General features: G+C 46.4%; 6 protein-coding genes across 14 annotated transcripts in view; 5 read left to right on the forward strand and 1 right to left on the reverse strand.

Moving 5' to 3' along the window:
• The window catches only part of LOC146338111 (fatty acid-binding protein, liver), a 6,629-nt gene extending 89 nt beyond the window's left edge, over positions 1–6,540 (forward strand). Inside the window, exons 1-4 of the mRNA XM_084815914.1 lie at positions 1–35; positions 2,652–2,824; positions 4,111–4,200; positions 6,335–6,540. The exon at positions 1–35 is cut by the window's left edge and continues 89 nt beyond it. Coding sequence (XP_084672040.1) covers positions 1–35; positions 2,652–2,824; positions 4,111–4,200; positions 6,335–6,385 — 349 coding nt within the window. The 3' untranslated portion in view covers positions 6,386–6,540. The remainder of the gene's footprint in view (positions 36–2,651; positions 2,825–4,110; positions 4,201–6,334) is intronic.
• A 12,766-nt stretch (positions 6,541–19,306) lies between these two features.
• Positions 19,307–26,688, forward strand: LOC146338112 (interferon alpha-inducible protein 27-like protein 2A). Of its 2 annotated transcripts, none has more exons than XM_084815926.1 (5): positions 19,307–19,406; positions 21,462–21,510; positions 22,825–22,851; positions 25,578–25,739; positions 26,396–26,688. In XM_084815926.1, exons 2-5 carry the CDS (start codon positions 21,465–21,467, stop codon positions 26,470–26,472), a joined length of 312 nt encoding a protein of 103 aa, XP_084672052.1. In that variant the 5' UTR covers positions 19,307–19,406; positions 21,462–21,464; the 3' UTR covers positions 26,473–26,688. The 2 variants fall into 2 exon arrangements, with proteins under 2 accessions (XP_084672052.1, XP_084672051.1); XM_084815925.1 differs by having other exon boundaries at positions 19,307–19,385.
• A 99-nt stretch (positions 26,689–26,787) lies between these two features.
• On the forward strand, positions 26,788–65,651 carry SRSF10 (serine and arginine rich splicing factor 10). 5 transcript variants are annotated; one of them, XM_084815915.1, is made up of 7 exons: positions 26,788–26,919; positions 44,380–44,497; positions 53,148–53,252; positions 54,813–54,916; positions 57,271–57,433; positions 57,696–57,749; positions 57,884–65,651. In XM_084815915.1, exons 1-7 carry the CDS (start codon positions 26,838–26,840, stop codon positions 58,179–58,181), a joined length of 924 nt encoding a protein of 307 aa, XP_084672041.1. In that variant the 5' UTR covers positions 26,788–26,837; the 3' UTR covers positions 58,182–65,651. The 5 variants fall into 5 exon arrangements, with proteins under 5 accessions (XP_084672041.1, XP_084672046.1, XP_084672042.1 ...); XM_084815920.1 differs by having other exon boundaries at positions 57,696–57,977; XM_084815916.1 differs by lacking the exons at positions 26,788–26,919; positions 44,380–44,497 and adding an exon at positions 49,584–49,804.
• PNRC2 (proline rich nuclear receptor coactivator 2) lies at positions 63,794–69,328 on the reverse strand. 4 transcript variants are annotated; one of them, XM_084815921.1, is made up of 3 exons: positions 69,210–69,328; positions 66,580–66,788; positions 63,794–65,315 (listed from the first exon to the last, which is right to left on the reverse strand). In XM_084815921.1, exon 3 carries the CDS (start codon positions 65,295–65,297, stop codon positions 64,881–64,883), a length of 417 nt encoding a protein of 138 aa, XP_084672047.1. In that variant the 5' UTR covers positions 65,298–65,315; positions 66,580–66,788; positions 69,210–69,328; the 3' UTR covers positions 63,794–64,880. The 4 variants fall into 4 exon arrangements, with proteins under 4 accessions (XP_084672047.1, XP_084672049.1, XP_084672048.1 ...); XM_084815923.1 differs by having other exon boundaries at positions 69,165–69,328; XM_084815922.1 differs by having other exon boundaries at positions 68,915–69,328.
• Positions 69,329–95,999: 26,671 nt separating this feature from the next.
• On the forward strand, positions 96,000–110,875 carry CNR2 (cannabinoid receptor 2). The gene is made up of 3 exons (XM_084816356.1): positions 96,000–96,258; positions 104,158–104,242; positions 109,707–110,875. Exon 3 carries the CDS (start codon positions 109,778–109,780, stop codon positions 110,873–110,875), a length of 1,098 nt encoding a protein of 365 aa, XP_084672482.1. The 5' UTR covers positions 96,000–96,258; positions 104,158–104,242; positions 109,707–109,777.
• Positions 110,876–121,380: 10,505 nt separating this feature from the next.
• The window catches only part of FUCA1 (alpha-L-fucosidase 1), a 23,133-nt gene continuing 1,962 nt past the window's right edge, over positions 121,381–142,551 (forward strand). The window contains exons 1-7 of the mRNA XM_084815933.1: positions 121,381–121,783; positions 132,690–132,824; positions 132,947–133,084; positions 135,261–135,366; positions 136,313–136,513; positions 138,390–138,580; positions 140,105–140,204. Of these exons, the coding sequence (XP_084672059.1) occupies positions 121,407–121,783; positions 132,690–132,824; positions 132,947–133,084; positions 135,261–135,366; positions 136,313–136,513; positions 138,390–138,580; positions 140,105–140,204 (1,248 nt within the window). The 5' untranslated portion in view covers positions 121,381–121,406. The remainder of the gene's footprint in view (positions 121,784–132,689; positions 132,825–132,946; positions 133,085–135,260; positions 135,367–136,312; positions 136,514–138,389; positions 138,581–140,104; positions 140,205–142,551) is intronic.

The following is a 142,551-nucleotide window of genomic DNA, read 5'->3' on the forward strand; positions in this document are numbered from 1 at the left end:
CCAAGAGAAGTATGAAGAATTCCTGAAAGCTATTGGTAAGCAGCTTGTTGCTTTTGCCAAAATGAATGAAATCTAGGGATGGGGAAGAAATTCATTCAGTTCTCACTTGAATGTGAACTTACCAAATTTCACAGTTTCAAACCAATATGCAAAATTCAACTCAGTTATTCTTTGAAATCTGTACATCTCTTAATTTTACAATGGAATTCTTCAATCAAAAAATGCGTACAAAAATGCATATATTAGGTGAAAATGCAGACAAAAGTGTGTATATTGGTGACAATAATGCTAAAAATGAATTATATTAGGAGAGTTGCTTGCAAAAAATGTGTACATGAGGCACAATTGTGTAGAAAAACATGTGCATTAGGAGAAATGTGTACAACATAGTGTACAAAGGTTCATGCCAACTTAGGAAAAAGAAATATCTTGGGGTGTATGCTGCATGGATGATTGATGAATGGAACACAAGATTGGAAAAAAGAGAAATGGAGAGACACCAAATTTGGCAGAATAAATCCATCTAGAAATGGGGTCTCCAACATGGCACCCATGGGCACCCATGTGCCGGAGGACCCCTGTCTCGGCACCTGCAGCTCCTGGCCTCTCCTGTTTTTTAATTTTATTTCTTAAGATTTATTTGGAATTACTTCTCTTTTTTAAAAAGTGCAACATTGGCATGCAGCAAAGTGAGGAGCTGTTTTCCAGTACCCTCTTTATTTGGGTTCAAAAGACAGGGTTTGTGTCTTGGAGCTCAGCCCCCACTTCTTGTACTTTGATTCTTGGCTAAGTTGCTTTTCTTTTAATCTCACCATCTGGGAGATGAGTGTTTTGTGACTGACCACACCCACCGTGGCAGCCACTTTATGAATGGGCAAGCCCCACCCCCATGGCAACCATTTTGTGAGAGCAGCCGTGACACACTCTCCAAATTCCAAGTTTGCCCACTGACCCAGAAAGGCTGAGGTCTCCTGCTCTAGAAGCAACTTTGCCCAACCTAGTGCCCGGCAGGCGTGTGGGACTGCAACACCCATAATTCCCAGCCAGCCTGCTGGAAATGGCTACTGCCTTAGATGGATTTGAAATGGGATTAGGCAAAAGATGGCTATCTGGAAACTCTGAATGTGGGTTGCTGTGGGAGCAGGGGAAAGCACCCTGCTTGGGAACTTCCAGGAAGCTTCTGTCCGGTGATGATGGGGAAGCAGGATGCTGAGGCTAGGGGTGTTCAAGTTCTTTCAGCCCAAGGGTCAAATTCCATTTCAAAGATGCTCTCAGGGGCCACATTCCAGTGGTGGGCGGGGGGGGGGGGCAAAAGGAGCCAGGCAAAATGGCCCAAACACCAGCATATTTTAGCTGAAAGCTCTACTGCCAGTAGCTTTTGCCCTGCTATCGAGATGGCTCACTCGCGGAAGTTTGCAGGCCCTTTAGATGATGCCGGGATCCTCCAGGGTGTCTCCTGCACTAAACGGCCATTATTCTGTTGTTTAAGAGATCAGAGATAATGAGGTCTCACACTACCCCACTTGTGTCCCGCTTGAGTTTCCTCCATGAAAAAGGAAAAGTCGCAAGAAAAGGAGCCCGATCAATTAAACATATGGCAGATGGAGAGAAGGGGGAGAAGGCAGGGGAAAGGGGAGGGGCGAAAGGGGGCGTGTGTAAAGGGAGTCTGTTGTGATCCTGCATTTAAAACAGAAGCAGAAAGCCTCGTTTTAAATGTGGGATTTTAGGCTGGTGTAGAGCTGCTCTAACTAACTAACTAATGGAGGGCGCAATCCTATCCAATGCAGGGCAGGAGCAGCACGGAGGGGATTGTCCCCTCTGCACTTCAAATCCAGCTGATTTTGGCTGTCTAGCTGCAGGAAGGCGGAGTGGGGGGACGGATGCTGGATGACATATAGGAAGTGTTGGAACGGCACTTCTGCCCGCCCCGCCCCCAGAAACGCCCCGTTTTCACTGCTCCACGCTCCTCCTATGAGTGCAGAGCGCGAAGCTAATCCGTGCTGCCTACAAGGCAGCATGGGAGGGGGTGGAAGTCAGTTCTCAGGGAACTGACCTATCCTATGGCCGTCTAGCCGCTGACTAGTGGCTATAGGATTGTGCCCTCATTTATTTACTACATTTCTATACCTCCCAATAGCCAAGTTCCCTGGGCAGTTCTCAACAATGAAAACCACAAAATACATCATAAAATACAATATAAAATGCAAAAAGCTTAAACCTACGGTATAAAAGTACAAACCAAAATAAAGCCTAGCAGCAATGCAGAGTTTTAAAATACAAAGATGGATTTAAAACAACAGAGCTAAAAGACTAAAACTAAACCTTAAGAGAGCTGTTTTCAACCTTTCAGAATGGGGGGAAAACTCTGCAAAAGCTGGAAAACCACTCAATGATTGGCAGTTGAGGGAAAGGGGGTGGGACCAAGGGAAGGGGGCCTGGCCATGTGGGGAACCCCAAAGGGCCAGATCGGGACCCCAGGTGGTCTGGATTTACTCGCAGGCCTGAGGTTTGACACCCTTGGACTAGGTGGTCCCCGAGTCTGGTCCAGCTGGGCTCGTCTTATGTTCTGCGTTTGCGCCCACACATTCTTACCCTGGTGGCCTGGCCTCACATGACTCCTCCCTCTCTCCTCCCCACTGCCCCCATTTCAGCCCTTCCAGACGATATCATCAAAGCCGCGAAAGACATCAAGCCCACGACTGAAATCCACCAGACTGGGAACACCTTTGTCATCACATCCAAAACCCCCAACAAATCCGTCACCAATTCCTTCACGCTGGGGAAGGAAGCTGACATGGCCACCATGGATGGCAAGAAAGTCAAGGTAACACATCAACGGCAGCGGCAGCGGGCTCTTGGTTTGACAGCTTCGAGCTCTTGGTTAATGGTTTAGGACGGCCCTCCGCAACCTGGTGCGCTCCAGATGTGTCGAACGGCAACTCCCATAATTCCCAGCCCCGTTTGACACATCCGGAGCGCACCAGGTTGGGGAAGGGTGGTTTGGACTCCTCAGTATTACAGCCTGGTGTGTGTCCTGTCCAAGCTTCCATGCAAGCACCCCTGGAAACGGGAACTTTGCCCAGAATTGGCTGGTGGAAGAATCCCCCGATGCCTCTTCTTCGGTGGAAAGCAGAATGACACGCCTTCCGAGCCAGTTCGTGTTTGCGGTGCCGGCAGAGCCTCAGAGCAGGGCCAGGCCCAGACGTCTGGCTGTGCGATGTAGACAGCCCCCACCCCCACCCCCACCCAGGGCTTGGAGCCGCCCTCTGCCTTCCACGAGGGAAAGGGCTCCACTCACAGAGGATTCCTCCACTGGAGTTCTGGGAATCCCCTTCCCATGCACAACGCACCCACAGCTTGCCCCATCCAGCAGGGTCTCCTGACCCTCTGCGTTGCATTTTGGGGGCCTAGGGGGGCTGCCGTGGGAAGGAGGGGGCGGGGAAGTCCGCTTCTGCCAGCACAGCTGATCCAGCTTAAATCTGGATTCAACCCCATGAATTTTACACGGCCAGCAACCGGCCGCTGCGCTTTTGTGCAGCTCCTGCTCGTTTTGCTGGGCCTTGAGCGGGAGAACATCCCCGAGGTTGGTTCTCCTCAGGTCAGATCCGCCTGCCGGCCTCCAACTCCACCACCCTGACGGCACACCAGTAGCTGTTGCCTCGGGCAGCCCCCTCTCCGTCCTTCACGGCAGGACTGTCCCTGCCTCTGAATTCTCTGCAGAGTTGCTGGGCCAGGCCCGGAGAGAGAGCAGGCTCACAGGCATTGGGGAAGGGGGGCATATGCTGCTGCACAGAGGCCTGGAAGCGAGGTGCAGAGGCTCCGGGCCTGGAGCTGGCAAAGCGAGATTCTGGTGCCGTACCTGTGGGATTGCGGTCCGCATCCCACTGCCTCCTATGGAGACGCTTCCAGCGGTTTTCAGGGGCCAGGATGGCTTGCCTCTGCTGTGTTTCTTCTCTTTCAAATGCTGGGCACTGATAGCAGAGATCGCGCTCCATCGTTCTGGTGGGTCCCTGGTTTCTGCTGGCCACAGCAGCCCATTGGCCTTTGGTGGCCTACGCAGCACCCGCTGCCCAGCCCTTGCTCAATACCGTGTGTTGGTTTTGCTTCCAGTGCACAGTGACCCTGGTGGATGGCAAGCTCGTAGCCAAAGCAGACAAATTTGTCCACACGCAGGAAATCGTCGGCAATGAAATGGTCGAGGTGAGTGCGAGATATTCGAGGGAACGGGGGCAGAACCTCTGCCAACCCAAGGGCCGAATTCCGTCTTGGAGAAGCTCCCAGGGGCCGCATGGTCGTGGTGGATGGGGCCAAAGGGGCGGGGCCAAAATGCTAGCCGATTGCAGCTGAAAGCTCACCCTACCAGTAACTCAGCCTTCAGAGGGACATTTCAACCTTTTAGAATGAGGAAACAACGGCACAAGATCTGGGACACCGCCAGTCAGAGTTTGGGGAACCAGGAGTGGAACCAGAGGAAGGGGGCAGCCTTCTGGGGAACTCCGGAGGCCCAGATTGGCAACTCTGAAGGGGCAGATTTGGCCCCCAGGCCCGAGTTTCCAACCCCTGTTTTAGGGCAAAGCAGAGAATTGTGGAACGGTTACTTTCTCAGAGGCACAGGGCCTCTCCCCCATCTGAATGCCAGCCTTCCCCAACCTGGCTCCCTCCAGCTGGGCTGGACTACAAACCACAACATGATGGAGCTTGTAGTCCAGCCCAGCTGGCTGGGGATGATGGGGCTTGGTGGTGGGTATGATGAGGCTTGTAGTCCCGCCCAACTGGAGGAAGGATGCTGTATATCTCTACTCTGGAAGATGCCATTCTCCCATTCCACGAGATGTGGTGAGAAGTAGTTAAGAATGCTTCTTGTTTTAGAGTGTCCCCCCTTTTCAAAATAATTGTGACATTTATGTCCTGTCATGTGGTTCCACAAAACCCTTAGCATGGCTTGTAAAGGACAGACACTCTGCCCATGCTCAGAGATTCATTTCTCTTGGTCCACTTACATGTTTGGGCTGGGTCCTCCTGGCTTGGTAAAAAAACAGATGCCAGGGCTTAACCCTTGGTGAATGCAGCTTAAACGGGAAGCCTGGAAGGGGGAGCTGGGGAGGAAACGCACTGTGATCTGCAACCCTTTCTAATCCTGGTGTTTAAAAGGCTGCTATTCCTTGCACACTTACTTAGACGTAAGGCCCACTGCAATCAGGGGGAATGACTTCTGGTTAAACACGAAGATGAAGCTTCTTTAGACTGAGTCAGACCATTGGCTTATTTGAAGCCGGGGTGGGCAATACATTTCACACACACACACCCCTTTTTTTGTGGCCCCCGCTGCTGCCCCGCTGCCAAATTCACCACTGATATTTGGCGGGGCAGCACCAGCAGCAGCAAACTCCCCCAACCCAGGAATTTTGCTTGAAAACAAGACATGAGGGGAGCGCACTCCTTGGTCTCAAGCAAAATCAGAGCAGGCCTTCTTTGAAAGCAGGGGGGGCAGGGGTTGCTGCCGCCCCACCACAAACTTCTGTGGCAAATTTGGGAGTGTGGCAGCAGGGGCAGGGGCAGGGATGAAGCCCCCGGTAGTGTTCGGGGGGGAGAGGAGAGAATGCACCTCCCTGATCCCATCTGGAAGCTGTCAACCAGCTGCCCATGGGAAACCCACAAGCAGGATATAAGTGCAACAGCACCCTCCTGCCCATGTTCCCCAGCAACTGCAGTACATAGGCAGGCTGCTTCCGATGCTGGAGGTAGCATATGGCCGTCAGGACTGGTAGCCATTGATAGCCTTTTCCTGCAGGCCTCTGAAGGGCACAGCGTGAATATTGCCATATTATCGCCATACCAGCTCCATGAGGAGGGTGGGTTAGACACACAGAGAGAGTGATTTGCCCAGCCAGTGAGTTTCATGGCAGAGAGAGGCTTGTCATGTAGGCCACCCTGATCTATTGGCAACCCTCTATCCACAACACGGCACGCAGCCTCAGCAAGCAAATGCCTCACTGCTGTTCCTTGCCCATGTTGCACAAAAGGGAGAACTCTGAACAGAAAAGTTTCCTTGCTGTAGTTTCGTGGTTAAATTTCATATATCGATTACTTTGCCATGGCACCTTCTTGGAAACCTGCCTCCCCCCCCCCCGGGTGCCCTCCAGATGTGTTGGATTGCGAAGCCCATCATTCCCAGCCAATGCAGCCCCCAATGGCTTCAGACAACCCCAGTCCTTCACTGCTCTTGTGCTTTGCATCGCTTTGTGTTTGGCGCCGGGTGCTGTGTTTTTTTGCCATGCTTAGAGAAGTGTTACGCCTGCTAGTTACACGGCAACTCCAACTTCTCTGTCCACAGACCATAACATCTGGCTCGGCTACGTTCACCAGAAGAAGCAAGAAAGTTTAGAAACACAGAAAGTGTAAAAGAAAAGAAAGTTTATAGTAGATGTTTTTATACTGGGGAAATAAAGTGTGCTGTGTCCATCGCTAGTCTTCTTCCATTGTATTTGCCTTGCTGCAGTGCTAAAGAAATGTAAAAACCTATTGCTGTGTTGGACCTGGAAATGTATTTATTTATTTATCACAGTGATATCCCCCCTTTTTCCTCTGGCAAGGAACCCAAGGCGGCTTACATGATCCTTCTCCTCTCCATTTTGTCCTCACAGCAACCCTGTGAGGTAGGTTAGGCAGAGAGTGACTGGCCCAAAGTTGCCCAGTGAGCTTTAGGGCCATGTGGGGACTAGAACCTGGATCTCCTGAGTCCCGGCCCAACACTCAAACCACTACGCCACACTGGCCCTCAGTTGAGAGAGGGCTCTGGGAATTGTAGTTCTGTGAAGGTGCTAAGGAAACCCATGCAAGCTAATATCCCTAGGCCACCCTTTCCCAGCCTGGGGGGCGCCAGTTGGGGCAGGCTGCCTCACCTTCATCACCACGGAACACCAGTTTCCAGGGTGCCTCATTTGGGGTGCACGACAATGACACAAAGGTGAAAGCAGCAGAGGCTGGTGGCTCCGATGTCAGTGGGGCGATGAATCCGCTCCAAGTTTCAGTCAAAACCAGTCAGAACTCTAAAGAAGCAAAGGACCTTGGAGAGCTCCTTTAGAGTTCTGTTCTGACTGAAACCTGGAGTGGATTCACTGCTCCACTGACATTGGAGCGAGCAGCCTCCACTGGGTTAAAGTGCTTTAAATGTGTAGTGTAGAAATTGCCCAGAGACAAGAGACGTGGCCTGTTTTATTGAACCAGGTTGTACCAGCATGTAGAAGAGTGTGTATGTTCCCTTGAATCATAGCAACATCTTACCAGCAAGGGACTGGATGAGAGCTGCATTTACAAATGCTCACAACAGTCCTGCAAGGCAGAGCACTGTTATTTACCCTGTTTTGGTTTGCCAAAGGCCACTCTGCGACCTCAGTGCTAGGCTGCAGGTTTTTTGGTCTGTGAAACACACCACAAACTCGGAAATGTATGGATGTCAACCACAGATTGGTTTTTGATCCGTGTTTGGGTCAGGAGGTACGAATTGGGTAAATTCTGGTTAAAAAAAACACTGAAACTAATTTCTCATAACACCCCAGCACCTAAGAACAGCCCATGTGGAACCACCGTTTTAATTATGCCTCTAACCATTGCAGAAGAGCATTGCCTCAGCAGCGCTAAAGGACCCACATGCAAATAGGACCCTTGCGTGATGCGAAGGAGTATTTTCTTCTGCCCGTCCTGAATCTAGCACCAGTCAGACTTATTGGGGGACACTGAGTTGTACTTTTAAGAGAGAGGGAGAAGATGCTCCATCCCCAGAGAGGCGACAACTTCTGTCGGAGAAGGGAACACTCACACGACATACCACAGAAAAGGGGGTGCAGAGTAGGAGGTGACAATGTGTCGATGGAAGTCACCCAGAAGACAGGAGAGGGCTTTGGAAGACACCTCTCCTTGGGTGTGGATGAGGCCCAGCGGAGGCTGGTGGCTCCGATGTTGGTGGGGTGATGACTCCGCTCGGGGTTTCAGTCAGGACTCTAAAGGAGCTCTCCAAGGTTGCACCTTGGAGAGCTCCTTGAGGGTGCTCACTGAAACCCAGAGTGGATGCACTGCCCCACGTGCATCGGAGCCACCAGCCTCCACTGATAAGCCCATTCCTGAGGTTGAAGACTGATGGGTGCTGAAACTCCTGAGGTCTCAGCAAGGGAGAACATGTCCATTTCAGAGGGGGCTGCCACCGGTTTCTGCCTTAGCAAAGCGAGGGCCTGGGTGGTCAGACTACGGGAAGCCTGGGCACGAATGTCCTGGCGCGGGCTGGCAGAACAACTGCATTCTGTGGCTTTTACTGATTTGCAGCTGGGTGAGCAAGGGCCAGCAGATGCAACTGGGACTAACTGGGCTTATCTGCAACCGATGGGAGGAGATACCAGGTCCTGGGTGGCCTCAGAAGTCCAATGTTTGCCACGCTAGCTCCTGGGAGCAAGTGTGGAGTCCTGCCTGGAGCAGACAGGCCAGGAAGCCAAGCGATTTCAGTGGAGCTGGGCCGGCGTGTGGGGACTGGAACCAACATAACGCAGCCAAAAACGAGGCTGATTGGAGAAACAGAACATGGAGGGCTTGGAGCCCTGGGTTTTTATCGGGTAAAAACAAAGGCTGCAAAGGGACCATAGGTGTGAAACTTGACAAACCATGAAGGAAGGAAGGTAGGTAGGAAGACTGCAGAGTCAATAGCAGTTTCGGCTTGTCACAAAAGGTGCGGAGGACTCATTGCAAGAGCCATCCTGGATGCGGAAAGGGTGTAATCAAGGTGATGTCTGCACCCAAAGGTTATTCAGAGTGGATAACTCTCCAAAGATTGGGAAACTCCTGGTTTGCAACCACACCTGTCCTTTGATCATACCTGAGGAGATCACTCCAGGACTGAACTGTGCTGGCATATCTGCTCATCCAATTATCATCCCCTCCACCTGGGGCTCTGGACTGCATGCAGTTCTGATCTGAAATCTAGCCTTGCCCATGTGACTTTTAGAAAGGCTGTGACACCCCACGAAAGTTGCCAAATACCTCAGGAGCTGGAAGTACCTGCTCTACTACCAAGCAGCTTAGCAACTTCTTTTTCAGAAATGCATTTCCTCTTTGGGGTTGATGCATAAGTGTCGACCCTGTTCAGAGGGCCTTTCCAGCTAACCCCCACCCCCAGCAACCCTACGCATGTCTACTCAGGAGTAAGTCACATTGCGTTCCAGGTAGGACTATATTGAATTGCAGCTTTAGGGCTTTTCCACAGGGAGTTTTATCCTGCTATTGAGATTTTGTATATACATAAATTCACACATCCAACAGAATCATCCCTACTAGGCTGTTTGGGCTTTGGCACATATTTTCCTTGCTGCCAAGGCAAATTTTGCTACCTGGGCAGTGGTGAAAGCATCAGTGCCAGAAAGAAGGACACATATCTGTTCCAAAGGCATTCTATCTGAGAGGTACTGGAAAGTGATGGCAGGAAATGTATGCCTGGGATGGCCATAGAGAGGACATCTTAGTAAGTAATGAGAGACATCCTCAACCTCCCCAGACCCACAGATACAGAGTCTCTGATGGACTCGGGTATTGTCAAATCTTCCCTCCAGGAAGGCAGAGGGCATGCATTGTAGACCCAATGCTGTAAATGATTTCCATAAGTGGGGCACAGTCAGAGTTGTAAAGTAACTCTCCATACCAAATGACGTCTTATATAATGGCGGGTACCAGCAAGAATAGGGCATTTGTGAGATTGTAACTAAATCTATCCACTTTTAATAAAGATAATTTTTGTCTTTAAGCCTCTGCTTTACTCTATCAGAAGCAAAAGAAGGAAAGGACTAAGTATCAATTCCATAAGCTTGCAATATAGGTCTGGTCAGGTTTACCTAAGACTTTTGGGATGGGGTCTGAAGTTGCTCTTGAAAGCATTTTTTTGGAAGGCAGGAGTCAGTCATATGGGTCAGCTTGAGCCAATACACAGCGAGAACAGCATGAATAGAGGTTTTAACTGAAATCAATCCCACTTCTACCCTTAGAAGTGCCCCAGGTGTACACCAGGGGACAGTTAAGAGAGATCTCATAAAAGAGTTCTGAACCACATCAAAAATAGAGGCATTTGTGTATCCCCATACCTCTGCCCCATACGTCAGTTGTGAAACTACCTTCTTCTGAAATATCTCAACTGCAGGGGCAACCAAGCTTCCCCCTTGTGATCGAGAGAACTGAAGGAGAGATTGAGTAGTCTGGAATGATTTCAGCTTAATTACATCTAGGTGTTGTCTCCACGAAAGTTGGGCGCTGTAGTTAAGGCCCAAATATCTAAAGTTGTTCATTTGTTCAATGGATTCATTGTCCAACTTCCACATATGTGTTTTCCTTTTCTTCCCAAATACTACAATTTTAGTCTTAGCATAGTTAATAGAAAAATGCTCTCTTGTGCAAAACGTACTCAACTTTCTCAAGAGCCTTCGCATACCAATTAATGTAGTGGAGATCATTGCAATGTCATCCACATATAGGAGGACTGAGAGTTTAACATCCTGAATAGAAGCTGGGAAGCATTCCACATCACTCAGTTCTTGTACAATTTAATATAAAAGTTAAAAAGAAAAGGGGCCAATAGACATCCCTGAAGCACCCCTTTATCAGTTGGGATGCTTTCTGATAACAATCCATTCGCCCCAAGCCTAACTCTAAGAGTAGTGTTGGAGTGGAGTATTTGGATTAAAAGAAACAGCCTTCGATCAGTGTTTGTGGCAGATAGCTTTTGCCACAAATGATCTCTGTCTACAAGGTCAAAGGCTGATCCACAAAAGTATCAAATAACTCTTTTCTATCATGCTGAGAGTATTTCTGTATTAGGTGATGGAGAACAAAACACTGGGCTACTGTAGATTTCCCCTTTGCAAACCCGGCCTATTCTTCAGCTAAAATCAAGTTTTCACCTGTCCATGACTCTAATTTGCATAAAAGATATTTAGTATATAATTTTGAAACAACATTAAGCAGAGTGATTGGTCTAAAATTATTTGGGTCTGCTTTAGAGCCCCTCTTGTGAATAGGAAGAACAATGCTCACTTCCCAGCCCTGGGGGATTTTTCCATGCTGGTTTATATAAGTAAACATTTTAGCAAGAATTGGGCACCACCAAGTAGAATTAGATTTAAACAATTCTCCAGGAAGCATATCCTCTCCAGGGGCCTTTTTAGGAGGCAGGGAGGCACTCAAATCATGCACTTCATCCCAGGTTATTGGTTCCCAATCAGGGCAGGAAGAGAAAGACAAGGAATCCCTGCCATGAAGGGGACCAGATGAGGTCCCAACAAAAGATTGTCTAAACAAGGCTGAAAAGTGAGCTTGCCACTGTGAGGAAGCAATTTGATTATCTAGCACCATGATGTCTCCTTGTCCCTTTTGTCACTAACATCCAGAATCTGGTTGAATCTCTTCTAGAATTGCCAGCCCTAGCTCCATCCAGGATTGTCATACATGCTCATTCTTTTTCTGGCACAGGAGATTTTTATACTCTTTGCGCAGGCTGATGTAGACGGTAACCTATTGAGATTGCTCATTCATGGAAGTTTGCAGGCCCTTTAGATGACGTCATCAACCTCTAGGGCGTCTCCTTCACTAAGTGACCTTTATTCCATTTTTTTAAAGATCGGAGATAATGAACGATCAAATTACAGCATTTTTGAGTTCTGCTTGAGTTCCCCCCTGATCAAGGAAAACTAGCAATCAGAGGAGCTAGACCACTGCGCCATCTAGCGGCTGTAAAATGAAATATATGGAAGACTCTGATAAAGGGGGAAAGGATGGGGGAAAGAGGGGGGATAGGAAATGCATGTAAAGGGAGTCCGTTGTGATCCTGCATTTAACATGGAAGCAGAAAGCCCCACTTTAAATACAGGATTTTAGGTGGGTGTAAAAATGCTCTTAGACATCTTTGGCAATTAAAGTGATGCAGCAGCTTAACATGCTTCAGAGTGTCAACTGGGGGCGGGAGGGGAAACAAAAGTCAGCCCCCAGCTGATCACTCAGGACGGAAGGCAGGAAGGAACGCTGAGCCCTGGGGGTGGGGGGAACAAAAGGTCAAACTTACCAATTTAAGACATTTTCTATCACTTAACCCCTCACTTCCCAACTCTCCACAGCCAGAAAAACCTTCTTGCTGCTGCCTCCCTATAAGATTGTTTCCATAGCTCTGATTTAGTCAACACCGTGGACACGTTTTTGAGCCTTTTGTATACAATCAAGAGACCCTGGGCAGAATCACATGGCTGTTTGTCTTGACCTGTTTTCCCGTCTTTGCCTTCCTGGGTTCCTTAAGGTGACATCCAAGAATGTTGCCAAATACCTCAGGATCTAGAAGTGCCTGCTCTACTACCAAGCAGCTTACCAACAAATGATATTAGGTCAGGGGTCTTCAACTGGTTGGCTTTCAAGCTATTTTCTCCCTCTGCAAGTGAAAGGAGTGATTCCTTCATTCACTTGCATGGGGAGTCCTCTTTACCAAAAATGACAGGAGGGGAGCAACAGAGTCCTTGGTGGTGGGGGGTTGGCAGGAGGGCTTTTCTGTCACTTTTAAAGCCAATGGAGATGAAGGTACTTTTCCAAAATGCCTTATGTGCCCACAGGGCCCAAAAATGTTGGAGACCTCTGCATTGGATAAATAACAATATTTCTCGAAGCCCCATCCTATGCATTTCTACTCAGAAAGATGTTCAACTGAGTCCTATGGGACTTCTCTCATGTAAGTGTGCATAGGATTGCACCCTTAGGTGCCTAAACAAGCAAGGCATTCTACAATATAAAATATAGGGGGGAAAGACTAAGGTCTCTGCCCAAGGACTGTAATCTATTTGTGGGTCTGGGGAGGTCAAAGATGTTTCCCACTACTTACTAAGATGTTCCCTCGATGACCACCCTAGGCATACATTTCTTGCTACTGTTCTCCACTCCCTGTCAAATAGACCCCTTTTAGATGAGACATGTGCTTTTCTTTAGGTACTGATGTTTTTACTACTGTCCAGGTAGCAAAATTTGTCTGGGCAGCAAGGAAAATATGCGCCAATTCTTGAAAGATTTAGGAGGGATGTTTCTGTTGGATGTGTGTGTGTAGGTACGTATGAATAGGTGGCTGTACTGTTTTCTTCTGTATACTGTGGCGGCCTATGGCTCCAAGCAATAAAGTTACTACTAATACTAAAATAATAAACAGACACAGAAAGGGAAGTCAAGACAATGGAAGAAGGACACAGTGAGTTATCTCTGTAAACATCCATATTTTCTGGACTGAAAGAAGATAGCACAGGCTTGCACAAAACGCATGTTGATACATCATTCAGTGCAACTCAATGGATATCTGGGGTGGGTGGGGGTGTTGCAACTGACAAGAGCTGGGAAGCATCCAGCTGGGAATAAATCACCCCTAGTCAATGACGGTGAAAATGTTCCTGATAACCTAAATGGGGACAGGGTGGGACAGGGCAGAACTAGGCAATGAGCATACAGTAGGGCAGGGGTGGGCAAGAAGGTAGATCTGGATCTACTGGTAGCTCTCTGGATAGTTTGCAGTAGTTTGGGAGTAAGAAATCCTTGCCAATGGTTAAATTGCAGCAAGTGTGCACATTTCTATATGAGACTTTTATCCCACTCCTGCTTAGCTCCTTTATATGTGCTTTTCCCCCAAGCGGTTTCTTTCTCAGCCTTTCTATATGTTTCATTATACAACCACTAGGTGGCTCTGTGGTATAGAAGAATTGCACAATTACACCAGACTCTCATTCCGCCATTTTGAAATAATACCAGGCTTTCCTTATTAGGGAGGGGGAAAAAAGCGATAATAGTTGCAAAGCATGGGAGAGACCCTGGAGAATGACAGTGTTGTGTAAAGGACCTGCCAACTACCGTGAGTGAGCAATCATGAGCGCACAATAAAAGCCTCATGTAGAAAGGCTCAAATGACTCCCCTTCCCAGCTAAATTATACTGCTGAGATTAAGAAAGCTTGGGGTAACCAAAAGTGGATTTTTGTGGAGCAACCAATGAGCTCCATTCAATTCAGTTCTGGTAGTCAAAACAAATTCCAGGGTTCAGAATCATATAATTCAAAGTGTGGGTCTTTCACACCAAGCAAAATAGTGGATCTCAGTGTTATGTTTGTTACTAAATCCCCTATGATTTTTCAGGTGATCAGACTGCAAAAATCACAGAACCTGGCAGGGAGGAGTTGAGATACGCACACAAAACATTTGAAAGGGAGTTTAAGGATTTATTGAAAGACTCTAAGGGCACAATCCTATGGCTGTTAGACAGTGTCTAGGATTTCTGGGAACCTGACCTCCTGCCACCTCACAGGCAGCGCAGTTCTTCCCTGGCTCCGTGCTCATAAGAGCAGTGTGGGGCAGGCAAAAAGGGGGCATTCCTGGGGGCGGGGAGCGGAGGAGACTGCGGAAGCATTGTTATGTTTCCTCTGTGTCATCCAGCCTCCCCACCCCACACTCCAAAGTCCCCACTTAGACAGCCAAGATCGGCCATCTAGTTGCAAATGCATATCTTCTCCATGCTCTGTCCACTCTGCGTTGGATAGTTGGCCGCCTCTGAGTTCAGAGGCAGCCAACTGTACCCATAAGATTGTGCCCTAAGTGGAACCCACATTTCCAAATACAGTGAACACCTTGTTGGCATATACAGCCCCAAATTCCCAAAGTATGTGGTATGGCAATACGGAGATAGATCCCTGATATCTAAGCACACTGGACAGCAAATATTTCTCCCTCATATTTGCCCAGAAGACCCCCTACTCTCACACATGAGCTATTATACAGGCCAGGTACTAATAGCTCTGGGATGCCTGGACCAAGGAAGTTGACAGGGGCCACTTTGTCAGGTACAAATGTTCACAAAAGCTCCCCCCTCCGTTATGTTCCAGGGGTCTTTTATACCTTTCTTCAGATATAGGAGGGAATGACATGAATGGACTTTGATGCTATACTTAATGCTGCCAGTGTTGGCCATCTCTGGTATCAGCAGCTGTTGTTGCAAAGGACCTTGCCTCCTAGTGATGCCATGGTCTGTCCAAATGGGCACAAATTGGCTTCCTTGGTTATTGTAACTTCTCACTTCATGTCGGCATCCCTCCCATATCTGGCTCATTTCCATTGTGCTTGGATATCCATAGCCTTCCTGCATATGCATCACCACTAACATTCCTGGACGTTTAGGGCTCTCTCGACTGGAGAGTAACCAACCACTCACCATTCACCATTCACCCCTCCCCACATTCCCTCATTTGAAACATCAAGAAACGACAACAAACAATGCTGTTCAGGACGACTGTCTCAAATGCAGGCTCAGCAGATGAGTTATACAATTTAGTTACAAATTGTATTGACACATATAGGCATACAAACAGATTCTGGGTTTACTGGGTGTTCACTGGACAACTTTCAATAGTTTAAGGCTGGGGTGGGTGGGTGGATCCTCACCACAGTGGAATGAGAAGTGTGTTGGAGTATTATGAGGGAACTGAAGGAACTGCACTGGCTGCCTATCTGCTACGAGGCCAGGTTTAAGGTTTTTGTACTAGTGTACAGCCCTAAACAACTTGGGACCAGGATGCCTCAGAGAGCACCTTCTCCCTTACCAACCTGCCTGGTCACTGAGGTCATCAGAGGACATGTTCCTGGTGGTTCCACATGGACCTATGGCCTGGTTGGAGTCCACCTGGAGAAGAGCCTTCAGCGTGGCGGCCCCCTTTCGTTGGAATTCCCTGCCCTGGAGGTCAGGCAGGCACCAACACTGCATTGTTTCCGGTGCCTCCTGAAAACAGCGCTGTTCTAGGAGGCATTCCTTAACTGACCAGTTACAGTTTTTGTTGGCATTGTGTTTTTGTTGTTGTTGCAAGTGTAATTTTAATGTGGTATTTTAATCTTTTTATGCTCTTACTGTTTTATCCCTTGTATTCATCACTCTGTTCTAGATATCGAGTGGTATATAAACATTGTAAATAAACAAACAAATAAATAAATAACCTGGATTTTCATGCCATCCCGATCTGAGTATGCCCCTATCACTTTCCTTTCTGGATCTCCTAGGATGGTTTCCCAAGTAGGCAGAGACATGTTTGATACACATGTCAATTGATACACACAGAGATTTTATTATTGTATTTTGATACATTTTTGATACACCTTCTGGGAAGGAGAATGTGATTTCAATTCGTTAGCACAAGCCCACTTGTTTTGTCTGGGGGCTGGAATAGACTACTACCGGGGCGCTTTTATCTGTACAAGGAAGACATCAATCATTGTTAACAAGTGCTTTATGAGTTCTTTCTCTTCTGTTTCGCCCAAGTCCCCATTCAGTGTATAAAAGAACAAAAACATTTCACACACACCGTTCATGTGCCTTTTCGTGTACGAAGTCGGACACAAAAGCAGGCAGAAAGACTATCATCGTGCTCTCCCGTTTTTTTGTGAACGCAAGCTTTTAACTCTTGAGAAATCATTCTATTATACTAAGGTAGCATCTAGCAGACATCTCATTGTTTACATAATGTAGAAATGCACTTTTCTTTCAGTGCACCCTCAGGCAGAGTCTCCTTTCTCAAAAACAAAGTAGATCGTGGAAGCATGAAATCTATCCACCCTTGCAGTAGGGCATGATAACAAAAGAGGCCAAAGGGCGGTAGGGAAAAATGCACATGCCAGGGACATTTGGAGAGGGACACAGTGCAAAGGTGTTTCCATGCTAATGCACCTTGGAGAGCTCCTTTAGAGTTCTGACTGGTTCTGACTGAAACCCTGAGCAGTTCCACCACCCCACTGACATCGGCGCCACGAGCCTCCACTGTTTAAATGACTTGATAGCTGTAGTGGGCATAACAGAAAGTTGGTAGTCATTAGATGCAAATTTTATAAGATGGAGATCTAAATAGCGTGATGTATGTGCACCCCACTTCTGAGTGGTGAGACTTTGGGGGGGGGTTTCCAGTGCTCACTCAGGATAACTCACTTCCCAACTCTCCATGGCAAGAAGAACCTTCTCTCCGCTGCCTCCCTAGAAGATAGTTTCCATAGCCCTGATTTCTTTTTTTTCTTTGCTTGAAAATACTTTTTATTTTATTTTTATCTTTATAAATGAAATAAACAGTACCAACAACCTAATCGGTAACTACAGTTTCCCAACAATACAATATTCTTAGGAGGACACAGCAATAACGAAAAGGAGAAGGGGAAAAAAATTATAAAAGGATTAAATTTAAACTCCAGTACACACGGACTTCAGATCCCATTCTACTTAAAAATTATACCTATAACATTGGCAATATTACAATTCAATACAGCATAAATAATCAACCTTACATTTCAATATCATATCATCAGTCTTATAGCAAGGAAGCAGGCCTACAATCCATTTCCAGTAACCATATATTGCCCTTCAGTTAGCATATAATAGTAAGGCTTAACAATTTAACCAGCCAAAAATCTTACTAACCAGTCTCATAGCTCTGATTTCTGATCCTTTAGTCAACACTGTGGACACCTTTTTGAGTCTCTTGAATACAATCAAGAGGCCTAGCAACTCATTTCCTCTGTAAATTAAAGCAAAGGCTCTCATGGTTATGAGGGAGGGAATTGAATATTAGCTAGTATACATGATTTCATAAGTAACGAAGGTTGGAAAGACTGAAGGCAAAAGGAGAAGGGGACGGCAGAGGAAGAGATGGCTAGACAGCATCACCGATGCAATGAATATGAACTTGAGCACGCTCCGGGAGAGAGCGCAGGACAGGAAGGCCTGGCGTGCTATGGTCCATGGGGTCACGAAGAGTCGGACACGACTGAATAACAACAACAACAACTGACCTTTGCAACAGCAGCCTGATCTATAGATTTTGGGTTGGATCCAAAATTAGTCATACTTAGCGTAGACCCATTTGGCCTGGAATCACCTTCTGACTAGACTTGCCTGTTAAAAGGACATTGCCTGATTATGTTGGACATCTCTGTCCATTATAGTAAAAATATATATTTTAGCTGACGTTTCTGTTCTGGCCGAAGTTTGTGTTGTGAAGAAACAATCCAAAAAGCTTTATTAATTAATAGCATTGTAATCCCACTCTTTCACCAAAAAGGTTCCCAAGGTGGCTTACAAAGATAAGGAATAAGACAGTCCCTGCCTGTAGGTTTACAATCTAAATGACACAACACAAAAGAAAAGGGGACTGGGGAGGAGGAGGAAAAAAGCAAATTCAGGCACTGGATTCTACAAAATTCAGCAGGCCATGGACACAGTGGAAGGGCTGCTGCTTCCCCTCCCTCTGACACCCTCAGAAGTGACAGGTGGTAGCGGGAGGGAGGGGCCCCGTCGGCTGGCGCTGTATCCAGGCCCGAAGGAGGCCTGCTTTCCCCCACCTGGGGCTCTCCAGATGCGTTGGACTGTGACTCCCATCATCTCCAGCCAGGCTGGGAAAGGCTGCTTTAGGTTATGCACTCATCAAGCATGTGGTCAGGACACAGATGAGTCGCTCACAAAGGGAGATGCAAAAGGCAGATGTGAAACCCCGTATCTTTCCAAACTGTCCATTCACACAGCCAAAGGGAAAATAAAGAGTGCCTTGAAAGCCAGCAGTTAGGGAATGGAGTGGGATCGCCTGGAGTCCGCCAGCTCTTCCCAAAGACCATGACTGGCCATCGAGATTCATATCTGGACCTTCTCTTCTGAACGCTTGTAAGCAGACACTTGATGAACCGCCTCAAGAAACCTGGAGTCATGCTCATCTGTCTGAACACATTTTTTCTTCATGACCAACTGTGCTTTGCAGAGCTCAAGTTCCAAACAACAGATCTGAAGCATGCTCGGATGAGACACTTTGTAAAGAAAACAAGGGCTGCCAGCTAACACATTTGAAATCCTTACTGGAGGACCTTCAAATTCTTAGGGGGTTTGGTTCAAAAGGTATCATACCTGGTACGGAGGCCTTTTCTACACTAGCACGAGTACAAGAATTCTTGTATGTCTGGCAGTGCCAAAAGGCAGCTGTCTTGATACAAACATATTCATGTATTTATTTCAAAAAGGAAACAAGAACAACAATCAAGCATTTTAAACAACAGCAATCTGGCATAATATTAAGCAGCATCCCCAAAACACCCAACTGAGGTTGGCTTTGATCCTCAGGCAAGTTCTTAAATAAACAAGCGAGGAAGAGAGATTCGTTTTCGTTTCTTTCCTTTCCTTGGTAAAAGCTGGGAAACGGAAACCTAAACTGAATCAGATGGGTGGGCCCTGAGCAACACTTAAGAGCCAGGGCCAGAGCAACTGGGCCACCTCTCCCACTGCAGGGAATCCAGAGTCAAGAGGCCTTCCGTCTGGGAAGCTGCAGAAAACGAAGTAAGTCCAGGGAACAGGGATGTAAGTAGCAGCTTCGGGCAGAGTTTATTTTATTTTATTTTATTATTAAATTTATTAATCGCCCATCTGGCTGGTCACCCAGCCACTCTGGGCGATGTTCAACATACCATAAAACAATTTAAAACAATAAAATTCTACCATAAAAAAAATTTTTTTAAATACCCTAACCCACCCCAAATGCCTGCCTGAACAACCACGTTTTTAATGCACGATGGAAGCTCATTAAAGAGGGGGCATGATGGAGTTCCCTAGGGAGGGAGTTCCACAGAGTGGGGGCCACCACAGAAATGGCCCTCTCCCTCGTCCCCACCAGTCTAGCTGTCCTGGCTGATGGGACAGAGAGAAGGACATCCGAGGCTGATCTTGTTAAGCGGACTGTCTGGTGTTGCTGGAGGCGCTCCTTAAGATAGGCTGGGCCGGAACCATATAGGGTTTTAAAGGTCAAAACCAACACCTTGAATTTGGCCCGGAAAACAACTGGTAACCAGTGCAACTCCTTCAGCACTGGAGTGATGTGATCTCGCCGGTGGCTGCCTTTAATCAGGCGAGCCGCCGCGTTCTGTACCAGCTGCAGCTTCCGAACCGTCTTCAAGGGTAACCCCACGTAGAGCGCATTACAGTAGTCTAAACGAGAGGAGACCAGAGCATGTACTACCGATGGGAGCAGATGGTCGGGAAGGATGGTCGAGTTACCTTCGAGAGAAAGAAATCAAGAGAAGTTGGATGGATGGTGCTGCAGCCATTTCCCCAGCTTCCCGTTCAACGTATTTCTGGGCCTGTGGGCACATTTTGCATATTAACGGTGTTCCCTGGGCACCACCAGAAGCAGCTGCTGTTGGGGGTCAACACAAACATATTGGGAGAGGTGACCTCTGTGTGGATGCACGTTCTTTCCCTTTGGTTGGTTCTCTCTCTCTCTCTCTCTCTCTCTGGGTGTTTCCAGATGAGGCTTTCATTGTGCCCACCATCCTTCCTCAGTCAGATAATTGTATGAGGGGGTGCGGGTCCAGATCCAGACCTCTTCCTCTTCCCCTCATAGCTCTTCACGCCAGTTTCTTCATCTTTTTTTCTTACCACAGTAAGAACAGAAAGATGGAATAGGTGCACAGTGTTTTCTGAGTGTTTGCACTATGGCCCCTCTGCCTGGAAGCAACCTCGCTCACTCGCTCTGGCTGCTGTCTCTCAGTTTACAAATTGGTAGGAATAACAATCATAACTGTAATTATGAAAAATCACGGTAGTGTTGAAAATGGAGAAGCAAAACAATGAAACTGTTCCTTACCTTCGAAGCTTTAAAGACGCCTTCCCCACCCCAGCGCCTTCCAGAGGCATTGTATTCCCATTTCCACCAGCCCCAGCTAATGGGGACACTGATTGGGGGTGATGGGACTTGTAGTCCAACACATCTGGAGGCCACCTGGTTGGGGGAGGCTGCTTGAAGACACTGGGAGTGTGAAAGTTTTATGCCAGTGGCTTTCCAATGGAATTGCAGGGCGTCTTCTACAGGCACTGGCAATTTTGCTGAGTGCCTGTTGGTCAAGCCTGCTGGGCTTCAAGGAAGTGGAGGCCGGTGGCTCCGATGCCAGTGGGGCAGTGAATCTGCTCCAGGTTGCAGTCAGAGCTCTAGCAGAGCTTCACAGCTGGGATGGCTCCTTTAGAGTTCTGGCTGAAACCCAGAGCAGATTCACCGCCCCACTGACACCGGAGCCACCAGCCTCCACTGCTTCAAGGTTAACCTGCATGGACTGAAAGTGCCCCGCCCTGAGAACACGCTCAGCACTCCCACAGCTGCACCTTGCAGGGGCCGTCCAGCAGCGCTGGGCAACTTGCCTTTCAGGGAAGCCTGGCGTCCGTCGTGCATCTTGTAACTGCAGAGCCCCTGTCCAGCTTCTGAGGAACCTCCGTGTTCCCCGAAACATGGGTTAAAAACGCTGTTTTGTGGAAATCGCCAAAGCAGGGCAGAGTAATGGTTGAGTGACTTCTGGATGCGGTGGGTGGCTGGCTGTCAGTTGTAGGCCGCACTGCCCTAACGGAGTTTCTGGTATATATCTGCAGGATATGCCTTCCATCCGTTCTAGGACATCAGACAACATGAGTGCTGCCGGTAAGAGCTTGTTTACCTTCTTGAGGATTGGCGGTAGTTGTTGTAATTTTCTAGCCCAGAGCAATTTTCCTGAACTTGCGTTATCCTATTGTGACCCCCTCCCCAATTGCCCACCCCACTACATTAAAACTGGGAGGCACATTTCATGGCAAGTGCCCGCCTTGTGATTTGCAGATAGCGCGGTGAATGTTTCCTCCTGGATAAGTCCCACGCGTCTCTCCTTTGCTCGGGGAGAGGTTCTGCTTTCTGGGCGGTGGTGAGGCGCTGCATCAGGGCGGCCTGGGGCATTCCTTGACATCACGGTTGTACCTCATGTGAAGTATTTACTACTTTATATGCACCGAGGTCTCTAATGTCTTATTTATAGTTAGATATTATTATTATTAATACTATTAGCAATATTTATATAAATTGTTGTTGTTCAGTCGTTCAGTCGTGTCCAACTCTTCGTGACCCCATGGACCATAGCACGCCAGGCCTTCCTGTCCTCCGCTCTCTCCCGGAGCGTGCTCAAGTTCATATTCATTGCATCGGTGATGCTATCTAGCCATCTCATCCTCTGCCGTCCCCTTCTCTTTTTGCTTTCAGTCTTTCCCAGCATCGGGGTCTTTTCCAGGGAGTTTTCTCTTCACATTAGGTGGCCAAAATATTTGAGCTTCAGCTTCAGTATCTGTCCTTCCAATGAGCACTCAGGGCTGATTTCCTTTAGGATGGCCTGATTTGACCTCCTTGCAGTCCAGGGGACTCGTAAGAGTCTTCTCCAGCACCACAGTTCGAAAGCATCGATTCTTCGGCGCTCAGCCTTCCTTAGAGTACAGCTCTCACAGCCATACGTCACTCCTGGGAAAACCATAGCTTTGATTATACGAACCTTTGTCGGCAAGGTGATGTCTCTGCTTTGCCACAACAAGGCAGTAATCCGTGAAGGGGAATATTTATATACTGCTTCTCATTGAACAGAGCCTCGTGTGGCGCAGAGTGGTGGGCGGCAGTATTGCAACCGAAACTCTCCCCACGACCTGAGTTCGATCCCAGCAGAAGCTGGGTCCCAGGTTGCCGGCTCAGGTCGACTCAGCCTTCCATCCTTCCGAGGTCGGTAAAATGAGTACCCAGCTTGCTGGGGGGAAAGGTAGTCACGACTGGGGAAGGCACAGGCAAACCACCCCGCTACAGCCTGCCATGAAAACGCCAGCGCAAGCGGCGTCCCTCTAGGGGTCAGTAATAGCCCGGTGCTTGCACAGGAGGAACCTTTCCTTTCTCATTGAACAAGTGCCTCTTATCTAATACAAGTGCCTCTTTTCTTCGCCTCTACAGTTGTCTTGGGGGCAGTAGCTGGTGCCGGTAAGTTCACTATTTTGAACCTCTAAATGGTCTATTTGTATCTTCTTTAGTAATACAGTTGGCAACTGGACGGGTTTGGGTTACTAAGAGCAGTACTCGGCATGGGGCAGACCTGTTGCTCTAGGAAAAAAGGGGTAGCGTACCTCCTCTGTCCTTTCCTAGCACTGCTGGAGCCTTAGATGGCCCTTCCTTTGACTCCATCCTTGCTTTGAATCAGCTGCAGATCTGGTTAATACGAAACATCTGCGTAGCACCTTCAAGTATTCAAGGTGCTTGATGTGCATCATTCTATTTATTTTTATTTATTCCCTTTCTATAGCCGAAGCTCTCTGGGTGGTTCACAACAATTAGAACCATAAAATACAGCACGATAAAACATAATATGAAACTCTAACAGTTTAAAACTACAGTATCAAATCAAAACAAAACCCAGCAGCAATGTAAAGATTTAAAACACAGCTAACAGATTTTTAAAACGAGAGAAATTGAAAGACTAAAATGCCCGGGAAAAGAAGGTCTTCACCTGGTGCTGACAAGACTACATCATAGGTGCCTGGCGAGGCTCTCGGGGGGGTGGGGGCACGCCACAACCGGGGTGCCGCGATGGAAAAGGCCCTCTCTTTAGAAGCCACCTGCCTCACTTCATTTGGCGGGGCGCCTGGAGAAAGGCCTCTGAAGACAATCTCGGGGTCTGGGCAAATACATATGGGAGGAGACGATCCTTCGTTTAGGGCTCTGAATGTTAATACCAGCACTTTGAATCAGGCGTGGAAATGGGCAGGCAGCCAGCGCAGATGGGAAAGCATTGGCATAATATGACCACGATGGCCACTTGGCCAGTCCCCGCTAACAGTCTCGCTGCCCAGTTTTGGACCAGATGAAGTTTCTGGATGGTTTTCAAAGGCAGCCCCACGTATGATGCACGGCAGTAATCCAATGAGAGGCTATTAGAGCATGGGTCACTGTAGCTAGGCTCTCTCTGTCCGGGTAAGGATGTAGTTGTATATTAGCCTAAGCTGATAAAAGGGGCTTATCTATTTGTAATCCTTACAACAACCCTGTAAGGGAAGCCAGTATTGTTTTCCTCATATTGCAGACGAACGCTGAGGCTGGGAATGTGTTCATAGCAGAGGCAAGAGACATACCTATGGGCCTCCCAATTCATGGCTCAGTCCCTTAGGGCACAATCCTATGGGGAGAGTCGGCCGCCTCTGAACTTGGAGTCGGGCCGACTGTCCAATGTGGGCTGGGGTGGAGCATGGAGGGGGCCATTTGTGGCTAGGTGGCCGATTTCAGCTGTCTAACCGGGGCAGGGTGTCTGGGAGGGAGGCCGGACAGCGCATAGGAAGTGTTGTAACGGTACTGCCACGATCCCCACCCCACCCCCAGGAACACCCCCTTTTCACTCTTACAAGCACGGAGCTGGGGACAAACCACGCCACCTACGAGGCAGTGAGGGAGGGAGCGGGGAGCTCTGGGAACTGAGCTGGGCTCCCAGAAACTGAAAAATCCTCCGGCTGTTTAGACGCTGTCTAGCAGCCACAGGATCACGCCTTTAGCGGCTGCATCAAGCCTGAAAGGGCTTCGGAAGAAGCATGAGGTATCGCTCAGCAACACTTCACACAAAAAAACTCCTGTTATTTATTTATATAAAATATTACAGGATTATTTAAAATATTTCAGGACTGCCCTTTAACCTAATGGATTTCAGGGCAGTGTGCAATAGCAAAAGTAAAATATAATAAAAACAGCATGTCATCATCCTTCATATGACATAAAACGGAGAGGCAACAAAATCATGGAACTGCCGATAGAACCCAATATACCATTTAGGCTCAGCCCGTGAGTAAAATGTGTTTCCTGCTGCGCAAGGAGCTTGGCGGCACAGCCCCTGCTTTGCATGCAGAAGGTCACGGGTTCGATCCCCAACATCTCCAGGTAGGGCTGGGAAAACTCCTGCCTGAAACCTTGGAGAGCCCCTGCTGGCAGCAGGGATGTCGCAAGCATCTGTTTGGGGGCTCGAGCTTGGTGGGTTCCCACCCGTTTGGTCCCCCAGATGCTAGTCCGCCCCCCCCCACGACCCACTGCTCTTGCTGAATCGGGCAAGCGTGGCAGCCCCCGCTCCTTGCCCTAGTGTTGCTCTCGGCAGTAGCAGCATGGGAGCTGAGATCCCCCTCGGTCCCCATCCCCCGCCTCTGCCGCCGCCATGCAACTGCACCCCTCTCTGCTGTTGCTCGGCAGAGTTGCTCTCAGTGGCGATGGCAGGATGGGAAGTGAGAGGGAAGCGCCATGCACATCTCTGTCGGTGCCCATCCTGCTGCCGCTGCTGCTGCTGACGAGAGAAGCTGCGCCCCTCCCTGCCGGCGCTCTGCAGAGAGGGATGCAGTTGCTCTTAGTGACGGCGGCGGGAGTGCTCGCCAGGCTTCTGAGAACCACCGACCGGCTTGCGATCCAGCAGGGGCGGGCAGTGGGCGGGGAACCAGCCAGCGGGTCGCAGGGTGGACTTGGGTGAGTTTGCAAATCCCTAGCTGCAAGTCAGTGTCGACAGTACTGGGCTAGACAGACCAATGGTCTGGCGCAATATAAGGCAGCTTCATAAGGTAGTGGTTCTTTTCTTGTAGGCCACCAACTAGGCAAGTTAGGGCATTATTAATGTGGACTAGTAGCTTTGGATTTAAAATTGCTGTGAAGTGGCATGTGGCCAACACAGTGTTCTTGTAATGCAGGAGTGGCCACAGTTGCTATCCCTGCCGTGGTGGAAGCCCTCGGTTACACTGGGACTGGAATTGTGTCTGGCTCTTTGGCTGCAAAGATGATGTCAGGGGCCGCCATTGCCAGTGGTGGAGGAGTGGCCGCTGGAAGCACTGTTGCTGTGCTTCAGTCGATCGGTAAGTCTGCCCCCTCTCTCGGAGTGTCAGGGCTGTAGCTGAGCCCATAGAGTCCCAAAGCAGCTCTGATTCTGAGGAGGACAGACAACTTGTGGGGGAGGAACTCTCTCAGACTTCAGAGGTGCAGCTGGAGGGGGAGCCCCCCCTTCTCACATCCCTGAGAGCAACAGTGAACCAGGCGTGGAAAGGGAGGGACAACCCGAGCTTTTAGATGCGAGGCGCAGACGCAGGCACAAGCGAAAGATCGCAGGGGCTGAGCTTCGGCACTCAGTCCGATTGGCTCAACGTCAACAGCTGCACCCAGAAGCACCATGGGAGGGGGAGATCTTCCCCTCCCACCCCTTAAGTTCAGAGAGTTGCCGCATTTTCCCCAGAGATCAACTGACGTCCTAACCCTTAGAAACCCCTAGATGGCTGTTCCTTTGTAGTTCCTCTGAGTCTCAAGCAATTAGCATCTGTATGCCTCATTAGGATAAATGGAATTAAAGCCTTGGAAAGCAGCCTTTTTGTCTGAGGGTTGATTCTGGCTATTGGAGAAGTCAGTGGGCAACAGGGGCATCCTGACATGGAGTGTGGTCCAGGCCTGGCAGGGCCAGCCTCTGCACCTGAGGATTTTTGTCTGGATAACTGTGTTCCCTGGTCTTCTTTCATCCCAGGTGCTGTTGGATTGTCCGCAGCTACCAAAACTGCGATGTCCGCTGGAGGGGCACTGCTGTCTCTCATCCTTCTTTAAGGACAAGACACAGAGGCCAGTCACCGTGGCCACAGGAAGAACAGCAACGCTTCACAAGGAAGAACTATTTTTCCCCATGAGTCCAGAGAACCCCACATTAACCCATATTTAGTTTCCCTTCATACTAATCCAAATGCATTTTACCAAAGTCTCTTCTACGCACTGGCTTAAATGTGCAAAAATAAATAAAGCTTCTAGCATTTAGAAAGACAAAAACAGTACTGACTTCTAATGAGAAAGCAGATTGGTGGCATCGTGCACTGCGCAGGGATAAGGCCTCCTACTTCAGGGGTGGGGAGGCATCAGGATTGTGGGATTGACTGTGTTTTTTTTTACTAGAACCCAGATTCACCAGTGGGAGCCAGATGCAAAATAGCGGCTCAGTTGGGCAGACATTAGGGCTGTGCACCACTTCGGTCCGAATACCAAATTCCGAAGCAAATCGAGGTGATTTAGACTGCTTCGGTTAGGGATGTACAAATCCCCTACCTCGCCATCAGCGGGGGGTCCGCTGGGGGGGTGATCTGTTCCTCCCCGCCAGAATCTGCACCTGCCGGCTCCGCTCCGCGGCGATTCTGTGGTGCTGCCGGCCGGCTCCTAAGCCCCAGTGATACGGCCGCCACTGTCGTATTGCTGGCTGGACTGACTAACTGCGGGCGCAGATGGCGTCCAGCATAGCCAAATACGCCATTTGCATCCCTGTTCCTTCGTGTGATAGGCTACGTAAATCTTTACAAAGCCTATCATGTCAAAGAGCAGGGACGCAAATGGAGTATTTGGCTACGCTGGACGCCATTTGCGCCCACAGTTAGTCAGTCCAGCCAGCGATATGGCAATGGCGGCCATATCGCTGGGGCTTTGGAGCTGGCGGCAGGCAGGATCCACTAGCGAGGACTTCGCGCCAGAGGAGGAGGTAGGAGATCTGATCCTCCATGGACTTCGGGGGGCAGGATTTAATAGAATCTGGCCTCATTGGGGTCCATGGAGGATTTCTCCAACATTCCTAGCTTCGGTCCAAATCCAAAGTTGTCTGAAGTAGGTTGGAGAGTGCAAAACAATTCTGAAGCCCAGAGAGCCGGTCTGAGCAAATATAACAACTTGCTAGAGAAGGGGCCAAAATGATCAGGGGGTTAGAACAACTCCTCTATAAAATGCTTTAATGTTTGGGCTATTTAATTTAGAAGAAAGCCCAATAAGGGGGGAAGGTTTATAAAATTATATGGAGTAGAGAAAGTGCAGCAGAGCAATTAATAAATAAGCCCCACAGAATTCAGTCAGTGTGACTTTTCCAGGTAACGTGTATTGCAATTTGCAGCCAAAGAGATGTTTAACCTTCCTTTCTTCCATTAATGAGAGCCTCAGGTCAGCGACAGATTCAAGACGGACACAAGGAAAGTACTTTTGTGCTTCAAAACCCCCCTACACCAGCAGTTAGGGATAGTGACCCCTAATGGTCACATTAAACACCTTCTGATTAGGATCTCTAATCCCATGTGTGGCTAACAGTTTTTTACCTTTTTAGTTTCTGAGAAAAGGAAATTTTATGCATGGCTAGCACAAAACCTTCTGGGCCAAACTGCCTGAAATTTGGCCGGTTCAGTCACCTTCATAAGGGCTGTCAGGTACCTAACTTTCATGCACTTCTGTGGAAAGCACTAAAGAATTACAGCACTTTGAGAGATTTTCTTGAAAAAAGCACATTTTACCTGTGCCAAGCACAAAACCTTCTGGGCCAAACTGTCTGAAATTTGGCAGGTTCAGTTACCTCCATTGGTGCTGCCAGGTCTCCAATTTTCATGTATTTGTCATAAAAACTGAAAATGTTAGGGTCATTTCTATTTTCCAATGCAGGTCAATGGGAAAATGTAAAATCTGAATAATTTGGATATCCAAAACTCTATTTGGATCCAAAGCCAAAGCCAATCAGATCCGGTCTGAATTGTTCTGAAGCAAATCAGGGCCGATTCAGAAGATCTGAATTGGCCTCTGAAGTGAATGGGGGTGGTGGTCAGACATATGCTAAAAAATAAAGGACCAGGGTTCCTCTGAACACATACTCAGCCCAGGAATTTGTGATCAGGACCAGAACCAAGCTTACCAGTCCTTTCACACAAAAATCCACTCTTGGTTTTCCATCAAGCATTCTTTTACAGCAACCGAGTTTGGCCAAGGAGGGGGAGCAGAGCTTTTTGATGGTTATCATTGATAGACAGTTGGGAATCGGAAACCCCTGCCCATCTATTACAAATCACCCAGAGATCTAACGAGTCTTGATCTATCTTCTGCACACCCCTGGCCTAAGCAACAGGGAAAAGCTCAGTTTGTTTTTTAGCGAGCTTTTCACTTCAAGTTTAGAAAAAGAGATGCTTGTATGTGGGACTGTCTCTTCTTCTGAATCAGCCATTTTGGGTCAGATTTGGGGGAATTCTGTCCCCACCCTTTCCCTAGTAATAGGATTTGTCACTAGAGAAGCCCATTCTGATGCACTCTGGGGCCTAGGGGGAGAGCGCAACGCGCCATCTCTCAAGGCAAAGGCAGCCTCGGCGGTATCCAACTGGGGCTTTGTGTTAGAGGAGGGGTGGACAACATGCGTCCCCCCCATCATCTTTTTAAAAATTACAATTAAAACCAAAATGGCATCCAGAGCAGCCCTTCCAAAGCCTTTTTTACCCTTTTAGTGCTCCGTAGCTCCTGTGGACTACCCAGAGGGTCTAAATTAGTTTGAAAACAACTTCATTTTGATGCTTTTGGCGCTCTGCAGCCACTCTGGACAATTGTTTCTTTTCTTTTCAGTGGGACAGCCAATTTTGGTGGATTTCCCCTCCCCCATCTACTGCTTCCCTCCATACAAATACCCCATATTGTTCTGGAGGGTCCCCTGACCTGCAGGAGAAGCTTTTTGGGGCCACAGGATTGCATTGGTGCCCCAACCAACATGAGCAGAAATGCTTTCTGCTTGTGCAGCTCCATATACTAAAGCCTCCTTGGGGACAGAAAGGTGTTTTTTTTTCTCTCTTTCAGAATAGTAGAATTTAGGGCCAATTAATGGAAATGTATTGGCAGCAGATTCAGAACAAGCAAAGGAAAATGCCTTCAGACAAGTGTCAGCAACTTGTGGAACTCACTACCGCAAGATAGTGATAGTCAGTACCTTTTATGCCTTTTTTTCTCCTTAAAAAAAGTGTTAGACCTGTTCATGGATGAGAGGTCTTATCAATGGCTTTTACCCAGGATGTGTGCTTGGAAGTTCCGTGGGCAGAGTGGGAAACAAGCGGGGGAGAACCCTATCTGTAAGCTTCACAGAACTTAAGCCTGGAGCCTTCAATGTGGTGCTCGTGGGCACCAATATGCCCATAAATACCTCCCTTTGTGCCCTCCAGGCTCCCTGCCCTTGATTTTTATCTGGTTTCTTTCATGCTTTTTAAATTAATTATTTTTAATGGGGAGGCTGGCATGCTGCACCATCTTTATTTGGGTTCAAAAGAGTGGTTTAGTGTTTCTAGACTTTTCTACATGAGGCACTTATTGTGTGCTCATCATTCCCTACTCATGGTTGTTTACAGATTCTTTAGACAATGTCATGACTCTCTAGTTTCACTTGTGTGTCTAACAAGCACTTTCAGCGAGTTTTTTTAGAGCAGAGAAAATGCAGTATTTACTTGTGAAAGCAAAAGAAACTGCTTTTTTCACTTGTGTATTTGAGCTATTCCGCTGCATCACAGTGCCACCTAGAGGCTATGCAATGAACATGCTGTTCATATAGTGCTTGGATCTCAAAGCTACAACAAAACCAAAAGTAGATACAGCAGATAAACATCCTTGTGCAGAAAACTCTTAGAGCTAAGACCCACATCTGCCTTGTCTTAGAGAAAATTACTTGAGAAAATTACTGTTCTTTTAGACTCACCAGTTTGTTTCTGGGAAATGACTATTTTGTGAATGGCCATGTCCACTAGGACAGCCATTTTATGGACAAGCCCCACCCCATGGCAGCCATTTTGTGGGTGCATCCACAATACCCTCCAAACGTTTCCACCTCCAGGGGCAGTTCTCTGCATAAGTTCTTGGAACCCTGACTTCCCCAACCTGATGCCCTCCGGATGTGATGGTTTGCAAGGCCCGTCACTCCCAACTAATACAGCCCCCACTGGCTTGAGACATCACCCCAGTCCTTGACTGCTCTTGTAATTTGCATCGTTTTGTGTTTGGTGCCGGGTACTGTATTTTGCCATTTATTTATTTCTGTACCGCCCAACAGCCGAAGCTCTCTGGGCGGTTCACAAAAATTAAAACCAAACAGCACACAATAAAACAATTTAAAATATATAGAACATTAAAACCACAATATAACAATACAACCACAATAAAACCTAGCAGCAGTGCAGGAGTTTCAAATACAGATTTAAAACAGCAAAGCTAAAAGTTTAGAAAACTAAAATGCTAAAATGTCTGGGAAAATAAAAAGGTCTTCACCTGGCACCAAAAGGAATACAATGTAGGTGCCAGGCGAACCTCACTAGGGAGCTCATTCCAGAGCCGGGGTACCACAGCAGAAAAAGCCCTCCTCCTAGTAGCCACCCGCCTCACTTCCTTTGGCAGGGGCTCACGGAGAAGGGCCGCTGACGATGATCTTAAGGTCCGGGCAGGCACATATGGGAGGAGACAATCCTTCAGGTAACCTGGCCCCAAGCCATTAAGGGCTTTAAATGTTAATACCAGCACTTTGAATCGGGCCCGGAAATGGACTGGCAGCCAGTGCAGCTGGAAAAGTACTGGCGTAATATGAGCTCACAGGCCAGTCCCTGTTAACAATCTTGCTGCCCTATTTTGGACCAGCTGAAGTTTCCAGACCATTTTCAAAGGCAGCCCCATGTATAACGCATTGCAGTAATCCAGACGAGAACTTATCAGAGCATGGATAACTGTAGCTAGGCTATCTCTGTCCAGATAAGGCGTAGTTGGTATACCAGCCTAAGCTGATAAAAAGTGCTCCATGCCACTGAGTTCACCTGTGCCTCAAGTGACAGTTCTGGATCCAAGAGCACCCCCAAACTACGAACCTGATCCTTTAGGGGGAGTGCAATGCCCTCCAGAACAAGTTGAATATCACCTAGCCGGGCAGACGAACCACCCACTAACAGTACCTCCGTCTTGTCTGGATTGAGTTTCAGTTTATTGGCCTTCATCCAGTCCATTACCGTGCCCAGGAACTGATTCAGAACAGCCACTGCCTCACCTGGTTTTGATGAGAAAGAGAGGTAGAGCTGGGTGTCATCCGCATATTGATGGCACCTCAGCCCACACCTCCGGATAACCTCCCCCAGCGGTTTCATGTAGATGTTAAACAACATAGGGGATAAAATAGAGCCCTGTGGAACCCCATGGCACAATTGCCTTGGCACAGAGCAATAATCCCCCAGCACCACCTTCTGGAATTGGTCATCCAAGTAGGAGCAGAACTACTGCAGTGCAGCACCTCCAACTCCCAACCCAGACAACCTATCCAGAAGGATACCATGGTCGATGGTATCGAAAGCCGCTGAGAGATCCAGGAGAATCAACAGGGTCTCACTCCCCCTGTCCCTCTCCCGGCAGAGGTCATCCCACAAGGCGACCAAGGCAGTTTCCGTTCCAAAACCAGGCCTGAAGCCCGATTGAAATGGATCCAGATAATCCGTTTCATTCAACAGTGCCTGGAGCTGTCCTACAACCACCCGCTCAAGCACCTTGCCCAGGAAGGGGATGTTGGCCACTGGCCTATAATTGTTAACATCCTCTGGGTCCAGGTTAGGCTTTTTCAGGAGTGGTCTGCTTACCGCCTCTTTTAAAGCGGCAGGCACCACCACCTCTCTCAAGGAGGAATTTACAACCTCCTGGACCCAGCCGGACATCCCCTCCTTGTTTGATTTAATAAGCCATGAAGGGCAAGGGTCAAGCACACAAGTGGTCAATCGGACTTGGCCAAGCACCTTGTCTGTATCCTCAGGCCTCAGTAACTGAAACTCATCCAATAAAACTGGACCAGACGGTGCTCTGAACGCCTCTACCAATGGAACTGCATTAATCATGGTGTCCAGTTCATGATGAATCTGAGTGACTTTATCTTCAAAGTGTCTTGCAAACTTATCACAGCGTGCCACCGAGGGTTCCACTGCCTCTCTCCCTGGCCCAGAATATAACAGGCTGCGAACCACTCAGAAAATTTCCGCTGGGCGACACTGAGAAGATGCAATGCTGGTGGAAAAGAACTATCTCTTTGCCACCCTCACCGCCACAGAGTAGACTTGATAGTGGGCTCTTACCTGTGTTCGGTCAGACTCAGCACGAGTTTTCCTCCACCTGCGTTCTAGCCGTCTCCCCTCTTGCTTCATTGCCCTCAGCTCAGGTGTATACCAAGGAGCTGGCCGGGCTCTGCTCAGAGGCAGAGGGCGCTTGGGCACAATTGTGTCAACTGCCCGAGTCATCTCTGCATTCCACAGAGCGACCTGGGCTTCGACAGGAGCACCAGCCATGCCAGCAGGAAAATCCCCCAGAGCCCTCTGGAATCCATCGGAATCCATTAGCCTCCGGGGGCGGACCATTTTAATAGGTCCCCCACCCTTGCAGAGGGGGAAGGCTGCCAGGAGTCTAAACCTCAGCAGGAAGTGATCTGACCATGACAAAGGGACAGATGTTAATTCCTCCACTTTCAGATCACCATCCTCCTGCCCAGTCAAGAAAACCAGATCAAGCGTGTGTCCTTTTATATGCGCTGGGCTGATGACATGTTGGGACAGCCCCATGGTTGTCATGGCGGCCATGAAGTCCTGAGCCGCCTCGGATACAGTGGCCTCAGCATGGAAATTAAGATCCCCCAGGACCATCATCCTAGGGGTCCTCAACACCAAGTCCGAGACCACCTCCGTCAGCTCAGGCAGGGAGTCTGATGGGCAGCAGGGTGGGCAGTACACCAACAGAATCCCTAATCTGTCCCAGGTACCCAACACAAGGTACAAACACTCAAGATCTGCACTCGAATGGGCAGGAAGCCTGGAGAGGGAGATTGAATTCCTATAGACCACGGCAACCCCCCCTCCCCAACCCTCAAGTCGGCGTTGGTGCTGCACCGAGTGCCCAGGAGGGCACAGCTGGGAGAGAGTGACCCCTCCCAGTTCCCCCACCCAGGTCTCAGTAATACATGCCAGGTCAGCCCCCTCATCCACAATCAAATCATGGATGAGGGAGATTTTATTTTGGGCCAACCTGGCATTCAGCAGCAGCAGCACCAGGCCCGAGGGCAGACTGGTAAGGCTGCCAGGAAACATCAGGTTGGGGGAAGAACCAGAAGAGGGGACAGCTGTAAGGTGTCTAGCCCCTCTTCTCCTCAGCTGGCCTGTTAATCCCCCAACACCATACCTCCCCCTGCCCATGACCACAGTTATAGTGGCACCTCCCCGACCCCCTGAGTTGCTCAATAGTCCTCCCAGGCACATATTAAAATGTTAGGATATAAAATATACAACAGTGTAAAAGAATATAAAAGATAAAAAGAACAGCAGCTAAGAAGGAGCAGATAAAATCCACGTTTGCCCCTTTCTCCCTGGTCTTTAAAGCTGCTGCCCTCTGCTGCTGGTATTTGCTGCTGGTATCTGTGGCTGCTGGTGTCTCTGGAGAGGCAGGTGGGTGGGTCTTCAGGTGCTGTTCCATGCGACTCCAAGTGTGACTCCAAGTGTGACACTTAGCGTTGCACTTGGCGCGACGCCGAGCCGCAGCTTCTGGCAGCCCCGCCTTAAGTACCTGTTTGGCGGGGGCAGAAACAGGCTCAGGATCCACCGGGTACAGCTGGCTGGTCCTCCTTCCCACAGGCTCTTTCCCATGCTTAGAGAAGTGTTACGCCTGCTAGTTACACAGCAGCTTCCAACTCCTCTGTCCACAGACCATAACATCTGGCTCGGCTACGTTCACCAGAAGAAGCCAGACAGTTTAGAAATGCAGAAGACGGCCCTGTTTCGTAGTAGATGTTCTTATATTTGGGAAATAAAGTGTGCTGGGTCCATTGCTGATCTTCCATTGTATTTACCTTGCTGCAGTGCTAAAGAAATGTAAAGACTTGTTCTCTCTCTCTCTCTCTCTCTCTCAGTGATATCCCTCCTCCCTTTTTCCTCTGGCAAGGAACCCAAGGTGGCTTACATGATCTTCCTCCTCTCCATTTTGTCCTCACAACAACCTTGTGAGGTAGGTTAGGCAGAGAGTGACTGGCCCAAAGTCACCCAGTGAGCTTTAGGGCCAAGTGGGGACAAGAACCTGGATCTCCCGAGTCCCAGTCCAACACTCAAACCGCTATGCCACACTGGCCCTCAGTTGAGAGAGGACTCTGGGAATTGTAGTTCTGTGAAAGTGCTAAGGAAACCCGTGCTAACTAATATCCCCTGGCTACCCTTTCCCAGCCTGGGGGGTGCCAGTTGGGGCAGGCTGCCTTACCTCTCTAGGGAGCTCATTCCACAGCCGGGGGGCCACAGCAGAAAGGGCCCTCCTCCTGGTAGTCACCCTCCTCACTTCTTTTGGCAGGGGCTCATGGAGAAGAACCCCTGAAGAGGACCTTAGGGTCCAGGGCAGGAACATATGGGAGGAGGCGATCTTTCAGATAACCTGAAAAAAGGCAATTCTTCCGACAACCTTTTTAAAAAAAAACCCCACACATTTAGGTGGAAACGGGATGGAATAAGCTTGACCTCAAAAATCTGACAAACTTGCTGAGAAGAGGACTGACAGATTTGCATGCCCTAAGGAGATAAAAAAGGAAAGCTGGAAAGAAAGAAACCTCTGTTTTCACCTCAGTTATCCATGCTAATCCATTTTCAAGCTTTGTTGTTTCTTTCCCTTCTGCATACAGGTGGGAAGAAACTAACATGTTGGGGGTTTTTTAAGTGGAAGCTGGGGTTTGTAAATGCAGCTCTCGCGCAGACCTTTGCTGGTAAGACGTTGCTATCATTAAAGGGGGCATTCATACTCTTCTACATGCTGTTACAACCTGGTTCAATAAAAGATATCATGTGTTTGTCTCTGGGCAATTTCTACACTACGCATTTAAACCACTTTCACCTTTGTTTCATTGTCGTGCATCCCAAATGAGGCACCCTGGAAACTGGTGTTCCGTGGTTATGAACGTAAGGCAGCCTGCCCCAACTGGTGCCCCCCAGGCTGGGAAAGGGTGGCCTAGGGATATTAGCTAGCACAGGTTTCCTTAGCACCTTCACAGAACTACAATTTCCAGAGTCCTCTCTCAACTGAGGGCCAGTGTGGCGTAGTGGTTTGAGTGTTGGGCCAGGACTCGGGAGATCCAGGTTCTAGTCCCCACTTGGCCCTGAAGCTCACTGGGTGACTTTGAGCCAGTCACTCTCTGCCTAACCTACCTCACAGGGTTGTTGTGAGGACAAAATGGAGAGAAGGAGGATCATGTGGGCTGATTCTTGGGTTCCTTGCCAGAGGAAAAAAGGTGGGATATCGATGTGATAAATAAATAAATTTCTGGGCCCAACACAGCAATAAGGTCTTTACATTTCTTTAGCACTGCAGCAAGCCAAATACAATGGAAAAAGACCAGCGATGGACACAGCACACTTTATTTCCCAAATATAAGAACATCTACTCCAAAAAGGGCCATCTTCTGCATTTCTAAACTGTCTTGCTCCTTCTGGTGAACATAGCTGAGCCAGATGTTATGGTCTGTGGACAGAGAAGTTGGAAGCTGCCGTGTAACTAGCAGGCGTAGCACTTCTCTAAGCATGGCAAAACACAGCACCCAGCGCCAAACACAAAGTGATGCAAAGCACAGGAGCAGTTAAGGACTGGGATGCTGTCTGAAGAAGCAACTCAGCGGGCGCAGTCCAGGAGGCTGAGCGGGGTGGGGGGGTCTGTTGGACTCCACCAGCCGCCTCGAGCGCCTGCAACATCCCTACTTGAGAACACTGAGTTGTAGTTCAAAACATCTGAAGGGCACCAGGTTGTGGAAGGCAGATCCATGGGGTGTCTCGTTTATCGAAGTTGCTTGCACAGGAAATGGGGAGCTTTGTATTTCTGCTCTGACTTTTTCAGGCTGTGCATGGAAATATGTAATATTTTATTAAATATTTGTGAGAAATATTTGTGAAGGCAAAGCAGGGAGAGGAAAGATTGATGATGGAGTGTATGAAGCCTTTGGAAGTTACTCAAAAGGCCTGCTAGAGCAAGCCCAAGTTCCTAATATAGTTCACCTTCTTGCAAGTAATGTGCCTCAAGTAATGTGCCTCTGGGGGAGCGAGCAAGGGTGGCGACTTGGTGAGCGCTCAGAGAGCCTGGACAGAGGTGCGTCCGTCCATCCCTATTCCCAACCATTGACAATGCTGGCTACAGGTGAAGGCAGTTGAATCACTTCCTCTATTTTCATAACTGCAGTTTTAATGTAACCTATGATCAAACGAAATCTATGCACTGGGCTTCTCATAGTATTATTGAGGTACATTCTCCAATTGTCTCACTTTTCTGCTACCTATCCCTGCTAAATCACTATTCCCCATCTTGTCTCTAGTTTCCTTTTTAGGGAGCTTTTGAGGATGCCTTTTAAAACATTTTCAGATGGACTAGCTTCCCTTCCATCTGTCCACTGCTGCCTATCTAAATAGCAAATGTTGCCGAATGCATTCCAGCTGCAGTTATTCTGTAATAAGCACGATCAGATCCACTTTGAGATTAAACATGCTGCTATTTTGGGTTGTTGTTTTTCACACTGCAAACGTAAAGCATGTTTACTCCAAAGTAAGTCCCACTGAGCTCAGTGGGGCTTCTAAGCAAGTGTGCTTGGGATTACACTGCAGAAAAATTAAAACCTTCGAGGGCCAGAAGTGTGGCATAAATGTAAAACTAATCAGGAAATTGTTGTGCTCAGTTGAATCACACACATAGGGCATCTCTACCCGAGGCTTTTATCAAGCACTCATGACTGGACACTTATGCTAGAAGTACAATAATGACTGCACGTACTTCCACAATTCTGCTGTACCACAGCGCCATCTAGTGGCTGTATAATGAAACATGTAGAACTTGCAGAGAAAGGAAATCCCTGAAAAACACAGTGTAATCCCGCTGTTAATCCTGCAAAGAATCCAGAAGCAGAAGCCCCAGTAAAGGTGCGGGATAAAATCCTGGTGTAGAGAAGCCCATAGCCTGCTTCTGAAATAAGTCAGTGCAGGACAGGCTGCTTCAGAGTAAATGAACATATTCGGCAGGAAAATAAGAACCTTCCAGCAATGTGCAGTTAGGGTGAGGGCAGCGAAGTTTAAGATAACGTTGAAATTACATCTTGGAAAGGACTCTGAAAATTTCAAGGCTCTCCACAGCCAATCGATAGGTGATACGCAGCACAGTCATATGCACGTCTACTCAGAAGTAAGCCCCATTGGATTCAATGGGGCTTATTCCCAAATAAGTGTGTATACCTAGGATTGCAGCTATGATGTTGCTTTGATTAGATTTTGATTAGATTAGGAACTGGAAGAAAATGAGCACGAACAATTTCAGGAAGTCCCATACTAACGAATAAAGCAGCCTTCCCCAACCTGGCTGGGAATGATGGAAGTTGTAGTCCAGCGGATCTGGAGGGCACCATGTTGGGGAAGGTTGCTCTAGATATTTGGCCCCTGAGTTTTCATAGAAGTCCGGAGGAAGATATATTGATAGAAGCTTTCACAGCAGAATGGTCTACCTCTACTTTTGACTTAGAGGGACTGTCATGAGCCACCTGGACTGAGGGTGCTCATAAGAGTCCATTTCTTCTTCGTGGTCTCTGTGTATCACAGCTATGGACTCTGCGCCTGTGCGGAGTCTCAGTTCTGGAAGCTTCTATAGCTGAGGAGTTTTGGCGGGAACACTTCCCCCACCATCCCAGTGCGCGTGTCCCTACCGGGTCTCCACCTATTCCCTCCATTCTCTTTCGAAGGCCTTTGCATCCGCCTTGTAGGGAGCTTCTCTCATCATTCGTTGTTTCTAAAAATGTCTTCTAAAAAAAAAAAAGAAAGACCCCCCCACCGAGGATTTGTTCTTTCTTTGTCTCTCTAACTATCAAGTCTTTCTGTCTCCTTATACATTTTGATTTCTTGTAATTTCTCGCGACTTTTGCGATCAGCCTCATGGGCGTGCGGCCCTCAGGGCCCCTTTTCACCAGGGCACCCGCTGCGGGGCAGAACCGTCGCCCTCAGATGGGCACTCTCTCTGCCTGCTCTGCCTTGGTGAAGGGCACGTTGTTGAGGCTTGCCCTCATTGTAAAGCTTTCTCAAAGCAAGCGAGAAAGAACAGGTCAGATTGGCTGAAAGCCACACGTTGGAAACGGGCGCTGGAATCAGTCAAGGAGCCAAAAGATACAGCAAGCCTGCCAGTCTCGCCCTCACACAGCCTGCCTGCTGCGCAGGAGACTGCTCCAGTGTTGGGATCAAATTCCCCTCAGTGGCGTACGCTGCGAAGTACACAAGATCCCCCCCACTCCAGGCCGATCTCCAGCCCCGTTCGTACTGCCTGTTCAGCGGCCACCACCAGCTCAACAGCAGGAGAATCAGCCAAGTTCACCGCCTGTCCAGCAACCACAGGCGATTCAACAACAGACTGTTGTGCCATTGTTGCTGCAGCCACAAACTGTGTAATTGCAGGCTGTTTTGCCAGCTACCCAGCCTCCATCCACACTCTCATTTGGTGTGCAGCTCGGTGCCGAGGGCATGCAGTCGCTCCCTGGTGAACCACGGGAGAAGTGCTTGCTGTGTCCAGTCCCTTCGGGAGAGTCTCCCATGTTCACAGTTGAAGGTTACCAGTCGGACACAACGTCCCGATCGTCTTGTCCTCTTTCCATCCCATTGCCAGACACAATAGTTGGCTCCAATGAGGCCATATTTCCGTCGGAGGATCTAGGGTGATTCTCCAACAAAATTTTAAGAATTGCACAGCCTTTGGGCCTGCAGTGCACGACCCTGTCTTCAACGCAGTAAATGCAGAGTCTGGCTACCAGTTGCACTGGTTACCAGTTGTTTTCTGGGCCAAATTCAAGGTGTTGGTTTTGACCTTTAAAACCCTATATGGTTCCGGCCCACAAGGAGCGCCTCCAGCAACACCAGACAGGCCACTCAACAAGATCAGCCTCGGATGGCCTTCTCTCTGTCCCATCAGCCAGGACAGCTAGGCTGGTGAGGACGAGGGAGAGGGCCATTTCTGTGGTGGCCCCCACTCTGTGGAACTCCCTCCCTAAGGAACTTCGCCATGCCTCCCCTTTAATGAGCTTCCGCCATGCATTAAAAACGTGGTTGTTCAGGCAGGCATTTGGGGTGGGTTAGGGTATTTTTAGAAATATCATGTTTTAATGTGGAATTTTATTGTTTTAAACTGTTGTATTATTGTACGTCGCCCAGAATGACCAGGTGACCAGCCAGATGGGCGATTAAGAAATTTCATAAATAAATAAAGAGTAGTTCAGACCAATAGCTATTCCTCTATTACCTGCACAAGAGGAAACTATTAAACAGTCTTGGAAAGCCCCCTCCACTGTGCCGTCAACATCGAAGTGCTTGGAGGATATGTATCTACTGCAAGAGGCTAATAATGACTACCTTTTAAAATACCCTGCCCCAAATTCGATGGTGGACAAAGCTGTGCAGGGCAAGGCCTGCAGGGCACACCCTCTCCAAAGGACATGGAGGGCAAACACCTTGGTTTGCTTGGAAGGAGATTGTATTTCTCTGCAGCGATGGGCCTGAAAATCTCTAACTACGAGGCAGTGATGTCAGGGTACAAGCTCCTGCTATGGGACAAAGTTGGTCATCTTTCTGAGCATCTCCCGGATGACAAATGGAACTCAGTCACCTCTTCCAATCGGAGGCTCTAAAGGTGTTCAGGTAGCAAAGAAATACATGGTGCCACCAAGTCGATTGAGACTTGAAGGAGCTAGTTGGATCCTTAGCCTTATGTTGTCACACCTGGTTGAGGTCATCTAGTCTCTCACAGGAAACCAGGAACCGCACTGAGGACTTGACCTTCAATGGGCAGGACTTATTTAATACTAAGACTGACGATGCACTTGATTCAATACAGAAGGCTCGTACCACTGCATTGTATGGGATTTATGTCCCAACAGCTTCCAAGACATCAATGCTGGTTCCGGTCATCAGCCACTTGGTACCAACATAATCAGCCACCGCTACATCAGCATCAACAATGGTTTCAGGCAGGACAGGCAAGGAAATAATTCCCAACCTCAAAATTCTGCAGTTATCATAGGAAACCCAACAGCAGAAGTAAGCGATGCCTTTGACTCATTTCCTGCCATCCTTCCTTGCCTAGCGGCTCAAACACCCATCTTTGGGACACACCTGTCTGCTTACCATCCAGCTTGGTGCAACATCATATTGGATTCATGGGCCCTTGCCATAGTCCATAGGGGCTACCTGATCAAATTCAATACCCTCCCTCCATTCGGTACGATGTTGGTGACCGCTCCATCCACGGTCCTTCATACCAAAGTTGAGACCCTCCTTGAGAAGGGGGCAATCGAACCTATTCCACAGACTCAACTTCGTGATGGTTTTTACTCAAGGTACTTCACGGTACCAAAGAAGGATGGAGGACTTTGGCCAATCATGGACTTTCGGCAGCTGAATCGGTTCGTATTGCCCAAAAAGTTCCACATGTCTATCCTACCTCTCCTCTCTTAAGGAAATTGGTTCACCTCTATCAACCTCAAGGATGCCTACTTCCATATCACCATAGTCCGATCGCACCAGCACTACCTCCGCTTTGTGATTGGTACTGATGCCTACCAGTTCTGGGTGCTACCCTTCAGTCTCTCCACTGCTCCAAGGGTATTCACCAAGTGCATGGCAGTTGTCTATTCCCATCTGTGACTACAAGGTGTAGAGGTCTATCTGTACATAGATGATTGGCTGTTGGTGGCATCAACAGAAATTCAACTTCTTCGTTCAATAGAAGTGACCTGCAATCTCCTTCAGGAGCTTCGACTCTACAAAAATGTAGAGAAATCCCACCTGGTACCAATGCAGCAGATCCAATTAATCAAGGCATTGCTGGACTCCCACCTGGGCCGCGCTTCCCTACCTGACACCAGGGTAAAGATGCTAACTGTTCTGGCATCAGAGCTGTGAACGAGCAGATCTTCCACGGTTCTCAAAGTCCAACGTCTTCTGGGCTTCATGGCCGCAATGACGGCTGTAATTTGCTACACTCGACTGCATATAAGACTGCTCTAAAACTGGCTCATACGCAACTTCCATACTGAGCAGGACACCCAGCGTACCAGGCTCTGCCTACCTCTGGACACCAGAGACTCACTATGATGGTGGTTGGTACCCAGTGTCAGGGTGGAAACTGAGCCCAGAGAGCCCCAGAGCAGTTCTGATTCTGAGGAGGAACAGCCATCCATGGGAGTGGAGCCAGCTCATCCCTCACAGGCTCAGCACCTGGCAGAGATTTCTCCTGCCAGCATTCCAGAGATAGATAGTGACCCGGGTAGTGAGGGAGTGCGGGAGGGGGACTTCTTAGATGCTTGACGCAGACGCAAAGAGTGACGAGCGATGGAGGGCGCGGAAAGGAGGCGTAGCGCCCGTTTGGCGCGCAAGCAACGGCTGCCTTCCATGGACCCAAAGGAAAGAGGTAGGATCTCTCCCTAGCCCATAAGTTCTGGGTCTTCAAGTGACTCTCTTTCAAACGGGGATCAACTGCCCGCCTGAAGCGTAGTCCACGCTGCTGTTTCTTTGCTTTAGCCGTAGTGATTAGCATCTGAAAGAGTCATTAAGCTGTAATGGGATTAAAGCTTTGAAAAGAATTCCCTTTCATCTGTGTCTTGAGTTGGCTATTGGATTCTACTGAGAGAGGCCACCAAGGCGTTCCTGACACCGAGTAACTTAACCTGGGGCATGCCGTTCCTTCAGCCTTCTCTATCCAGGGTGGTGACTACAGATGTGTTGCTCTTGGGATGAGGAGCTCACTGTCAGAACTTCATGGTTCATGGCCAATGGGCACCCACCGAATCAACCTCCTAGAGTTGAGGGCACTGAACAAAGCACTTTGGGTGTTCAAGCAGGACCTGGTGGGCAGACTGGTCCAGGTCACCTCAGACAACACAACTGTCATCGCGTATTTGAACAAGCAGGGAGGTACCAAATCCTTCCCGTTGCTCACCCTTATGCTTCAGTTCTTTGACTGGTGTGTACCCTGTTGAATCAGACTTCTGACGATACATGTGGCTGGTGTTGACAAAGTACTGGCTGACCAGCTCAGCCGGACCATGCTGATTTCCCACAAGTGGGAGTTGGACAGAATGGTTCTGGAGAGCCTCTTACAGCTTTGGGGGATGCCAGAAATCGACCTCTTTGACACATGGGAGAATGCAGTTTGCACAATATTCTGCAGCAGAGCGGGCCAAAGCCCAGGATCGATAGGTGATGCCTTTGTGTTTCAGTAGACAGGGGCAATGTTTTTCCTGTTTCCCCATTTCCACTGATGTCCAGGGTCCTGGCAATGGATGGCACCGAGTGGTTTGCCCCACGGCTCAAAATGGCAAAGGGTCGCTATTGACGGCTTCCATCCCATCCATCTCTCTTCATGAGGGAGAAGGGCAGAATCTGACATCCAAACCTAACAACTCTCCGCAAGACAGCATGGAAGATCGGGTGATGGACGTTACTTCGGCTCCAGTTGCGATCCAAAGGATCCTCAGTACTGCCCGCAAACCATCGACGCAGTGTTCCTGTTCAAGGAAATGGACTGCTTTTCTTGCCTTTGCTCAGAACCAAAGGTTTCACCCATGTGGGTGATCTTTGCACCACATTCTCCAGTTTCTCCTATCCCTTTCTGAGAAAGGACTCAAACTGTCACCTCTCAGAGTTTACCTCCCCACTGTTTCTGCGCTTCACCCTCCTGTTGAGGGATTTTCCGTGTTCTCGCATCCAACATCAAAGAGATTCCTGAAGGGGATCAGGAACCTCGCACCACCTCTCCGCTCTACGGTACTGAGCTGGAGCCTTTTTGTCATGCTTAAGGTACTTTCATCTAAGCCTTTTGAGCTGCTGGCAACTATTTACTTACGCCTCCTCTAGTGGAAAGTGGCATTTCTGGTGGCCATTGCATCTGCACTCTGTGTGCTCAGAGTAGACCAGCTTTATCTCTCCTTCCTTTCACTGAAATGAAGTGGTGCTCAGACCTGACCCTGCCTTTCTACCTAAAATTGTGTTGGATTTACATTTAAATCAGGACATTGTTTTGCCTGCTTTCTTCGCCTCTCTGTCTACACTTCTTGAGTCGACCTTGCATACACTTGATGTTCGTCATGCCCTGGCCTTTTATAAGTCGAGGACTGAATAGTTTCGATTATCACCCCACCTCTTTGTCTGCTATGGTGGCAAATGCAAAGGCAAGCCATTGTATGAGTTGGCTGTGCTCGAACTGTCTGCCCCAGTCCAGGGTCATTCTACTCGTGCGGTAGCAACGTCAGTCATATTCGGCAGAGGGGTTGCAATCCTTGAACTGTGCCAACCTGCAACCTGGTCGACCTTTATTAGAGACTGGATGTCAGGGCTAGAGCTGCTGACTGTGCTTTCGTTTGTGCCATCCTCGGCTATAGAAGTTTCCCGAATTGAGGCTCCACGCAGGCACAGAGCCCATATGTGTGAATGCATAGGTAAAAAAAAAAGTGTAAAGGTGTCCCCAACCAGTCGTGTCCAACTCTAGGGTGCGGTGCTCATTCCCGTTTCTAAGCCGAAGAGCCAGCGCTGTCCGAAGACGCTTCCGTGGTCATGTGGCTGGCATGACTCAACACCGAGGTGGACGGAATGCTGTTACCTTCCCCGCCGAAGCAGTGCCTATTTATCTACTTGCAATTTCTTGCTTTCGAACTGCTAGGTTGGCAGAAGCTGGGACTGAAGACGGGAGCTCACTCTGTCACGCAGCACTCGGGTCTCGAACTGCTGTCCTGCCGACCTTCCAGTCTGCAGTTCCACTCAAAGAACTACAGTTACAGGTAGCAACCTGTCTTTTTGCACTCCACAGGACAGGTAAGATCCTCCTTGGAAAAACATTGATGGTGACGAGACCTGAAACCAAAAACAACTGCCTTGCAGGAAGCAGGAATGTCATATAAGTGGGAACCCCTACCATAGCTAGAATACCTGCAAATGCTAAATCTCGTGAAGGAAAACAAGTTATTACCAGTGGAGGCTGGTAGCTCTGATGTCAGTAGGGTAGTGAATCCCCTCCAGGTTTCAGTCAGAATCAGTCAGAACTCTAAAGGAGCTATCCAAGGTGCGAAGCAGAGTTCTGAACCAGAGTTTTCTTTGCTTCCAACTGAAACCTGGAATGGATTCACCGCCCCACTGACATAAGAGCCACCAGCCTCCACTGCTTATTGCAGTTACAAGTTACTAGATCACTAACCTCATTTGTTTCAAGAGGCTAACAGAGCAATCCTGTGCAGCAACAAAACATCTGGTGGAACACTCCGCTGGTATAAGCTGTTCTGCTGAAGATAGATCAGCAGAGCACCCAAATGGCTTGGAGTGCTGGCGACACAGGGAGGTGCAGATTTGCAAATTAGGGTAGCCGTGTGTCCTCTTTTACGGAGGACAGTTCTCTATATGGAAGGCCATCTTCTGTTTGAAATCGTTCTCTATTTGAAGACTGTCTGGTCTAATTCCAGTTTATTAAAGATAAAGCACCACAAAAACTGTGGCCTATCCACAGTCAACACTTGGAGAGCAGAATGAATAGGCAGGCACACCGGTCACTGGGTCACAGTCATATCAATTAGCACATGCACATTTTATGCAAATTTCTGTCCTCTTTTTTGGCAATTCGTAATCTGCTCTCATAACTGCAGAAGTTTACACTAACCTCAGACTTGGTGCAGGACATTCTGATTGATTCTGGCTCAGCTTATAAGTGGTATAGTAGCATACTCTTATTTGTGACTGAAGCTGGTGTTTTACACCGAAACATTTCACATTTTAAAATCTGTTTATATATGAAAGACAGAAAGACTAACAACATAGTATTCAAATATATTTTATTTATTTATTTATTATTTATTTATTTCATTTCTATACCGCCCAATAGCCGAAGCTCTCTGGGCGGTTCACAAAAACTAAAACCAAACAACACACAATAAAACAATTTAAAATATATAGAACATTAAAACCACAATATAACAATACAACCACAATAAAACCTAGCAGCAGTACAGGAGTTTAAAATACAGATTTAAAACAGCAAAGATAAAAATTTAGAAAGCTAAAATGCCTGGGAAAATAAAAAGGTCTTCACCTGGCGCCGAAAGGAGTACAATGTAGGCGCCAGGCGAACCTCACTAGGGAGCTCATTCCAGAGCCCATTCCAGAGCCCTCATCAGTAGAAGCCAAAACGTTTAGCTTAAAATATATTTTAATACCTGTTGATAATCTTCCTGTCTTTCTTATACATTTTACCTGACTGCTTAATTGGATCCAGACCCCCCCTTGTTGCTTTGCTGCTGTGCTGCTTTACACCAACCTCTCTCTCTCTCTCTCTCTCTCATATATAAACATACATACATACACTGTATATTAGAAATTTTGTAATCTATGAATCTATAAACTGGATGCGCTCCTGGTGGTCATACATTTTGTTTTGGAATAGGGGGTTAATAACTGTGGAATGTAATGGCATTTGCACTGGCAGGGAAATGTTTTAAATTAAAAAATGTTTCATATAGAATAAGACCCAAATTTGAAAGTGCCTGTCTTAGTTTTTATTTTTCTTGATGGTGGGGGCAAAGAGGTTATGACATGCTGCTGCTAAATTATAGCTATGATACAGTCCTGGATTTCTTTTTTGGTATTGTGTCCAGTTCTAGGCACCACACTTTAAGAAGGATGCAGACAAGCTGGAGAGGGTTCAGAGGAGGGCAACAGCACCACACTTTAAGAAGGATGCAGACAAGCTGGAGAGGGTTCAGAGGAGGGCAACAAAGATGATCAGGGGACTGGAAACAAAGCCCCATGAGGAGAGACTGAAAGAACTGGGCATGTTTAGCCTTGAGAAGAGAAGACTGAGGGGAGATAGGATGGCGCTCTTCAAGTACTTGAAAGGTTGTCACAGACAGGAAGGCCAGGATCTCTTCTCGATCATCCCAGAGTGCAGGACACCGAAGAATGGGCTCAAGTGACAGGAAGCCAGATTCCGGCTGAACATCAGGGAAAACGTCCTGACTGTTAGAGCAATACGACAATGGAACCAGTTACCTAGGGAGGTAGTGGGCTCTCCCACACTGGAGGCAAGCAAGATGAGGCTGGACAGCCATCTGTCAGGGATGCTCTGACTTGGATTCCTGCATTGAGCAGGGGGTTGGACTCGATGGCCTTGTAGGTCTCTTCCAACCCTACTATTCTATGATTCTATCCTACTAGGAAGCATCATCCAGGAAGTCCCTTACTTTTTTGCCTATGCTGCAGAAAAGGCATTCTGTAGTTGTTCAGAGACATCATTATTGGTGCTTCTATGTCCTCAGACACTGAATACAAGTTCTAGAGCTGAGTCTTGGCACAAATGAAGGGCTGGTTCACAGGAAACATCACTAGAGAGCAAATATTGCAGAGGTGAAGCACGAACTGCTCAAACTCCCATCCCCTGGTACATTAACTAATGGTTGCTTTGGCCTCCTCTCTGAGAATTGGCACTGGAGCAAATTAAGAAGTGTTGATCTGTAAGACTACTACTGCTGAAATTCAAATGTCTCACTACTCAGATAGACTGCCCCTTTCTCAAAAGCAGTTGTGCTAAAAACAAAAAAATCTAACTGCATACTTTTATTTTCTCCCTCCCCTGACACCCACACACACACACACACAACTTGCAGTAGTCTGCGGCTGACTGTGCATTACAATTAATTGGCAGGCACGGCGGCCAAGGAGAAATTGCAAATTGCATTCTGACTGGCCTGCTGTCCTTACTAAGCCTCTGAACAAGGTAGTATCTGGCTATTCAACATCATCTGATAAATGATAGCAGTTTCTGTATTAGCTTTTATGTTTATACCAGTTGCCATGCTTTGGAAAACTACACTGATGGTGGAAGCCTCTAAAGGCTTATATAAAGGTAAACTAAATTTTGATTACATGAAAAATGGGTAACTGATGATTGTTTGAAGCTGTTTAAATTAACATTCATGGAGATAATCTGATGTAAGCTGTTGGACATTTTGTGAATACCTCAGTAAAAAACAAGGGCCCAGCTACACAAAACACAAGCATCCCCCAGGCCAGAGTAAGGTACCAGAGTAGGGAGCTGCTCCATTCATTCCCAAGGTGCCCCTGCTCATGATTTGCTTCCTCACTCTGAGAACTGGCAGTATCTTTCAGGGAAGCTTGTCCACCATTACCACTTCTCATTAAGGAACCCTTGATAAGCTTTTCAGAAATGACAAGGTTTCCCTAAAAATAATCTGAAAACCACTGTGTTCAAACACAATCACAGCAAAATCAGGAAGTTAAAGGGATTTGAAAAACAAGTCAAGAGCATTATGGCTGGCACCTTCCCATTTCAGAAGCATAAGGGCCTGTGGGGATTTGCACTGACTCCATCTGGTTGAGAGGTTTATCGTAAACTGCCACTTCCGTACACAAGCCAAACCTCGGCTGTTTCCCTTCAAGAGTGCTTTCTTAAATCATGGCTGCTTATGTTTCTATATGCCTTTAAAGAATAACAAAACGACCTTTGGCGCAATACCTTTGTAGGAGTTAATAAGGACACTTATGTATTCCCAACAACGAGCTTATAACAACAAATAATTGCATGGCTGTCTCCACAGGCAACTCTGTGAAACCAATGAATGCAGCTTCTTTAGATATTATTGTATTAATCATCCCTCAGGCTGAAAGTTTTACTAGATTAATGTGCATTACTGGTTACTCTGGCAACAATTACAAGCTGGTGTACTTAAAGTCAGGGCTGAAGAGCACCGATAGTTGAGAAACACCTCTGAGTATACATGGTGTCTTCCTCCTGAAGTGTCTCTGAGGCTGAACAGAATTCCTTCCCTTTTTGAAGGTGACAAACTTCTAATTTTTGAAAAGTGGACCAATAGGCGGTGTCTCTGAGCATATGCAGAGTAATTTCCCTCAAAAAGGAACAAAGTTATTTTATATCAAAGTAATGTCAGCGAAGAGAAAACTCTCTGGAAAAGACCCTGATGCTGGGAAAGACTGAAGGCAAAAGGAGAAGGGGACGGCAGAAGATGAGATGGCTAGATAGCATCACCGATGCAATGAATATGGACTTGAGCACGCTCCGGGAAAGAGCGCAGGACAGGAAGGCCTGGCGTGCTATGGTCCATGGGGTCACGAAGAGTCGGACACGACTGAACGACTGAACAACAACAACAAATGTCAGCACAGCCACAGAGGGCTTATGAGCATGTGCAAAGTGCCCCTCTAGCAGGCATTTTAGCGTGCAGTCCTATGGATGTGGCGACGGCCGACAGGAAGCTCTGGTGTGGGCTGGTCCATGAAGTCACGAAGAGTCAGAAGCGACTGAACGAATAAACAACTTATGCATGTTTAGACAGAAAAAAAGGTCCTACAATTCCCAGCATTCCCCACCAGCTGGCTGGGGAATGCTGGGAATTGTAGGGCTTTTTTCTGTCTAAACATGCGTAGGACCGCGCTCTTAATAAGGTAGAAAAGTAACAAACTAAAATTCTGAACACACGCATTTTTAATACGGTTTTACATCTTCCAGTTCTAACAAGCGCCCAGAAGAACGACATCCCGGCCCGTTGCTAAGGGCCGCTAAGGGCAGGGAAGAAACGGGCGCGCTCTCGCCCGCAGATCGGCGGCCGCCAGAGGCGCATGCGCGCCCCGCCGCGACCGCTTCAAGAGAAGAGGGGCGCCGTACGATCGAACAAGAGGGAGCGTGACACCCTGTGACGCGTGCGCACGAAGCGTGCCGAAGCCCGACAGCCGCGCCAGCCAAACCGGCGGCGGAAGAGCCCTTTGGGCGCACGCGCATTGGCCTCTCCCCGCCCTTCTATTGTGAGCGGGCGAGGTCTCGCCGCCCGCCGTTCGAGCGCGCGGGCCGAGTTCTCGCGAGAGGTTGCCACAAGGCGGTTGCGCTGAGGCGCTCTCTGCGTGTCTTTCCTCCCGAGGGTCGCTTCGCCGATTGCGCCCCTCACCCGCGTCCTTCGCGCCGAGCCAGCCAGCGGCCGCCTGCCTCCATCCTCGAGCGCCATGTCTCGCTACCTGCGGCCTCCCAACACCTCGCTCTTCGTACGGAACGTGGCCGACGACACCAGGTGTGTGTAAGTGAGGAGGGGGGGAGGGGTACGGTGGGCTTGATGGCGCGGGCGCGCGCGGCGGGAACGCGGGCGCGCGCGACCCCCTCTCTCTTCGCTCTCGGCCCCGGCCCGCCGCAGGCGTTGGCGGCGCGCTAGGCCCAACTCACGCCGCGGAGCGCGTGCGCGGCGTAGGCCTTCCGGATCGCCTTCCCGCCTCTTGGCTTCCCCCTTTTGTGGGCAGAATCCAACATGAGCCCTACCTAGAGTAGGCCCGTTCAAATGCATAGGATCTAAGGTGATCGTAACTGATTTAAGCCCCATGCCTTTGAATGGGTCTACTCTACGTAGGCCTTAGGTTGGATTCCCCCCCGTCTCTCCCGTTCTTGCCTCACAGGTACCGCTGTTCACACGTAACTTACAGCCCGAACCTGCCCACGTTGTTTCCTCAGGAATAATCCCCGTGGAGCTTAACCGCAGGGAAGCCAGGCGTTCTCGGGCTGTAATCCTATAGGAGTGCGCCGCTTCCGCCGGAGTCAGCTCCGTTTTCTTGGCTTCCGAGTAAAGGCGGGAGAGCGCTGGCTGTAGCTCGTGCGAGTTTTGCGCCTGTGTTTTCAAATTTCTCCTTGTGGCGCCAAAGCTGACTAACAAAGGATAACAATAAAATTCAAGAAAACCCTGTTAGTTCATATGATGGATAAAACCAGCCCAACAGGTCCTTTAAAAGATCACGGCCAGGGGTACAAGAGCTTTTATTTTCAAAGCTTTATTCCGTCATAATTTTTCTTCCCCCTCCACATTCCTGCCAGTTTCTCTTTTTTGTCTCTTACTTCCCTCTGCACACCCTCATCCCTGCCAGAGGTGTCTGCCTTCCTTTCTTTTCCTGACCTCACCACCCTCTAGATTCTGTCTTGAATTTATCTTAACGTAGACGTTAAGATTTCCCCTTCCTACCTTTTTAATTACTTCTCCCCCCCCCCCAGAACTGATATCTACAGTTTTCTTTTCCAGCTTGCTTAATTGCGTGGTTCTTTTCTGTTTTGCTAGGCCCGTCATACCAATTTCTCCTCCCCGCAGCCCCCTGGCTTAACTGTGAGGCTCAAAGACTTTAGAAAGAACGTGAAATCTAAAGTAGTCTTATTACTTTCCCCAGTCTTTTTTAAAATTTATTTTACCTTAGCTGTTAGAAACACACCTTTGTTGGCACAGTGCGTACTCAGTTTTTCCAAGCAGTTGGTCTTCTAGAGGACTATTTAATTTGCTAGTTGGAAATGAATCCCAATGTAGGAAAATGTATCTATTATGCTTGAAGTAGCGACTTCCACTGTTCTCATTATGGGAGAATATGCTACACCGCACCACAGACAGTGATACCCACAGAATCATTATCAGTGTTGAATCTAGGCCTAAGATAATAATGGAGAAAACAGTTACAGTGTAAATTTGGGAGTTCATTGAAATAAACAGTAAAGTAGCATGTGTCTAAATTTGTAGGATAATTCAACTAATGCTTCCTTCAATATTTTCCCATGACAAACCTACTTCTTTCCCCATTTAGCGCAGTGATCACTGTTTGGTGATTCTTTGATTCTACTAAGTAAATGGGGAAATCCCCCCCCCCCCCCGCAGTAAATATTTTAAGGCTGTTCAGAGCCAATCACAGCTTGTAGGAACCTTTCTCCTTAAGCTCTTCTTGATATTTCTTAAATAATATTTTAAGGTGAAGTCTGCACCAAAGCAGAAAACACTGAGTCACCTTCCTTTGAGTTGCAGATTAAAACAATTATGTCAAAGGAATTATGTGTAAAGGCAATGTGGTGATGAAGAGGGGTTGAAGTCCATGAATTCAGTTGCTTCTTTTCTAAAGGTTTGTTTCCAAGAGATGGGAATGGAAAGCCATATTGTGAAGGGGGAAATGAAGGGGACGTTAACATTACTGTCGCATATAAATAGCATCAATGAAGTGTTTTTTAAAATTTAAATGCCACATACACTGTCTCGGTAATCCTTCCCGGTAAAGTATTCCACCCAAAGTTGGAAAATGGCCCAAAGTTCCACTCACCATGATGAGTGCAAGAAACCCAGTCTTCCTCCCAAACTTGGAACTGCGAAGTAGGCAGCATATCAACTCTATAGTCACACAGCGTGTCCAGGTTAGGGATAGACAACCTGGTGCCTTCCCATAATCACTAGCCATTGGATAGGCTGGCACGAACTTATGAAAGTTGTAGTCCAAAACACCTAGAGCATGCCAGGTTGCTTACCCGTGTACATCTGAGCCCTTTGAAAACCTCAGAAGTGCAGTGTGGCTGCAAGAATTATTCCCCAATACCTCTCTAGTTCCAAGCCTAGAGCTAGGGAAGGCAGTAGGGAATTGTTACTGACTTTCTGCTGAGTTTTGGAGACATGATACAAGGTCAGGGGCATGGTCCTGGCAACCCCACATCTTGGATTGGCTACTGAAGAAAGCCAGAATTTGTGAGCTCCTGAAAACACCTTGATTGTACATGAGTGGGCTTTCTGATTTGTACCTCGGATTGCCCAGTTTGCATGACTTACTGGGGTATAGTGTTTCTTTGCTTATGTCCTTGTACTTCTTGTAAGTGGAATGGTGGCATGTTTTTCTGTAATAAACCTTACACTCTTGAGGGAGACTTGAGCATAATTTACAAAAAACATAATGAAAAACGTGCATTCCAATTTTTAAAACATCTGTATCCAAATCATTTATATTTACATCCTGTCCTTCCTCACAAGGAATCCTGGGTGGCTAATAACTCATATAAAAATGATACAACACAGGAACGCTGTTAAAATCATAACTCTAAAATTACAAATACACATTAAAATATGCTAAAACCATCACCACAGCACCAGATAAAACACATACCTATACTCCAAATGCTTGTACAAATAAATGTTTTTAACTGGCACCTGAATGACTATGGTGTGGATGACAGATGACCGTCTACTGGAAGGAAATTCCAAAGTCAGGGTGCCACTGCCAAGAAGGCTCTGCAACATGTGGTAGCCCCACAGGCCACATTCCTCTAGGGCACCACAAGCAAAGGCTCCTCAGCTGGTCTTAAATTCCAGGTTGATCAGTATTAGGGAAGGCATTAGTGCTATTCATTCGTCTTCAGTATACTATATTTGGGGTTGGATTGTTATCACAAGTGCTAAGAAAAAGACGTTGCAGCTCAATCCTATTCATCTGTGCTCTGAAGGCAGCATAGTATTGTAGCCTAACTTTCAAATAGTGGCTTGACATTATTGGGTTACTGTGTTTTCATGTAGACTTGTTTCTTAAATTCAACTCACTTTTATTATAATTAGTGAAGACATTCAAATGTTAAGTGTTCTATTTCAGGTCTGAAGACTTGCGTCGTGAATTCGGTCGTTATGGTCCAATAGTTGATGTGTATGTACCCCTGGATTTCTACACTCGCCGTCCAAGAGGATTTGCTTATGTTCAATATCCTTTCTTCAGATGGCTGATTAGTGAGGGGTGTTGGAGTTTGAAATTCACGTTTGTGTTTGAGGTAACAAACCTAAATGAAAAAGCTGTTTTCTTCTGTGTTGTATGTAATGTCATACTGTGGTGTGTTCCATTTCCCCACAAATTAATATTTTAATGAATTTCCACATCTTGAAATTTAAACCATATCTAATAAAGTCTGCTTTGTTGTTGCAAGCTTCATTTTCAGACTTGTGCTTTTAATACTGAAATGGCATTTGTTGCTGCCTCCAAATTGTCTCTTTGCAGTTAAATATAACTGGCATTTATGATAAACTTGTTCTTGTGCTTAGCAAAATGTGGCTGATATTTTATTGTTTTAACTTCATAGAAACTGGATTAATTTGATCAAAAGTAGTTTTGTATAAAATGAGGTGAAAAGTCTTGCTCTGATTATTGTCCCCTAATTTACTGTCCTCTGTTGTTGCTGTACAGTAATGGCGACCCCAAAGAGAAAGCATGAAAGAACCTTTTAGAGTAGAGTTCAAGAATTAAGGCAAGTAGACAAGCCAAAGACCTCTTAAGGATCAGGCTTGAAGAGAAGGGAAAGTTTGGGAAAAGAAAAGATAAAGAAAAGCTGGAAGAAGGACAAGCCATAATGGGAGACAAAGCTTCGCTTTATCTGCAAATGGGGGAAAAAGGTTGTTTTTCAAAGTATAAAGATAAAGCCATCTGTCATTTTTGACCAAGCATCTCATGACAAGTCCTTCTGACAAGCACTTAAAGAGTTAAAGGTCAAGATGAAGTTGACTGGTGGCCAAGATAAAAGGAGCCATACCTGATGTATCCTACAGAATAAGAGTTGTCCTCTTGCTTCTTGTGTAAGTGGTTAACCAATCCTTTTTTTATGGCTTAGTCTAGCTATGGGCCCTGTAATAATTTGCTTCATATTAGTGGTACCTTTGAAATTGTGGTTCCCAGTGAAATGCAGTCACTCCTGATTTGAGATGAGTTTACCTGTAATAGGATGACATTTGGCTTCTCCTTAGGAGTTGATACATGGGCATCTAGGGACAATTAATCTGTTTAGGTCATTTAGAGATACACAGAATATGAGTTAGTACACAATATGACATCTGATTCAAGCTTAATTTTCCAACATATGCCTTTGTCATAAAATTGGGAGCATTTTATACTGGCTTAACTTTTAAACCAATAGTGGAAAAATGTAGGAAACATTAACAAGTGTAGTTTCATCAACAAAATGAAACATTCTTAATTCTTAAGGGTAACAAAGCAAATGTTTAGGGAGAGAAACAATTTTTGAAACATATATATATATATGAGAAATCTGGCATTCATTAAGAATAAATTTTTTTTCACTGAAACTTGCCTCTTGTCTCAAAGTATAAAATAGACATTGTTAATGTCAGCTAATTTTTGTTATGCCATAGAACATGCCAAAAATCAGGACAAGTTGCTAAACAAAGGTGTGTGATGACATTAAGGGAAAGCCAAAGCTTGCTAACTATGTAGCTGTAAATACCTCAAATTCCCAAGTACCTTAACATCTAGTACATTTGAAGATGTCCGTGATGCTGAAGATGCCCTTCATAATTTGGACCGGAAGTGGATTTGTGGCCGCCAAATAGAAATCCAGTTTGCTCAAGGAGATCGGAAAAGTACGTACACTCTCTTTGTGTAATTGAATCCTTTATTAGGAAATCAGGACTTGAAATGTAATACTTGGGGCCATGTATATGTAGTGAGAGTCTGTCATACAGCCACAAAATCTAGTATGAATTTATTGAGAGATTATTATTTTTATTCTAAAGTTTCTAACCTGTGTGGTAGGTCAGGAAGAAACATAGTGTTTTAAAACATAGTGTCTATAGACTCAGAAATCAGGGGGCAGAAGTAGATTTTCTTCCCCCTGTACAATTTGCTGGAACTTTCAATGACTGCTATTGACTGCTGCCATTTGAACCTAAGCTATCAAATACATTTTTATTCAAGTCTTAACCCCTTATCTACATTCTAGTCTTGTCTGGATCTAACTAGAAACCTGCATGTAGAAGAAACAAAATTAAAATTTGTAATTCTCTGTGAATGAAGTTACATGTGGAAGATGCTTACGTATTTCAGCTAGAAAACTTCTCCATATGCTCTTCCATACATCTTTCATTTTGTATAGGTATTGTAAAGAATATCATATCTAGGTGTGTTGACAAGAATTTATGGTACCACTAGAATATTGTGCTTGGATGAAATATTCTATTGAAATACTGCTTACAAATGTAAAGTTAGGTGGGTTCCCTACCAGGGATTTATATACCTGTCTGGAAATAAATCAGTGTAAAACCTACCAATTAAATAGCTGAAATGAGTAAAAAGTCTTGCTGGTCAGTAGTAAGAGTGTCCTTTTCCCAGAACTACTTGGCTGATGAAGTTAAAAATATTTCATATCCAGTAACTTCGGTTGTACATGTAGCTTAGTCATTGGGTAGTCCACTAAACTATCTTGGGTTGAATTCTGAAATGTCAGTACATGATCATAAAACCAATCTTAAATGGATCAGTTTTACTTAATGAATGATTATCCATTACTGGTGGGCAGCTATTTCTGGGTTCTGTTACTGCATGTGCTCATTCACACATGCACACTTGTATATGTATATACATATGTTCAAACCTGGAATATAGGGATTTTTTTTTACTGAAATGTGGCATGTACACAACATATCATGCACTGTACTTCAACAAAATGATGAAGTTAACTCTGCCAAAGATTGCAAACAACTCCACTTTATTTTACCATGAATGTTTACAGAAAATAAGTTTTGATTAGTATGCCAACCTCCTGGCATTAGACCGGCAGGCTATTCCTAATAGTAATAGAAATAAAGGGTTGTATCCAATGTTAATCCTATGTAGAGTAGACCCATTGAAATGAATTCATTTCAGTGGGTCTACTCTAGATAGGACTAACATAGGTTACTGCCTTAAGAGAAAGGTGGGGAATGAGAGTTTCACTAAACAATAAGAGGGAGAGCACTACAGAGTAGTGAGGCAGGGCTTAGGAGGCTATACATTACAAGAGTCTCTTTGGGTTTTGATGGCACAGAGGGGCCACGCAAGGGGCAAGTTAAGAGCAGTTTCAGGATAAAAAATAGACTGGATATATTTACCTTTTTTCAGAGTAAAGGGGAATACAAAGGACCTCAAAGGGGCAACCAAAATTATCATGGGGCTGGAGTAACTCTATAAAAAAAGGGGTTACGATGTTTTAGGCTCTGTAACTTAGAAAAAAGGCAAGTAAGAGAAATTATGGAGGTGTGTAAAATTATGCATGGTTTGGAGAAAATGGATAGGGAGTTTTTTCTCTTTCATAAGAGCAGAACCCAGGGTCATTCAAGGAACCTGAATGGTTGGATATTAGAATAGACAAAAGCAAGTACTTCGAAAGAGTACAGGCAAATATTTGTGGGAGGGTGCTGTTGTCCAGCTTTGGGCTTACTATAGGAACCTGGTTGGCTACTGTGAACAGAACGCTGGACTGGGTAGGCCTTTGATCTAGTCTAGCTCAGCTCTTCCATTCTCACTTCCTGATTGGTCACACATGCTCAAAAAGTTTTGTGAACCGCCCAGAGAGCTTCAGCTATTGGGCGGTATAGAAATGAAATAAATAAATAAAATAATAATAAAACCTATAGAGGTCCCAAACTAACCTCTGGTGTACAGGCATTTGGTCACAAATTCAAAATGGATAGCGGGATCACTGTGTTAATAAATATCAAAGGGAGAGGTCTCCTGTCCATTCAGCCTATTTGGTAGTAACAATACATATTAGACAAAGTTGCTAGGGTGATGCCGACAAGAATACAAAATGTGTAAAGGCCATCATGGTTGAGCTTCTAAGTAACAGTTCGTTTACCTAATGATTGGGAGGTATTGTCTTTACAGAAGCCAACCAAAATGTTCTACGTGCAACTTCATACATTACTTACTACAGAATTGCTGTTCAATTTTTCTGCAGCACCAAACCAAATGAAAGCGAAGGAAGGAAGAAATGTGTACAGCTCTTCTCGTTATGATGATTATGACAGATACAGGCGTTCTAGAAGCCGCAGTTATGAAAGGAGGAGGTCAAGAAGCCGTTCTTTTGATTACAGCTATCGCAGATCTTATAGTCCTAGAAAGTAAGTGTTGTACTTGGCTTGACCTATGCTGCCGTGTAATGGAGAAGAAATCATATTGACTGTCTGACACCTAGATATCAAGTCACCTTAGTTATAACATGCATGGAAGTTGTTATACCTTGCATGAACCATCAGAAATAGTCTGTACATCATTGAAGAAAAATGAAAAACAAATGCAACTCTCAAGAAACTTTAGTTGGGGGTGTGTGAGTAATTCTAAAGGTATATGCCACTGTTTACTTTTTCTGATGTACCTTTTTAGCAGTAGACCTGCTGGAAGACGCCGCCGTAGCAGAAGTCATTCAGATAATGATAGGTAAACATCCTTTTCTATAACAAATTCAAAATCTGAACAATCTCTGCCTGCAACAGTAAGCCATTTTAATGTGAGATACACAACGCCTAGCAGCTTGTCCATATTCAAATGTATTATCTTCCTCTTTCTGATAGGTTCAAACACCGTAACAGATCTTTTTCAAGGTCAAAGTCCAATTCAAGATCACGATCTAAGTCACCACCCAAAAAAGAAATGAAGGCTAAATCACGTTCTAGGTCTGCATCTCGCACTAAATCTAGAGGCACCTCTAAAACGGATTCTAAGACACAATATAAGTCCAGCTCAAGATATGAAAAAGAATCGAGGAAAAAAGAACCAGCTAGATCCAAATCTCAGTCGAGATCGCATTCTAGATCTAGATCAAAATCCAGATCCAGGTCATGGGCTAGTCCCAAGTCCAGTGGCCATTAACAGTGAACCTTGTTTTTTAGGCATGTATCATCCAGTTACACGGTTGAGTTATGATGTTGCAACATTGCTTTAAAATAAATTTGTCAGTTATCCCTGTAGCAGGAAATTATTACTATTAAAATACAATATTGAGAATCTTATACAAAAGAGTCCACTTTGTTAAATGTCATGGGCAGCTACTGAAGTTCTTGTGGTGTTTCTATGTATATTTTTGTAAAAGACGTGCATTTTTATGCTTCAAATATCGATGGTACCTTGATTATCACCGTAGTTTATAGAACTATTCTAATAATCTCATCCATAAAGAATAACTCATCCCCGTATATTTAAATTGTCCAATAATCCCTGCTGTACAGCTGGAAAATTGGGCAGCTATTATGCAACAGTGACTGCTGTGAAATCTAAACTAGTAATTTCAAGTTTCAAATGAGTTTTGCATTTGTCATACCCACTTGTGCCAAGATGACGGGCTCATGGGTGTTGTGAAAAATGGTATCGAGGTACTTATTGATAACTTCTGAAGTGATGGTTCTGGTAGTATAACAAAGAGCAAAAATCAGCTGTGAGAGCTTATTGTGGATTTTTTCAAGATTCCTGGTGCTTCTTCCTGACTGATAATTTAACCCCTAAAAGCAAAAATATTCAGTTAAATAATTAGGTAAATATGTATACATTTGTATGCAGTGTGGTATATCTTCAGTTTTAGTGAGCAGTTATCACAAATTGCTTAGGGTTTCTTACTGCATTAAGTCAAATAAAACCTCAGATTAGTTTGTACAACATGTAAGAACTAAACTTCTTTGCCATTGACTTCATAGGTAGCTTGGGTATCCCATAGCCATGTCTCTAAACATAACTAAGTTTACACATCAGAACCTATGTAGTAGGTCAAACAAGTCTGTTGATTATAAATAGGGCTCCAGTTGCAATATAGCACATCTCAACTTGTATGTTCACAGTATATGTGAAGAGGAACTGCATCCTTTGCTTTTGGTTTGTTGTAACACAGTATCGAAACTGAATATGAACAGTTGCCATGGCAGAATCTCAAAAGTATTCTCTGGAGAGAGCACTATGTTGTTTTAAGAACGTAGCTTTTCTGTTGAAATGTGAAAGCCAGTATCAAACACTTAAAAGGCCCTCTACTTCTGTTTAGTAAGATAATTGAATATTGAACTGTCTGTTTCTATAGAAAACTACTTTCAGATTTAAGTTTTAGTTATTCCAACAGGCCACTCAGGAGTAAAGGTGGCTTTTAAAATTCTGGATGTGGAATGTTTTGAGGGGTGATTCTTGAACCTTTGTATATTTGATAGTATTTCTAACTTTTCATTTAATGTTAAGAGTTAATGTTCTGCTATGCAATCATTTATAACTTTCATTCCTTTATTTTTTGTAGACTTCTCCCTGATGTATAGTTTAAAACAAAGTGTAAAATTGTAGTGTTACTGTGCAGCTCTGGTCAGAGAAAGTTGTGGAAATAAACTTTGTATTTCCTTTCTTATAGAGGCTTCTAAAAAGGTATTTTTATATGTTCTTTTTAAAATAGTGTACTACTTTAAAACATCAATGTTTTGATCAAGAGCCAGCTTATTCTCTGCTTGCTGTAAACTAGCAAATGTGCTATAATAAAAAAGGAAATAGAAATCCAGTAATCCTTTATTGTAAGTGTAAAATTTTAACCAGCACTGTTTGGAACACGTATATATTTGTGGTTGAAGGGGAGAAAGATTTCAAGAAGAAGTAAGTTTATGTCATAAGAATGAGTAATAGGTTGAATACTTGCAGCTATTATCAAAAGGCTTCTCAACAAGTAAGACAGATAGGCAACATTTTGGGGCCTATGGGCACGTTTGCCAATTGAGAAATTGTCCTAGGCACCACCACAATTGCCCTGGGAGTTGTGGCTAATCACAAAGGACAAGTAATCTGCCCAAAAGACTGAGTGCAAGTCAAAAGTAGGAGAGGTAGTACAGTTTGGGAGGCACCAAGAAGAGTGTCCAGGTGCACATTGGTGCCCATGGGCACCATGTTGCCTCCCCCTGAAGTAAGATCTTTGGGAGAGAGTTATTTGTTAAAATAGTCGAAAGTAAACTTGGTCAGGTATCAGTCAAACCGGGCACTTAAAACTGTCTTTCAGATTTACTAACTGCAGTACTAGAAGGCTGAATTTCATCCCTGCAGCTTGACAGAAGCACAATGGCAGAAGGTAGTCGTGACTCCTATGCACTTGTGCCTGAGCCACCTTCTGTTTAAAAATTATTCTGGCATGTAAGATGCTGAGCAAAAGAAATTCTTCCCTGCCTGTGTAGAACCTGGTGTACCTCCTGAGAAGTGGTTTGGGTGAGGTGATAGGCAATCATTAGAAGAGGAGGTATGGGCAGGCTGGCTGCAGCCTCCAACCAACAGTCTTGCCCCACTGCAACATGGTGCCAGCCACCTCCATAGTTTTTATATTAAGTGGGTGGGGTTGCATTTACAGTACAAAGCTTAGTGTGCAGATGTACTACAGTACAAAGGCTGCCCTTAACCCCTTGCAGTGCGTTAACTTATATGTGTACACTATGACTATGCATTGATAACCAAAAAAATGCTCAGGTATAACAGACTCTGGCTTTGTATCATCTAACTCTGGTATTTGAGTTAGTAAAAGCAGCTACCATCTAGATTGGGTACACACATCTAGGCCTGAGGGCTGCATGTGGTGGGTACACAGGATGGGCTGCTTTGGGATTGTTGTGGGAAGGTGAAGGCTAAAGCCATTAGTAGTAGGAAAGGTGATCCCAGCTTGCTTAAGAGGCTAAAGCCTCCTTCCAATGACCCCCATTGATATTTTCCCACTGCCATTAGCAGTTTGTACCCTACATGACTCCAATTGTGATCGCTATTCTGGTGCCAATGACACTGGAACAGTGTAGCTGCAGGCTTGGTGGGCTGCACACATCCACAGTGGCTGAGGTTCGTGCACCCCTGCTCTAGATCCATCTCAGGTGGTTGCTTGGGCGTGCCTGCTTTGTAATTCCTTCTTAACCCCAAGTCCTGTTCAGAAGTGCCAGCAGTTGCCCTACATGGATAGTTGGGGCCATGTGCCTTAATTTGGGGAAAGAGCAGAAACTCCCTGGAGTTACAGGGCAATGGTTGCCTGCTAAAATAGGATTATTTGCATCTCTAGTGCCCCCTAGGGAGCCCTTTTTCCTGCCATTGCTAAGTGATGGCGTAATGCTCCATGGAATATTTTGACAGCCCAGATTGCTGTATGACTCCCTTAGTCCTAGTTCTGTAACACTGTCATTGGATGCATGCCACTTAAGTTGGAATGTATGTATGGATATGAATATTAATGCTTATGTAATATGCTGGCAAATTCCAATCAGTATGAAAGCCTGTGCTCCCATCCCACCCCCTCTAACTCATCCTTGGGTGTCTACTACCAAGATTGTTGCCCTGAGCAGCTTATGAGTCCATGTTGAATTTTGCCTCTGAAACAGCACCTAAATTAGAAATGGTGTTCATACCCTGCAGCCTTAGGTGTGGAGGATAATCAAGTTGGATGTCCTCTCTTCTATACCATGCAAGCCCCTGAAAACCAGTGAGGGGGAAGACCCTCCTATGCCACTTGCTCAATGCTGGCAGCACTACTTTCAGAGCACTTCATCAGCCAATGCAAAAGGCATGGCCAGGAGTAGTCAGCACCATATACTGGGCAAAAACAATTCCTGCACCAAACGTAATCCTGTGACCTGTATAAGCTATGCAAACTGGGGGCTTACGTAAATTTATTCTACAATGATTTGTTTTGCATAATTCTGGTTTTGCTAGTGATAGGACAGGTAAAGAGTACTCACATTTTTGATACTGCCCATGCACTTTTAAGCATAATGTTGTGGCCATAAGGACTAGGCTCTAAAAAAATGAAATGGGCCTGTGGAGGCCACCCCTCCGCTGTAAATAGCAAGGGGGTGTTGTTGCAACAATAGCATAGTTAAAAGGGTTAATTTCACACCCACTGCTGCCCCCCCCCCCGCAACACTGCATTCACACACACACACCAGGTTTAGCTTGGTTCCGAGATGCTCCAGAAGCTGGGCTCTGCATGTTTTGCAGAACTTCCACTTACAAAACGCTACATGGATGGAGCTGTGCAAGTATTCCTGTCTAAGTAGAGGAAGCATAGTGAAGATACTGGAGTCTCCCCCACCCCCAAACATCCCAAGTCCAAACAGCAGTCCAGTGGGTGGAAGGTAGATCTCCAGATGTTTTGGACTTCAACTAGAAATCACTGCCCAAACATCTGGAAATCTTTTTAACCACCCACTCAGATATAGGTAGACTGGCTACTATTTAATGCTACTAAGAAAGAACTAGACTAAACTTTCTCCCTATTAGGAAAACTATGATGAAACACTTTTGAGGCGCACATACACACACACACTAACAGTCAATGTTTAAGACTACTAAAGTAACAAGCCAACACATTAATGGGGGAGAAAAGGTTAGGGATTTTTATTTAGGTTTTGTTTCCAATTCATATCCAAGCAATATGTCAAACATGGAATTTAGAACATCAAAATTGCATTTGGGACGAAACAGTTTAAAAATATCAAGGATAAACCTGGGGCACAAGACATAATTTTGAGCAAAATGTCCAATTGTTTTATTTGGGAATACATTTATCTCGATGGTTGCTAAAACATTTTGAATGTCTTAAATAGCTAAGATGTGCAATTGCCCCTGAGACTTTTACAAAAAGTTGTTTTTCGAAGTACTTGCCTTCATTACTACTGACTACTGTTGGAAATTATCATCACTGGATCTTCATTTTTAATATTCATAGACCACTATCACCATATCAGGCACTACATATAACATTTGAAATTTCACCAAATACTGGATACTGCTTGTTAGCAGATTTCAGAAGGAAGACCAAATTGAGAAATGCTCTCTAAAGTGAAAAAGTTCACTTAACAAGTGACCTCATAGAAAACTACCAAGAAAAGTGCTAAGTTAAAATGTATAGTTCCAAAACAAATCCAATATCCAACAGGAATGGCAAGTAAGAATACGCCTTCACAAATACACTATGCGGTTTTGACAGCTCTATATTTTAAACTTACCACCATTTTGGTCCTGAAGATTCTAATAACAGTTTGTGTCTCTGCTGAAGTTACTTAATACATCCAAAATGAAAACAACCTTTACCGGCTGAAATCTAGTGCAGTTGTGTGCTTCAGTCCCAGTATTCTCAAACAGGACTGGATGCTTAACTGTGTGTTGGAATTCAGCCCAATCCTAAACACACTCAAGTATTCTACTTTAATCAGTGACCTGCTTTCAAGTAAGTGTTCTTACGACTGCATCCTAAAGATACAATTCAGCTCCATTAAGTTAGCAAGTTTTGCTCCTGCATTTAATAGGAACTGGATTGCACCCCTAGTTTTAAAAACATTATTTTGTTTTACCTTTAAAAAGCAGTGCTTCTCTTTGTACCAAGTTTACTTTAAAATCCAACTTGCTACCTAAGCCAAACATCGGCACATACCCTCACAGATACTCAAGTGCAATGGCACAGACGTGTGCTTTTAAGTCTTTTTTTACAAAATTTTTTTTTTAAAAAAAAAAATCATGCCATGTGCTTAGCATGGTCTTTTTTACATTCAGCAGTTTTGTACTAAAAATACTTTATTTTGGCAGGAAAGCCCAGCATAAATTTACATATGCTACAAGTTTTACATTTATTTACATGGCTCTTTCTTCCCTCCGTAAGAGGTGTTTTACACTTGCTAAGTTCATTTAAACAAATTCATATTACAGGTTGTCTTGATTTCAGACTGGCCTCAACAGTTCTATTTCAGTAAATGATACAAGACAAACAGAATGTGTTTCAAACACAGCTCAATGAAATTCTCCATGAAGGAAAACACTTAAGAAGCTTTTGGCAATCACCTGGCACTTCTTTGAGTTGGCACACTTACAGGCTGTTCATGTCCAATGTTTTACATAAGCTAGAGTTCAATTGCATGCCTATGTTTCCATTCGTATTAAACAAGTGCTATACAGGTTGAAGTTTCCTAATGTAAGTGTTTACATTTTGGTCATAGGGCTTTGGATGAATGGATGCCTGTCCAAACCACCAGTTCAAATTATGGGTCATATGTATTTTCAGTAAACTAAAAAAATATGTAATCTAAGTGGCTTTCTTAAACAATTTTAGGTGTGTTGATTTTTTTTAAACTGAGCTCTAGTCAGAAAGCAAGTTACTAACGACTTGAATGCCTACAGTATTTCACAGTATGTGGGAGAATCAATTATATTTTGCTGCATTGCAACTGCTGGAAATTTGGTCAGCTGGCCTTAATTTCAATTCCCCTGAAAAAGGCATGCTCTATCAAGCAGTTTTAAAACTGGAAGCAATTGAAATTAGATGGTCCAACAGAGTTTGTACCGAGGACCATGGCCAGGGATTAGTTCAGGCTGCCTATTGATTGTAGTAGTGCGGAAAGAGTGAATTGTTAACTGGAATATTTCCAAAGGGGGGGCCACCTCGCCAGCATATACAATTCAACCACCTTCTAACACAAAGCTAACATAATTCCCTATGATGCACCTTTGTTTGCACTTTGAAACCCAACATGGACCCGCACTGTGGAATTTGAATCTATGACATTTCAGTTTTCCCCGATGTACAGTTAACACTGTTTCTCAAGCCTGGACTTTAAGCAAGGTCTTAAGTTGAAAAGTCATGATTTCTTTATCAACAGGGTTAAATGAAACAGTCACCCAGTGGCTTGGTGGCTTAGGAAGAACACTTGGGGACGGTGGTTCGCTGAATTTTGCTCCAGCATAGTTTTGGTTGGTTTGAGGCATGAAGAGTGAGTGGGATAAAGCTGGATTCCAAGTCTGGTTAGTTGGAAAATGCACTGTGTTCTTCCCCCCATTCTGCCTGGACTGCCACGCTACCGAGGATGGGCTGCACCCGTGTACCCTCTCTTTCTTGTGGATTTTCTTCATCTGGGAATTCTGATCTTTGCTCTTTTTCCTGTTGTTCAGTTGTTGGTGATTCTTGGTAGTGTTTCTGGGCTGGGTAGATGGAATGTTGAACCTTTCTCCACCCCCCATCTTCAACTTAAGTGTCACCTACCCAGAGGGGAAAAAGGCAGGGAAGAGAACAAATGCAATTGTCAATGGAAAACCGAGGTACTTCCTTGAAGATGCAATATGTATTGTAAATAGAATATTCTTCCTTTGCAAAAGAGCTTAAATAGCAAGACATGCACGCTATTCGCAAACTGGGCAAGAACTGAAATGGCTTCACCGGTCATTATGACATTGCTATGGTTTGGTGAAATGAAGCCAGATAAGCTGGGGTAAACCAACTGATAAACAGAACTAATCTTAAGCAAAATGGAACTTAATGTTTTGCAAAGGAGATTTGTTACAGTGAGATTTAGACACAAAATACAAGACTCAGAACTACTCCTAAATACTCTCCTACAATACACTGACAAGACTTTTAAGTTTATGGCAACATTCTATTGTTTAAACACGCACAATTCCTCTTGGTTTTAATAATGGGATAAAGTTTCGTTGTACAGTAAGTCAGTCCCACTCTAAACATTACGTAACATTCAAATGTTAATTTAAAGAAAACACAGAACTACAGTGCCTATACACTGAAAATATTAATGCAATTTATACCACAAGCAACAGTCCAATCAGATGGTATGTTTAATATAGGCTCATAAAAGACATGGATACTGGCATTAACCATAGCTTAAGAACCTCAAGATGCATGACAGAACAAACCATAACTACTTTAATACCAGTTTAACATTCATGATTTTCTGCAAGGCGGAAACTGTTTTGTAATGATAAAGTACATTCTACACAAGGAACTCTTAGAGAGCAATCCTATGGGAATAGTCAGCCGCCTCCGAACTTGAAGGCGGCCAACTATCCAATGCAGGGCAGGTGGAGTGCAGAGGGGATCCTCTCCTCTGCGCACCAGCCATTCTGCATTTGTGGCTAGAAAGCCAATAGGGGGGCGGACGGCACATAGGAAGCATCATAACTATGCTTCCGTGGTCCCCTCCCCAGGGAATGCCCACTTTTCGCCTGCTCTGTGCTGCCGTTACAAGCGCAAAGACAGGGATGATCCATACTATTTATGAGGCAGCAGGGGAGGAGAGTGAGTTTTCCCAGAACTGAGCTCCCCATAAACTGAAAAATCCTATGGCTGTCTAGTGGCCATAAGATTGCTCCCTCAGACCCTCACCAAGATATAATTTGCAGGGTTCAGAAAGCTTAACAAATGGGTCTTAAGTTTAGATCAAAGGTCAAGTCAGTACTGCAGAGATTTAAGAGCACTTGTCATGTTCCAACATTGTTTTGTCCCACTTACCTTTCAGTTCTCTTTTCAGATTCTGCAGTCTCCACCTCCTGCCCTCTTTCCTGCTGCCAGACCTGAAAGAATAGATGCTGACTTCTGTTGGATCCCTTCCCTTGGCTAGGAATGGTAGCTCTCATGGGCTGATTTGATGTTTTCAGCCACGAAGCCGAGTCCAACATCGGATTCTCGGCACACGGGCTTTAAGGGTAGAAGTCCCAGCTCTGAAAAGATAACATTTGAACAATGGCAAATCAAAGACCGCTCCTAGTCAGAGTTTGGAGATCAAACTGAGTTTTGTCTGTCTTTTAAAAAAATGCTACAGACACATTCATGTCTTTAAGATGTATATATCACCAGCTGCATCCATGTTTACGTACAAAGTCACTGTGAACTCTTCTTCCTTGTCTCTTGCATTGGGGGTTTTAGATTCCATAGCTGTAGCTTTTCAGACAGGGCATGAAGAACTTAACCTTATGCATGTTTACTCATAAGTCCCGCTGTGCTCAATAAGGCTTATTCAGAAATAATCGCATAGGATTGCAGCTTTTGTCCATCCGCAAAGTTACAAAAAGAATACTGGCATGAGTGGTACTAGTTTAAAATCCATTTCCAGGAGCTACTGCCTTAACACTATATCCCCACACATTATTATATTAGACTGACATATCTGCTAAAATACCCCAACAGCAGCCCTTACTACATGTCATTCAACTTATTTAGCAACAATGCTGACATTGCATTAATTAAAAGTTTCTATTAAACAGAAGCTCAGTATTGGACAAACCCAATTTAATCACACATTTTCTACATTCATATCAATAGGAGTCAGTCCTAATAAAACTACTAATTAAACTCCCAGTAAGTTGATGACCTTCCGATTCCCCCAAGTACCTCTGGTAATGTAAGAAAGCTCTCCCAAATTATTCTATTTTTAAAAAATTATGGCTAGATCTTTGGAGAGACAATTACCAAGTCAATTGCCCATCTAGTACAATACTGCCTACTCTGAATGGCAGTGGATCCCCAGGATTTCAAGAGGAGGCCTGCTGTGTTTCTTGATCTTTTTTTTTTTTAACTGGAGATGTGCCTTGAACAGCGATTGCACCTGGAACCTTCTGCATGCAAAACATCTCTCTCTGCAAACAAACATTACATGGCAGGATTTGCCCCCCAACCCCCCCCCCCAGAGAAAGTACTCTCCCCACTGCCCAGCGTTCTCCCACATTCTGTCAAAGATGCAGTACCAACAGTTAGATGCACCTAGCTTATTTTAATGACTTAAATGACCCTAACTGTACATAGGACTGGGCTTTTAACAACACAGTGTCCTAGTATACATACTCTACATCAACCGTCCCCAACCTGGTGCTGGAATTACAACTTCCGTCATCCAAAGCCGACATGGGGCCAAGACAGAAGTTGAAATTCAAGAGATCTGAAAAGACCACACAGATGCACCCTACTGCCACTCAGCAACCATCACCTTTCTGGGGACTACTAACTACTGCATCCTTGCCAGGGCTCGACTGTTCTGCTTCTTTTCCCTACTTCCACAGGCAAAGAATTAAAAAAAACAAGACACACAATCAGAACACGTAACACACCTCTGTGTCACAAACAACATGACCTAAGTATTAAACATTTTGGACACAGACCTCTCCAGACCTGCCCCTTCGTTATCTATGCTTCTCCCACACGCACACACTTATTAGGGGGTAATCGGTCCTGGGTTCCAACCAAGACAGGAACCTTCAGCCACCTCCTACACTTATCAGGGCGGCATTCTTCCTCTCGAGATGGTTTTGCCACCCTGTGACATACACAATCACAAAGGGAATTTCCAAAGCCACATCACGAAGTGGAAAGAGAAAATGAGTTCACTTGTCCCGTCCCCCGCCAGCCCGGGGAAAAGGGAGATACAGCGGAGTATTTTCAGCCCAGCCCTGGTCTATTCCCAACCAAGCACTAAAAAGGGGGTTTCAATTTCCCCCTTCCCTCCCCACAACTAATACAAGGCAACTGTCAGTACATACAGAACAGGATTTCCGATTCCCAACGCCACTGGAGGAGGGGAGAGGATTAACAGAGGTGGGGAAGCATGTTCACCATCAGTCTCGTAATACACATATCATTCGTGTGTGTGTGTGTATATATAAATATATATACACACATATATCTCAACCCCACCGATTATTATTTTTTGGTGCTAGTGCCCTTAACGACGGGCCTCTGGCGTCTTCCCTTGTCTCACCAATTAAAATGCATAAAATCCACCCACCCAAGACCCAGCAAACTCATGGCAACTGCATGACTTCCTGTAACACACACACAGCCCTTGCACATTTACCTGAGAGTAAACCCCTCACGGATCTCTCTGAACTTCCACGTGAACATGAATAGGGATAGGATCGGGCTGTCCCAGGTTCCTTTCCACAAAGACCAACTCCTTGCTGTTCTCATAAGCACGGCCGCCCCCGCCGCCGCCCCCTCCCCAAAGGTGGGGGGAGAGGCCCCTCTCACGCTTTTCAACGGGGGCACCACAACATGGCGGCGCAGCCGTTCTTCCCCCCTCCGCCCTCGGGCTTCCCTCAGCCTACCCCTCTCCAAACTGCCCCGGACCGCGCCAGTCCTCTTCGCCCCACCTCTAGGCGCAGCCTAACCCGCTCCGCGCGCCTCTCCTCCCGCAGCCGCCGCGCTCGGCTTTCACGGACACAAACTCGCGCACAAAATGGCGGCCGCCTTTCCCGAGCCCGATACCGCCGAGGGAAAAAAAAACACGCACGGCACAGCCCCGCCTCCCCTCGCACGCCTTCGCCAATGAGAGCGCGGCGAATCCGAACGGCTAGCCAATAGGAATCGTGTCCGCCTGTTGCTAGGGTTGGGAGCGAGCGTAGAGCAGTGACGGAGGAAAGGGAGGCAAAGGAGGGAGGCTGGAGCAGCAGCTGTTGTTTGATTTGAACCTCTCTGGAGAGGGGCATGACGGGAAAAATGAAGGGTTGGGGGAGGCCGCTGACGGTGTGAGGCGAAGGGGCGTGGCAGCCGCTGAGGAGGGCTGTCTCGCTCCACTTCCAGCTCCCCCCGCCAGCATTTGAGTTACTAGTCCTCAGTGAGGATGCTGAGCAAACGTAGCACCCTGCAGTCTGGGAGAAAAGCTGACACAACGGTTGCGTGTCTGCTTCAAGACTCCTCAGCCTTTGTGTGGCAATTCCTCCGGGCTTTCAAAACTAACAAACAAACAAAAAAAACCTGGCTGTTCAGGCGGGCATTTGGGGTGGGTCAGGGATTTTTGGAGCAGTGTTGTTTTGTTGTGTTGTTTTTTATTTGATTATGTAAATTTGTTATTAGTGTTGTACTCCGCCCAGAGTGGCCAGGCAGTCGGCCAGGTGGGCGGTTAATAAATCAAGTAAATACATGTGAACAACTGGTGGCATCGTTGCTCCAAAACGATTTTATATCCTCCCCAGCTGCACAACCGAATGTTCAAATCACAGAGTATGGAAGAAAGAATTTTAAAAGGGCTGTAGTGCTTGCCTGGCATGCTATGGTCCATGGGGTCACGAAGAGTCGGACACGACCGAACAACAACAAGTGCTTGCCTACAGTTTTGCTTTAAAATAAGTGTTTTGTAGAATAAAAGCAGGAAGGAGTTAAATGATGGAATTTGCCACTACAAAATATCGTGATGGTCACCATTTTGGATGGCTTTACAGCAGGATTATACATATTCAGGGAGAATAAGGCTATCAATGGCTACTAGTCTACAGGACAGGAAGGCCTGGCGTGCTATGGTCCATGGGGTCACGAAGAGTCGGACACGACTGAACGACTGAACAACAACTAGTCCTGATGGCTATATGCTAACTCCAGTATCAAAGGCAGTGTGCCTATGTGCACCAGTTGCTGGGGAACATGGGCGAGAGGATGCTGTTGCAGTCATGTCCTGCTTGTGGATTTCCCATAGGCAGCTGGTTGGCTATGGTGTGAACAAAATACTAGACTAGATGGATCCAAAATCTGACTGAGCATGGCTTACCTTATAGTTTCATGTTACATTTCTGGATGTATGGAATGTGACAACTATGCCTAAGCACATTTGCACCGTAACTCCAGACCCTTTACTGTTGCATGGTAGCAACATTATTATGGAACCTAGCCATTCTTGAGGGGGTCAGGTGGTGAGGCTACACTTCCAGGAACTGGACCACTTGCCTAGAGTGTAGTTTCCCTCAGGGGTAGAGTTCCCTACCATTAGGTATAGTGTGGCAACCACCTCAGGCAGCAAATGCTGAGGGATTGCAGTGGCAGCCCCCAAAGCCATTCCTCATGAGCCCCCTGGAGCATTACTCACTCCTCGTGGATAGAGCTGTGAATGCCACACAGCTTATCTTGCATCCCTAATGCCCTCAGGTGTAGTGGAGGACACAATCCCGCCGAGGTCAGTATTAAACTAAGATTCAACTGCTAGTCCAGTTGGCTTCTGTACATGGAATGGAGTGGAGCGCCATCTTGTCCTTTGCCTCAAGCAACAAAAATGTCTTGGGCCAGCCCTGCTTTCCCTCCAACAATACAGGAATTGGCCCTGGATTCTAGGGCATGTAAAGAGGAACACACGGTTGTATTCTGCATGAATACGCCCAGTGAGAGTATCACATCATCTACAAATTCTGACATTTACTCCAACGGTAATCCGCCATTTGTGGTGGAGAGCATGCCTAGGCCCATGGAATGGGTACACACCACTGTGTGAATCTGGGCTCATCTCTGTACATAGGAGTTCAGCTCCAGGGCAAGTGCTTGAACTGGTCTTAGGTCTGGTTATGCTAGGAAGCCATCATGATTGGCTACACACACACACCCCACGTGCACAAGCAGTTTAGACCAGGCTTCATCATGCTGTTGCCCTCCAGATGTGTTGGACCCCAACTCTCATAATCCCCAGGTAGGGGATTGTGGGCATTGTAGTCTGACACATCTGGAAGGCACCAGGTTGGGGGAGGCTGGTTTAGACATGTATGTGCTTAACAGGCTTGCTTAACAAGGGGGCAAAAGGAGCACTGGGGCATCAGAGCCCAACACAAGACAACAAATATCTTCAAGTGCTTAATGCTTAATCAATGCTTAATGTTAATTTGTCAGTCAACACGCTGCATTTACACTCACTGCTAAGGCTGCCAGCCATCTGGAAATCAAATGGCTTTTAGGGTATCTGTGACTCCCCCTCCTCCCCATTTTTGAAAAAAAGAAAGGGGAAAACTGGCACCCCTGCCTCCCTCCGGCTTCTCCCTTCCTTCAATACTTGTTAAAAATTATTTCGATGTGTGTGATGTACATGGAACAGCACTGCAAAATTTAAAATGGCTTATGTAAGCTGAAATGTTAGAGGTGTAACATCATTTTCCCTTACCCCATCAGATTTCTTGAATGGTCTTGTTTTCAGTGAATGGTCACTCCGGAAGAGAGCAGTGGACAGGAAGGCCTGGCATGCTATGGTCCATGGAGTCACGAAGAGTCGGACATGACTTAACGACTGAACAACAACAACAACAACAAGTTTTCAGATGGGCCCTGAACATAATTTCTATACCCTCTTTTATTTTGATACCAGGGGAACTTTTTCTGATGAAAATTTTCTGATCAAACTTCCCTTTTTTGCATCAGAATTCATTAGGCTGGACACACCTAAACCATTCTGATGGAGTAATATTCTCTGAAGACCAGGAGATCAAATTCCTGTCAATATTCATTATATCAGTTCTTCACCTGAATATAATACATATGGGTATATCAAGCAGAATAACATACTCTACACAGACTCTGCTGCTATGAGTCTTTACAAATTACTAATCTTTTAAAAAATTCTAATAGGAATTACCATTTCTTACCCCAAAAGTAACCCTTCCTGTTCATAATAACAGAAAGGCTCTCTGAGGTAGAACATCTAACTGTAGATGTAAAAACATATTAGCTGCTGGCAATAAAAAAGGAATTTAACAGACCCGTAGAGCTTCAGCTATTGGGCAGTACAGGAATGTAATAAATACATCTGAAGCCTTAGAAGAATCATCAGCTAAAAATAAGCATTTCCTACCACATCTGGGACGCGTACTTATATACCAACCTCTAGTAGCAACGGTCCTCCCAAGGACACGTATATCAAGTTACAAATGAAAGAATGGTTTTGTTGTTGTTCAGTCGTTCAGTCGTGTCCGACTCTTCGTGACCCCATGGACCATAGCACGCCAGGCCTTCCTGTCCTGTGCTCTCTCCCGGAGCGTGCTCAAGTTCATATTCATTGCATCCGTGATGCTATCTAGTCTCTTCTATTCCCCCAGCTGTAGGCACAGTCTCAGCTACAGCAGCCTTGAAACAGGGAGGCAAAAAACCTCCTCCCCCCCCCTTTCAGGTGTGTTCAATAACCTTCCAGTCATATGCATGACATCACATAACTCCTGTTGCTGCTTCCAGGTAAATATAACTTTTTCTGATAGTAGGGTAAGGATAAGGCCGTTGACTACAAAAGTAGAGACTCAGTATGTTCTTTTCTTGTCCACTCTGCCCATCTTTTGGACCACTGCAATTGTAGACTTTCCCTCTTTGCATTTCTGACTTCTTTGGCTGCTAAATAATGCATGCAGCAGAATCTGATCCTGTTTTACAGAATTTAGTTTGAGCTTGGCCACATTTTGAATAGAGTAATGACATCTGAAAGGAAGTGTGGGCAGGAAAAGGGAACCAGGTTTTGTTTGTAATACTGAGCGTGCTCCATTGCACATGAGCCTGCTCAGTAACATACCTTTTTAAAAATGTGACAGGGTAAGGGGAAGTGATGTTACACTAGCAGCGAGGAGGCAGAGGAGAAGGTGGTGGTAGTGAAGGGAGTGGAAGTGGAAGTAGCAGCTCAAGGCCTAGCAGGAATAGGGGGTAGCTGGCAGATGGGACGTCCTTGCAGGAAATGGGCAAGAGCAGGAAGAATAAAGGAGGCTCTGTTCCTTGAATTTCCTGGCTGAGCTTGAAGTATTTATTTATTTGTTTGTTTTTATTTAGTATTACATTTATAACCTGTGTTTTTTCCCCCAAGAAGCCCAAAGTGCTTACACGATCCTCCTCTCCATTTTATCCTCACAACAGTCCCGTGAGGTAGCTTAGGCTGAGAGTTAATGACTGGCCCAGAATTACCCAATGAGCTTTGTGGACGAGTGGAGACTAGAACCTGGATCTCCCAAGCTCCAATCCAACACTCTAACCACTACACCACGTTGGCTCTCAGTTGCACCACCTGCCTAGCACTCACTTGCCTGTTTGCAGGGATGTATGAGAAATTGTTTCAGTTCATTTTTGACCAGAATCTACCCAGTTTGACCCTCCTGGAGCTGAGCATGGAACCAAACACAATCTGCAGTTGAAGTCCATACTTATCCAAGCTTGTGATGTGATCTGTGGGAGAAACAACAACAAAAAGCTGGAAAATGTGTACATCTCAAAAATGTGCATGAAAAAATGTACTTTTCAAAAATGCATGCAAACACATTTTAATCAGTGGGAGAAGATGAGTGCATTTAAAAAATGCACACAACTGATGCGTACATTTTGGGAAATGAGCACAAAAATAGGCACAAATTTTTGTAAAAAAAGAAAATAACAAAGGTTGCAATCTGAATATGGACGTGAGTCAAAATGAGCTTCGAGGTAGAATTTGGAGAACTTTGACATGCTCTCATTTTGCTGATTTGCACAACCCTATCTGTTTGCCTTCCAGCCTGCCCCATAGGAAGCCCTGCTTAGCCAGACAGCAAACGCCATGAAAATAGTGACAGCCACATCAGGGCCAGTGCTCCCTGCATACGTGTGAGAGAGAATGCATGTGTGACTGGGGTGGAGTCTCAGAGAACATTGGGCAAGTCAGTTGTGTGTGTATATCTGCATAATAAGACTGTGAAAGCTCTGCATTTCCTACATTTTTAATCCCATGATCATATAATGCATATAATATCATATAATGCAGAAGTAAGGGGAAAGAATGCTCTAGCCTCATCAACAGACCAAATAGCCACCAATTGCTATTCAAGCAAAACGCCAGCAAGGGAAGATGACCCTGGCCCAAAGTGCATTTCAATGCCCTCTTACCATCTGATTCTGACCTTGAAAAACTTATCTCTTTTCCCTCCGTCCACTCCCCTTCCCTTGTGTGCCTCATCTTTTTAGTTTGTACTCCTGATGGCAGGGCTTCTCTTTCTTTTTTTGACTGATGTGAGCTGCTTGGGGAGAGAAGAATGGTCTGAAAAGCAGGATGAAAAGGCAGTAAATAAATAATAATAAATACCAATCTGTAGTCCATGGCTTGGCTGGCTAGTGATCAGCTCAGCATGTGTTCTCTGCCATGGATTTGCTTATTTCCTTGACACTACTCTTAATAGTGTAAAATAAGGAAATGTTTTCCAAAACATCTAGAAGTTCAGATCCTTTAACATATTGTCTGTGGCTGGGCTCAAGTCTTTGTGTTATCTCCTGTGCAGTCACCTTTAGTTCTTTGGGCTGCTTCTAGATGAGGCTTTTGCTGTGCAATCGCCCTGCCTTGTTCACAAATTGGGGGGAGGGGGGCCCTAATCAATGTCATCTTCCATTTGTAAATGCCCCCCCCACCACCATGTTTTCCCACTGCTTCTGCCATCTTTTTTCTTACCACAAAACTTTATGGAGGGAAAGACAGAATAGTTAGTTGCACACTGTGGTGCAGCCAGGGGTGGCCCCCTTGCCGTCAAAGTCCAGGCCTTCCCCCAATCCCAGGAGGCCCCCATATGCCGATCTAGAGAGCAGCAGAAGCAAAGTCCATTTTATTCCTGTAGTCATGATGGTGCCATAACTTAGGTGAGTTTAAAATGTAACACTGCACATGCTCAGACAGTTTTTTTAAATTAGAGTTGGTCAACACTTTTGCTTTTGTTCTAATATATCAGGAACGTGGAAACAGTTGTAAAGCATGGAATGGGGGTGGGGGGAGAAATGTTAGCTGTATGGTTCACAACTGAAGTTATACACATGGTCATCAAAAAGGGCCTTCCATAAGGCCATTAAAGGCTCAATCCTATGCATGTTTAGACAAGAAAAAAGTCCTACAACTCCCAGCATTCCCCAGCCAGCTATGCCGGCTGGGGAATGCTGGGAGTTGTAGGACTTTTTTCTATCCCAAAATGCATAGGATTGCATGCTAAGTCCAGGGTCTAAAATTACCTTGCTGCCCTACTGGTTGTACAGTGTCTTTTGACGGGTGCCCCTAGGAGCCCTCCATTTGGAAGCACCCTTGCTTTGTATTTCTTTCACAGCTGTAGTCCCAATGGCGGCGTGACTGGTAAGCACAGGCAGTAACTGTACACCTTATAGAAACAGAGCATGTTCTGTACCTCCAGACTCGTCCCTTGACCCCCGCTGGGTTCTGCCCAGGTAACAAAATGTTCTTTTTCAAGGGTTGGCAAGTGTGTTCTTTGGCCAGAACACTGAAAGCTGGTTTACTTATCACTGGGCAGTTATGTAGAATATTGCCTGCATGCTTTTCTCTTATTTATTTATTCATTTATTTATGTCTCATGTTTTTTGCATCACCTTTCATCCAGCAGCCCTACAGAAAAGGTCTAGAGACATGCAGCCTGATGTGCATGATTACACAGGAAGAAGTCCCACCGGGCTCAGCCGGGATTACTCCCAGGTAAGTGTCTGTAGGATAGTAGCCCTGTGTGCCTTCGCCGCTTAAACATAGCTGCAGATTCAGGGAAAGGGCCCTGTAATATTCTGTGGGGGCCGCCCCCTCCTCATCGCTACTCCCCTAGTGTAAACTGTCTAGTAAACGAGTAAACCATCACCACCTCTACAAATTGGCTTTTGAAACCAATTTTAAAATTTATATAATTAAAAATGCACTTAAAAGTCTATAAATCTTCCCTCCCTGTCCCTTATTCCTTGTGTGTCATGTCACAAATTTAGACTGTAACCCCCAGGGCAGGGACTGTCCTGCTACTTATCTTTGTAAACAGCTCTGGGAGTCTTTTTGGTGAAGGGAGCCTACATCCTTCCCCCTCTGAAGTGCCGCTGCTAGACAGGGGAAATCACTGTCTAGCAGAAACGTAGAGTGGCTGGACAGCGGAGGTGAAGGTCGCGCCCTTATTTACTAATAATAGTAGAGTCTTTGAATTCTGTGCCTTGGGAGGCTTACAATGAAGATAATAACAGTACATTAAGGTTGCAATCCCATGAAGATAGTTGGCAGTCTCCGAGCTCTGTTTCCAAGCACAGAGACATAGCCAGAACCACGTTGGCTGGGCGGGGGGCGGGGGTGGGGGACGGTTTCTGGGCTCCAAGGTCTCAGAGCCCAGAAACTGAACAAGCCCATGTCCTCCCAGATGCTGTCATGGGGACACAGGATTGCTTCCTTACTGTTTCAACAGTAAAACATTCTTGTGGAAGCTGAGAATTCCTCAGCTTAAAAAACAACAAACTAACTAAAGCCAACAAATATTAACATCTTTTAATAGAGGTATTAAAATCAATAAATGTTTTAGTTTTTTTTGCAGTCCTGAGCAAAAATGAACAGCATACAAGAACATCTGGAAGCTAATAGACCCACAGTCCTGGCTTATCCATCAGCAATAGTACCACTGAATTCCATAGGACTTTCTTTCAGGTACCTATACATAGGCCTGCAGTCTGAGACATGCTTATTTTGGTTAAATATTCCAAAGTGTAGAGGTCTCATCTGCCACATTTTAATCATCCAGATTAATTATGTAACTCACTTTGAAGATTTCTTATAAATGGGTCATTGTGCAGTAAACTATATTATTGCTACTAATTATAAATGGAAAAACTGGGGAGGGCTAGAAACTTTGATATTAAAAATAAATGAGAGCTGGGTTGTATTAAAGCAGGAGTGGGGAACCTCTGTCAGCCCAAGAGCCAAATGCAATGTTGCACAAGCCCTTGAGGGCTGTATTCCATTGTTGGGTGGAGCCAAATGCAAAAGGGGTGGAGCCAAAATACACACACAAAAATCCCAGCATGTTGTAGCTTAAAGCTGTTACTGCCAGTTATTAAGCTTTAGAGCCTTTTAGAATGGGAAAAAGCTGCACAAAACCCAGGAAACTACCCAATGATTGGTGGTTAGGGGAAGGGGCCAGGGGAAAGGGATGTGGCCATCTGGAGAACTCCAGAAGGCCACACTGGGACCCCAGGAGGGTGGATTTGGCCGAAGGGCCTTACATTCCCAACCCCTGTGTTAAAGAGACCTCAAGCTGCCACCGTGCTTCGGGCACTGCATTGTGTTTACTTCTCTTCACAGATGATATTATTAGACACAGAGTCAAAGTCTTATTAGACACAGAGTCAAAGCCATCATCAGGACCTGGCATGGTCAGGCCTCTGCCCCAGCAGCTCCTTGGCCCTGAAGCTCCTCATCCTCACCATTGTCATTATTCCCCCTTCTAGGCTTTCTGTGCCTCTGCTGGGGGGACAGAGGCCCCAGTTTAGAAAACCATGCCTTACAGAACCTAACCAACCTCTGCATTGCAGGTTAATTATTTCAGGGATCATACAAGTCCACTACTGACGTTATGTAACTCAATGTGCTACAAACCCAATGTGGACGGTTCAACACGGACAAGATGTTTGGACAGGTACGTGCGACCCCTTGCACGTTGGATCCCTACCCTTCATGGCTAGTGAAATCTAGCAGGAAAGGGACAGGTGGTTCGGTCGGGGGGGGGGGGGAATAAATGTGTCCTTATGAGAGGGAGTGGTCCCAAGTCACTTGAAAGAAGTGGCAGTAAGACCACTCCTAGAATCATAGAATCATAGAATAGTAGGGTTGAAAGGGGCCTACAAGGCCATCGAGTCCAACCCCCTACTCAATGCAGGAATCCGTCAGAGCATCCCTGACAGATGGCTGTCCAGCCTCGTCTTGAACGCCTCCAGTGTGGGAGAGCCCACTACCTCCCTAGGTAACTGGTTCCATTGTCATATTGCTCTAACAGTCAGGAAGTTTTTCCTGATGTTTAGCCGGAATCTGGCTTCCTGTAACTTGAGCCCATTATTCCGTGTCCTGCACTCTGGGATGATCAAGAAGAGATCCTGGCCTTCTTCTCTGTGACAACATTTCAAGTACTTGAAGAGTGCTATCCTATCTCCCCTCAGTCTTCTCTTCTCAAGGCTAAACATGCCCAGTTCTTTCAGTCTCTCTTCATAGGGCTTTGTTTCCAGTCCTCTGATCATCTTTGTTGCCCTCCTCTGAACCCTCTCCAGTTTGTCTGCATCCTTCTTAAAGTGTGGTACCCAGAACTGGACACAGTACTCCAGATGAGGCCTAACCAGTGCTGAGTAGAGGGGAACTAGTACTTCCCAGGATTTGGAAGCTACGCTTCTATTAATGCAGCCCAAAATAGCATTTGCCTTTTTTGCAGCCACATCACATTGTTGGCTCATATTCAGCTTGGGATCGACAACAATTCCAAGATCTTTCTTGCTTGTAGTGTTGTTGAACCACGTATCCCCCATCTTGTAACTGTGCATTTGGTTTCTTTTTCCTAGGTGCAGAACTATCCTTAAGAAGGGCTCCGAGGTTGGTTCCTGGAGAACCAACCTTCCCCCCACTTCCATGCTGCCTCACAGGTAGCACGGAATGACCCCATGCTCCATGTTCATAAGAGAAGTGCGGAGCAGCCAAAACAGGGCGTTCTGGGGAGCATTCCGGGGCGGGGAAGGCAGAAATGCCAGTATGACACATCCTATGTGTCGTCCGGCAGCCTCCTCCCCCGCTCCGCCTTCCCGCGGCTAGACAGCCAAAATTGGCTGTCTAGCCGCAAATGCAGGGCAGGAGAAGCGCAGAGGGGACGATCCCCTCCGTGCTGCTCCTGCCCTGCATTGGATAGGTGGTCACCTCTGAGTTCAGAGGCGGCCGCCTATCTCCACAGGATTGCACCCTAAATATTGCTTACAGAATTTCAGTAGCCAAAAAGCCATCCAGTTCCAATGCTATTGAAGGATGAAGCAAGAAAATCTGGGTCAGTGTCTTTGAAGAAAGGTTCTAGAAACTAGGCAAGCAACCTCTGCCTCATCATGGGGAAATTATAGGCTGCCTTTACTCACACTTCTGTTATTTTCTGCTGAGAATGAACAGTTTCTTTGCTGTCGACAACCACAAGATGTGCCCCATGGTCAGTGAGAACTCCATAAACCACAATATTTACTGACAGCTAAGAAAACTTCCCTTGCTGTTGAGAAGAACAAAGATTATACAGGTTACCCAGCCAAGCAGCTTCTTGGTAGTACCATCTTTCAAACCTAATTTTTCCCCAAAGCAATCTTGGTTGCCTTGTCTTGTTTGAAATCTTAATTTGGAATATGTGATCCAGAACACTTATTCACAACCGTTATGCTAAAGAAATACACCCGGGATAGCATCCAAGGGTTGTATCTGATGTTAGTCCTGCTTAGAGTAGACTCATTGAAATGAATGGGATTTAAGTTAGTAATGACTAACTTAAGTCCCATTGATTTCAATGGTTCTACTCTAAGCAGGACTAACATTGGATACAACCCCAACAGAGCACCACCACTAATGTAAACAATGTTGCACTAACATAAACTATTTCTAGTGCATCGGCAGGTAACTTCTGCCCATGATCCCCTCCGTGCTTCTCCTGCCCTGTATTGGATAGGCCTCTGAGTGCCATAGGATTGCACCCTTCTTTTTATGCTTTTACTGTTTTACCTTTTATGTTCACTGCTCCAAAATCAGTTTTAGATATGGAGAGGCATATAAATATTGTAAATAAAATAAATAATAAATAAATTGAACAAACCAACCAACCACAAGGCTGTTCTGCTTCTGATGGTCTGTATGGATGCATTTGCATATGGTCCAGCTGTCCCTATTTGCCAGGGACAACGTCTATGTTTTGTTGGGTGTCTCTGGTAAATCATCATCCTCATTTTGTCCCTGTTTTTGCCTTTGGAGGATGCCTTGTTTAAATGTTGTGGGTATCATTCTCCAGGACTTAACATAACATCTCTCCCCAGGATCTCTAAAAGCACAATCCTATACATGACTACTCAAAAGTAACTTTGAGTGAGCTCAACAGGGCTTACTCCCACAAAACTGGCTATAAGAGTGCAGCCTAGGGCTGCTCTCCTATACACCGGGAGTGGGCAACATGTGGCCCACGGGCTGCATGCAGCCCTCCAGTGGGAGTTTTGCAGCCCCACCAGGTTACCTTCCTGCGCAGCGCAGCCCCCACCTCTGCCACACTGCCAGATTCCCAGTGATTCTGCTGGGGGAAAAGGAATGTGGGGAGCAGAATTGCTTCTCTGCAGAATTGCAGTCCCTTTAGCCCGCCAAACAGGTGTTTGGAAGGCTGAGGGGGAGAGCAATTCTACTGGGAAACAAAGCGCATGCCCCCGCCCGTGTGCCTTTCCCCCCCAGCAGAATCACCGGGAATCTGGTAGCGCAGCCACTTCTGGTTATGGTGCAGATGCAGAGGGTGAGGGGCGCTGTCCCCTTGAGGGCGGCAGCGAGTCCAATGCAGCTCTCCCAACCCTCCATCGTTGCCCACCACTGCCATACACACTTACTGGGAGTAAGCGTCCTTGAATACCGTGGGGCTTACTTCTGAATGGACATGTGTAGGATTGTGCTGTAAATCTCTGAGTGTGGGGATGGATGCGTCCGCCTTGAAGGCACATGGACATAAACGCGTGGGCATGAATGCCAAGACCATCTAGTCTACAATCTGTCATTTTACAGATGGCCACTCCGGAGGCGTATATCTTTCATTCAGCATGGTCAGGCAATTATGCTTTCCTAATATATCCTCTCTTTGAAACTCAGAGGACGGACGATTGAAAGGTAAATGAATATTGCAATACATACAGCAGGTGGAGCAGAGTTTACAGCAATATTCAATAGAGTGTAGCAGATGCAGGCCATGATCCTTGGTGAGGAAATAAAAGTGTCTTCCTATTTTTATTTGTGAAATAAAGGCTATCTTCACACCTGGCATTTCATCCCACTACAAACCGGTCCTTTTGATTCCAGATCCTTTCTGGGATTTAGACTGCTCCTGTATACAGGCATATCTCATAGTGCGTCCCTCGCTCTGTACCTTTTCATGGTTGGGTGAAGCTTCACGGAACAATTAGGACAGAAGGAGGCTGTTGGCCCCACGCCCCCTCCCCTGATCCTGTAACATGATTGATGGCTCCACTCGTCCCTCCACTCCTCCACAGCAGGAAGGAAGTCAGAAGCCTTTCTAGTGGCCTGGATAGTAGGCTATGCAAGCTGGTCCCCTCAAGGGAGAGTCTTCTTGGTGGCTTACCCCAAGGTTGATGGCACTACTAGTCCTTCTCTGCTAAATATGTCAGTGTGTGATGGAATTAAATGCAGTATATTGCTTGCACTACTGAGTTTGAAGGGTATACCAATGACTGGTTCCCCAACTACAAAAGGAAGAAATCCACAAACGGACTTGTATACAGTCAATGAACCAGGCCATCCCTAGCAGCCCCCCCGCCCCAAGGTGACTGCTTCACAGGGGACACCTTCTTCATTACACCTGGCTTGCTTTCCCACACACACACTGTTGTTGCTCTTGCCTCTTATTCTGGCTTCCCAATGACCCTGTAAGGTGGGCTACGAGAAGAGATAGTGGCTGGCTAGGTGGGAGGGAGTACTATGGAAAACCACCTCAGCATTACTGTCTTATCTAAAACAACTCCACACACAAAAATAAAACCATTAAAAATGACCATTCCAAGCTCTGCTTGATGAATTTATTCAGGGGAGGAGAAAAGGCACTTTAATACCCATTGAAATCCTAACTGTCAAGCCTTTCTCCTGTGTGGCTGAGAAGGGAGACTCCCCCATCCACCCTGGGAAGAAAAAAACCCATCAATCTGGTGAGCAAAAGGGAGAAGAAGCAGTCAGTGAAGTCAATGGGAGGGGGAGGTTCAAAGTAAATGCAGCAAAGGGGATGGGACACCTTAAGACTGCAACTCTAAGTAGACTTACAATGCACTCCTATGCATGCCTACTCAGAAGCAAGCCACTTCTTTCCTTTCCTGGCACTTACTCCCAGGAAAGGAAAGCCTTACATCCCATGAGTTGACTCAGAAGTAAGCATTGCTGTGTTCCAGGGGATCTCGGAGAAGCATTTGGGATGGTTATCCACTTTACAGTTCAAGAGCCCATAGTGGAATGGGAGAGAGAGGCAGAAACGGTCCCTGGAAGCGTGGTCAGTGACCTCCCCTGCCCCCGATGTGTTGTCATGACAGTGTTATTCAACACTGCCCAGCAACACCCCGTAGCACACGCCCACACAAAGCAGGACAAAGCGCCAGAGGGGAAATACACAGGGGGGAAATGGTGATTTCAATCCGTTTTTCCCCATTCTCAGATAGCACAAGAAGAGGGAGGGGAAGTTGAGAGATAGCAGCAGGAGAGCAGCAGCATCGTTTAAAACTCCCATGAAAACCAGTGATTAAAGAAGAACGATCCTGCTAAAAAACCAAGGTGTGAAGAGAGCCAAAGTATGTACTTTCAAACAACAGTAGTTTACATATTCTTCTTAATATATAAAGTGCATACATTTCTCTATGCAAAGCACAGAGATTAAGAGCAGTATCCAATTGGACACAAATGCTAATGTACATAACGTTACGCTAGTGTAAGGGACCTCTAGCACAACACCAACAGCATTACTTGACACAATGGGATTCCCCAGAAAATCCATTGCAGCAGCTAGAGGTGCATTATGATAGCGCATCAGAACATAAGAAGAGCCCTGCTGGGTCAGACCAAGGGTCCATCTAGTCCAGCATTCTGTTCACACAGTGGCCAACCAGTTGTCGACCAGGAACCCACAAGCAGGGCATGAGTGCAACAGCACCCTCACACCCATGTTCCCCAGCAACTGGTGTACATAGGCATACTGCCTCTGTTACTGGTGGTAGGACATAGCCATCAGGACTAGTAGCCATTGATAGCCTTCTCCAGGAATTTGTCCAACCCTGTTTTAAAGCCATCCAAACTGGTGGCCATCACTACATCCTGTGGTAGCGAATTCCACAGTTTAACAATGCGCTGTGTGAAGAAGTCCTTCCTTTTCTCTGTCCTGAATCTCCCACCAACCAGCTTCATGGGATGACCCCATTGGCTTCTAGTATTTTGAGAGAGGGAGAAAAATGTCTCCCTATCCACATTCTCCACACCATGCATAATTTTGTAGACCTCTATCATGCCTCCCCTTACCCTCCTTTTTCCAAGCTAAACAAGCCCAGCTGTTGTAACCTTCCCTCGTAGGGGAGATGCTCCAGCCCCTTGATCCTTTTAGTTCAAGGGGTGTGGTGGCTTCATTTATGCTAGTGCTCATACATAGTGCATTGGATACTGCCCTAAATCCAGAGGCTTACAATGTCAAAGACAGTACACAAAGGAAAAAGGGATGGGGGAGGGAAAAGGAAAAGAAGGAAACTCGAGCACCAATTCTTAAAGGTACACAATTGTTCTTAGAATTACCAGCTAAAATGGGGATAGTTCAGGGACACAGGAGGAGGCAAATGGTAATGGAATGGGCCTCTTCCTCTGCTGCTGTGGCAATAAAGTATTTCTGCTGTAAAGTACTTCTGCAGTAAAGTATTACAGTAATGCCTACACTCCCGAGCCACACCTAAGCAGCATTACTTTACTCCAGAAATAACTTCACAAAGATGGCATGGAGGACAAGACAGAAGTTAAGTACTTCGTTGCTGAAAAGACTGCTGTTTAAGAGCGACTTGGCAGTGCATTCATGACAGAAGTGCTATACTGGGAAAGCCAACTACTGTTGTTTGAGCGGTGTGAGCATGCCTTATTTATGAGAATTAAATTATTCCGACCAAAAAGTGAGAATTCAACAGCTTAGCACTCTTCAAATAATTTCTGCACCCAAATGTTCCCCAGCTGAGTCTGAATGAAGCAAAACGTTTTGCCAAATTGCTTATTTCATTAATGGGGCAAATGGGTGCATTTGCTAACATCAGTCAGCCAGTATTCCTTACGTATTACTGAAGAAAAAAAGTGGATACAGTTAAGACCTACTTTTAAGTACCCACATGCTGTGAATTTGGAGGAAGAAATAAATAATCACAGCTCCAGAGTTTAAAAATACCAGCTCTAAAGGCAATGTCATTTATCAATTTGTGTTTCCATGGTAAATAATGATAAATAATGCACTTCACCAAAGTAAGGTTGAAATCCAATGCACACTGACTTAGGAGTCAGCCTCTTTGTACACAGGGGAACAGGGGGAGGGACTCCCAAATAAACATTCAAAAGGTTACAAAGAAAGTGATTAGAATCAGTGGAGGTTGTCAGTGGGGCAGTGAATCAGCACTGAGTTTCAATCAGAACTCTAAAGGAGCTATCCAAGGACAAAAAGAGAATGCCTTCGAATAGAGGACGGTCCTCTGGCAGCTCTTCAGATAGAGGACAGTCCTCTGTTAAAGAGGACACAGGGCCACCCTATTTGTAAAGGTTCTTGGCAAATTAGTAAAAACAATTTTACTTCCTTCAGTTGTTTCCTTGTGGCAGTTTTAAGGAACTGTCAGCATTGTTTACCATCACTGCATGAACATTTCTTAAGCAGGACAAACACCCAAACAGTTCTGAAGGCTGATGGTATGGCAGAAACCTGAATTGGAGAGATATTTTGGTATTTCACAAGGCCTCTTTTGGCCTAGGGGAACTATTTATGGTGCTGCTGAAAAGCAAAGCATTTCTTGTATTGCAGAAATGAAACAAGGGGAAAGGGGGTGGAAGGAAAAAACGTAACAGGAACATACGTGAAAAGTAAAAATGAAAAAGGACCATATGAAATGTTTTCAGAAGTTTGATTTTAGATCAGGTGAAGCCCCATTGTGTTAATGTTTAGGATTCCAGCAGCACAATGCTGTCCGTGGGTACTTGAGTCAAAAGTAAACCCTGTTGGGTTCAATGGGGCTTACTCCCAGGTAAGTGGCTATAATGAAGGTGCAGATTTCTTAATTTAAACTGAGTGTAAATGACAATGTTCCTGCTGAGGGACAAACTCCACGTGATGTGCAACTGTGTAACAGTAGCCCAATTACCCTTTTTAAAAAAGAAAAGCCAACTTAGGCAGGGGCAACTGAGGGCAGATAGGCAGCAATGGAGGGATGCTTAACCCTTTTACTACCTCCGTGATGTCCCTGCTCCAAATCACCCCTTTCTGAAGTGGATTCTCCTGTACAAAGAAGGCATCTATCTCTCACCTAACACATCATTTGGCCCTAGTGCTACATTTTAGAACTGGAGACATGTTCTTGTCCTCAAAAGCTTAAGACCCCAATCCTATGCACACGCTTATTTATTTATTTATTTATTGCATTTATACCTCGCCTTTTTTCCTCTTGCAAGGAACCCAAGGTGGCTTACATTATCCTCCTCCTCTCCATTTTATCCTCACAACAACAACCCTGTGAGGTGGGTTGGGCTGAGAGTCTGTGACTGGCCCAAAGTCACCCAGTGAGCTTCCATGGCCGAGTGGGGGCTAGAACCCAGATCTCCCGGCTCCTAGTCCAACACTCTTGCCACTACACCACACTGGCTCTCAGAAGCTACTTAGAAGTGAGTCCAATTGAACTGAAACTTAGAGCATCTCTGCACCAGCCCAAAATCCCACATTTAAAAGGGGGCTTTCTGCTTCTGTTTTAAGTGAAGGATCACAACAGAGTCCCTTTACATGGGCTCCCGCTCCCCTTATCTGAGTCTTTCATATGTTTCATTGATCTCGCTCCTTTTCTTGTGGCTTTCCCTTTTTCACAGAGGGAACTCAAGCAAGGTAATTTGATAGTTCATTATCTGCAATCTATTTAAAAATGGAATAAAGGCCATTTAATGTGGAAGACGCCCTGGTGGTTCACAATGTCATCTAAAGGGCTGGCAAACTTCCGTGAGTGAGCAATCTCAATAGCAGGATAAAAGCTCCTTGTGAAAGAGCCCTTACTTTCAAATAAACATGGACAGGATTAGATTGCAAGTCCATTTTCACATGGGTTACTTATAGCCTGATCTAGCCAAAGGTAAGCTTTTTAAAGCCCCTTTGACTTGAATGAGAAGAATTAAGCACATGATTAACTCCCCCATTCAAATCAATGGAAGCTAAAGGTGCTTAACGTTGTCTGGATCACACCTATTCATCAGATCCAGTTAGTTACTTTAGATGTACCCAAGGGCTTGGGGTGTCAACCTTCAGGTCCATGAGGCAAGTTTGGCCCACCGGGGTTACCAATCTAGACCTCTGTGGTTCTGCAGATCACACCCCCTTTCCCTGGCTGTTTTTGGGTAGTTTCCCAGCTTTTGCACAGCCCCCGCCCCCGCCCCCACTCTAAAAGATTGAAATGCCTCTCCTATGGCTTAGGTACTGGCAGTCAGAGCTTACAGTAAAATATTCTGGTATTTTGGGCCCCACCAAAGAGCTTCTCCAAAGTTGGATTCGGCTCTCTGGCTGAAAGAGGTTAGACACCCCTAAATCATGGGATCGCTTTCCAGTATTCCATGTGGATTTGAACCAAAACAGGGCTATGTATGTCTGTGACAATTATAACGTGCAAAGGAAAGAGGAGTGACACTGTTCATGTGGAAGCAAACACACTTTCTTTGTTACACTGAACGTTTATTGTTACCATTTCTCCAGCCCTTTTCAGAGCTTCCCAGTTCATATCACCTTATCTGTCTGCAGCTGTTGTGAGTTAAGTTACGGTTGTGGTGCATCTAAGTCTGTTCAAGGACAACCTCACCCCCTCCACATGCACAAACCTTAATATCTCTTCTGTATTTTGAGAACATCTTATTTCATTCTCTTTGTGGGTTAAGAGTAGGATGGCATTGTTTAGAGAAGTTCCACAGATATAATAGAAAATAAAGCAGTAAAAACAGGCAGATATCTAAGCAGAAATGGTTCAGCTAAACTAGTGGTTTTCAAACTGCTCCTGGGAACCCTGGAGTTCTTCAAAACTTACAAGATCAGTAGTGGCCAGTAACCGTCTCTCGACTGGTCTTCTGCTGTAATGCGTGGAAGCAGGTGTTGGGTGTGTTCAATCAACTTTAAACACGTTCATAGTTCACACAGGGCAATAGAAGCATCGCCTAGGCTTGGTGAATGCCCCATGTGAATTAGATTTGTGCCCTAGCCTAGGCCACCACCCCAGAATTCTCTGCAATGTGCAGGGATTTCGAGGCTGACACACAGGGGTTCCCATTTCACATATTGGCAGCATGTGAAGTGCATAACATGCAAATCATGTTCGTTATTTGGATAAATACATATGAATCTGCAGTAACACCTACCCTGTCCCAAAGTCTCAATACGGATCACCATATCACAAAATAATGAATAATCAAGATCCATGCATATATTAAAATAAATCTGTTGTTGCTGTCATTATTATTATATCAGATATATTATATATTATAATTTGAATCCGGTGGCTCACAACAAGCAATTTAAAGAACAGGAATTAGGCCTCCCTCTCATCAAAGGCTCCTCCAAACATCATAAGGTCATCCCATGAAGCTCATCAGTGGGAGATTCAGGACAAATAAAAGGAAGGACTTCTTCACACAGCACAGAGTCAAACTAGAATTCACTACCTCAAGATGTAGTGATGGTCACCAGTTTGGATGGCTTTAAACTGGACAAATTCACGCAGGACAAGGCTCTCAGTGGCCACCAGTCATGATGGCTCTGTGCTACCACCAGTACCAGAGGCAGTAAGCCTATGTATACCAGTTGCTGGGGAACATGGGTGGGAGGGTGCTGTTGCACTCATGTCCTGCTTGTGGGTTTCCCGTAGGCAGCTGGTTGGCCACTGCGTGAACAGAATGCTGGACTAGGTGGACCCTTGGTCTGATCCAGCAGGGCTCTTCTTGGGTTCTTATGTTCTTAACAGCATTGCCCTCCCTTCCCTATGTTGACTGTAGAGCTTAGCACAACAATCAGGATGAGACTCAAAAGAAGGTGGCAACACTGAAGTGGACATGAGTCAATGGGGGACTGGGGCCAGTGCCTGAGGATACAGTCTAGGCCTCAGGTGAGCCAGAAATGTGGCAAAAATCAAAGCATCTGTATGAGTTCCTTGTCACGACCACAGGGTGTAAGCAGGGTTAAGCAGGAAGGCAAATTGAGGAGGCAGGTCCAAACAGCCCAATCCATATATGACAGAGGAGATCTGTGATCAGATTTAAAAAAAAAAAATCTGTAGTGACCAAAAGGAGCTTGCTTGCTGTTTGGTTGGAGCAATAGTGCTAAGGGAAGGAGTATTGAATTCTTTCGCCCTGTGCTGTTTTCCTGATCTAAAGCACGTCTGCTGAAGCTATTAGCCCCCTTGGGGGGTGGGGGGAGACACAAGTATTTTGAGACAGACCAGGTGTCCTCTTTTACAGAGGACAGTCCTCTATTTGAAGGCCTGCCAGAGGACAGTCCTCTGTTTGCAAGGCATCCTCCATGTGAAGGTTTAAAGTTCAGTTTAAAGATAAAGAACCATCAGAAGGGAGAGCAGCAGGGGCCTTCACCAACAGCACCTGGGCAGCCGATTGTACAGGCAGGCACAGCGGGCATCTAGCCGCAGTCTTCCACACCATGGGGAGATGTACTGAATTTCTCTTTAAATTATAATTATTTCCAAATGTGCATCCACACCTATAGATCAGGCTGTGCAAATGTGCATCCTTTGCCGATGCAGATATGATACCTGGGCACAGAAGCGCTGTTCCAGGCCTTCCCCATCCAGGTGTGTTGGACTGCAACACATCTGGAGAGCCCCGAGCCGTGGAAGGCTGCTCCATTCTGATCCTCAGACCGGCCTTGGCACGGGGGTGCTTTCCACCAAGCACCAAAGGGCTTCACATTCTGGGTTTATGATGCTGCCGCTGGGAACTTTTAACCTTCTGGTTTGAAGCCCTTCCTAGGAAAGCTGCCAGCTGTATTGTTAGTGTACAGCACAAGTCAAAACTTGCCCGAGAAACTTCAGAGAGGAACCCCAGCCTGGCCAGTGAGTGATGCAGGAAATGCAGTTGATTATTAACTGGGCCTGGTGACTCAGAGTTGCTCCCAGCCTCTGCCCCAGTCCAGTTTCAGGGAAGGGATGTGGCAAAAGGCAATGGGTGAATCACAAAACTGTCATAGAAGTGGGGATTAGTCTGAGTGAGGCAATCTGCTGGGGGGGAGGGGAGGTTTTGGGGTGCCACTGAAGGGCAGCAAATAGTTTTTTATCCTATTGTTATAAATGCAACCTGCAACAAAATATTGTAGTATATCCATACCCCTTAACAGGAGTGCTCCTATTCAGGGTGCGGTGGCCACTTATGAATCACCACCACCAACAAAAAGAGGACAGCAGTTTGCATAACATGTGCATAGGCTAATTTATAGATATAGATGCTAATTTAGAAATTATTATTATTTAAACAGAAATACAGTCCATCTCACCACAGTGTGGGTGATCTGTGTGCCTGCCTGTGCAGTCTGCTGTCCAGGTGCTAAGTACACAGCTTGGGGCTGAAATACCTGATGGAGTGCCTCTCCCAAAATGAAACTACCTGTACTCTACATTCAGCATCTAAGATCCTCCTCCGGCTGCCTCCTCCGAGGGAAGCTTGGAAGGCGGCAACGAGGGAGAGGTCTTCTCAGTGGTGGCCCACACATATGGAACGATCTCCCCGATGAGGCCCGCTTGGTGCCAACATTGATGTCTTTTCAGCGTCAGGTAAAGACCTTCCTCTTCTCTCAGGCATATGGCAGAACTTGATGAGTTTTTAATCGGTCCCGGCTCTGTCTTTGGTCATGACTGACTGTTCAAAGTTGTTTTTAGTTATATGTTGTCTTTGTGTATATTGTCTGTGTGTTTTATGGAAATGGCTTTCAAACTGTGCGTGTTGTATTTTAATGTTTTAATCTCTGCAAACTGCTCAGAGAGCTTCGTCTATGGGGTGGTATAGAAATGTTAATCATCATCATCATCTGTGGATGGGCAGCTGTTCTGACGGTTCTTTATCTCACCAGCACGCTCGCTCACTTGCATTAAAAAAGCCTGGGTTGTCGTGACATCCGAACTGAGTACACTTCCCCCAGGTTGTACAGTACCAGCTGCTTGGCCAAATAATTATGTGGAGCTCTTTTACATGCTGGCAGCATCCAGGTTTAACGGAATGTGCTTGATACCATCCCCTTTTTATAGCTGTATTTTTCTTCACTCGCTACTCCAGAAACAGATGGCTACTGGAGTGGAGAGACAGAACAGGCTCTTTACGACTAAGTAGTAATGCACTGTGGTTCTAAATGTCTCAACTCCAGGTTGGGAATGCAGATGCGAGGAAGAGAGGAGACCGATACAGCCTCTCTCTATTTCTCTCTCTCTCTCCAATCCAGAGCAGAACAGAAGGGGGTATAAGCAGATTGAAAACATCAGTTCCTAAGTCTTCTTAGGAAGCAAAAAACAAAAAAGAGGGCTTAAGAGGATGCAGATTTGCGTAACATTTGCATATGCTAATTCATGTGTAGACATGCAAATTTAAAATTAATAATTATTATTTAAATAGAAATACAGTATGTGTCACCATAGTGTGGAAGACTGTAAGCAGGTGTGCAGTCCCCTGTCCAGGGGCTACCTGTGGACGGACAACAGTTCTTATGGTTTTCTGTCATTATATTGGACTTGGACCAGACAGCCCTTCAGATAAAGGATGCTTTCAAGTGGAGGGTGGTCCTCTGGCAGCCTTTCAAAGAGAGGTCCACCATCTGTAATAGAGGACACATGGCCATCCTAGAACCTGGCCAGGAGAGAAAACTGCTGAAAACCCTGCAGTGCAGCGAGGTAAGATGGGGGAGGAAGGCTGGTTTCATTCTCTCCCTCACACACTACTTTTCATGTAATGAGTATACCCCACCCCCTTCTTTAGACTTGTAGGGTGTATGCATATCGATCAAAAAACAGAGTTCTGCCCTGTAATATCCCATTTAGCCGCAAGAACCTACGGAACACTCCCCTCAAACTGCAGTGTTGTGCAAGCTGTCCCTCAGGAAAGCTTGGCATTCATTTCATATCTTATCACTGAAGAACCACTAATAAATGTCCAAGAAATTCCAGCATCTTCCAGTGTACCATTAGAAAACCGCTGGGCTAGAGGTATAAGCTCATGGCTTTGTTCTTTGGAGGGGAAAGGTGCCATGGAGCCTTTCTATATAAGACTTTTATTGTGCACTTGTAACTGCTCACTCATGGTAGTTGTGGATCCTTTAGATGACATCATCCTCCTCCAGTGCCTCTCCCGCTCTTTGCAACCATTGCCCCGGCTTTTTTTAGATCAAGGAAAGTGTGGTATTATTTAGAAATGGTGGAATGAGACTATAGTATATTTGTGCAATTCTGCTATACCACAGTGCCATCTAGTGGTTGGGTAATGAAACATCAAGAAAGGCAGAGAAAGAAAAACCCTGGGAAGAAACATGTGTCAAGGAGCCAATCTTAATCCTGCAAAGAATCTGGAAGCAGAAGCCTTGGTAAAGGTGCGGGTTGAAAGCCTCATGTAGAAAAGCCCCTGGTACTGAGATGCAGGTGTGCTCAAGTCAATGGGCTTCCAGCATTTCTCAGAAATAAATATCAGAAATAACTGGAAATTCATGCATTTACACACATGGTGATAGGGGACACCAGATGTATACCTCCCACCAAACAACAACCCCGGCCTTCCCGGTGCAGGGGTCACCCAGGCCGGCCTTATTTGGTTGGTTGTGCTTTTTCTCTCCCCTTTTATCAATGCCTACTGTCAAGTCGGTGCAAGGTAATGGCCTCCATTATTTAATTCTATGGCTATGCAGTCATTTCCCGAACAAGCAGGTAGGAAGATGAAGCAGTAGCCACCAGCAGCAGAGGTATTTCGTTGGTTTTATAACCCAAATTCTCTTCCAGGGGCTTGACACCTCGAGTTATTTTTCCTGCTATTAGTATGCATCCCACGCTTTTTTTATATACTGGCCATTTGTCCTGGTGACAGTAATCGACTCCACTGGATTACTTTTTGCGAAGGAATATTTTCACAGTCATTTTCAGCAAGCTTTCCTCTTCCATCAGTGGTCCCACGGCCTTAAACATGTGATTCACCGCTCTCTCACTCACACCCTCAGTCTGCCATTCCAAACCTCACCAGAGGCAGCAGTAGGGTGGCCAATGTGTCCTCTTTTACAGACGGACAGTTCCCTGAAGGGCTGCAGGGGGATAGGACAGTCCTCTATTTCAAGGGCTGTCCTGTCCAATTTTGGTTTAAAGATAAAGTACCCAAGAACTGTTGCCCATCAACAGTTAGCTCCTGAACAGCAGACTGAACAGGCAGACACACAGGCCAGTGGTCACAGTCATATGCACTGTGGTGAGATGGACTGTAGTTCTATTTAAATTCTAATAATTATTTCTAAGTAGGCTTCTGCACCTATAAATTAACATATGCAAACTGGTGTTCTCTTTGGGGGTGATTGTTAAGTGGCGGCCCTAGGCTGCAGTCTTATGCCTGTTTTCTAGTAGGTTTACATCAAACTAGAAATGTTAGAGCACCGTATTTTGTTAAAAGAAACCTGTTTGGGTGTTGTTGTTGTCATCGCCTTATTATTCTACTGTAATAACTAGATCCTGAGCTTTTCTACATGAGGCTGTTAATAGCTGTATCTATTTTAGGTTTCCTCACAGAATTGGGATGCGAGCGTTTCCTTTCCTGCTTTGCGCTATATAAGCTCTAGATGGTGCTGTGCTATAGCAGACTATCGCAATTACACAAGGAGGAAATTAGCTTTTCTTTCGCTTACGGAAATAATTCCCCATTTTCTCCCCTCTAAAATAACCCCAGGAATGTGCTCTTAAAAAACAGAAGCGAAACTGCAGCATCACAATGTCGTCTAAAGAACCGATAAACACCTGTGGCTAAGGAATCGCAAGCACGCAATAAATGCCTCTTGTAGAAAAGCTAATCCGCTAGAGACTGTGGTTTGGTGGTGTCACATTCTCCCCAACAGGTGGCAGCACAGGACATTAAAAATATATTGGGTTATAAAGAGTTTTTAAATAGAGGAAAAGCAGTGGAATGGGAGAAGCAACATTAACAAAAAGGGTGTGAGCGAGAGAGAGGTGAATCACATGTTTAAGGCTGTGGGACCACAGATGGAAGAGGAAGGCTTGCTGAAAATTACTGTGAAAATCCTTGTGATAATCCATCTGTGTCTCCTAAGAGCATATGAAGACCCTTTACACACACACACACACACACGCACACACACACTGGATCAGGCTGAAGATCCATCGGATCCAGAGCATTCTGCTTCCCAGAGTGGCCAACCAGTTGCCCCAATGGGAAACCAACAAGCAGGACATGAGAGCAACTGTCCTCTGCCGCACTGTTCCCCCTCAGCAACCACAGGCCTACCACCTCTTGAACACAGAGGTTTCCTTTCGCTGTCACGGCTGATAGTCAGAGAGGGCCTCTTTTATGATTTCGTCTGATGCCCTTTTGAAGGCGTCTGAGCTAGCGGCCCTCTGCCCACCTTCCGGCAGTGGGTCCCATAAATACGATGTTCGAACAGGGCTGGCCCAAGACATTTTGCTGCCTGAGGCAGAGTAGCAAATTATGCTCCCTGCCCCAAGTCAAGGTACATTTTACCTCACAAGGTACATTGTGAGGCTGAAAATTCCATAAGCGCCTCTTCCTGGGAGTGAAAGCATAATAACCACCACCACCACCACCACCTAGTAATTTGCTACCCTTTCATGACATCCCAAATCAGTTGGCTGAGGGAGCTGCCTCACTCTGCCTAACACCAGGCCAGCCTTGTGAAAAAGTCCTTTCTTTTTGTCTGTCTTGAATCTTTAGCCCACTGGAGGACCCTGATGCAATCTAGCATTATGAACAAAGGAGAAAAACTCCTCCCATCAACGTTTATAGATTTTTTTTAACTAGTTAGTTTTATACATGCTAATGCATGGATACTTTATCCTTGACCCATGGGGCAGTGGGTTTTTGGCCTTTGCACCCAGACTTGGGAACTCTCTCCCCTGGGATGTTCACCTGCCTCTACTTCTGCCTGGTTGTCCAGCAGTGTGTAAAAACTTGTTGTTTCATTTTTGGAGGGCCTGTAGTATTGAGCCACAAGTTAATTTCCCCTCCTGTGCTCCAGCTGGTTTTCTTCAGGTTCTTCATTGCTGTTTTAATTATTCTTTAAAATTGCATTTGATTATTTTCCTGCATGGTCGTCATTTCTCTGTTTAAGTGTTTTGAATGTTATTTCAAGCAGAAAACTGGCATATAAGTGCTTTTAGCTAATTAGCAAGGTAACTATTTTTCTGATGCCTTAGGGATTAGAGAGGCATAAAATGAAATTAAGTAATTTGGGAGCACAACTCCCTGTGAAAGCCCCATTGCAACGAAGGGAACCAGGGTCACCATTTCAACAGGGGCTTCCACAGGAGAATTTCCCAGGATATTGTGCTCTTCGGGCAGTATCCAATGCTGCCAGGGGAGGCTGATGGCTTTGCTTTCAGTGGGGCTGTGAATCCTTTCTGGGTTTCAGTCAGAACCAGCCAAAACTCTAAAGGAGCTATCCAAGGTGCTGAACTCTAAGCCTAAAATAGGTTCAGCACCTTGGATAGCTCTTGGATAGGATTGCGCCCTTAATGTTTTAATATTTTAATTATTGTATTTATTACTTTTGGCTGTTGTTTTATTGTTTGGGCATTTTAATTGTAATCTGCCTTAACAGCATCTACCAGTTGGGCGGTATATAAAATAAATAATAAGCTTACACACACACACACACACACACACACACACACACGGCCCCATGTACATGTGGTTTGGTGCCAGGCAGGTGTTTGTGAGGCGTTCTTATGGGCATATGAGAAATGCAGCAACCTGCCTTCCTCACTCCTTACACAGGAGCCTTGCAACAGTTCAACCACACTGCTGAGGTCTCAGGAAAGGCAAACAACACATGGCAAAGCCGCTGCAAAAGAGGAAGGGACTGTGTTTATTAGTTCTGAGTTGACAGTCTCCAGCAAAAGTAAAAGAGGCCAAGAGGTAAGAAACTGCTCCCTGCTGTGGCTTGCAACATATAGTGCTTCATTTCTTGTCACTGTGAGATAAATGTACATCCAGCAGCTAAGATTCAATCAGGGCTTCCTACCACGGTGTGGTGGGGAATAAATGGAATGAGCAGCGGGGTGTTCTAACATGCATGCTCCAAGGCAAGATGAAGGATGGAGCATTTTTTCTCGTTGTTGTTATTTATTGCTTATTGAAATATTTTTGAGATTATTTTCTTAACAATAAAAGACAAATACGCTCCCCACCACTCCTTTGGATGGAGCATTTCTGCTTCGGAGAGGGTGAACCTGGGCCAGTTACCACCCAGTCAGGAACGGTAGCCTTGGCTGAGCCAATAAGAGGATGAGAGGAAGGTGTGTTGCACAGTGCCCAGTTGCTCAAGGAGGGCATCAAAAGGAACCCCTGCAGTGGAACAAAGAGGAGCTCAGATAGCATCCAGATCTTGGCATTCCATTGAAAAAGCAGTGAAGAACTTTGCTCTGCTATTCCAAAGGTCCAGCTTGCCTGGAAAAAAGGTACTGGTGAGATGAAAGCAGTGTTTATTGACTCTAATTTACCTTAGTTATTTATGCAGAAACCAAGCCTAACTACATAAATCGTTCTTCATTTATTGTTTGCATATTTGGATAACACTTGGAATAAACCAAGGGCTTTAAACAGAGCCTACTGAAGCAGTGTTTAACACGTACATGTGTGTGTGTTTAATTTCTTAAAGGACAGACACTGAGACTCAAGTCTTTCTAGAAGTCATGTTCTCCCATTTAGATGTCCATATGTAAGGCACTCTGCACGTACTCAGAGATTAATCATCATCATCATCATACAGACAACCATACGAATAAACAAATTCTAGGATGGTGCCTTTATCATGAATACAGTTGCTTGATTCAAATACAGTCCAGGAGAATAATAGGATAATATCCTTCACTGTCCCCACTACCCCCCCAAAATGCTTTGTGACTACTGAGAGCAAAAGTTTATTTTAGTGGCTGCTTGTTTTTAACTGATTTCTAAAAGGTATTTATACCCCACCTCTTGAAACGGCCTTGAGGAACACATGAAAATGAAAATAAGAGAAGAAAAGAACAAATAAAAAGACAATTGCAGCAGTAACTTATATAAAAACTGGAAATTGTATAAAACGAAACTGAACCCAGGACTTTCACCTGTAGCTGCAATAACTAAAACAAATTGAAGATAAGACAGTATTGGATAATATGAATATTTGGGAGAAATATTATCTAACAGAGTTGAGGAATATGTTTTAAATGATCATATTAAAAGCTATCAAGATATTCTTGGAGAAATGGAACATAACCAGATTTCAATTTTCCAATACTTGCAGGTTAGGCATATAATAGAGGTTACTGAGAGATTGCTCTACCACTGTCGTAATAATATTGAATAGGATATGTAAGAGAACTCTAGGGCAACTGGATTAAACAATAGCTAACCTATATATGATAATTTCCAGGTGAGTAATTGTGTTAATCTGTTGCAGCAAAAACAATATCGAATCTAATGGCACCTGAAAGACCAGGGGCTCAATCTTATACATGTTTACACAGAAAAAGAAGCCATACAACTCCTAGCATTCTCCAGACTGCCCTGCACCCTAAACTTTCATGGATGCCGCCCATTTCATTAGATGCAGTGCCAGCTCAAGGCGTTTTGCAGCCAGAGGCGGAGGACAGAAAGGTCCTTCTGATGAACTGATGGTCGCATCTGTTGACGTGGACAGGGTCCATGAGAGCTTATGCCTGAATAACTTTGTAAGTCTTTAAGCTGCCACAAGATTCTTTGTTGTTCTTAATATGATAAGGAATATTTATGTGACGAAATGGGGAAAAAGATTTAGGAAGACCAGTTACTCAAGGTGTTTGGAGCTGGATTAGGGAACACAACCCAAACAGCATACCCTGTGTGGACCTTAAAGAGAATTTTTACAAATGACTCTTTAGATGGTCCTTGACACCATTCAGGCTTAGTAAATACTATAGGCAGAGAGCGGATATTGTACTAGAGGTGCAACTCTGCTGGAGGAAATATATTTCATGTTTTTTGGTCCTGCCCGAAAACAGTAAATTTTTGAAGGATGGTAAAGGATGAAGTTAGGAATGTTGGAGGTCTTGAGCTCTCTTTAGACCCATTGGCATTTTTATTTGGATACATTCAGGATATAGTCCCAACTGACAATGTGGAAATAACTATTAACTTACTGACTGCAGCCTGTATGGCAATAATCCTTGCACAACTTTATTTACAGGATTCAGTACAACCTTATTTACATCTAGGGGCTATTGCTTTGGTACTAACTAACTTGTTTATTATGTTTGTGTATTATGTTTGTAGGTCTTCTTTTTTAATATCATTATTTTTGAATGGATGTAACATGGAAGTTAATTGATGAATGTATTTGGAATGCTGTAATGAAAGGATAACTGAACGCAGAACAGTATATAAGATCTCTGAACATTTTTAAAACAATGCAATGCAAACAACAAACAATTTAAAAAGGTAACGAGCTGGCAACTAACCCCACCCCTGACAAAACCAGCAAATCAGTCAGTTAAAGGAGATCAAACATACAATTAAAGGTTTTGCTTTATAATACGGTAACTATGAATGGCCTAGGAGTATCTAAACAGGTGTGGAGAGCTGGGAGCCCCATGTAAAAGTGGGGTATAAACTATAATAGATCAAGATTAAAAATAATAGTCAGGTGCAAAAGGAGGCAGGAAGTGTCCTCTAAAGTGGAGTGGAAGAGGGAATTTCAGAAGGTGCAAATTTTCTTACCCCCACAATGATACACTGCACTTGCTGAATTGTCTTCTCCTAACCAGTGATTAAAGGGACAGGAGCCATGTTCTCCCCTACCCTTAGTTATCCCTCTTTTTGATACAACTGACATTCGAAACCTTGCATTTCATTACTTGTTTTGCTCTCTTCCTGTGTTGTTGCCTGTTCCTGGCTTGCACATAGTTCCTCTTCCACTCAGCGGAATGGCAGCTGGTGGATTTTAGATGTGGTTTTGCTGTGTCACTCAAGGACACTCGCCGTTTCTAAGCCTCACACCTGAAATGGTGTAGATGGTGAAGCCCCATGGGTGCAGTGCCCCACAGGCTGGCACCTCTGCCGTGCTCCCCATCCAAGATTTGACTAGGGAAAATGGGTGGATTTGCTTGGAGCGACGTGCTAAATGGATGATTCCTGATGTGTACAGGCTCATCATTTGGTGACAGCAACATCAGGTGAGGGCTTCATGGGTGTCGCAGATCAAACACAATAGACAGAACTTTCATTTCACCTCAAACACAGCGGTCTTGACTATACTCGCACATTTGGCTGTCAGTGGGAGGAATACAGATTTCTATTCCTCCCAAGCAGTAATTTAGTACACTGGACATAGAAGCACCTGATAAGACAGTCATCTGTGTTGGCTTTCTGAGTGGAGGGGTTGTAGTTCAGTCATAGAGCAAGTACTTTGCATGCAAAAGGTCCCGGGTTCAATCCCCAGCATCTTGAGGTAGCAGGGCTGGCCCTTCCATTAGGCAGAGTGAGACAACTGCCACAGGCAGCAGATGCTGGAAAGTGGGTGGGGCACAGTTTCTGGGTGAAGTCATTTGTCTCTGAGCCTCATCAGTTTGCCTTCTGTTAAATGGGTGCCAGAGCAGAAAACTGGAGTTTCAAAAGGGTGGTTTTGTGTTTTTGAGCTTAGACCCCTCCTTTGCCTTGTACTTAGCTTCTTGGGCAAGTCACTTTTCTTTTCGTTTCAGCAGCTGTCACCTCTTCCATATCCTCCCAATCCCTCTTCCTACATGGGATGTGCCCAGCTTTTCCACATCCAGCCACCCACTCCAGCAAAGTCAACTACTACAATCCAGGCCCTGCTCTGAAGCACACCAAGACTAATAGTTAATCCAGACTTAATTCTGTCTTTCACACGGAGATGTATGGGGGAATTCCAATAGATGTTAACAGAGCAGTATGGCAGTTCCTTCACAACCATACTGAGAAACAGGAAAGAGAAGTTAGATTAGATGCCATTTCCCACCCCATGAAGAAATCCAACAGTTCCTTTTCTTTTTACCAACTTCTGCCTTCTCATCTCTCTGGCACAAGCCATGGCTCAGCAATAAATATGGATATCTAGCATAATTGGGATGATTTTAAATTTAACACACAGAAGACTTGGGCTTAAGACAACTGATGGTTTTCCAGAGAGTAGAAGATGGTATTGTGATCGAGTCATCACCGTCTTGTGTACACACTCATTCCACTATTATATGTTGTCAAACAGGTGTTGCAGGTTTTTGAATATGCAAAACCTGCTTGACCAAAGATCACAGGGGGAAAAAATGGGGCTGGACATAGATAATAGTGTGTTTGTTTTTTCCCCAGAGTAGTATGACAGATTGTGAAGAGACAGATTGTGAAGAGATAGATAGGGACTACGATTTGTGTGCATAGAATTAATGTGGTAATTAAGTGTGTGTGTGTGTGTGTGTGAGAGAGAGAGAGAGAGAGAGAGAGAGAGGAGATTAAATATAAGCTTTTAAAGTGACTTATTTACTGCTTAACTTCTTAACACTGTAAATAATAAATATTTCCGTGTTTTATAAAATCCTACGCCTATGGCTTGTGGCTACAAAAGGATAAAGTAATAAAGAGAATAATACAAGTCAGAATAAAAGCCAGCATGTCCTCACATCTCATGAAGTATAGGTGACACATTGCTTTCCTTTGCTCCACTATTGTCTCTGTTCAAACAGATTTTGCAGGCTCTTGAAAAACTAGAAAATCTGGTTCACCAAAGATGATAAAGCAGAACGAAAGAGTGGGGTGGGGAAGATATTGGGGGTTGTCGTTAGCCATGCTAAGCTAAATAGAAACTCCATGTTCACCAGCAGTGTACCACCTGGCTGGATTTTGTTAGAAACAGAAGGTGGTTTGACCCAATTTGGTGCCCTCAGCTGTATTGGACTACAACTCCCATCACCCCATGGGGTGATGGGATTTGCAGTTCAACTCAGCTGGAGGGTGCCAGATTGCAGAAAGCTTGTAGATGGAGCTTTGGCTTAGTCAAGGGTTCTTGGGTTCTTACAAAACTGATAATCATGTCTATCTGAGAGCCAAAGGTGGTACAGCAAGATCATTGCTGCCTCCACTGTTCCTGTCTGCGGCTCTTTTTTCTGCCCCGCTCTGCATTGAGTGTCAACATGAGCAGCATCATGTGCCCAGCAACATCTACACTCTAGCAGAGGGTCCGATGCTGACTCTAAGAACATAGGGATGTCATGCGCCATGTGCCAATATGAACACAATATGTGCCACATGCCATGATCCCGGTCTAGCCATGTGCCATGTGCCCCTATATCCACAATGTCATATGCCCAACAATGTCTACACTCCAGCAGAGGGTCCGATGCCGACTCCAACAACCTAGGGATGTCATGTGCCCATGTGCCATGTGCCCATATGGACACAATGTATGTGCCACGTGCCATGATCCCGGTCTAGCCATGTGCCATGTGCCATGATCCTGGTCTAGCCATGTGGCATGTGCCATGATCCCAGTGTACCGATGTGCCATGTGCCACGTGCCATGATCCCGGTCTAGTCATGTGCTGTGTGCCATGATCCTGGTCTAGCCATGTGGCATGTGCCATGATCCCAGTGTACCGATGTGCCATGTGCCACGTGCCATGATCCTGGTCTAGCCATGTGCCATATGCTATGATCCCGGTCCACCCATATGCCATGTGCCACGTGCCATGATCCTGGTCTAGCCATGTGCTGTGTGCCATGATCCTGGTCTAGCCATGTGCCATGTGCTATGTGCTATGATCCTGGTCTACCCATGTGCCATGTGCCATGATCCCTGTCTACCCATATGCCCATATGCCCACAATGTCATGTGCCCAACAATACCTACACTCCAGCAGTGGCCCAATGCCGACTCCAAGAACCTAGGGATATCCACTGCGGGAATCCGGTTCTTTTTTGGCTCGATGGGAGTTCTGCAGTATGTACAACTCGATTGGCGTTTGTGAGCCAAGCTGCGGGCTTTTCCCCAAACTCCAGCAACTTTTTTGTCCCGCAGGTTGTGCAGTTTGCACAAATTCTGAGCAATTTGTGCAAATCCAGCTCTAATTTGCACACATTTCTGAGCAATTCATGAAAATTGCTCAGGAACTCGCACAAATTGCACAACCTGCAGGGGAAAAAAATGGGCAAAACGCCTGGAAAATCTGCAAATTGGCCTGATTTGCAGCAGACTGAGTGGGGCACCGCAGTGGGAACTGGAACGAAGTCTGGGGGGGCAAACCTAGGAAAACACATTAAACTCCACCCCCACACCGCCCCCAAATGGATTTCTCTAACAACCCTACCATAACTAGGGGTGTTGGAGAAATCCACAATGGAACAAAATGAGTTCAAATGAATCTGACCAGCTGATTCCACAGTGGACTAGCTTTCCCCCTGTCAGGTGAATTCCGTAGACTTGAGGACTAGTTTTTTTTTAACTTTCCCAAATCTTATACAAATTTTGTCATAGAACAATATGCAAAATAAAAAAACCCGTTCGAAAATACACATTTCCCCCATAGGCTAAAGCTGGAAAATGCACATTTGGGGGGATTTGTGCATTTTTGTATGTGCACATTTGCACAAATTCAGAAACAAAAAAAATCTGATTCTGTCAATGGCTAACAAACAGCGTCTGAAAATCCACGAAACACAGATGGAACGGATTTTGCACAATCCATACATCCCTAACCAGAAACCCCTGCTTCTCCTCCTCCTCCTCCTCCTTGCTGGTGCTGCTTGTACAGCTGCTCTCCCCAAGATTTTTAGCAGCGACAAGGTCAAGGAGAAGAGGCGGCAGATTCCACTCGCCTTCCCTTCTCCATCTGGGCAGTGATATGGATTGGGCCCAGAGGGAGCAGGGAAGCAAACAGACATGGGTGACAAAGAGGAGCAGGTCCATGCAGGGAGGAGGGCCCACTGAGGGTAGGTATGGGCGAATCTCTCCATTTCAGTTTCGCATTTTTCCAGTCTTAAATTCAGTCCATCCTGAATGTTGATATGTATTTATTTTTTTAATTCACATAAAAATTTGTATGCATTTTTCCGAAGAAATGCATTTTTGTACACAACTTTGCCTAATAGATCTTTTGCAAGTAATTTCCCAAATATAATGCCTTTGTGAATGTGATTTCCAGTAATTTTTTTTAGATTTTAACTGTTCTTTATTTCACTTCCATTACAATACATGTACATAATCTATCTGTACAACTTTGTTCAACAAATGCATAATAAATTGTACAACAATTTGCAAGTTATCCATGCTATTAACAATGATAAGATGTACATATTTTATTCTTAACAACAAATATATAACCTAAACTAAACTTTCACTGCAATTTTTTCTATTTGAAAACATGCATTGCAATTTGTTAATACATATACCTTATTTGTTCTTTTCATCATGTATAGTACCTTCTTGTGTTCTATGATAACCACAGAGTTTTGTAGTGAAAGGGAACACTCCACTGTTTCTCTGCATTTGTAGAAACAATAAAACTGTACAATTCTTCCATAAAACTGTCCTTTTTTCTTTGTCCTTTTGCTAATTTAATATTATTTGTCAATTTTTCTAATGTGATTTCCACTAATTATATGCATTTTTGTATGCATTTATAAGGGGAGAATTCCATCAGAAAATTTGGAGAAGTGCAAATTTCAAAGCATAACTGAGTGTTTGGTGGGTGTATTGTAGGGGTGGCCTTCCATGTGCTGTTGGAGTGCAACTCCCATCAGCCCTAGTCAGCATAGACTGTGAGGGATCCCATAGTGAGGGATCATGGGAGTTGCAGTCCAGCCACATTTGGAGAGCCACAAGTTGCCCACGCCTGACATATTGGTTCAAAAGTGCAAAATTGGGTACATTTGCATTAAAATGTGAACCAAACGAATTTCTCTCATCCCTAGCTGAGGGCGTCTTGCCTTTCGTGTCATGCAAGTTCCAGCTCTCTTACAAACCTTGCTCGTCTTCAACCATACATTTGCTGGTGGTGGAAAGTTTCGAGGCAAGATCTCTGTCCCTGAGCCCCTTGCACTAACAGCCTTTCGAGAGCTTTCTGCTGCCCCCTTCCTGCCACCTGTTCACTTGTCTCGGCGCTGTTACTTCCCTTCCATTTCAAAGGTCACTTGGAGAGAGCCAAACACGATCATGAAGAACCAGGCGCACGATTCCTGGAAACCTCTATCACAGATCAGGCCAGCATCTCATCTCATCCATGCTTCTGCTCCATCCCTCTTCCCCCGTACCCCACGGTGATTCATCTTCCGTCAGTTTCCGTGGTACTCCCCTTGCCATGGGTGTTTCATTGTGTTTCTCCTTTCCGCAGACTCTCGCCTCTCCTGCCAGAGTGGCGGTCCATGTTCCGGCTGCGTTCTCAGTGCAGGTGAGGAGGCTGCAAGAACAACACTCAGGTAGGTCCTTGGCGCAATTTTCTTGATGGATGCAGACACAATCCCTGATTGGCAACGTGTAGCTGAAAGCTAAGGGTAAAAGGCTGCCTTGCATGTTACGGATTTCTCCCATGGAATGTACTTAAATGCAGAAAAACAAATGTGAAAAACACATGTAGTTCATCACATCTGATGGCTACATGGACATCTGGGAAGCAGCAGCCCAGAGCATTTTTGGAGCCTTGCTAGGTGATCAGGTTTTCTATGCAAGGAATGTGCAGTTGCTTCTTGCAGGAGACTGAGATGTCATTCTTTAAGTTAAGAGCCAGTGTGGTGTAGTGGTTAGACTGGGTGGTGTAGTATTGCACTGGGACTTGGGAAACCCAGGTTCAAGTCCCCACTTGGCCATGAAACTCACTGGGTGACTTTCGGCCAGTCACTGAAGGACCCCTCCCGCAGTGAGTCTTACTTTCTCACTGCCATTATCACCAGCTGCTATTGCTGCTCTTTCTCATCATTGCTGCCCCTCGCTTGCTGGACAGGCAGAGAGACAGGGAGCAAGCAAGCCGTGGCATCTCCTTCTCCTTATGCCAGTGTTGTCTGGGCCAGAGCGGGAGGCAGGTGAGCACTCATGCTGCCATGGTGAAGAGGAGGAGCAAGTCTGGGGGGCTCTTGTCAGTGCGCCCCTGCTGGGGGGTAGGTCTCGGCAGGTGTCCAGCCATGACTATCCTTGATTCTGGTCCTGACCTGAGCACTTACATTCTCGCTGTCCACAGCCTTCTAACGCCAGTTGCCAAGTTTTAAAGAGCTAATCTGTATGAGACACAGCTATTCTTATTTCATGATTCCATGTGCACACAGTTCTGAATTGATTCTGGTCTGTAATTTGAACCTTGGCTTCTCAAACCCAGATACATTCAGGGAGGAGAGTTCTGTCTGTTAGCCTTGCTTAGGGCAGAACTACACATTGCAAATGGCACAGAGCTGCTGCTCAAATTGGCAGCCCTGTGTCGAATTCCCTGCTTATACTGTGTAGTAAAATGTACCCCATGCCGTACTATCACAGCCAGTGATGTGATAGCAGGGGGAGGGAAAGGCAGAAGGTGATGACAGCGGGAGACAGAGTATGTCTCGTTCACATAATGCTAAACCATACTTTAGTGCAGAGGTGCAAAAAGTGCAGCCCATGAGCTACATGTGGCCTGCCAAACCATTTCTAGTAGCCCGCCAGGCCAGGGGCCGCATCTGCATCTGTCCTGGCAGCTTGTCCATTGCCTGTCCCTTCCTTATCTCCGATCTTGAATCTCTGAGAAACCCCAGGGATTCCCTTGTTTGTACTAGCATTAGCAAGGGAATTTCCAGACTTGTGTGTTTCTGTGCATGTTTGTGCATGTATGAGCAGGCATGTGTGCAGAGCTCTGGCACTGCCTGATGTAACCCCCGGGGCCAATAAAGTTGTGCACCCCTGCTTTAGTGTAACACCCCAAAACATCTAATGAACTACCGAGATCCATGAGTTTATTATCACATTTATGTCCTGCCTTTTTTCCTCTTTCAAGGAACCCAAAGCAGCTTACATGGCAGTCCTCCTGTCCATTTTATTCTCACAACAACCCTGTGAGGTAGGCTAGGTTTTCTACACAGAGCATCCAGCATGCCACACTGCTACCCCCCCCAAAAGGGCAAAAATATTCCGTTAAAAAGAATCCCTAAGTAACTTGAACTTTTGCATTACCATGGATGTGTGCAGGACTGAAATCAAACAAATGAGTCAAATGTAAAATGTGTGTTGAGCCTCACAGAGACAGCGTAGGTGCACTGGAAAAAGGCTTGGAGGTTTCGCTCCCCTACCAGAATACCTGCGCTGTAATTCCATTCCTCATGGTCGCTGGCTGCTTTTGGGGCATCAGCTACCACAGGTGATCTTTTAAACGTTGAGCGTGCCTCTTTAGGCTGAAGGTGGGAGAAGAGAGAAAGTCTAAAAGCCAAACCACATAGTGTGTGGGAAATCTGTGGTTAGATCTCCCAGTGTTTTCTTTTCTAATAAAATGCAGCCATGGGTAGGGACAGAGCTGCCAATTTGATCAGAGCACTGGTGCTGGCAGGAATGGGGTGTTTAACATCGGATCAACTGGTTGATTAACCCACTGATCTCCAAAGGGGGGGTGCACCCTAGGGGATGCGCAAGACGATCCATTGGGGTGCACGAGCCGCCTGGTCATTGAGCAGCCTCCTGCTGCCCCCGCAAGCTGCCATTGTGTGCAATGATGGCAGCGGCAGAGACAGCAGGATAGGACGGCAGCCGAGAGGGAAGCTCCATGGCATTTCTCCACTCCAGTCCTGGCTCCAGTCCTATCCTGAGAGCATCTGCACCAGTCTCTGCCAGGCACAGCAGAGGAAGGTGCAGTTGCTTGCTCAGCCGTGGCACCAGAGCAGCTGCCCTCCTGCCGAAGAAGAGCAGATTTGCTCCAAATTTGCCGACCTTTTCTGCGATGACAAGCGGCTGTCAGGAGTATGCTCCCTTCTGAAAAAATACGCACACTTAATCTTTCTGTTCAAGGTAAAGGTGATGTTTTAACAATGAGTGAGAAAGTAACTGCTTTTTGAAAGACACTTGTGCTATGGAAAGAGCGTTCTGAAAATGGATGCTTGGAAATGTTTCCATTGGTATGTGATTTTGTTGCCGAAAACGATGTTTGTCACCTATAAAAACTCTCATATCTCTGCACACTTAAAAACATGGAAACTGAATTCTCTGACCCGTTTAAAAATCTTCCAAACGAAGAGTTTCAGTGGGTTTTGAACCCATTTGTTAAAACTATAAAAATGCAACACCTTCTGATTCGTTTGCAAGAACAACTGATTGACATCAGGGAAGATGGAAGTTTACTAGCTGAATTTCAACAAAAACCTGAACTGTTGGATGGGATTGAAAAATGAGTATCATGATTTAGTAAGCGCAGCCAACGATGCACTTCTTCCATTAGGTTCTACGTATCTTTGTGAGGTGTCTTTTTCAGCTATGACAGCCATTAAAGCCAAGTATTGAAATAAACTGAACTTTGAACTAGACCTTCAAATCTCTGTATCCCAAAGTGTTAAACCAAGATTTTCAACAATAATGAAGTATCTTCAATCACATTGCTCTCACTAAAAAATATTATTATTAATTTTTTTAGTGAGAGCAAAAAAGGCTTTTTATACCATTAGTAAATAAAATAAATTATTTTTAAAATATTGTTTATTTCATCTTTATCTCATCCTTTTTAAATTTCTATCTTTTCTGTATGTTTTATAATGTACATAATATATTAATACAGTAGTACACATATCATTTATAAATAAATATACATATATTGGGGGTGCGTGCTCAAAAACGTTTTACTGATAGTGGTGCACGATCAAAAAAGTTTGGAGACCATTGGATTAACCAACTAAAACTTTATTTAATTCACTGGTTTGGCCCAGTTTTAATTGGGAAGGCTGCAAGGAGGCTATTCTTATTCTGGTGTGTTACTTACAACAATAAGAAATTTTAAAAAGTGAATATTAAAAAGAGGTCTGCTTCCAGGCTCCAGAACCCCCTGCTGAAGGAAGCTATGTTGGCTCCATTTCTGTTACCCCTCTGCCAGCAGGAAAAGATGTTTTTATTCCAGCAGGCCTTTGGCATGTAAGTTGGTCTGTTGCCGAAGGAGTTTGAATTGGATCAACTGCTGTTTATTTCTTTTATTATTGTGTTTTTAATTGTTTTTAATTTATTTTTATGCTATTAGTTAAATTTTTAGTTCTGTTTTTGTTTCAAGTGTTTGTTTTAATCTCGATATTATTTTTAGCTGCCTTGAGTGCCATTTTTGGTGGAAAGGCGAGATATAAATCTAATAAATAAATATGCTTTTCCTTCGAATGAGGAGTGACAACTTTTGTTTTTTACATTGCTTCCTCTCAAAAAGACAACAGATAGTAGTTGAATGCAAACCTGTTTACAGAATGCAAGCTGGGGGATGCTGAGAGTAGGGGTGTTGGACAAATCCGCAATGGATTCAAATGGGTTTGGATTTTCATGAATCCAACCTGTGGATTCCGCAATGGACAGGCTTTTTCCAAATCACACAAATTCCATGGATTTATGGGCTTGGGGGGGAATTCCACTAATTCGCATTAGGGCTAATGTGCATTGTCCCTAATGCAAGTGCACATTAGCACTAAGACACACTTGCGCAAATGTGCATTAGTTAATTCGCATTAGCGTTAATTTGCATTAACACATCTGGAAAGCACTAGGTTGGGGAAGGCTGCCTTACGCATTAAGGCTGCAGTCCTATACCTTGGAGTAAGTCCTACTGAGCTTCATGAGACTTACGTCTAACTAGACATCAAGTCCAGCCTAGAACAATTTGCTGTCTAAAACGAAGGACACAGTGGTATCCCAACCCGTTCCATCTACAAAGCTGACTGGACTGGCAGTTGAATATTTCTTCAAATGATGGGACAGTGTCATCCACCACAACTGAAGGCAGCAGGCTATATTAGGGGTCACAGGGCAGGCTGCATGACACACAGCAGCTCACTCCAACATTGTACTCCTTCCGGGGCCAGGGGAAGACCTTTTCATTCTCCCAGTAGCATTTTAGCTTCTTAGTCTTTTAGCTTTGGTGTTTTAAATCTGTATTTTAAATCTCTGCATTGCTGCTAGATTTTATTCTGGTTGTACTGATATATTGTGGTTTTAAGCTTTCATATTTATATTGTTTTATGCTGTGCTTTGTGGTTTTAAGTTTTGTGAACCGCCCAGAGAGCTTTGGCTATTGGGCGGTAGAGAAATGAAACAAACAAACAAATAAATAAACTCCTCCAACACCTTGCTGCCACCTCCCAGCATCTGCCGCCTGAGGCAACTGCCTCACTCTGCCTAGTGCTAGGGCCGACCCTGGTAGAAATGTAGAGAATTGCCCTGTAAGATATATCACAGACTTAACAAAAGACAAGAATATGATGTTCTGATTTATTCTTTCTCCTCCGCAGAACATGTAAGTGTAAATGACGTGTGGTATAGTGGTTAGAGTGTTGGACTGGGAGTCGGGAGACCTGGGTTCTAGTCCCCACTTGGCCATGGAAGCTCACTGGGTGACTTTGGGCCAGTCACAGACTCTCAGCCCAACCCACCTCACAGGGTGGTTGTTGTGAGGATAAAATGGAGAGGAGGAGGATAATGTAAGCCGCCTTGGGTTCCTTGGAGGAAAAAAGGTGGGATATAAATGCAATAAGTAAATAATAATAATTTCTTTAAAAGTGTGATTTTTGCATTTAAAAAAGCATATGAAGACAGGAAAAGCACTATACAAATCTTGTAAAATAAAAGAAAAATGTGAGATGCAGGCATAGGGGGATTCTTCGATCAAATCTGGAAGTGAGCAGAACACACATGTGACAGTATTTGTACTCACTACTGCACATTTACCTCCTATCATGTCCAACTCTTTTGCAGTTGCACCACTAAGATCGCCAAGGAAGACAGCCCCTTCCTGAAGAAAGCTTTTCCGCTCTGCGTTCACAGGGATGGAGAGATGCGAGATGAACACAGTGGCCAACATCTCTGGATGCAGCTCCAGTGCAATCCCCATGGAATGTTACATGGTGCTCAGCAGACCAGCCCAGACTGCCATTGCCGTGCTGTGCTGTGCCGCCGGGGGGCTTTGCACCTTGGAGAACTCCTTGGTGCTGTACCTCATATTTTCTTCCCGGAAAATCCGGAACAAGCCTTCCTACCTCTTCATAAGCAGCCTAGCCTTGGCGGATATACTAGCCAGTGTTATATTTGTCTGGAGCTTTGTTAATTTCCATGTCTTCAATGGGATTGATTCCTCAAAGGATGTCTTCTTGCTGAAGCTCGGAGGGGTCAACACCTCCTTCACAGCATCCCTCGGCAGCCTGCTGTTGATGGCCTTTGATCGCTACATCTGCATCCTCAAGCCGTCAGAGTACAAGGTCATCGTAACGAGTCGAAGGGCTCTGGTGGCTTTGGTGGTGCTGTGGGTCGTCATCATGTTCCTCGCCTTCCTGCCTCTCCTGGGATGGAACTGCTGCAGCCTCCGCTCTGTCTGCTCCGAGCTGTTTCCTTTTGTGGACAACACCTACCTCTCGAGCTGGATTGTCTTGGTGGCGCTCATTGTGGCATTGATTGTGTGCGCGTACATGCACGTCCTCTGGAAGGCCCACAAGCACGCATTGTACATGGAAAAGCACCATATCCAAACCGGCCAGCAGAAGACAAAGATGAGAATAGACATCACGCTGGCCAAGACCTTAGTGATCGTCCTGCTGGTTCTGGCCATGTGCTGGTCACCAGCTTTGGTGCTCATGGCCTACAGCGTCTTTGCAAAACTGGACAACTCCACCAGGAAGGTGTTTGCCTTCTGTAGTACCCTGTGTCTGGTGAACTCTATGGTTAACCCCGCTATCTATGCTCTACGAAGCAGGGAGTTGTGCTCCTCTCTGAGGAGGGCCTGCTCCTGTCTCAAGAGGATGCCGGGCATGTCAGACAGCAACCCAGAAGCAGAGAGCACCCAGAGGTCCTTCCCAGTGGAAACCATTTGCGATGAATTTGTCGGCAGCTCAGGGGTCAGAGCTCTCGATGGTGACAAAACATATAAGTAGGAATGGATGTTTTCTCCATCCTGTTTGGATGAGACTCTAAAGTCTTCCTGATTGAAGAGACTCTAAAGCAGGGGTGGACAACGTCTAGGGTTTGGGGGGCTGCACTGGGTCTCCTGGAACCCTGTGGGGGCTGCAACGCTCCTCCTTTGCCAGACATGAGAGCCGCCACCAAAATCTCAGTAGTTCTGCTGGGAAACAGAGTGTGTGCTCCCCAAACGCCTTGTCTGCCAGGAGAATAGCTGAGACATTTGGGGGGGTGGCAGCAGCAGCGGCAGCACTGGGTGGGGCCTCCAAAGCTTATTTTCTGCAGGCTCATCTTGACCATGGCAGCATAGTGATTTCCCAGTGCGGAGGAGCAACTCTGTGTAAACCACCAGGCTGCCAGCCGTGAATGTCAGAGAAACCTGGCACAAGGAGCACTCAAGTGTTCCGCTTCTGGCTCAGGACTTGGAATGGACTGGCAAGTTCGGGACAAATACCTGATCCCATTGGAGGATTCCCATAGCAAAACCCCCTGGATAGCCCTCCCCATGAGGTTATTTTTGGGGTTTTGCCTTAAGAGGATGGCTTGTGGATAGTATTATTTATTTAATAATTGGCACCCTCTCTGCACCCTCCAAACACAAGCCCCATTTATTGTAGGCCAGGATTAAACATGATCAGGGCTATGGGCATGCCATGATCATGTAGGAGAGCAGAAAAGGGGCAGAAAGAGATACTTCAGGAGCCAGTCTTGACTGAAAGCAGGCGGGGCGCTAATAAATCAATACTGGGTGCAACATTTGGCTTCCTGAGAATCTCAGCTTTCATTTTTGTTGTTTGTTTAAAATTACCCGGATTTCCAGTCCTTATGGTGACTGGAAAAGAAAATGCTTAGAAGTATGGGAGCAATTCTTGCTGACATCTCAGAAGGCGGAGAGGTGGGCCCCACAACGCATGGCTTGTTGTAGGGGTTGTGTGGTAAGTTAGAAGCCACCCCTGCCACGCCATGCACCAGGTTTGGACAGCACAGCAACCCGCAGTGTGGGTAATTTGGTAAATGCTGGTTGCAGGGGAAACAATCCATACTGCATTGTTTCCCCCTGTGATCATGCAAACCCAGCCACTGTGTGTTGGGATTGCCGACTGGGCAGAAAAAAGGTGGGGTATACTGCTCTTGCATCCTTAACAGCAATGTGATGTGCAGTAATCAGCAGGTGACAATTCTGTAGGCAGGGAGATAAACGTTATTTATCACTTCCTAAGTCTGTGGCTGAAGATCCAGCTACATAGGGTGGTCTGGTGCCAGAGAGAACAGGACACCTGCAGCTTTAATAGCTGTGTGTGGATTGAAAAGGGAATTTCAGCAGATACAACCGGTCATGCCAGTAGTGATGTGGGTTTTCTGGGAAATTTTCATTTGGAAAATGTTCTGGAAATTTTTCAAGGACATTTTCTTATGCAAATTAAAGAAATGTGCATAGGGAAAATGTCAGTTTGCATCAGAAAATGTTCTGATGTCCTAAAGCAGGAGTGGGCAACACACATCTACTGGTGCAGCTCCTGCCACTCCAGGAAGAAGAGTAAAAAAAAAAGTTAAGGAAAATAATTGTGGCCATAACACTACAGAGCATCAAAAAGGTCAAATGTAGCTTGTTTGTGAGCTACATTTGACCCCTTTGAGGGCTGCATAGATTTGGGGGCTCCAAAATGTTGACCTTTTTGTTGTTCTGTAATGGATACCCCCCCAATATATATAATTTTTAAAAAATCAGTTTTGTGTCATCCGACAGACTGTGGCCCATGGGGCAGGGAGGCAGAAATGCCCCCTGGACCTCCCAAAGGTGCCCACCTCTGCTCTAGAACATGATATAATTTAGCGTGTTTATTTTACTTGCATTTAATAAGCAAACCTAAAAAGAGTATCCCCTGCAATTTTTTTGTCCCAACACCACGAGTATTTGACTGAAATATCTGAGAAAAAAAAAATAAAGCACGCCTATGGCACAATCCTATACACATTTAGACAGAAAAGCAACATTTCTACACCAGTCTAAAATCCTGAATTTAAAACGGGGCTTTCTTCTTCCATTTTAAATGCAGGTTCATGATGGGCTCCCTTTACATGCGCTTCCTTCCCCCACACTTTCCCCCTTATCTGAGGGTGTGTCTACATTAAGCAAAAAACCCGCAAAAAAACCACATCCTTTCCTAAGGTTCCTGTTTTCAGTTTCTTTGCAGGATTAGGAAGGGCTTCTTTACATGGCAACCACGTGGTTTGAACTGAAGGAGTGCCTTCCTCTCTCCCTGGTGTGCCATGGTGTGTGTGTGTGTGGGGGGGTGGGTCTTGTTTTCATAGCTTAACTTCTGCTGTACTGTTTTCTCGCAGCCCCCAGGAAATCTCTGACTTACTTCTGCGTAGACATAAAATGTAAGATTGCTGTAAGTCTGCAACCCTCAGCACACTTACTTGGGAGTAAGCCCCATTGAACTTAATAGGGTGCTCTGAAACAACAGAGGACGTTGCTTCTGAGCTTGGTGGGGTGGGGGATCAGATGTGTCTCCCTTCATTGCAGGGAGGCATTTTACCCTCTTCTCCCTCCAACTGAGAAATGCGGAGGCAGGAGACACAATTGGCAGGCGATTGTTGCCCTTGCACCTGTCAAATCTGCTTGGGTCTCCTTCCGTGCAACCGCACTCCCACCCTCAATGCCTTCATCACCCTGACCACACCTCCAACAACTGAAAACAAATGCCCACAGCAGGCAGACACAGCAGTTTCTTCTGCTATTGGAAAATTTCACGGGGAGGTTATGGCACTCCTGTTCTGTGGGCTGGAAAAAATACCACATTTTTTGCGTTTGGGGAAAACACGAGATAGGCTGGGGGAAATTGCGGGAAGCGCCTTGGATGTTAGCGGCATCATGTAAAGAGCCCGCAAACTTCTGAGAGAGACCCATCTCAATAGCAGGATAAAAGCGTCGTGTGATGAACCCGAGTCTTTGATGTGTTTCATTATACACCCACTAGATGGTGCTGTGGCCTAGCTCCTCTTATTGTAGGTTTTGTTTTCCTGTTTTCATGAGGGAACTCAAATGCTGTAATTTGTTAGCTCATTATCTCCGATCTTTTAAAAAATGGAATTAAGGTCATTTAGTGCAGGAGACGCCCAGGAGGTTGACGACCTCATCTAAAGGATGCGCAAACTTCTGTGAGTAACCAGTCTCAATAGCAGGATAAAAGCTCCAGGTGAAGAAGCTTTACGTCCTACAACTCCCAGCATTCCCCAGCCAGCAGCGCTTCCTGGGCCATGGAAAAAGTAGGACTTTTTTGGTCTAAATGTGCATAGGATTGCACCCTTAATGTTATATTATGTATAATTTTGAAATGAAATACTTGTAAAAATTTAAATACAATAGCATGTACCTTCCTTACATTATTTAAATTTAAGGGGGGAAATAGGTGCTGAAAAGTGTTAACACACTCATAACGTTTAACAACCCAAAGAACTGTGCACGATATGCTGACAACCACTCATCTGCAACTTTGAAACAGCCAAGTTTGCCTAATATTGTTTTTGCAATCGGCATTCATTCATTGTCACTAATGAAATTATGAAATGGAAAATGTCCCACAGAAAAACAAGGTGGTGGAAAAAATAAGGTGGTGGAAAATAAACTCAATGAGATTGAGAGTGACAGATCTAGCCTTCCCTAGTGTAAAAAGATCTGGCTGATGTTGAAAAAACCCAGGGCAGGTTGACACAGGGGTAAAAGATTGCTTTGAATGGCCCCAGGCCCATCTGCTATTGGGGCAACAGAGATTGCACTATGGACCGTTCCCCATTCAAAACAAAACAAAAACTGCTTTCCTGCCAATAATTAGCATACAATGGGAAAATGTTCTAAGGCAATAAGAATTGTGCCAGATCAGACCAAGGGTCCCTCTCACCCAGCATTCTGTTCCCACAGTGGCCAACCCGATGCCCCAATGAGAAGCCCACAAGCAGGACATGAGTGCAACAGCACCTCCCGCCCATGTTCCCCAGGAACAAGTATTCGGTGCTCTCTCAGGCCTCTCCATAGAATCATAGAACAGTAGGGTTGGAAGGGGCCTACAAGACCATCGCGTCCAACCCCCTGCTCAATGCCGGAACCCAAGTCAGAGCATCCCCGACAGATGGCTGTCCAGCCTTGTCTTTAATGCCTCCAGTATGGGGAAGCCCACTTACCTCCCCAGGTAATCGGTCCCATTGTCATATTGCTCTAACAGTCAGGAAGTTTTTCCTGATGTTCAGCCGGAATCTGGCTTCCTGTCACTTGAGCCCATTCTTCCGTGTCCTGCAATTGGACGATCGAGAAGAGATCCTGACCTTCCTCTCTGTGACAACCTTTGAAGAGCGCTATCCTGTCTCCCCTCAGTCTTCTCTTCTCAAGGCTAAACAGGCCCAATTCTTTCAGTCTCTCTCCATAGGGCTTTGTTTCCAGTTTCCTGATCATCTTCGTTGCCCTCCTCTGAACCCTCTCCAGTTTGTCTGCTTCCTTCTTAAAGTGTGGTGCCCAGAACTGGACACAGTACTCCAGATAAGACTAGCTCTAGAGTTCTGTCTGGTTCTGAATGAAACCCGGAGCGGATTCACCGCCCCACTGACATCAAAGCCACCAACCTCCACTGGAATTTTTCACATAGGGCACCATTAAAAAATGTGATCATCCACTACATATACTCTGTTGCTGTACAGCCTATTATACAACCTCAGAACTCTACCACGTCCTTCAGCCGCCAATGTAGTAGACTAGGTCTTAAACAGGACACCAGGCAAGTTAGAACTGCTTGCCTGCGAGGCTTCCACACAAGACTTTCTTCTAAATCAAGTCCCCCTCCGCTGAAAAAGGTGTAGAATTAGAACTCCGCTAGGACTTTTGCCAGGATCAGAGATCCATACGGGTTACAGCTATGGGGAGCGGCCGTAGCTCAGTGGCAGAGCACCTGCTCTGCATACTGAAGATCTCGGGTTCGATTCCCAGCACCTAGGTTGCAAAAACTCCTGCCTGAAACCCTGGAGAGCCATTGCTGCCAGCCAGCATTGACAATACTGGGCTGGATGGACCAACAGTCTTGACTCAGTATTCCCATGTGCTTAAGCTGACGAGGGCCTAAATCTAAACATGAGGGAACCAGCAGGGATAAACAACCCTAAGCCATACATCAATGGGTTCAAGAGCACGTCTCTCATACTAAGTGCTTGTGCGTGAAACAAAGAAGTGTGGTGTGAAACTCCCCCCTCCATTTCTTTCTCTCCCTCTCGGGTGGCCATTTACAGATTGTCAAAAAAAGAAGAAATGCATCACCACAGAAGAGGACACCAGTTTGCATACATTTTGCATACGTTAATTTATGTCTATAGATGTATATTTAGAAACACATATTTTAATTTAAATAGAAATACAGTGCATCTCACCATGGTGTGGAAGTCTGTGACCGGTGTGCCTACCTGTTCAGTCTGGTGTCCAGGTGCCATGTGTGGTGGGCAACAATTCTTATGGCTCTTCATCTTTAAACTGGACTTGGCCAGGGCAGCAGTGATGCATCTAGGAATTTTAGATCCTGGACATCCTGGTCAGGGGGTTGGGGATTTAGATGGTCATGTGAAATACTTCAGTCGTGAAGCACACAACTAACATTTCTCTTCCATCCCTCCCACTGCCATGTCACGCTTTAAAACAGCTTCTACATTCCTGGTATGTAAGAACAACAACAAAACTGTTTGCCAGCCCCAATTTAAAAAGGAACTCTGTCTGAGCATGTGCAGTTTTGCATTTTAAATTCACTTAAATCAAAGCACCACAATGACTACAGGAATAAAGTGGAGCTTGCTTCTGCACTGGCCACTCTTTGGGTCGACATTGGCCCCAACCTGCGGCCCTAGCTGCACCACTACTTCAGTGCAGCCCCTGTAACCGAGGATGCCTTCAAAGAGAGGACAATCCTCTGACAGCCCCTTAAAGAGAGAACTGTCCTCAAAGAGGCCATGTGGCCATCCTACATTGGCTAGAGCTCGCTTTAGTTTTGCTCATTTCACTGAACTGTCGCCAGCCTCCTCTGTTCTGAAGCGGACCTCCACATGCATGCTTGCTGTCCACTCTTGTCTTCCATCCCACGCACTCCCCCACACACACGTTAGTGAGCGCCTGCTTTAGTTTTGCTCATTTCACTGCGCTGTTGGCAGCCTCCTCTGTTCTGAAGCGGACCTCCACGTGTGTGTTCGATCTCCACTCCTGTCTTCCATCCCTTCCATCCCACCCCTCACACACACACACACACACACACATATACACGTTAGTGAGAGCCTGCTTTAGTTTTGCTCATTTCACTGCGCTGTTGGCAGCCTCCTCTGTTCTGAAGCGGACCTCCACATGTGTGCTTGATCTCCACTCCTGTCTTCTATCCCACCCCTCACACACACACACACACACACACACATATACACGTTAGTGAGAGCCTGCTTTAGTTTTGCTCATTTCACCGCTCTGTTGGCAGCCTCCTCTGTTCTGAAGCAGACCTCCACGTGTGTGCTCGATCTCCATTCCTGTCTTCCATCCCACCCCTCACACACACACACACACACACACACACACATATACACGTTAGTGAGAGCCTGCTTTAGTTTTGCTCATTTCACTGCGCTGTTGGCAGCCTCCTCTGTTCTGAAGCGGACCTCCACGTGTGTGCTCGATCTCCACTCCTGTCTTCCATCCCACCCCTCACACACACACACACACACACACACACATATACACGTTAGCGAGAGCCTGCTTTAGTTTTGCTCATTTCACTGCGCTGTTGGCAGCCTCCTCTGTTCTGAAGCGGACCTCCACGTGTGTGCTCGATCTCCACTCCTGTCTTCCATCCCACCCCTCACACACACACACACACACACATATACACGTTAGCGAGAGCCTGCTTTAGTTTTGCTCATTTCACTGCGCTGTTGGCAGCCTCCTCTGTTCTGAAGCGGACCTCCACGTGTGTGCTCGATCTCCACTCCTGTCTTCCATCCCACCCCTCACACACACACACACACACACATATACACGTTAGTGAGAGCCTGCTTTAGTTTTGCTCATTTCACCGCTCTGTTGGCAGCCTCCTCTGTTCTGAAGCGGACCTCCACGTGTGTGCTCGATCTCCACTCCTGTCTTCCATCCCATCCCACCCCTCACACACACACACACACAGACACGTTAGTGAGAGCCTGCTTTAGTTTTGCTCATTTCACTGCGCTGTTGGCAGCCTCCTCTTTTCTGAAGCGGGCCTCCACGTGTGTGCTCGATCTCCACTCCTGTCTTCCATCCCACCCCTCACACACACACACACACACACACACACATATACACGTTAGTGAGAGCCTGCTTTAGTTTTGCTCATTTCACTGCGCTGTTGGCAGCCTTCTCTGTTCTGAAGCGGACCTCCACGTGTGTGCTCGATCTCCACTCCCGTCTTCCATCCCACCCCTCACACAGACACACACACACATATAAACGTTAGTGAGAGCCTGCTTTAGTTTTGCTCATTTCACTGCGCTGTTGGCAGCCTCCTCTGTTCTGAAGCGGACCTCCACGTGTGTGCTCGATCTCCACTCCTGTCTTCCATCCCACCCCTCACACACACACACACACACATACACGTTAGCGAGAGCCTGCTTTAGTTTTGCTCATTTCACTGCGCTGTTGGCAGCCTCCTCTGTTCTGAAGCGGACCTCCACGAATGTGCTCGATCTCCACTCCTGTCTTCCATCCCACCCCTCACACACACACACACATATATACACGTTAGTGAGAGCCTGCTTTAGTTTTGCTCATTTCACTGTGTTGTTGGCAGCCTCCTCTGTTCTGAAGCGGACCTCCACGTGTGTGCTCGATCTCCACTCCGGTCTTCCATCCCACCCCTCACACACACACACACACACACACATATATACACGTTAGTGAGAGCCTGCTTTAGTTTTGCTCATTTCACTGCGCTGTTGGCAGCCTCCTCTGTTCTGAAGCGGACCTCCACATGTGTGCTTGATCTCCACTCCTGTCTTCTATCCCACCCCTCACACACACACACACACACATATATACACGTTAGTGAGAGCCTGCTTTAGTTTTGCTCATTTCACCGCTCTGTTGGCAGCCTCCTCTGTTCTGAAGCGGACCTCCACATGTGTGCTCGATCTCCACTCCTGTCTTCCATCCCACCCCTCACACACACACACACACATATACACGTTAGTGAGAGCCTGCTTTAGTTTTGCTCATTTCACTGCACTGTTGGCAGCCTCCTCTATTCAGAAGCGGACCTCCACGTGTGTGCTCGATCTCCACTCCTGTCTTCCATCCCACCCCTCACACACACACACACACACACACACATATACACGTTAGCGAGAGCCTGCTTTAGTTTTGCTCATTTCACCGCTCTGTTGGCAGCCTCCTCTGTTCTGAAGCGGACCTCCACGTGTGTGCTCGATCTCCACTCCTGTCTTCCATCCCACCCCTCACACACACACACACATATACACGTTAGTGAGAGCCTGCTTTAGTTTTGCTCATTTCACTGCGCTGTTGGCAGCCTCCTCTGTTCTGAAGCGGACCTCCACGTGTGTGCTCGATCTCCACTCCTGTCTTCCATCCCACCCCTCACACACACACATACACGTTAGCGAGAGCCTGCTTTAGTTTTGCTCATTTCACTGCGCTGTTGGCAGCCTCCTCTGTTCTGAAGCGGACCTCCACGTGTGTGCTCGATCTCCACTCCTGTCTTCCATCCCACCCCTCACACACACACACACATATACACGTTAGTGAGAGCCTGCTTTAGTTTTGCTCATTTCACTGCGCTGTTGGCAGCCTCCTCTGTTCTGAAGCGGACCTCCACGTGTGTGCTCGATCTCCACTCCTGTCTTCCATCCCACCCCTCACACACACACACACACACACACATATACACGTTAGTGAGAGCCTGCTTTAGTTTTGCTCATTTCACTGCGCTGTTGGCAGCCTCCTCTGTTCTGAAGCGGACCTCCACGTGTGTGCTCGATCTCCACTCCTGTCTTCCATCCCACCCCTCACACACACACACACACACACACATATACACGTTAGTGAGAGCCTGCTTTAGTTTTGCTCATTTCACTGCGCTGTTGGCAGCCTCCTCTGTTCTGAAGCGGACCTCCACGTGTGTGCTCGATCTCCACTCCTGTCTTCCATCCCACCCCTCACACACACACACACACACACACATATACACATTAGTGAGAGCCTGCTTTAGTTTTGCTCATTTCACTGCGCTGTTGGCAGTCTCCTCTGTTCTGAAGCGGACCTCCACGTGTGTGCTCGATCTCCACTCCCGTCTTCCATCCCTTCCATCCCACCCCTCACACACACACACACACACACACATATATACACGTTAGTGAGAGCCTGCTTTAGTTTTGCTCATTTCACCGCTCTGTTGGCAGCCTCCTCTGTTCTGAAGCGGACCTCCACGTGTGTGCTCGATCTCCATTCCTGTGTTCTATCCCACCCCTCACACACACACACACACATATACACGTTAGTGAGAGCCTGCTTTAGTTTTGCTCATTTCACTGCGCTGTTGGCATCCTCCTCTGTTCTGAAGCGGACCTCCACGTGTGTGCTCGATCTCCACTCCTGTCTTCCATCCCACCCCTCACACACACACACACACACACACACACACGTTAGCGAGAGCCTGCTTTAGTTTTGCTCATTTCACTGCGCTGTTGGCAGCCTCCTCTGTTCTGAAGCGGACCTCCACATGTGTGCTCGATCTCCACTCCTGTCTTCTATCCCACCCCTCACACACACACATATATACACGTTAGTGAGAGCCTGCTTTAGTTTTGCTCATTTCACTGCGCTGTTGGCAGCCTCCTCTGTTCTGAAGCGGACCTCCACGTGTGTGCTCGATCTCCACTCCTGTCTTCCATCCCACCCCTCACACGCACACACACACACACATATACACGTTAGTGAGAGCCTGCTTTAGTTTTGCTCATTTCACTGCGCTGTTGGCAACCTCCTCTGTTCTGAAGCGGACCTCCACGTGTGTGCTCGATCTCCACTCCTGTCTTCCACCCCACCACACACACACACACACACACAAACACACGAACAAGCGCGCGCGAGAGAGAGAGAGAGAGAGAGAGAGAGAGAGAGCCTGCTTTTGTTTTGCTCATTCCACTGCGCTATCGACTGTCGGCAGCCAGCCCCCGGCGTCCTGAAGCGCGCGCGCGCGCCCCCACGTGCTCGCTCGCTCTCTCCCGCCCGCGCACGTTTACCAGGCGTAGCACGTGACCCCGAGCGCCTGCCGAGCCGTGCTCGCGCCTCGCTCACCGGTCATCCCCTCACGCGCTTCTTCTTCTTCTTCTTGTTATGATTGTGCACGCACGCACGCACGCACGCACGCGGAAGCGAGGCCGCCATTGGCCGGGAGCGGCCAATGGGCGCGGCGGCAGAGCGAGGCCGCTGAGGGGAAGGAAATGGCGGCCGTCGCGCTCGGCGGTGCGCGCTTCCTGTCGGTGCTGCTCCTGCTCCTGCGGGAGCCGTCGTCGTCCGCCCCGGCGCCCGCGCGGCGCTACACCCCCGACTGGGCCAGCCTGGACTCGCGGCCGCTGCCCTGCTGGTTCGACGCCGCCAAGGTCGGCGTGTTCGTGCACTGGGGCGTCTTCTCGGTGCCGGCGTGGGGCTCCGAGTGGTTCTGGTGGCACTGGCAGGGCGCTCGCCTGCCCGACTACGAGCTCTTCGTGCGCGCGCGCTTCCCGCCCGGCACCACCTACGCCGACTTCGCGCCCCGCTTCACCGCCAGGGACTTCCAGCCGGAGCAGTGGGCGAGCCTCTTCCAGCAGGCCGGCGCCAGGTCAGCCGCCCCGCCTCGCCTCGCCCGTCCGGCACAGGCGCGAGGGGGGAGGCGCGGCTGCGGCGGCTCCGCGGCGATCTTCAGGGGTGGTATCCAGTGCTAGCCGTAGGTAGAGTGGACTGACTGAAGGGGAGGAGGCTTGAGTGGGACTAGACTGACTGAAGGGAAGGAGGCTTGAGTGGACTAGACTGACTGAAGGGAAGGAGGCTTGAGTGGGACTAGACTGACTGAAGGGAAGGAGGCTTGAGTGGGACTAGACTGACTGAAGGGAAGGAGGCTTGAGTGGGACATGACTGACTGAAGGGAAGGAGGCTTGAGTGGGACTAGACTGACTGAAGGGAAGGAGGCTTGAGTGGGACATGACTGACTGAAGGGAAGGAGGCTTGAGTGGGACTAGACTGACTGAAGGGAAGGAGGCTTGAGTGGGACTGGACTGACTGAAGGGAAGGAGGCTTGAGTGGGACTGGACTGACTGAAGGGAAGGAGGCTTGAGTGGGACTGGACTGACTGAAGGGAAGGAGGCTTGAGTGGGACTGGACTGACTGAAGGGAAGGAGGCTTGAGTGGGACTGGACTGACTGAAGGGAAGGAGGCTTGAGTGGGACTAGACTGACTGAAGGGAAGGAGGCTTGAGTGGGACTAGACTGACTGAAGGGAAGGAGGCTTGAGTGGGACTAGACTGACTGAAGGGAAGGAGGCTTGAGTTGGAGTGGACTAGACTGACTGAAGGGAAGGAGGCTTGAGTGGGACATGACTGACTGAAGGGAAGGAGGCTTGAGTGGGACATGACTGACTGAAGGGAAGGAGGCTTGAGTGGGACTAGACTGACTGAAGGGAAGGAGGCTTGAGTGGGACTAGACTGACTGAAGGGAAGGAGGCTTGAGTGGGACTAGACTGACTGAAGGGAAGGAGGCTTGAGTGGGACATGACTGACTGAAGGGAAGGAGGCTTGAGTGGGACTAGACTGACTGAAGGGAAGGAGGCTTGAGTGGGACTGGACTGACTGAAGGGAAGGAGGCTTGAGTTGGAGTGGACTGGACTGACTGAAGGGAAGGAGGCTTGAGTGGGACTGGACTGACTGAAGGGAAGGAGGCTTGAGTGGGACTGGACTGACTGAAGGGAAGGAGGCTTGAGTGGGACTGGACTGACTGAAGGGAAGGAGGCTTGAGTGGGACTGGACTGACTGAAGGGAAGGAGGCTTGAGTGGGACTGGACTGACTGAAGGGAAGGAGGCTTGAGTGGGACTGGACTGACTGAAGGGAAGGAGGCTTGAGTGGGACTGGACTGACTGAAGGGAAGGAGGCTTGAGTGGGACTGGACTGACTGAAGGGAAGGAGGCTTGAGTGGGACTAGACTGACTGAAGGGAAGGAGGCTTGAGTGGGACTAGACTGACTGAAGGGAAGGAGGCTTGAGTGGGACTAGACTGACTGAAGGGAAGGAGGCTTGAGTGGGACTAGACTGACTGAAGGGAAGGAGGCTTGAGTGGGACTAGACTGACTGAAGGGAAGGAGGCTTGAGTGGGACATGACTGACTGAAGGGAAGGAGGCTTGAGTGGGACATGACTGACTGAAGGGAAGGAGGCTTGAGTGGGACTGGACTGACTGAAGGGAAGGAGGCTTGAGTGGGACTGGACTGACTGAAGGGAAGGAGGCTTGAGTGGGACTGGACTGACTGAAGGGAAGGAGGCTTGAGTGGGACTGGACTGACTGAAGGGAAGGAGGCTTGAGTGGGACTGGACTGACTGAAGGGAAGGAGGCTTGAGTGGGACTAGACTGACTGAAGGGAAGGAGGCTTGAGTGGGACTAGACTGACTGAAGGGAAGGAGGCTTGAGTGGGACTGGACTGACTGAAGGGAAGGAGGCTTGAGTGGGACTGGACTGACTGAAGGGAAGGAGGCTTGAGTGGGACTGGACTGACTGAAGGGAAGGAGGCTTGAGTGGGACTGGACTGACTGAAGGGAAGGAGGCTTGAGTGGGACTGGACTGACTGAAGGGAAGGAGGCTTGAGTGGGACTGGACTGACTGAAGGGAAGGAGGCTTGAGTGGGACTGGACTGACTGAAGGGAAGGAGGCTTGAGTGGGACTGGACTGACTGAAGGGAAGGAGGCTTGAGTGGGACTGGACTGACTGAAGGGAAGGAGGCTTGAGTGGGACTAGACTGACTGAAGGGAAGGAGGCTTGAGTGGGACTAGACTGACTGAAGGGAAGGAGGCTTGAGTGGGACTAGACTGACTGAAGGGAAGGAGGCTTGAGTGGGACTAGACTGACTGACTGAAGGGAAGGAGGCTTGAGTGGGACATGACTGACTGAAGGGAAGGAGGCTTGAGTGGGACTGGACTGACTGAAGGGAAGGAGGCTTGAGTGGGACTGGACTGACTGAAGGGAAGGAGGCTTGAGTGGGACTGGACTGACTGAAGGGAAGGAGGCTTGAGTGGGACTGGACTGACTGAAGGGAAGGAGGCTTGAGTGGGACTGGACTGACTGAAGGGAAGGAGGCTTGAGTGGGACTGGACTGACTGAAGGGAAGGAGGCTTGAGTGGGACATGACTGACTGAAGGGAAGGAGGCTTGAGTGGGACATGACTGACTGAAGGGAAGGAGGCTTGAGTGGGACTAGACTGACTGAAGGGAAGGAGGCTTGAGTGGGACTAGACTGACTGAAGGGAAGGAGGCTTGAGTGGGACTGGACTGACTGAAGGGAAGGAGGCTTGAGTGGGACTGGACTGACTGAAGGGAAGGAGGCTTGAGTGGGACTGGACTGACTGAAGGGAAGGAGGCTTGAGTGGGACTGGACTGACTGAAGGGAAGGAGGCTTGAGTGGGACTGGACTGACTGAAGGGAAGGAGGCTTGAGTGGGACTGGACTGACTGAAGGGAAGGAGGCTTGAGTGGGACTGGACTGACTGAAGGGAAGGAGGCTTGAGTGGGACTGGACTGACTGAAGGGAAGGAGGCTTGAGTGGGACTGGACTGACTGAAGGGAAGGAGGCTTGAGTGGGACTAGACTGACTGAAGGGAAGGAGGCTTGAGTGGGACTAGACTGACTGAAGGGAAGGAGGCTTGAGTGGGACTAGACTGACTGACTGAAGGGAAGGAGGCTTGAGTGGGACTAGACTGACTGAAGGGAAGGAGGCTTGAGTGGGACTAGACTGACTGAAGGGAAGGAGGCTTGAGTGGGACTGGACTGACTGAAGGGAAGGAGGCTTGAGTGGGACTGGACTGACTGAAGGGAAGGAGGCTTGAGTGGGACTGGACTGACTGAAGGGAAGGAGGCTTGAGTGGGACTGGACTGACTGAAGGGAAGGAGGCTTGAGTGGGACTAGACTGACTGAAGGGAAGGAGGCTTGAGTGGGACTGGACTGACTGAAGGGAAGGAGGCTTGAGTGGGACTGGACTGACTGAAGGGAAGGAGGCTTGAGTGGGACTGGACTGACTGAAGGGAAGGAGGCTTGAGTGGGACTGGACTGACTGAAGGGAAGGAGGCTTGAGTTGGAGTGGACTTGACTGACTGAAGGGAAGGAGGCTTGAGTTGGAGTGGACTTGACTGACTGAAGGGAAGGAGGCTTGAGTGGGACTAGACTGACTGAAGGGAAGGAGGCTTGAGTTGGAGTGGACTTGACTGACTGAAGGGAAGGAGGCTTGAGTGGGACTAGACTGACTGAAGGGAAGGAGGCTTGAGTTGGAGTGGACTTGACTGACTGAAGGGAAGGAGGCTTGAGTGGGACTAGACTGACTGAAGGGAAGGAGGCTTGAGTTGGAGTGGACTTGACTGACTGAAGGGAAGGAGGCTTGAGTGGGACATGACTGACTGAAGGGAAGGAGGCTTGAGCGGGACTGGACTGACTGAAGGGAAGGAGGCTTGAGTTGGAGTGGACTTGACTGACTGAAGGGAAGGAGGCTTGAGTGGGACTAGACTGACTGAAGGGAAGGAGGCTTGAGTTGGAGTGGACTTGACTGACTGAAGGGAAGGAGGCTTGAGTGGGACATGACTGACTGAAGGGAAGGAGGCTTGAGTGGGACTAGACTGACTGACTGAAAGGAAGGAGGCTTGAGTTGGAGTGGACTTGACTGACTGAAGGGAAGGAGGCTTGAGTGGGACATGACTGACTGAAGGGAAGGAGGCTTGAGCGGGACTGGACTGACTGAAGGGAAGGAGGCTTGAGTTGGAGTGGACTTGACTGACTGAAGGGAAGGAGGCTTGAGTGGGACTAGACTGACTGAAGGGAAGGAGGCTTGAGTTGGAGTGGACTTGACTGACTGAAGGGAAGGAGGCTTGAGTGGGACTAGACTGACTGAAGGGAAGGAGGCTTGAGTTGGAGTGGACTTGACTGACTGAAGGGAAGGAGGCTTGAGCGGGACTGGACTGACTGAAGGGAAGGAGGCTTGAGTGGGACTAGACTGACTGAAGGGAAGGAGGCTTGAGTTGGAGTGGACTTGACTGACTGAAGGGAAGGAGGCTTGAGTGGGACTAGACTGACTGAAGGGAAGGAGGCTTGAGCGGGACTGGACTGACTGAAGGGAAGGAGGCTTGAGTTGGAGTGGACTTGACTGACTGAAGGGAAGGAGGCTTGAGTGGGACTAGACTGACTGAAGGGAAGGAGGCTTGAGTTGGAGTGGACTTGACTGACTGAAGGGAAGGAGGCTTGAGTGGGACATGACTGACTGAAGGGAAGGAGGCTTGAGTGGGACTAGACTGACTGACTGAAAGGAAGGAGGCTTGAGTTGGAGTGGACTTGACTGACTGAAGGGAAGGAGGCTTGAGTGGGACATGACTGACTGAAGGGAAGGAGGCTAGAGCGGGACTGGACTGACTGAAGGGAAGGAGGCTTGAGTTGGAGTGGACTTGACTGACTGAAGGGAAGGAGGCTTGAGTGGGACTGGACTGACTGAAGGGAAGGAGGCTTGAGTGGGACTAGACTGACTGAAGGGAAGGAGGCTTGAGTGGGACTAGACTGACTGAAGGGAAGGAGGCTTGAGTTGGAGTGGACTAGACTGACTGAAGGGAAGGAGGCTTGAGTGGGACATGACTGACTGAAGGGAAGGAGGCTTGAGTGGGACTAGACTGACTGAAGGGAAGGAGGCTTGAGTGGGACATGACTGACTGAAGGGAAGGAGGCTTGAGTGGGACTAGACTGACTGAAGGGAAGGAGGCTTGAGTTGGAGTGGACTTGACTGACTGAAGGGAAGGAGGCTTGAGTGGGACATGACTGACTGAAGGGAAGGAGGCTTGAGCGGGACTGGACTGACTGAAGGGAAGGAGGCTTGAGCGGGACTAGACTGACTGAAGGGAAGGAGGCTTGAGTGGGACTAGACTGACTGAAGGGAAGGAGGCTTGAGTGGGACTAGACTGACTGAAGGGAAGGAGGCTTGAGTGGGACTAGACTGACTGAAGGGAAGGAGGCTTGAGTGGGACTAGACTGACTGAAGGGAAGGAGGCTTGAGTGGGACTAGACTGACTGAAGGGAAGGAGGCTTGAGTTGGAGTGGACTAGACTGACTGAAGGGAAGGAGGCTTGAGTGGGACTAGACTGACTGAAGGGAAGGAGGCTTGAGTGGGACTAGACTGACTGAAGGGAAGGAGGCTTGAGTGGGACTAGACTGACTGAAGGGAAGGAGGCTTGAGTGGGACTAGACTGACTGAGTGAAGGGAAGGAGGCTTGAGTGGGACTAGACTGACTGACTGAAGGGAAGGAGACTTGAGTAGGACTAGACTGACTGAAGGGAAGGAGGCTTGAGTGGGACTAGACTGACTGAGTGAAGGGAAGGAGGCTTGAGTAGGACTAGACTGACTGACTGAAGGGAAGGAGGCTTGAGTGGGACTAGACTGACTGAAGGGAAGGAGGCTTGAGCGGGACTAGACTGACTGAAGGGAAGGAGGCTTGAGCGGGACTGGACTGACTGAAGGGAAGGAGGCTTGAGCGGGACTAGACTGACTGAAGGGAAGGAGGCTTGAGTGGGACTAGACTGACTGAAGGGAAGGAGGCTTGAGTGGGACTAGACTGACTGAAGGGAAGGAGGCTTGAGTGGGACTAGACTGACTGAAGGGAAGGAGGCTTGAGTGGGACTAGACTGACTGAAGGGAAGGAGGCTTGAGTGGGACTAGACTGACTGAAGGGAAGGAGGCTTGAGTGGGACTAGACTGACTGAAGGGAAGGAGGCTTGAGTGGGACTAGACTGACTGAAGGGAAGGAGGCTTGAGTGGGACTAGACTGACTGAAGGGAAGGAGGCTTGAGTGGGACTAGACTGACTGAGTGAAGGGAAGGAGGCTTGAGTGGGACTAGACTGACTGAGTGAAGGGAAGGAGGCTTGAGTAGGACTAGACTGACTGACTGAAGGGAAGGAGGCTTGAGTAGGACTAGACTGACTGAAGGGAAGGAGGCTTGAGTGGGACTAGACTGACTGAAGGGAAGGAGGCTTGAGTGGGACTAGACTGACTGAAGGGAAGGAGGCTTGAGTGGGACTAGACTGACTGACTGAAAGGAAGGAGGCTTGAGTTGGAGTGGACTTGACTGACTGAAGGGAAGGAGGCTTGAGTGGGACTAGACTGACTGAAGGGAAGGAGGCTTGAGTGGGACATGACTGACTGAAGGGAAGGAGGCTTGAGTGGGACTAGACTGACTGAAGGGAAGGAGGCTTGAGTGGGACTAGACTGACTGAAGGGAAGGAGGCTTGAGTGGGACTAGACTGACTGAAGGGAAGGAGGCTTGAGTTGGAGTGGACTAGACTGACTGAAGGGAAGGAGGCTTGAGTGGGACATGACTGACTGAAGGGAAGGAGGCTTGAGTGGGACTAGACTGACTGAAGGGAAGGAGGCTTGAGTGGGACAAGACTGACTGAAGGGAAGGAGGCTTGAGTGGGACTAGACTGACTGAAGGGAAGGAGGCTTGAGTGGGACTAGACTGACTGAAGGGAAGGAGGCTTGAGTGGGACTAGACTGACTGAAGGGAAGGAGGCTTGAGTGGGACTAGACTGACTGAAGGGAAGGAGGCTTGAGTGGGACTAGACTGACTGAAGGGAAGGAGGCTTGAGTGGGACTAGACTGACTGAAGGGAAGGAGGCTTGAGTGGGACTAGACTGACTGAAGGGAAGGAGGCTTGAGTGGGACTAGACTGACTGAAGGGAAGGAGGCTTGAGTGGGACTAGACTGACTGAAGGGAAGGAGGCTTGAGTGGGACTAGACTGACTGAAGGGAAGGAGGCTTGAGTGGGACTAGACTGACTGACTGAAGGGAAGGAGGCTTGAGTGGGACATGACTGACTGACTGAAGGGAAGGAGGCTTGAGTGGGACATGACTGACTGAAGGGAAGGAGGCTTGAGTGGGACATGACTGACTGAAGGGAAGGAGGCTTGAGTGGGACTAGACTGACTGAAAGGAAGGAGGCTTGAGTTGGAGTGGACTTGACTGACTGAAGGGAAGGAGGCTTGAGTTGGAGTGGACTAGACTGACTGAAGGGAAGGAGGCTTGAGTTGGAGTGGACTAGACTGACTGAAGGGAAGGAGGCTTGAGTGGGACTAGACTGACTGAAGGGAAGGAGGCTTGAGTGGGACTAGACTGACTGACTGAAAGGAAGGAGGCTTGAGTTGGAGTGGACTTGACTGACTGAAGGGAAGGAGGCTTGAGTTGGAGTGGACTTGACTGACTGAAGGGAAGGAGGCTTGAGTTGGAGTGGACTTGACTGACTGAAGGGAAGGAGGCTTGAGTGGGACTAGACTGACTGAAGGGAAGGAGGCTTGAGTGGGACTAGACTGACTGAAGGGAAGGAGGCTTGAGTGGGACTAGACTGACTGAAGGGAAGGAGGCTTGAGTGGGACTAGACTGACTGAAGGGAAGGAGGCTTGAGTGGGACTAGACTGACTGAAGGGAAGGAGGCTTGAGTGGGACTAGACTGACTGACTGAAGGGAAGGAGGCTTGAGTTGGAGTGGACTTGACTGACTGAAGGGAAGGAGGCTTGAGTGGGACTGGACTGGACTGGACTGGACTGACTGAAAGGAAGGAGGCTTGAGTGGGACTGGACTGGACTGGACTGGACTGACTGAAAGGAAGGAGGCTTGAGTGGGACTGGACTGAAGGGAGGGAAGGAGGCTAGAGTGGGAGTGGACTGAAGGGAGGGAAGGAGGCTAGAGTGGGAGTGGACTGGATTGAAAGGAAGGAGGCTTGAGTGGGAGTGGACTGAAGGGAGGGAAGGAGGCTAGAGTGGGAGTGGACTGAAGGGAGGGAAGGAGGCTAGAGTGGGAGTGGACTGGATTGAAAGGAAGGAGGCTTGAGTGGGACTGGACTGGACTGAGAGGAAGGAGGCTTGAGTGGGACTGGACTGGACTGGACTGGACTGGACTGACTGAAAGGAAGGAGGCTTGAGTGGGACTGGACTGGACTGGACTGGACTGACTGAAAGGAAGGAGGCTTGAGTGGGACTGGACTGGACTGGACTGGACTGACTGACTGACTGAAAGGAAGGAGGCTTGAGTGGGACTGGACTGGACTGACTGAAAGGAAGGAGGCTTGAGTGGGACGGGACTGGACTGGACTGGACTGGACTGACTGAAAGGAAGGAGGCTTGAGTGGGACTGGACTGGACTGACTGAAAGGAAGGAGGCTTGAGTGGGACTGGACTGGACTGACTGAAAGGAAGGAGGCTTGAGTGGGACTGGACTGGACTGACTGAAAGGAAGGAGGCTTGAGTGGGACTGGACTGGACTGACTGAAAGGAAGGAGGCTTGAGTGGGACTGGACTGGACTGACTGAAAGGAAGGAGGCTTGAGTGGGAGTGGACTGGACTGACTGAAAGGAAGGAGGCTTGAGTGGGACCGGACTGACTGCAGTGAAGAAGGCTTGAGTTAGCTACGTTGAGACAGCTTTTCTAGACAGGCTGTCAATTCACTGCATCTACTTTTGGTTCTGTTTCCTTTCCTGCTTTTCTGCTACATAACCTCTGGATGCCACTGTGCAGAATAGCGCAAATACACAACGGAGGGGAGTTTTCTTTCACTTCTGCAATTAAATACTGGGTTTTCCTTTCTCTTAGAGAACTCACCGAAAGTGCCCTTTAGACACAGAAGTGAAACTGGAGGTTCATGACATCGTCTAAAGAGCGTGTAAACAACTGGGAGTTGGGAATGACAAATGCACAATAAATGCCTCATGTAGAAAAGCCCTTACATTAGAGTAGTCTCAGTGAAATGAATGAGGTTTGAGTTAGCCAGAACTCATATTCATTTTATTGGGTCTACTTTATGTTGGGCCAACATTGGATACTACCCTTTACATAGCAACGGCTTCCAGTGGGGTAGCGGTGTTAGCCACTTGTAGCAAAACCTTCGAAGAATAATGTCCAAACAACAAAGAGTTTCGTGGCACCTTAAAGTTAACAAATGTATTCTGTCATAAATTTTCGTGGAAATATCCCTTTCATATGGGAGTAGGTGGGAAATATAAACACTTGCCAGAGAGAATTAAAATGCAGAACAGCACCAACAGTAATGATTACCTTAATTGTTGCCATTCACAACCACATTCACAAAGCTTGGTTGAGTTCTTTGTTTTTACTACAAAAGACTAATACAGCTATCCCTCTGGAAAGAGTATTCTGGCACCTTAAAAGACTAATTATGTCTTGTGTGTTTTTAAAAAAAGAAAAGAAAAGTAAAGGTAGCCCTGCTTGTCCATGAGGGGGAAAATCCAAAATCCACAGTTAGACAATACTGTTATTAAGACCAACCAAAATGCCACAAAAATGTGCAAGCATTTGAGTTCTCTGGATTTCTTCATCAGGCTAGATGGTACAAAAACCAGAGGATGGGGGAAGCAGTGGAAAAGTTCCGTATACATACCTGGAAGTTGGGATAACACTCTTTGCATTTGATAAAATGTGGTGCAGTCCACAGAAGCTTAGTCAAAATACATTTTTAGTCTTTAGGGTGTCACAAGGCTGTTGTTTTTACATAGCATTATTATTTAATAGCAGCAGTACTGGTGTGATATTATTTATTTTGTTATTTATTCAGTTTGAGTCATCCTTCAGTTTATGAGTCAGGGCAATATACATAATAGCAAAAACATGACACCAGTATATTACATACCTTTTTATTACATAGTATTATCACAGCTAAAATATAAATGCTGTGTTTGCTATGCCTGACATTATTAATAATTTACCTTATTACTACATAGCATTTACAAATTATAATATAAGAATCATGCTATGTACATTTTGCTCCGTAATACTGGCATATATGGCATAGTAAGTCATTACATATTACATACAGTAATAATGCTGTGTAGAATATATATGTTCAATTGCATTAAAATACTTTTATTGCATGATGTGTATCTCGGGAAAAGGCTGAATAGAAGCATTACCCACAGTGCCTGGTTTGCATATAACGGCATCATTCGGTGGCTAATCATTAAGCCATGATCTGTGCAGCTTGCGAGCCACTTCTGGTTTGCAACAACAACCTACAAATGATTTGTTCTTAGGTTAACTTTGGGTTGTTTAACCCACAAATAACCCAAACAGTCCGGGTCTGGAAGTCCTGCTAACAACCTATGCAGTTGTTGCTGCAAACTGGAAGCAGCTCGTGTGTGACGCATATCTCTGCGAATCGTGGGTTAATTAACGCCCAGTTTGCCACCAAGTGCTGCTGGTGTGGATGGATTACTACATAACATTACAAATTATATTTGAGGACATTTTATGGATGGATTTCACTTTAATTTTCATTAGCCCAAAATGTAGCAGTGATTTCAGATTTACTAATCCAGAGTGGGGATATCATCTTGGCAGCATTTTCTAGAATTTCTCTAACGTTTTAACAAACAAGACAGACCCTTGGTTCAGCCTTCACCAACCTCATCCATGAGAATATTTTGGATGTGTTCCCTTCTGAATCTGTCTTTGGTGCCTACAGATATGTGGTGTTTACCACGAAGCATCATGAAGGCTTCACCAACTGGGGGTCTCCCGTGTCCTGGAACTGGAATTCAGTGGATGTGGGACCCCATCGAGACTTAGTGGCTGAACTGGGGGATGCTCTCAGAAAAAGGTAGCTATGTGAGCTAAATGGTGCGGCGTGGAGGATCATGATGGTGGATGGGGCTAGCCCTCTGATGACTTCTCGACCTATCTAATTCTATGACTTTATTTTCCCCTTTGTTTATTCTTCAGGAATATATACTATGGACTCTACCATTCCCTCTTTGAATGGTTTAATCCACTGTATGTATTGGACAAAAAAAATTGCTTCAAGAGCCAGTTTTTTGTCTCTGAGAAGACTCTGCCAGAGCTTTACGAACTTGTTTTAAGGTAAGAGTGAAAAACTCGCAAACAGCCTAAACTGCAATCCCATGCATACTTGCTCCCTACTAAGCCCCATTGAACAAAATGGGGTTTTCAAGTAAATGCGCAGCACTTGGTGTCTAAAGTGCTTTGCAGAGTTATATAGGCCTCCTTGGCCATGATCCAACACTGTACCACCATGTTCCTGATAGCTAAACTATAGCTTAGCTATTACATCTGAACTAGATCACTATCTGTCGGCCTAAACTACTTCAGAGGGTTGTTATGAGGATCAAATGGAATAACTTGATGTGTACTACCATGAACTTCTTGGAAGAAAGGCAGGATAAAAATGTGATAGATCAGTAATATTTTTCTGACTTCTTGCCTAGTTTTAAAACTCAAAAGAACCAGTTGTTATTGTTCAGTCATTAAGTCGTGTCCAACTCTTCGTGACTCCATGGACCATAGCACGCCAGGCCTTCCTGTCCTCCGCTCTCTCCCAGAGTGTGCTCAAGTTCATATTTATTGCATCGGTGATGCTATCTAGCCATCTCATCCTCTGCCATCCCCGTCTCTTTTTGCCTCCGATCTTTCCCAGCATCAGGGTCTTTTCCAGTGAGTTTTCTCTTCGCATTAGGTGGCCAAAATATTTGAGCTTCAGCTTCAGTATCTGTCCTTCCAATGAGCAGTCAGGGTTGATTTCCTTTAGGATGGACTGATTTGACCTCCTTGCAGTCCAGGGGACTCGTAAGAGTCTTCTCCAGCACCACAGTTCGGAAGCATCTATTCTTCGGCGCTCAGCCTTCCTTATAGTCCAGCTCTCACAGCCATACGTTACTACTGGGAAAACCATTGTTTTGATTATACGAACCTTTGTCACAAGCCTTTTTTTTTTTAAAAAAGCTCTTATTTAGGAACCTGATACAAATTGAACAGCATAATAAAGTACATATTCCATAAAAGGAAGAATAATGTTTGAAAGTTAAATATTCTAGTAATTGACAAATCTGCTTTTGAATACATTTATCTGTTGAGGTTCTTTAACCTTCCTCTAGTACAGAGTGGGCAACTTCTGGCCCTCCAGATGTTTTGGTCTACAACTCCCATCATCCCTCACAATTGGGCTGATAGGAATTGAAGGTCAAACATCTGGAGAGCCACAAGTTGTCCACCCCTGCTATAATAGATGAGCTCAGTCATAAGAGCTTTTGTCCAAATTCAGTTAAAGCAGTCTCATAAAGGAAGTCGTCTGGGAAACTTCCAACATGCTGCAATACATGAGCTAGCTGCAGTTAGCTGGTGGTTAATTCCATTTGATCCCATGTAATGTCCCTAAAGACTGGGTGCTGCCTATGTGCACACAGTGCCTTGGCTGCCCAGGGAGCCAGGCCCAGCATTCTCCAGAGCCAGAGAGGAAGGCTGGGCCTCTTTCGGTGGTAGGTGGCTGAGGTTCTTCAGCATCTTCACATGCATATGCCAAAACAGTTTCAACATTCTCTAGTTTGAAGTTGATGCGGGGGCACAGGTGTGGTGGCGGCAGGTATCTGCCCTGCCATCATTCTGAGGCCTCCATAGCTTAGCATAACTGAGAAGATGATGCCTGCCCCTTCCCCAGCTCCAGGATAGAGAGGAAGATTGCACCAGAGGGCAAGGGTGGCAAGTGGAAATGTGGGCCTTGCTATTTGCCATGCTGGCTTCTGGGAGTTCAGCAGGCCTTTCTGACAGACTTTCAAGCATATTTTACAGGCAAACGGGCTAGAGACCATGTCAGAAATGAGAAGTTGTGGCTTCCCAAAAGCTGAGTTCTGTATACCGTACCTCACTGTGTGCTCTTGTCAAGCTTCAGCACTTTTACGGCCCTGTCAATTTGTCATGTATAAAATGTTACTCTGATGTTCAGAATACTCCACAATTTTTGCAGAAATAATGTAGGTTTCCTATATGCAATCCCAACATTTGGGCCACTACATCACACTTGCACTATAGCTTTTTCTCCCCTTCCGATAGTTTTTAAACAAGTATAACGCATGAGTACACTTAGTGAAGAAAAGTGAAATATAAATTGTTTGTTTTGTTAATATGCTACAGCAACATAAACATGGGGGAAACCCGTCACTAAGGTCTCATCTCAGCAGAAAGACCAATGATTAGGACACAGTTGTACTGCTAAATCTTCTGGTTTTGTTAATCTTCATGTAAGATACAAGCCGGATCTCATTTGGTCTGATGGAGACTGGGAGGCTCCTGATACTTACTGGAACTCGACCTCTTTCCTCGCCTGGCTTTACAACGACAGTCCAGTCAAGGTATTTGAATTTCCTTCAGATTCACTGGCCAATCGGGAGCTTTTCCCCCCTATTTTCTTGCAATTGAGATTAAATAGTTGGGACTGTAAAATTCTTTGTAATGTCCAAAGTGGAACTTCCATCTCTTTCTCAGCCGTCTGCGGTGCGATGCTCAGTTGTTCCTGGCATTGGCTCAGCTTATGCAACTGATGATAGCAGAATGCAGACATTTCACTCTAGGTATTACAGAGAAGTGTGGGAAGCACAGAAGTACAAATCACTTGCTCTTGCTGTCTCCCCACCTAATGTCTGAGACTGTTCTTGGGCCTTGAGTGTGCACTGTGGTAACATCAAAGCCCATGCTGGAAATGGGTAACACCAAGGGCCATGTTGGAAATACAGTGTGAATGGAAGGCCTGCCGTTAACTTGTATATTCTTATGCACGTCATACTTCCCCAAACAGTGAGGAGTCCAGGGGCAGTGCTGAATAGCTATGTTTTCTTTGGCTGAGAGTACTAGAGACTTTTGGGACTAAGTTAGTTGTACTTAGGTACCATTGAAATCAATGTGAAAGTTAGGCTTGACTATGGATCCAGCCAGCACATGGTATCTATGTAATGTCTGTTATTTACAAATAAGCAGGAAAAAAGCAAATAAAATGTCTACAGGCAGATAGCAGAGCTGCTGATCCTGCCTTAGATTCCCAGAGAACAGCTGTTTCATCCAACTCCTGAGGCCGCTCCTAGTTTTAGCTAAATCCAGGTAAAAATTCTCACATTTGTCCCTGCTTCTCTCTAAATTCAAGTTGCAGAACTGGCTCCAAACTATGTTTTATTTGGAGCATTTCAGGCCTACTAGTGAGGAGAGGCCCTGAACCTTTCCCTTTTCAAGCTCGTAAGTATTGCCAAAGGATTGTAACATAAGGCAAAATGGCTTTAATTCTTCCTTGTGGATCTCTCTTCGTAGGACACGGTTGTGGTGAACGATCGATGGGGCGTCAATTGCTCCTGCCACCATGGAGGCTACTATAACTGTCAAGATAAATACAAGCCTGGCATTTTGCCGGCCCACAAGTGGGAGATGTGCGACTCTATTGACCAGAATTCCTGGGGGTATCGAAGCAACATGCAAGTCAGTGAACTCATGGATGAGGCCAGCATCATTCGGGTGAGCACTGTGGTGTGTAAACAAAGACCAAGGACTAGCAGCTCAGCCAAGGCTTGCAAAGAGTTGCCAGGGGGTTGCAGCAACAAGAGAGAGGCTTGAATTGAGCCTTGGGCCTAGCCAGAGTAAGCCACATTCTTTAGGAAACCAACCTGATGGGGAACAGATTACAGATGATCTTGACATTATGCCATTAGCACATTCAGACTTGACTTGACTGAGGGAGCAATCCTACCAGGATAGGCAGCCACCTCCGAACTCGGAGGCGACCACCTATCCAAAGCAGGGCAGGAGAAGCGAGGAGGGGATCATCCCCTCCGCGCTTCAGCTGCTCTGCATTTGCGGCTAGACAGCTGATTTCGGCTGCCTAGCCATGGGAAGGCGGAGTGGGGGAAGCAGCTGCCGGACAACATGTTGGATGTGTCGTACCAGCATTTCCGCCTTCCCTGCCCCGGAATGCTCTGTTTTCGCTGCTCCGCGCTCCTCTTCTGAGCGCGGGGCTGTTCTGAGCTGCCTGTGAGGCAGCGCGGGAGGGAAGAAGGTCGGTTCTCAGGGAACCAACCTCGGAGCGCGTGCTCTGAGGTCGGTTCTTGGAAACCGCCGTATCCTATGGCCATCTAGCTGCTGACTAGCGGCCATAGGATTGCTCCCTGAATGTCTGAAACAATAACCACCCCAAACTGCTGCCTCCTACTACCTCAAATGACTACCGGAAAGAGAGCAAGCCAGGCAAAGCCATGATCATTCATCCTATTGCTGGAACAGCTGAGAATGTCTCTGCCACCTTGCCCAGGGGATGTGTAAGATAAAATGTCCATGAACAGTAATGAATTTCCTATGCTGGAAGGTAATGAACAGGAGAGGCATCACCACCACACCTGCTGGGATTGGCTGTTTCCTCCTCCTTTTGGCTTATATTAAAAACCCAACTGAATCTTTAAAATTATTTATAAATGTTAGAAGTGTCAACACAAGTGTGCAGGATATTTATATGTTTGATAAAGTCCATTTGCAAATGATCATTGGAATCAATTTATTGAAGTTACTGCGAAGACAGCAGGGCACATATTACAATGTGAGCCCTCCTACTATATTGTTAAATATTGAGGTAGAGTAGTTTGGAGTTGCAAATCAGATAATTTGCCTTTTGGTAGCAGCAGAAATAGTTTGAGTTTAGTATTAGAAACCTACTCGTCTCCCCCCCTTCAGTCAAAGTCTGATTCCAACCCATTAAAAAAGGAATGTGTTTTATCTAATTTAGGGGGAAATTGTCCTCTTTTGTTAAGTATAAGAATTTGCATTATAAGGGTATAATACTGGAGAATCATTATTTGTAATTCGTTTTTCTTTTTAAAAAGCGTTTGTAATGGACGTACTGTTTTCTCCTCAAATATAATGTCTATTTGATTTGTTCCTCTAGTCCTTAAACTCATTTGTTTACCCTCATGGCGCTAGAGTCCATCTGAGCTCTCAGGCCAACAAAACAAAAGTCTAAATTTCAAAACTAGACTTGACCTAAACGTTGTGGCAAAATTCCTAGTTATAGAAGCAGGTAAGCAGAAGAACAACATTGTGAGCTTATGGAATTTCCTTCACTGAAATCTGTCAAGGAAAAGGTAAGCAGGTGCCTGTGTAGGTTGTCTAGAGCAGCCTTCCCCAACCAGATGCCCTCCAGACATGTTGGACTAAAACTCCCATCATGTGGTGGCTATACTGGCTGGGGATGATAGGGAATGCTGTTATAGAGTATCCTTCCTCAGTGTAAGGGGCTGGACTAGATAAGCCATACGTACTGATGGTTTTCATGTTTCTCTTTAGGAATGTTTTTTTCCCTCCTGACATAAAGCACTTTCATGTTCTGTCCCTGCCTTCACCACAGGAACTTGTGCAGACTGTGAGTTATGGAGGAAACTATCTTCTCAATGTGGGGCCCACTAAAGAAGGGGTGATCGCTCCAATCTTCCAAGAGAGGCTCCTGGCGCTTGGGTCGTGGCTGAGCATTAATGGGGAGGCCATTTATGAATCGAAGCCGTGGAGGGTACAAAAGGAGAATTGCACAGAGAGCACCTGGTATGGTAAAACTAATCCAGATGGGTGGCTCCTTCTTGGAGATGGGGGCAGGTAGCCTCTAATATTAAGTGTAGATGTGGTGTTACTTGAATAGGAGCAGGGGGAGGCATCAGTATGACTGGGACTACGAAAATATGCTTTAAGTTCCAAGTGAATTTCCAAATATATTTGGTCTTAATGAGACTAGTGTTCTGGAGCCCCTTTAGAAATTGGCATATTTATGCAAAATTCCTTTTGTAGCATCTTGTGCAAATTCAGCAAAGGCAAGTACGAAAAAACTTCCAGTTAACATCTCATTTAAGCTGTAATTACCTAGATATTATTTTCCCCAAGGTGGTGGGAAAGTGGAATCTTTCTTTCAGAAAAGCAGGATGTGCTACAACACTTTAAAAGAAATTGAAGTATAAGGCAGTGGTAGGCAGACTTGAGGCTTGCAGGATCTTTTTTTTTCCTAACACTCCAAAATCTGCCAACCAGAGCCTGGTGCAAAATACATACACTTAGAACTAAAGAATTCTGAGCTACATGTAGAACTCAAGAATTAGTTTTGAGTAGCAGAATTGAAAGGAGCTTGCAGGCTTTCCAAACAAAGTTCACTCCAGGTTACCCCAAGCTTTCTTCATTTCAGCAGTATAATTTAGGAAGGTCAGTTTGTTGCTGCTATTATTAAATCATTGGGAGCTGGATGTCCTTGCTGATCTGCTGGAAATCACCCAGAGATCTACCAAAACATCTAGATCTACCTTCTGCTCACCCTTGGCATAAGGGACTTCACCATAGCAAAGGACAGATTATTGTTAGTTAGGTGTAAAAATATTTGTTTGTACACTAGAGCTGTCTTTAGTCATTCAGTATACAAAGCCCATGGAGGTTTGAGGTCCAAATTAATCATTTTCTTATTGACTTGGGCTACTTATTGAGAAGGCTTGGACTAAATTATGGCATCTGAAACTGTCTTGTTTGCCTTTATTTTATTTTAAAGGTAATTCAACCTTGAATTGAAGGCTTTTATATTAGTATTGTATTTCTTTAAAGGATTTATAGTGGGCTTTCCACCAGTGATCCAAGGAAGTTTATAATGCTAGGCCAGCTGTGAGGTGGTGGTAAGTTAAATCTTCAGTAAAGGAAGGGATGAGAGAATACCTATTCTGAAAGTCATGAAGGATTAGAGAACATTTTAAAAAATATCCATGCAAAGGAAACGAATGGAAAGTTTTGCACAGGCCACTGCCAGTCCCATCACCATGTAGCTGACGGCAGCAGTTGGAAAAACAAGGACGGATTATAATGCAATGTTTGCTTTTACAAGGTGTGTGTAAGGATAAACGTTGAGGCTTTCATCACTCATGGCTGAGCAGACCCAGTGTGTGAGAAAAGCCAAGAGCTCTATAGACTGGCCTTCAGCTGTGCCCAGCATAGCACGTGAAAGTGTGGTGCTCCCTCAAAAGATGGATGCTTTGTCTCTGCTTCAGTATTTTCATACAGCTGTTCACAACTCAAGTGTTTTGCCTTGTATTCTCCCAGGTACACTTCAAAGGGAGCAACTGTCTATGCTATTTTCTTGACCTGGCCAGAAGACAGCATGCTGATACTTTCATCACCTGTCACCACTGCAAGCATTCAAGTAAGGAGAGGGAAACATAAGTAGTTTTGGAAATGATCTGCCTTAGGACCTGGTGACCTTTGAGAAATCCTGACAGTCCTAATTTTATTTTATTTTTTTAAACCTTATTCCCATTTTTCCCCACAAAGAAATTAAAAGCTGCTCACAACAGTAAATTATATCACAGTAAAACCAAATCCTCAAAATGCATTAAACCCATCATAAAAAATCCTAATTTCGTTTTTCAAAATTCCAAACTCAACAGAAACAGCAGCTCATAAAAGCCCCCTAAAATTCCAGCTGAAGACACAAAAGGAAAATAGCTTTAAACAGATGCCTGAAAGTTTAAAAGTGGTAGAGCTTAGCAAATCTCAATTAGGAGGTCATTCCACAGGGTGGCTTCCACCAGCAAACAAGGCCCTACTTCTTGCTACCCTTCTGGGTCTCTGATAGCTGAGGAACCTAGAGCAGGGACTCATCTGTGAAGTGGAATATGTGGGTAGGAACACATGGAAGAAGACTATCCTTAAGGTACCCAGGTCCCAAGTTACTTAGGGCTTTAAACCCTTAGCCTCTTTTCATCATCCGCTTTTCCACAAAAAGTGCCCAAAGCAGCGAACAGAACAGCAATACAACAACAAAAAAGCATACCAATACATCATTACAAGCATAAACGTTTCATTCACTAATACTAACATAATATTTCAAATTAATTACAAAATAAGCAAAATCAAATATTACAACACAGTATCAATTATTTTCAGTAGTGTGTAAACCAGAGCTCAATAAACTAAATTTTCCTATGCATTAAGGCTTTAATAAACACAATGAACTGCAACAGCAGTTAAGAGAATAACAACCAGGAAAACAAAGTTAAGAGACTAGCAACCAGATTTCTTAGAGCTTGCAGCAGCTGATCCCTCCCATGGTCCGCTCTCTCATGCTGGTGCAGTTCTCAGGGCTCCAACCGAGTCAAGGGTGGTGGTGTTTAGTATCTTCATCTGTGCTCTGGATGTTTTTGCTGTTTCTGGAGGGCCTGCGGTGGAAGAATATATTTTATGTCTCTGGTAGAAACTTGAATAACCTGTGGGCAGTATTTGCCAGCAGTTAATGTCATGGTCAGCAAGTGAACATATGAAACTACCTTAGAAGGGCCATCATAGTTGGGTACTTGCCAAACTATTCCTATAATAGACCAAGAGCACAATCCTATGGTGATTGACGTCAGCCTCTGAACTCGGAAGCTGACACCTATCCAATGCAGAGTGGCTAGAGCATGGAGGGAATCCTTTCCTCTGTGCTCTGGCTGCCCTGCATTTTCAGGTAGCCACGGGATTTCACACATCTAGCTGGGGACATTGGAATGGGAGGCTGCGTGGCACATAGGAAGTCTCGTAAAGAGGCTTCCACGGTCTCCCCAGGAACACACCCTTTTCATCCTCTCCACACTCAATTTCCAAGCGCAGAGACTGGCAAGAACCGTGCTGCCTACGAGGCAGTAGGGGAGGGGGGAGCAAGTTTTCTGGGAACCAAGCTCAGTTCCCAGAAACCAAAAAGTTCTGTGGCCCTGTAGACATTGCCTAGTAGCCATAGGATTGCTCTCTAAGTTGCTGTTGATAAACAGTCTGAGAATGGAATTCACATCTTTAAACATTTCTCCATGAGAATGTTGTTTGGTTCCTCTTGCATCCTATGGATATGGTCTACCCTCTGCTCTGTAATAACCTTTACTGCTCCATTTTCTGACATACAGTCAAGCTATACAGTTGGGTTATGTCCTCTCCTTTGGAAGGAAGCAGGTGTAGTTTTGTACTCATTGGCATCGAAAGGAGGGGGTAGGCTTTTCTAAGCATTAAAAAAGTTCAAAATTTGTCTTCCTTTGTATTTTCCTAACTGCAACCATTTTGTAAAAGTTGATTTGTAAATTGATTTGTAAAATCAATCATGCGCAAGTTGCTGTTAACCGTAGTACCATCCACACTGATGACCTGAGAGAACTCTAACCCTTCTCTGTTAAGCAGAGGATGTTTCTGAAATTACCATGCTTTGTCCTGGGCAATGCTCCTGCCCTAGTCCTGATTGGTTTGAAAACAGTGAGTTGTTTGAAACAACTGGTAGGCTTCAAGCAGTGGCATCGGAGAACATAAACTCTCACCAGTCAGCACATGGCCCAGCTAGAATTGTGGCTGCTAAAACTTGTGCAATCACAGCATACAGTACTGGCCAGGTTGTGAGCCCCTTGGGTGGTCCCATATGCTCCTTCAGGCTATCATATGGTGACCATTGTCTGTATTAACCAGCTTAGTATCTTAGAATGTGTTTTGTATAAAGCAGTAGATCACCAGCTTTTGTTTCCTCTTCCTTTTAG

Source organism: Heloderma suspectum, chromosome 10, assembly GCF_057233095.1.
Source record: "Heloderma suspectum isolate Gila_16-S chromosome 10, 16-S_ref, whole genome shotgun sequence".
Taxonomy (NCBI): Eukaryota; Metazoa; Chordata; class Lepidosauria; order Squamata; family Helodermatidae; genus Heloderma; species Heloderma suspectum.

Coding starts and splice junctions, on each gene's coding strand:
- SRSF10 (XM_084815915.1), top strand. CDS start 26,838: ATGCAAAATAGCGGCTCAGTTGGGCAGACATTAGGGCTGTGCACCACT. Junction 53,253..54,812: donor AGAGGATTTGCTTATGTTCA/ATATCCTTTCTT, acceptor AACATCTAGTAC/ATTTGAAGATGTCCGTGATG. Junction 54,917..57,270: donor TGCTCAAGGAGATCGGAAAA/GTACGTACACTC, acceptor ATTTTTCTGCAG/CACCAAACCAAATGAAAGCG.
- PNRC2 (XM_084815921.1), bottom strand. CDS start 65,297: ATGGGGGGTGGAGAAAGGTTCAACATTCCATCTACCCAGCCCAGAAAC.
- CNR2 (XM_084816356.1), top strand. CDS start 109,778: ATGGAGAGATGCGAGATGAACACAGTGGCCAACATCTCTGGATGCAGC.
- LOC146338112 (XM_084815926.1), top strand. CDS start 21,465: ATGCCTTCCATCCGTTCTAGGACATCAGACAACATGAGTGCTGCCG. Junction 21,511..22,824: donor AGACAACATGAGTGCTGCCG/GTAAGAGCTTGT, acceptor TCGCCTCTACAG/TTGTCTTGGGGGCAGTAGCT. Junction 22,852..25,577: donor GGGGGCAGTAGCTGGTGCCG/GTAAGTTCACTA, acceptor CTTGTAATGCAG/GAGTGGCCACAGTTGCTATC.